General features: G+C 42.5%; 2 protein-coding genes and 1 long non-coding RNA gene across 8 annotated transcripts; 1 reads left to right on the top strand and 2 right to left on the bottom strand.

Annotated features, from left to right (window-relative positions):
• Positions 1-225: 225 nt before the first annotated feature.
• dati (datilografo) lies at positions 226-53,429 on the bottom strand. 4 transcript variants are annotated; one of them, XM_065221359.1, is made up of 6 exons: positions 52,808-53,429; positions 13,316-13,626; positions 2,370-2,554; positions 2,146-2,293; positions 1,731-1,907; positions 226-1,660 (listed from the first exon to the last, which is right to left on the bottom strand). In XM_065221359.1, the coding sequence occupies exons 2-6, from the start codon at positions 13,617-13,619 to the stop codon at positions 546-548; spliced, it is 1,929 nt and encodes a 642-aa protein (XP_065077431.1). In that variant the 5' UTR covers positions 13,620-13,626; positions 52,808-53,429; the 3' UTR covers positions 226-545. The 4 variants fall into 4 exon arrangements, with proteins under 4 accessions (XP_065077431.1, XP_065077432.1, XP_065077430.1 ...); XM_065221360.1 differs by having other exon boundaries at positions 52,943-53,429; XM_065221358.1 differs by lacking the exon at positions 52,808-53,429 and adding an exon at positions 32,834-33,920.
• LOC135700766 (uncharacterized) lies at positions 49,279-53,409 on the top strand. Its single transcript, XR_010517596.1, has 2 exons — positions 49,279-52,591; positions 52,679-53,409. It is a non-coding gene; the product is annotated as an uncharacterized LOC135700766 (long non-coding RNA).
• Positions 53,430-68,600: 15,171 nt separating the features above from the next.
• onecut lies at positions 68,601-106,789 on the bottom strand. Of its 3 annotated transcripts, none has more exons than XM_065221356.1 (5): positions 106,497-106,789; positions 86,567-88,226; positions 86,203-86,223; positions 85,951-86,063; positions 68,601-69,445 (listed from the first exon to the last, which is right to left on the bottom strand). In XM_065221356.1, the coding sequence occupies exons 2-5, from the start codon at positions 88,083-88,085 to the stop codon at positions 69,086-69,088; spliced, it is 2,013 nt and encodes a 670-aa protein (XP_065077428.1). In that variant the 5' UTR covers positions 88,086-88,226; positions 106,497-106,789; the 3' UTR covers positions 68,601-69,085. The 3 variants fall into 3 exon arrangements, with proteins under 3 accessions (XP_065077428.1, XP_065077426.1, XP_065077427.1); XM_065221354.1 differs by having other exon boundaries at positions 68,602-69,445; positions 85,951-86,066; XM_065221355.1 differs by lacking the exon at positions 106,497-106,789 and adding an exon at positions 105,626-106,102 and having other exon boundaries at positions 68,602-69,445; positions 85,951-86,066.
• Positions 106,790-119,824: the final 13,035 nt, after the last annotated feature.

Here is a 119,824-nt window from a genome sequence, read left to right as displayed (position 1 = left end):
TTGTTTTTAAAAGTTGATCGTAATTTTTCAATGGTTGGTCTACAATATATTGAGTTTGTTTCGCTTTTTGATAAATCGAAATTCTATCCGCCAGACTATCAATATAGCGACTATAGTTCCAACCCACTGCGCTCAGTTGGAGCTTAATTTTCTGCTTATTGCCATAGTTCTTATTTAGAAATTTTCGATGAATGTGATATCGAAAATAAAAATCCCATTCCCAAATTACCTTCATAATATGGCATAATGCATCAGTTTTCTTGTTTTATTTTATCATTTAGTTATTGATTCACACATTCAAGTCCCAGATTATCGTAACTAAATAATCAATGTGTAGGTTTTGTTTCATCTTTGTCCCATTGCATTATCTTTGCTTCCTCCAGTTTTCGTCGTTTTCATATCTTCAAATTTAATCCTTTTGCTATCCTTCTTCTGCTTCTGCTTCTCCGTCTTCTTCTTCGAGAATTGTCTCATCTTGCGCTGATTTTTGTTTTTTGTATTGATTTAAATTAAATATAATATGGCATCAAAATTTACATCTACTTTCACCCTTTCAGTACGTTTTCACTTTTTAGGAACTCGTCGGTAAGGTCTAGGCCGTTCCTCGGCACCGGACTCTGCGAGAATTGATGGCACTCATCGTTATTCTGTTGTTGCTGTTGCTGTTGCTGTTGCTGCTGCTGCTGTAGCTGCTGTTGATGGGCGTGGTGTTCCCTCATGGCCGCCCTCAGATGTTCCCCATTGGGATCCCCGAACGGAGGACAGTTTTCATTGGATCTACTTTCGTCGTTGCATCTGCTCACCAGATGATTTCCCAGAGGTCCCAGGTGGCCTCCTCCGTGACCACCGCCTCCTACACCCCCACTGGCATTGGAAGACACCACTGCTTGTGCCTGCGAAACAGCCAACCTCAATGCTGCCTCCGCTTGAGATCGCAGGATTGCTTCCGCCTGTTGAATCCGGATGGCCGTCTCCGACGACGGCCCACACGCGTTCTGACCCCCACCTAGACCGCCTCCTCCGAGGGGGGAGTCCGCCGAAGGTGGATAGTTTTGCCGATTGGACAATGGGTATTTCATTTCGTTAAAATTGATAAAATTACTCTTCTTCTTCAGCGGACCCAGGTTCGATTGGCCCAGGTGATCTCCGTGCATAGAATTGTTCTTAAACGATTGACCGATCCGCATTGCAGTTGCCAGGTTGACGACGGCGGCCTGCACTGCGGACGATGTTCCATCCGTTGGTAACATCATATCCGGATCGAATTTGGGCTCCTGCAGCATCATCATCCTCGAGAATTGGCTGTTGTTGTTATCGCCGGGAACCACCCCAAACGGATTGCCATGACCACCGGCAGCGACGGCTGCAGCGGCCAAGCGATGATTATCGAAAGGTCCACATCCGCCTCCTCCTCCTCCTCCTCCACCATCGCCATTCTTCTCCGAACCCATGGTCGAAGAATTTTCCGAATAGTTCAACGGCGAAATGCTGTTCTGAGTTAGATCCTTCACCGAGATCATCGAAGGACCGGAACTGCTTCCCATCCCGAGGGCATTCGATTCCTTCTCCCGCTGCTCGGCCACGGCCTTGCTGAACATGTACTGCGCGGCGAACTGATGCTTCGGATCCATCTTCATGTGCTCGATGTGGGTGATGAGACCTACGGCATGGGATGGAAACATTAATTTTAAAAGGGGGTTCGGTGTTTTTTGGCATCGGACACAACTCACCGGACTCGTGGGTGAACACAGCCTGACACACGGAACAGGGCCACATCTGCAGATTGGAGCGGAACGGAGCGGAACCCGCCGCTCGTGGATGCGTCAGAAGGTGTTTCCGCAGGCAGCCCTCGTTGACGTAGTGCTTGCCGCACATCGGGCACGGATGGTTCGCTACTCTTCGTTTCACTGTAGTGTAAGAAATTCTATATTTCAGTTCCTCAAGACATTTAGTGCTGTAGTCTGAGAGATGGGTGGTTCGATTCGGTAATTGGAATTTTTGGATTTGTGGGAGTAGAACGGTGGTAGCAGTTGTAGTAGTAGTAGTAGTAGTAGGTGTAACACAAAATGGGAAGGGAACGAATCTATTAGTACCAGTTCACCCAGCAGAGTTCAAGCAAAACTAAAACTTCGAAGCGATACCTACCAGCCACTTCTTTATGCGAGTATTTGATGTGTTCGTTGAGGGCATCAACGCCGAGGAATATCTTACTGCATACATTGCACGTTACGCTGTTGGAATTGCTCATCAGGGCGGCATGTTGCTGCAGCACTCCGAGGTGCAGTTGCAGTTCCTGTATCGGAAAGCAAAAGAAGTTTAGATGACATTTTTGAACGATCCGCCGGTGGTCAAGCTGAACGGGGCCAAACCTTCGAAGTGTGCGTCCGGAGACTAGACTCGGTGGCAAAGCCCTTGCCACAGAGATTGCAGTGGAAGGGACGACTCTTGGCCCGCTCGACCTGGGCATCGTGGTTGCGAAGGTGCTGCTGCAGGTTCGACAGCTGGATGAACGCTCGGCCGCACTCCGGCAGGTGACACTTGTACGGGCGCTCGCCTAGAGGTTAGTTGAAGGGGTGGGCGGGATTTGAGGTTCAGGTTTTATTTGTAATGGAAAGTGAAGTTTTTCTGTTTTAAACAAATGGAGCATTTCCACTCATTTCTGACGCGATACTCTCCGGTTTCCTTAAATGTATGCATATTATTTTCGCTATGGGCAATAATACAAATTTTAGCTGGTATTGGGTTATTTTAAATTCGCTTCATTTTTCAGAGTGGCGTGTTCAATATTTTTAAAAAAATATAACACCAAAAATGACTCCGATGAAATGACGTCTGAGAAAAAGTTGTTGGAAATAAGATGCTCTTTCCGGAAAATATACACTGTAAAAAAAAAACAATTTTTTTGTAAAAAATCTAAATAATAAAACATAACTTCATTCCATCCTCGTATATATTTATATATTGTTGAGAAAGATCATCAATTTCATTCAACTTTGTCTCAGAGGTCATTTAGATTAGTCAAAAAAACACTTTCTTGTTGTGATATAAATTTTCAACACCCAATATATGATTTTTTTTAAATGAGGCTAGCGTAAAAATGGGCAAATTCCAGCTCAAATTAGAATTGTTTGCCATAGCGAGAAATTATGCATAATTTCATGGATATCGAAGACAGTCACGTCAGACCGATTTTTCACCTGTCGTGGAAATGCTCAATAAAAGTATCACATTTTCTGAAGATGATGCCTGTATTTCGTGCAACGCTGAGTATATAAAAGTCACTGTAAAATTGATTTTCAAAGATATAGTTGTATCACAGACAAACAGATGTAACGCTTTGAAAAAGTTTTTCTTGAAAACATAGTATCTCAAAACATAGGACCTCAGTAACGACATCTCTCGGGCTTTTCGCGGAAAACAAGCTTGCTCGCTAACTTGCAAACAATATTGCTGCAAAATTTGAAATTTTCGCTCCACAGTGCTTAAACGGTTTCAAATTGGGTCCTCCTTAGCCTCCCAAAATTTGAGCTACTTTAGTAAGAAACTGACTTGGCACAAACCATTTCAAGTTTATATGGGAATTACTATAGAAAAACTTATGTTTTGTTCATATCTATCTAACAATTCACCATGCTTTTAAAAATGATAACAGTGATTGTAGCAAATTTTTTCAGCTACAAATTTGTTGAGAACCACTTTTAAATCAAATGTAAGGAACAAATGTTATTAATGATTCAAGTCACTGATGTCTTATGATTATGCTCATTCAACTGGTGCAGGCAACATTGGTGTTTCTGGTGCGAAGAATAGTGTTGCCCACAGAACAGCTGCTTGATCATGCCATAAGATTATCAATCTCTTAAACAATTAATAACAATTTAATTTGACATTTGGCTGAAAAACGATATTGCGCAAAGTTGTAGCTTAGAAAATTTCCCGTAAGAAAAGTTATAGAAATTTTCGAAAAAGCAATATGGAAAATGGATAGAAGACAATGAACAAAAAGTTTGGTTTTTCCATAGTAATTTCCATATAAACTTCGAAAAGTTTGTGCCAAGTCAGTTGCTTACCAAATGAGTTTAAATGTTGGGAGGCTAATTAGGACCTGATTTGAAACCGTTTGAGCACTGTGGAGCGAAAGTTTCAAATTTTGCATCAGTCTAAGGATCAGGCATGGCGAATCATTTACATTCATTTCGTGCATTCATTTACATTCATCAACAGAAGTCCGTAAAATGATGAATGAGACTTTTGTAGGTTTTTATACTAGCTGCAACTTTTGTGAATAACTCAAATCTATGTTTCTTATGCATGATGAACCAGGGCGAACAGAACCTACCATTGTTTTTCTGTGAATGTAAATTAAATTCACTGAAAAATAATTACATGTTCTGCCCGCTCTATTTCGTCATGCATAAGAGGTACATGTCGTGAACACCCGGTTCGCTGCTCCCAATAGACGTTCCTATCGTGACAACTATTGCCAAAAGAATGTCTGAACAATCGTCTCAACAAAATGGAATACCCGAAAATTTCCAGATTAAAGCTTTCTAAACTCTCATATCTGAAGTCTCTTACAAGCGAGCCCGCACGGTAAGAAAAAATACTCAAAATTAAGTTAAAAAAAACTTAACGTTGGGTTCTATCATTTGAGGTCCGCCGTTGAGTGAATCAGAAAAGCGGCGATGGTTAAAATTTACTCAACTATTGAGTAATAATAAATGAACTCAAATATAAGTTTATTTTCATTGAGGTTGCTTTTATGCGCCCTTAACCATTTCATTTTCACAAGCGTTGATAGACGAGTGGTCAACACACGGGCCCCGTAATCTCAACGTCCATGGTTCGGTTCCAGTCTGCTCCGTTTTATTATTTTTTTGTCAACTTGGTCAACGCCAGGATTACTCAAAATTGAGTTTTCTTCTTTAACTTAATTTTACCTAGCCCCACGGAAGCCACGTGATGAGTGAAAGGAACTCAATTTTGGGTACTTTTTTCTTACCGTGCGCAAAGTACACTCTCCCCCCGAAGAACGTGAACTCGTTCTACACGAATTCCATGTACGTTGGTCTCGAATGATTCCGTTTACGCGAGGGAATTGCGTAAATGGAGTACGCGTAGCATATGGGATTTGATCTAATAATATCTCGCGATCCTGGACATATAGAAGGTTACTGTCTTCGGCAAAGTTGTTCAAGACCTAATGGTTGGTGGACAGAAGTTCGGAGTTTTCTCACTACACAGCGCTAGTGTGCATGTATTAGTGATTTCCTTGTTTATGTCCTTGCCATCTAAGAAGTTGCTGTCTTTGGCAAAGTTGTTCAGTGGACCAAGACCTAATGGTTGGTGGACAGAAGTTAGGAATTTTCTCACTACGCGGTGCTAGTGTGCGTGAATTTGTTATTTTCTTGTTCATGTGATTTCTTGAAATCCTTACCATCTAGGAAGTTTCTGTCTTTGGCGAAGTTGTTCAGTGGACCAAGACCTTCATTTTTGGAAATGCTCTCGCAACGTGGGGCTTTAGGTAGTGATGAAAACGTCGCTAGAACTATTCCACAGCCGCAGCCAGTTTATGAGCAAAAGAGGGACGCACATTTTTTGCCTGTAGACTTGGAGACATACTTCAAGTCTCCGCGTACATCGTACAGGTTAGGCAAAAGATGTGCGTCTATCTTTAAAAACTGTCGCATTAATGGCCCTTCGCTCATTTTCAACTTCTATTCAATTTTCATACTGCCATACTCTAACGGAACTATCCACCTACCCTCTTCTAAAGATCATTCTCTAGCTAATAAATTATCACAATAAAGCTTCATGTTAGCATTTCCAACCAACTCTGAAAATCGCTAACTTCGCGTATGAAGTAACTTAAAAACACTTTGAATGTTAGAAAAGTTATTATTTCAGCAGATTTTTGAAGTAATATGCTATCGATTGGCGTATTTGGATTTTAATTTCATCTATAAATGACAAAGTTACAAGTGTTCAAAACCTAACACTATTTTACCACACTTATTTTTTGATTTGCACGCCAGTATGGTTGACAAAGACGTAGTTCTACCTTAAAAAAAACTCTTGTATCATTTCAGGTCTAAAGGCCGGCGCACAATAGATACGTTTTCAGGTTTTTTGACAGTTAGCCCATACATTATCTGTCAAAAAACCCGAAAACGTATCTATTGTGCGCCGGCCTTAAGAGATAGCGAGCAGTCATGGTGTCAAAAGTTCTAGATAGAGCTGGAATTAGGGCGTAACAGCTTTTGTAAACAATGACTTCTCTCGATGATTTCTAGGAATTCAAGGCACGCCCACGCAAACCAACATAACCATCGGAAAGCGGAAGTCTTCACCTACCCGATGGTGATGTTGATTTGCGTGAGCGAGCCTTGACCTTCTAGAAATCACCAAGAGAAGTCATTGTTTGCAAAAGCTGTTACGTCCTAATTCCAACTCTATCTAGGGTTGTGTCTTTTAGTAAATGAAAAACCTTCCTTGAACATAGTAAGCCTCGGAAAAATCAAATTTAACAGTTATAGCTGCAAAATCGATTTTAAGGGGGCTTCAATAAAAAATACTTCATATCTCAATGACAATTACAATTTAGCAAATTGGTATCTTCGGCAAAATTCATGGAATTCGAAATTTCTTCAACATTGTAGAAGATTTCAACATCGTAAACGTCAGACAAAAAATATATGTTTTTAATGTCGTTCTCGTTTTTGCGGTGTAGCTACACCGGTGCTACACTGCCGTACACCTAAATATTTTAGGGTGTAGATATAGGATGCACCTTTGTTAACAAACAAATGATGTTGAGCTGTCAAAGACTCGCGCTTATTCCTGCTTAGGCTGTGAACCATTTCAGTGCCAACATTTCAAAGGGGCGTAATTGCTTTTGTAAACAATGGCTTCAGCCGTCGATTTCTCGCAGATAAAAGCCCACCCTTCCAAATTACCAATGCTAGCTGGTACAGGAAACATTTATCTACCTGCTGGTGTCATTCATTTTTATGAGTGAGCTTTCATTCACGAGAAATCGACGACTAAAACCATTGTTTACAAATGCAATTACGCCCCTTTGAAATGTTGGCACTGATTTGCTGAGTTAAATTTAACTTGTTGTTAAAAGTGACATTTCGAAAGTTATTTTCTATGTTCGAAAATCCCTGCGCTGTCGATCGACCAGTTTTCGAGCCACGGTTGTCAAAATTTAACTTCTTGTCTGTCAGAACTAACCATGCTCGGATAGCAGGGTTGATCGATAACTTTCCATCTGTCAAATTTTAACCAAAATTTAAAAAAATCGCCAAATGGTTCAGAGCCTTACACTACACCAGTGCTACACCGCAAAAACGAAAACGACATAAGTCGTATCTTTATGGACGTCCCCGTCACCAACTTGATTAAACTTCATCTTTTTTTTCCTTGATTTGTTTTCCGTCGATCTTGTTTTCCATGCTGGGCACGAATGCTACCGACGCCAGGGAGGTATCTCACTGTCTTCTGTATCACAATTCAAGAGCCACAAGCTTTTAGTAAACAAACCTTTGTAGGCCCTTTTCTCACCAACCGAGGGTCGGCCATGCAAACCAACAATATCATCGAGAAGGGGAAAGTTTCCCCTACCCGGTGATGTTGATGGTTTGCGTTGGTGTCATATGGGTGGCGAGAAAAGGGCATAAGAAGGTTTGTTTACAAAAAGCTTGTATGCCCTTTTCACATGTTCTGGAATTGTAGTAATATAGCTCCTGTTGTTGATTGTTGGCCAATCCGATCGCCATGAGCGGGTGAAAAGAATATTCATCTCTCTGCCGGAGATATCGTCAGACCAATCTCATCATCGTGCGACAGAGGAAAAATATTTTCCTATTGAACTGCGACAAATTGATTTGCTGTGTCATCCATTCCGTCTCCAGTAGCCGAATTTTAGGATTCTTGAACAACAGCGAAAGCAACACGTACTCCAATTCTTCGCATGATTTCTTTAGGATTGCAGGATCTCCAAGAATGGGTTCCCGAAGAACATCAACACGTACAATGTCACACCGAGAGCTCACATTTCAAGTTGCGGGCCGGCGTAGCGATTGCTGCCAACACTTCCGAACTGCAGTACTCGATCGTAGAAGGTAGAAAAAAGATCCAAAGTCAATCAGCTTGATATGTAAATTGTGATCGACGATAACGTTCTCGTCTTTGATGTCCCGATGCAGAATGATCAGTGCAGGAAAGCAACCGCATTAGCAATCTATCGAAAAACCCAGCTTCTCCGTCATCACGGGTCTTTGATCGATAAACTCGAACAGATCCATCCCGGAGCCGTGGATTTTAATCACAACATAGAAGAACAAGTTACTTGTCGTTCTCGATCCAATCGAACATGTTGATAATGTTTGGATGCCTTCACGTCCGTCAACAGGTACACTTCCCGTTTATCCTCGGTCTTTATCGATATTTATTCGATATCACCAGCAACCTATCCGAGTTCTGGTAGCTCAGCTTCACATACTCGTACGCGTCCTTCCCGATGTTCCTCACCAGCGTGTGATCCGATCCGATGGCCTGCCCAAGCGAATTGTCCACCGTACTGGTCACGTCAACGTTGTTGAACGTCAACGTCAGATTTTGATGCTTATCCTCATCCTCCAGGTTTTTGGTAGCGTTCCATTGTTCTGGTAGGAAACATTCGATTTGTTGTGTTTGGGTTATGTCGTTTGACGTATAAACGATCAAATTTGACCGTTTACAGGTCAAACGACGAGTGTTCACTCGGCTGTCGACAAAAGCAGGCCACTCTCGATGTGTGCTACGCGATCGTCTGTTTTCTCGGCAGCAACCATTGTGTGGTCCTCCTCATTGTTCTTCATCAGCAGTTCTTTCGGTCGATGCGTCGTCGACTTTGGAAAGCAACCATTTCGTGATGAGTGTGTGAGTGCTGACCACGTTTTGCGTCCATTGCTGCAATGGACGCGCTTTGACCCACGTTGGCGTACAACAATTTGCCATACAATGAAACCACTGGAAGCGGCTCCAGTTCTGATGGAGGAGGCTTTTTGGATAGCGGAAGATAAAGTGTTTATTGTGTTGTACCTTTTGACTATAGTTTTAAGATGTATTGTATAGTCACCAAGAATCCTCGGCTCTGTAAAGTTAATTCGGTTGAGCCTTATCAAATAAATTAATAAACCATTAATAAAAAAGGTCAAACGACACAAGCCAAACTTCAAATCATATGTTCCCTACCAGAAACTCAACCAGATTGTAGCGGCCATGAGCACTCGTAAAATGCTGGATATCGTTTCTGTTGATCTGGCATTGACGTGACCATTGTCTTCGACAGCTCGTACGGTTTGACAAACCAAAACAAAACAATTGAACTGTCAAAATACGACGTTGCCAAACATACAATTATTCACAAACAAAGTCAGTCCAACGACTGGCACTCCGGCACATCGCGGCACACTTGAGGCACACTGAGAAAATATTGGCGCAAAATAAGCGTGTAGCGTGACCACCTCTTGGCCTCAGCACAGATACTGAAATTGATACTGGATTTAAATCTGGGGAGCTAGGGGTAAATATTTCCAAGCGCTACAATCTGCGCAACAAAATTGTGCTAATAATTTGTTTTTGTTTTTTCCTTGTGTAGGTTTCCGTGGAACTACAGAGTTACTCATTGATGCACGGTGGTCGGAAATTGCATAATCACGACCTTAATTGAATTGTGTATTGATTTGATCAAAGAAGAGCCTTTTGAGGAATTGTTCACATAAATATTGTTCACAATTCTACAATTTCAAAAATTTAGCATGGCCATAATGATAAACCCATTTTTTTTTTCCTAAAGAGATAGAAGGATACTTTCTTGAGAAAAGTTGTAGAAGTACTCAAAAATGAAACTTTGTTGAAAATATAAATTTTCTATGTCTAATAGTTTTGAAGATATGTACCGTTTTCAATAATTACCCTCTAAATTTAGTTTCTTATTATTAACTTGCTTTAAAAAATAACTGTGGAAGTGAAGTGCATCTCTAAAATACTAAGTTGAGAGCACGCAATAAGCTAATATGCGATAAGCTATAAGCTTGAAATGCGAAAAAGAAGAAGAAAAAAACTATTGGCTTGGACCAAGGGGTGAGACAGGTTTACACTGAGTTGCTTTTTTGCAGCGAGTAACTCGCGAGTAACTCAATGTACCTCAATATTTTCTATGCCTGCTCCTTTTACTCTTTTTAAGCATATACGTCTCATACTAGACGTCAGTTTTGTCTGTAAATAAAGTAATTCCAAGTGTATTCTGAGCCTTTCGTATAACTAGAATATTATGGAAGAACCTGTGCCGGGGCCTGCTTACTACCAATAACAACCTACACTTCCAACGAGCTTCAAGGGTTGTTCTTCCTCCTCAGCAACCAGTGCCAGTCGTCACTCCAAAAGGGTCATCTCTGATCAAAAAAGCTCTCCAATATTCTTCTAAAGATCTGGAATTCCACCTATAATGCAGCGATCCCATCCTCTTCGATTTCTCCAGTCGTAACAGAAGTCCCATTGGAAAAGGCATCACCGATCCCCTTTCGACTAAAACTTCCGTTGGCATCATGGCGAGCAATATTTCAACCATGGCCGACAAACACAACAAGAAACGTTTATGTGCTCAAGTTATTAACGAAAGAGAAAGTCAACGAAGAGAATCGATCAATGTTTCTTAGGACCTAATGCAATGTTCAGCTTGAATTCTAGTGAGTTATGTATTAACAAAAGAGAAAATCGACGAAGAGAATCGATCATCGCGTTTACGCCCTTATGCATGATCACTGTCGAAATCAAGCTGACAGATTTTCTTCGTCGACTTTCTCCTGGAGACTTCGGTCGACGGCCGCAGCAAAATCTCGGTGGAGTATAGCAAAAACGGAACCGTATCACGACCATCCGGAAGGCCCAGCAAAAGCACCAAAAGCGGGGATGGATGTCCCCCGTCAACAGAACGGCGCCGTGGTAATTCAGAGCTCGGTTCGCAGTTCCATCCAGCGACAGTTTGTCAAGCAATGCTCGATGAACATTTCAAATGGTCCTATCTGCTTTGATCGATTCTCTTCATCGACTTTCTCTTTCGTTAATAACTCAGCTGCAAAACCTTTCCCTGTTGTATTTGACGTTGTGGACGCCAGATAAGAACCTCCTTTATCAAACTATGTGGTAGAATTAGCGCGAAATCTGTTTGCATAGCAGTGGTTATGAAAAGAGAAAGTCGATGAAGAGAATCGATCAAAGCAGATAGGACCATTTGAAATGTTCATCGAGAATGGGACGGGATTATGTATGTCGACGAGTATCGATTTTGAGTATTTGGTCAGGCAGATCGGGTTTTTCTACCACATCAATCAGATAAGCATTCGACCGTCGTAAGTGTAAGGTTGCAACAGGTTCCTTTCACGTTCACGGTTAGTAAAAGTTGAACGAATGTTATTAAACTGAGATGATTTAAGTGTTTCCGAGTTTCGCTTTATATTGTTGTTTTGTTTGACAGCAGCTTTTCGGCATCGCATGAAGGTGCGCCTTCAAATGTTGCTGTGATGCGAAAAGTGAGAAAGCAAATTACAGCGATCTTGCTCACTGAGCAATGTGAGTTACTCGCAATGTCCTTTATATAAGGTCCGGGTCAACAGGCTTATTGGTGTTAGTGAAATGTGCAAATGTTTAGGGGTGTTCGTATTTCATTGCAATGTTCAACTTTTCACACGAAACAGCTGTTAAGAGTGCCGTAAATCTCACTGTTCTCAGTATGGAATGTTATGGTAAAGTGACGTCGTCACTTGAGTGCTCAGCAATGTTTACAATATTTTTGCTTCTAATACCAGCAAGCTGCCTGTTGGCCCGGACATTATATAAATGTCATTGAGTTACTCGAGGTGCCTCAAAAGCAACTATAGACGAGTGCACGGATGGATTTGAGTTCACTCACTCGACAAAAAGTGACACAACAGCGGGGCCCTGTTTACTAAAAATGAACACATAAAAAATGCTCGCGTAACTTTTGAAACGGGTCTATCAACTTATGTATGCAAAACATGTTAAGCCTTTTTCGCGCGAACCGAATACGCTCACCCAAACTAACAAAACCATCGGGCAGAGGAAATTCTCCCCTTCCGGATAGTGCTTTTGGTTTGCGTGGGCGTACTTCGGTTCTCGTGAAAAGGATCTAGCAAATTATTTACAAAAGTTGATAGGTCCTTTTCAAATGTTACGTGAGCATTATTCATGTGTTCATTTTTAGTAAACAGGGCCCCGCTGTTGTGTCAAAAAAAAAAATCAGTTCACCCGTGCACAGGTCTATGAAATTGCTCATGATTAGGAGCTGTCTTGCCCCTTGGCTTGAACAGTTATTATGTAAAAAGTTAATAATGAAAAACAAAATTTACAGTGATAACCATAGAATACGGCCCATACCTATATCAATAAATATTAGGCTTAGGAAACTGTTATCTTCAACAAAGTTTCATATTTTGAGTTGCTCTACGACTTTGCCGAAGAAAGTATCCTTCTTTTTCTTTAGGAAAAAAAGTTAGGATATTAATTTTGTTCATAGTAGGCCATGATAAGTTTTTGAAATTGTAGAGATGTGGGCTATACTAATGTGAACAATTCCTCATAGGTCACTTTTTAGATTAAATCAATAGTTTGTGTGATGGTAACATACACTGAAAAAAAATTTCATATAATTTCCATTGTGAACGCACATGATATTTTTCCAATAACAAATTTAATGATTTTTATCTGAAATTCACATAACATTCACATGATCACATGAATTATATGCGATAAATCACATAAACTTCATTGGACACATAAGGTTCATGTGATTTCGTGGTGCGATTCCCAATTATGAGATCACATGAAAGTTATGTGAAATTCTAATGGATATTTTCCATCGGAAATGTGATTTATTTTTTGAGTGTACGATAAGCATTTTTTTTTATCAGATCATTTAAACAAAAATAAATCATCACCCATGGCTGGGCGCGAGTAGACTCAAACACTCTGTATTTACTGATCATTCCTCCCAGACCAGCTTATGTTTTGAAATCTATACTTTGATAGAGCAATTCCAAAAACCCCGTAGATATGTCACATCAATTGACAATTCCATACTAACCTACAACGCGCTACAGTGAAAGATTTGATTTGATTTGCAATTCTGTTTCGGAAACCTCCATCCGCCGATAAACCTGCCTGCTTGTTCGATAGATTTCAAAAGTGATTGTTAGTCAAATTATATCTCATATTTAAAAAAAAATAGATCGATCCCAAAATCGCCTACCAGTATGCAACCGGGTGTGCTGCTGAACGTGCGACAGCTGCTTGAACTTGCGATCACAGTAGGAACATTTGTAGGGCTTCTCGCCGGTGTGGACGCGGATGTGCTGCACCAGCTGGTGGTTGGAGGAGAAGCTCTTCAGACACTGCTGGCACTGGTGCGGTTTGTTCTCCGGCGGTGGGGCCAACTGGGGCAGCAGGTTCTGCACCGACAGGATATCACCGGTGCAGTTCAGCTCGGCGGCCGCTGCGGCTGCTGCTGCCGCGCCCGGAACGGCACACAGGTCCCTCACGTGCTGGATCTGCATTCTGACTCTGCAAGTGGCCGTGCGAAAAATCGCAAACAGAGAGAGAGAGAAAGAGAAATACGATCCCCGAAAGGACGATGATTAATACTGTCGGGAGGAGGGTGCGGGACGTTTCCCGCCGAATGCATCTAATTGGTAAATTTATTTGATAATAATATATAATCTTATGATATAGGGTACTTCTTTTTTAAATCTCTCTTAATATATAGGTAATACATAGATTTAGAAGCGATTTTTGCAATTTCCGTTTTGAGCCTGCCGGAGATCAGGTGTTGTTTAAAACTTTCGACCGCCCTTTTTGCTGCTAGTAGCGTCAGCCAAGTCGAGAGCTGAGTTGTTACACCAAACACGCTAATACTAACAATAGCAGCCCGGAGTACGCTAGTGGTATTGGTGGTAGTAGTTGCTGTTGTTGTCTTAGCCGTTAGTAGTGGTAATGTGCTGCGCGCGGAAACTTTTCAACTTCACGGGACCGTGATTTGTTTAAAAACCACCCGTAATTAGATAATTAGAAGCGCGTTCGTTGTTTAATGGAAAACTTTTGCCCCGGCGCCGAGAGTCGCGAAACGCATGCACGGTGCCATCCTGGGAACAGCTCAGTCCCGGGGACCATTTCTTAATAACCGAACGCCCCCGACTCAAGAAAAACCGTCGCTAGCATAAATCTCTCGGAGTTTGAGCGAACCAAAAAACCTTTCAACTCCGTTGATTTTTTGTTTCTTCTTGAAAATTCTACATATCGGTGGTGGAATGTTTAAAACAACTGCCTTCCCACAGTAGCAGCATATATGGGAAAGGAAATCGCGCTAAGTCACATACACCACATCATTTCTACGAGGGGGTTTTGAATTTTTATTAAACAACTAACACCTCACCGACCAACCAACCGACCGACCAAGGACGACGGTGGCGGCGACGACGACGACGAAGACGGTGGCGGACTCAAGAAACCCGAGGGGGAAGGCGAACTTTCAGCAGAAAATGGGGTGGTAAGATTACTCCTTCCCCAGGCGGAGAGCAGCACAAGTAGAATCAGAAGCAGTGATGTCCCTTTCCTTTTGGGTGGTAAGTTGGGTGGTTCAGCGGTGGGTGGTTCGGAGCGGAGTCCAAGCAGAGACGGCAGTACACACTTTGTGTGTTGTACTGCCCGAGCTAAAGAAAGTTGTTTTAATGAGGCGTCGTCGTTCCGAACAGGAGAGGATGGAAATGTGTGAGTAGGTGTATGTTGTTTGTGAAGTGCAGGACTTATGGGACGATCATAAAGACCAGTTTCCAGGGGTGGAGACACATTTAAAGGGGTCGATTTAGGGATTTGATTGCTGATGGAACATGATCGTAGCTCGTAGGTTTGTTTGATTGCGGAGATTTTGGGGAACGATTCTGGTGGGGAATGGATGATAACTGATTTTCGAGCTACGTAGCACATCATACCAAGCGCATTTCTCAAGCGTTACTACAGTTGCGTTTCGTTATTGTCAATATTTTCAACCTTTGGCTAGTGAGTCCCAACTTGATATTTACCCTTGCAATCAACTTAAGGTTCCTTGAACACTTTCACAATAGTCAGGGCATTCTAAGCCTAAACGTGTCTTAGTCCCTTGTGGACCTAGTCTAGAAATAATTCGGTATAATTCCAACCTGTTTACCATGTTTGGTACTATTTTATTAGAGTAAGGAGAATGTTCAAGGCATATCCAGAAGATATTGAGGATAAGCCAGCAGAATTTAGTGGGTAATTTAAAAAGATTTAGTCCGAAGAACTTCTTATGGAAGCCCTGGTGGATTCTGAGAAGTTAAGTTAAACTTGTGCTTTTTCGGAGTTTCGAAACCATTTGATGTTATGATGATAGGTTGCATTTGCAAGTTTCAAGGTTCAGAGTTTCAAGTTCAAGTTTCAGAGGTTATAATGCATGTGTTTAATAAATTAAACCTGTCAATTCCGGTTTCAGAGAGTGACAAACAGTGATTTTAGAAGAGTTCTCAACGATCATAAAATCACTGATTGTAGCTCTCTGGAAGCTAAATTAACAGGTGTTATATAGTTGGAGATGCTTAACGTCAATATCAGGCTTAAAGTAAACATTTTATACGATGTAGATGAAAGTATAGAATTGATAGTTCCGTTATAGAGGAAGGTACAAATCGGATCGAGCAGATGGATCGCAGTAGGCTGCGCTTGAAAGCTGACGTGTTTTTCACTTGCTGCGTATTTTTCGTAAGCGAATTAATCATATTTTGGCTTTAAATTTGTTAATTTGTGTGCTTAAAATTTAGTTGCAAGTGTTCATAAAGTTATCATTTAGTGATATACCGTGTTTTGCCTGTGTTTGCCTTGAGTGGCTTGAATCGGTGTCAATTTTAATTGCCTCTCGGGAGCCCAGTTCTCCCAGTTCGGATGATACACTTTCGGCGTGTAGTTCAATTGAGAGATCGGTTCGGTTGGTGAATTAACCCGGGAACGTTTTGAAAATGACTCCGTCGCGAGTTTTGGAGGTGATTTGGTGGTCGACGTTGCCGTGAATCAGCCAGTTTTCCGCTTGCAAAAGTGCTCGGCTGCTGATCTCTCACCGGTGTCGGACATTGCGAGCAATATGAAAGATGCCTCGCTGGATACGCCCAAGACTGGACGGGTGGCAGTTGGTGGCCGCGAACTGTTCTTGGGGAAAACACTACACGCGAAGCTCCTCCCAGATGACCATGACAATGCAAGAAAATTTGTGGTCGTTAAAGGAAGTATTACGACAAAGGTGCATCACGAAATGAGATGCAAAGCTTAGAGAAAATCAAAATTACGGAACCCATGGATTGGAGGATCAAATTAACATGGTGAGACCAGTCCAAATACATTTTACAATTAAAAAACTACAAGGGACAGCCCTATGGGGTTGTACGCAATGGTGACGTAGGAATACGTGGTCTTAATATAATAAATCTTATTTGTTAACTGCAGCAGGAGCTAGTGTTTTGTGTAGGAATAGAGATTTGCGCGGGGTTCTCTCTGATTATACACGCTTGACATAGATAGCCCACAGCAATTCACGAAGAGCTTCTGATTCCGATCAATAGCGCCGTGGCTTCGTCCTCCTTCTATGGATGCTCATGTAGGCTGCAGCTTGCTGCTTGCGGATAGCCTTTCGTTGTGTACTGAAGATCACCACCACTCATCACGCAGTGATCGAATAAACACCGTTCGATGAGACCGAATGGAATTCACCTTTGAAATCTGTGTTAGGGAAATCGCTTTTCGCAAGCAATCGGTGATAATTTCAATTATCATAGCAACAGTTGCACATTCGTGCAATTTTCAATATTGACATTTTGAAAAATGATAAAGTCTTAAATTTTACAAATGCGTAGGAATATTTCTGATCGATTGGTGATAAAATTATTGAAATTGGTCCAGGGGCAACTGAGTTATTAACGTTCGAAATCTTTCATAATTTTGGTACATGTTCCATTTTCGGTTTTCACAAAGTGTACCCTCATATAGAAATCACAGACGTAGTCCTAAGTCAAAAAACTAAATACGTGCCAGGTTTGAAAAGAATATTTTCGAACCTGGAAGTGTGTATGTAATACCATTATCCATTTGATAACCGTGATGCATACATGCGAGGCTTATTGTAATTGGAAGTAACCTTGGAATGGGCGTGACTCTTCAGACATTCTGAAACTCTAACTCCCGGACTAAAGCTGTCTATAATGACCATAAATCCGACATTGTAGAGAGAGTTCTTCCATAATAACACTGCCGGCCAGTGGGGGTTACACACACATGTACGAATCGAATCGAGCATCCATTTTACCAAACTCTTACGTTGATGAGGGGCGGTGAAGGGTGTTTCCCTCGCCACCATTGGCAAAAGGAATGATCGCCAATACGCTCATGCTTACCTCCGAGTTTCATTAACTTCAGGAAAATTGCATGAACTTTAAAAAGTTGTCAAAACTTCAGTCGAGAATAAAGATCTAAAGGGAAGCTATGTAGCTCTCAGCACGCAATACAAAGAACCGATGCGTTGAAGCAAATCAAGCAACGATGGGACTGATATGCGATTATGGGCAGAATAGTTAATTGAATTAATTTAATTACAGCCGTTGCCTGCGCCGGAGCCAAAGGCTATTGCGTGTCCCTAGCTTCATCCAGTGTTGAAAACCCAGGGCAGCTCCATGAAATTGCAGAAACTTTAGGGAAGGTCCGAAAACTTCAAGTAAATGTCAAGTACTTTAGGGCAGTCCTATCCAATTCAGAAAAATTAGTGACAACCTTGAAGAAATTCCAAACGTACTCTAGCGAACATCAGGGAATATCGGAGAACTTGTCAGAAACTTCAAGGAAGTTCCGAGAAGCGGACATCATTTATTTCAACAGCAACATAAACAGCAGAGCAGACAGAACTTCAGGGATATTCCAAGAACCTCATGAATGATGAGAGAACTACAGAGTGACATTTTGCAAATAACTATGGTTGCTGGCTCTTTAACTTATACGGACACACACAAATATTTAAAACGGTGAGCCACAAGAACAAAACAGAAAACAAAATAGATTAAAACAGGCTACAAACGAATAATCCGAACAAAACAGAGCTCAGCTGGCATGGGTCCAATAGGGGAAATCCATCCAGCTGAGATGTCCCGACGGCCGAAAAAAGTTCCTACTACACCAAATTTGGTAGATTTTGGCTACTTTTAAAAACGTTACTAGTGCTCCCAAGGCCGGAGTACCATTCCCGAGCAGATCCCTGATGCTGGAAGTTAGGCAGAGCGACTCCCGAAGATTGTGGAATTCCGGGCAGTTGCACAGGATGTGTTCGACAATGTAGTTGTAGTAGAGCTTGGTGTGTCCGAAGCCGCGAAATCACACGTTGATCCCTCAGGTTGTACTGTTCGCTCCATGCTTCTGTTGTCCCTTTGACTTTGCGAATGAAGGCGGTTCTGTTGCGGAACCACTCGGCCTCCCATGTCGCTTGAATGGTCTGCTTGATCCATCGCTTGACGCCCTGTAGGGGTACCTTGTCGGTGAGTCTGGGACCCGATGGCTCGACTCCGGCAAGGTGATCAGCTGACTCGTTATCTGGAACTCCGCAGCGACCGGGAATCCATGTGTACACGGTGTTCGGTGGGGCATACTTGATAATCGCCTGGTTCCATGGGTGTTTCGGTGCTTCCGAGGTGATCGCTTGAACGACGCTGTGTGAGTCGGTTAAGATAAGTATCGGTTTGTTGGCTGGCGTCGTAGCGGTACGGAAGATTGCTGCAGCCTCGGCCGAGAAAACCGAGCACTGTGGAGGAAGACTGCTGCTTTTAACAGTACCGTCTCCGAAAATCGCGATACATACTCCGTTTATCGATCGGCAGCATAGGACCCAAGTAACTCGGCGACCGATCTACGCAGAATCACGGATCATCCCCTGCTTTGAAGCGGTTCTTGATCCGATTGTCCAATTGGATTCGTGAAGAGTGCCAACTTTTCTCCCCATGCCAATGGACTTTGGCCACTGGAGGGAGGCCGATGTCGGATTCTGTTCCCCTCGTCGAGGAGAAAGATCCTGTTGTTTCCGGAGGTGTTGACGGAAAAAGCAGCGGCTTTTGTGGCAATATTTGCGTTTAAGCAGAACCGGATAGGAAGAAGACCCGCTTCGACCAGATTTGATGCGGATGTAGTTGTTGTTGACCGGTGCTAGTGTTCTGCCCAGCTTCTCGGAGGCGATACAAGTAATTTCCGTCCCGTAAAGCAACCTACTGATGGCTTGTGCCACCCGGAGCCGAACATCGCCTTTTTTTATCGGTGAGGTCGATAGATCGTTTCAACGAGGTTGAGTCTACTGTGGCAGTCCTTTTTGACCTGTTGTAAATGCTGGTCGAAGGAGAACGTTCGGTCGATTAGTACGCCGAAATCGCGATCAGTTTTCCTGGTCGGAATGACTTGGCCGTGGATCGTAACTGGGGTACTATTGACTCGGTGATGAGACGGACATACATACGTGGCATTGGATGCTCTTCTTGGCGGACAGCTGGAAACCCATCGAGTCGCTCGGATCGCCGTAGGGTTCGGATCTGCTTGGGACCGGTGGCCTCAATCAGCACATCATCAGCGTAAACAAACATGTGGATGTGGCCAGGTAGCCGGTTGAACACCCCGTTCATAGCCACCAGAAACTGCGTAAAAGCGATAACAGAGCCCTGAAACTTCTCGACCGCGTACACGGAATGACCGCTCGGTCACATGAAAAACATCATGTGCCCCTTCAAGCCCCAGTTTGCAAGTTTTCTCAGAACGGCTGACATCCACGGTCCGATTGAAGGCCTTGGAAATGTCCCATGAGACTGGTCGTAGGCTTCCTTGAGGACGTCCTCCAAGGAGGCAAAGTACGTGGACGTACCGAAACCTTGTCGAAAGGCGCGTTGTCGGTGGTCGAGCAAGCTGTTGGTCTCAAGGAACATCTTAAGTCGACGGTTCACCATCCGTTCGAGCACCTTGGCCAAGTAGGACGTGAGACCGATTGGCCGGAACATAGATGCCCCCTGGGCTTTTTCGTTGGTCTTCGCGATAGGCACAACGAGACTTTCCTTCCACAGCGTCGGGTAGGTGTCCGAGACCCAGAGTTGATTGAGCATCTCAAGCAAGCAAACCTTACCCTCTGGAGGCAGCTTTTTTAAAAGTGGGTACCCGAGGTCGTTGGGTCCTTGCTGCGGCTCAGCGCGTGTTGTAGTTCCTCCCAGTTGATTTCGAGGTTGTCCGTGTCGGGCGAGATGCTGAATTCGCTGACCGATGTACGGGTAGGCTTTGCCAATCGCTGAAAGTGGCTATCGTGGACGAGATTTCGGCGAAGTACCCTCCGAGTTCTTCAGCGACGGCTGCCGGTTCGGAAATGGTGACTCCGTTGGCTTGTACATGTAATGGCGTTGAATGCCTCTATGAATTATATGAGCTTTAAAGAAGATTCAAGGAATAAAAGGAAATATTAAGGATTTCAAAGAACCTTCATGAACATACTACGGGATTGTATAGAAACATCTGTAAAATTTCGAGCATTACAGTGAAGCTTTATGAACTTCATGGCGCTTCCATCAGCTTCAGGGAAACTGCAGGAACTATTAAGAAGTTCTAGTAACTTCAAGACTTCAGAGAAGTCTACATAATTGGAGGACAATTGTGTATGTTTTAGAGAAGTTCCGTTCCAAGTACTTCCGGGAAGCTTGGTCTAGAGAACTTCAGGGAAGTTGAGAAATTTTCAAGGACAGTGGAGATTTCAGAAACGTCCAAACTTTCAGGCAAGCTTTAAAACATCTGCGAAGGTTTGTTGCAATAAATTCAGGACAGCATCATGAACGTCAGCAACGTTTTGAGAAACTTTAAAAAGTTTCAGGAATTTCTGTGAAGTCCAGAGAATTCATAATTTTTTTAGAAAACTTAAGACACACAGTGATCTCTCTACAACTCGAGCTTGAAGAGACCATCCAGGTATAGAACAACAATCCCATACGAAAGCGCTATCACATTAGCCATGGAATTCCTGTTTACTAAGGTTCTATAACTCGATATAGAGTTAGTGGACATCGAGTTGTCGAGAGTGGACTGTATTTTGGAAGCACTCCAGAAGGCCAGAGATTTTCAGGGAAGTATAAAGATTTTTGGAACAGTCCTATTAATTTCAGGCAAGTACCAATAACTCCTGAATTGTGATAACTTTAGGGTAGCTTTGAGAATATCAGGGAAGATCAAAGATCCTCAGGGCAGTTGAATCAACTTCAATCAACCACTGGAACTAACAGAAGTTCCAAAAAACTCAGATCTCACAGATCTTCATGGAAAGCCATTTTAGAGAAGTTTAATGATGTTCAAAGTTTGTTCCGAGTATTTCAAGGAATTTCACCGACTCTTGAATGTTCCTATCAGAGACGTGTTGGGAAACCGCGATCTTTGCCAAATGCAGTCGATTTATGTGTTTCTGTAAACGTCTAGTGTAAGGTGTAGTCTTATACTAGACGTTTGCAGAACCACATAAATCGACTGCATTTTAATTCCTTTGTTTTGTTCTCTCTTTATTAGTTTTTGTTTTTCATCGTCACCAACTGGTCCCCATAGACAGATGAACTCCAGACAAATCTATAACCGCAATACTGTTCATACTGGCAACAACGCTCTGATGAGCCAACGAAATCCCACCCCCAAATTCCTCCCCTGATCCTATCCTTCGACAATGTAACCCTCTACCCTCGGGTAAACTGCGAGTATTCGGCCCAACTCCTACTAGACATAGTTTGAATAAGTGAATTTTGTTACAAACAATGAACAATGGGTTATCGGCTCCGTAAAGCTAGCGCGATTGAGCCTTTCAAATAAACGAACTAAATAAACAAACAAAAAAAAGAAGATCTGTGAAATTTAGAGCAGTTTCATTAGTTAATTGCGGGAATTTTCAAGAAGTTCCGAGGATTTATGGAATAGTCCAAAATTTCAGGAATGCTCCAAAATTTCCGAAATTTTATGAGGTATGTAAGGAAGCAATATCAATCAAAGCAATGAATATCAGGAAAATTTCCAACAAACATTCATTGTTGAATAAGAGCTTATTCAGGCAAAAATAAGCTTCTTCAGCTAAAAAATTGCTTATTCAGCTGTTGATCAACTCAAATTGTTTGTTGGGTTGTTAAAACGTTAGTGAAGTATTGAGATAAACTTTGAAAATTTAGGGAACGTAAGAGAAAATCCGAGAACATCTTGACAATTTAGGGATCTTTAGGGAAGTTTAAAGAATTTAATTGAAGTATCAAAAAATTCAGGAAAATTGTGGGAGCTTCAGCATAGATCAAAGAACTTCAAAGTAGTTCAATTAACTTCAGGAGAATGGAGGGAATTAAAAAAAGAGTTATGGGCACTATTGAAGTTTAGAGAGTAGATGTGATGTCGCCAAGTAGAGATGTCGGTGGAAAAGCAACTTGACATGCGTTACATTTGTCATTCGTCAACACTGATGGTGATGCAGTATTGTGGGTCCCGCTTAACTGCACATGGACGACCATGCGACGATCAAGTAGGTTGTGAAATATGACTGTCACAAATTTTCAAGCTCTCAACAAGATCGTTCGGGGTTTCTAATCATACATATTTCAGGATGAGTGATTGCGATTTGGACTGCCCAATGGATATGCTGTACGAACGTTCGATAAATGTGCATGAAGAACAAAATCCGGTCCGGTCAGTAGACGAGAAGTTAGTAGTTTGATAGAATGTTCTGATTTGTTTACTTTCATAAAAAAGGAACACAAACAGCAAGACAGCTCCAAAATAATGAGGAGGTGCTTTTGAGGCATCTCGAGTAAATAACATTGCTCAGTGCGAAACCGGACTTTTTGTCAGTGCGAACCTCAACCTGAGCTGGGTTTTAAAAACAAACGATCAAACTGACGTTTGTCAGAAAACAAGCAGGCCCAATCTTGATACCCGATCCAGGTTGGAACTGAATAATAAACGAATTCGCTATTACTGTTCGCATCACAGCAACATATGGAGGTGTGAAACCGAAAAGCTGCTGTCAAGCAAAACAACAATAAAAATCGGAGGCTTCCAGTCACTCCGGTGCAGGGCTGAAAAAATCACTGAAATTCATCAAAGTTCACTATGGATGAAAAATTCATTTCATAGTGAATGCTGGTGATTTTTTCATGATTTTTTCAACTCTGCTCCGGTGGCACGAAAGTCATCCAAGAACACTTTGCTTGAAGCCGATTTTTTGGCTCTTTGGTTCGATTATACGTCAGTTATTGACAGCTGATGTAAACATTACGAGTTTCAGCTCCGTTTATGCGTTTGTTTGAACAGCCATGGTACGTTGTGGTATTGATGAAAATTTATCAAATGATTAGTGTTTTCAGTTGTTCTCTCGGTGTTTTTCAGTTGGGCTTCTATCGCTCGATGAAATTATAAGAAAAAAAGTACATGAAAGTGAGTTCACGGTGGCTTCAAGAATCAATGACCGTCCTATCGGTTGGTCATACTCGGATGGGCGAAACTCATCGCTAAGCCATGATGATGGTAACGCATGACCGAAGCTTAAAATCATTCCAAAATCAACCCCACCGCTATCACTGACGGCAGCTTCAAGAACCAATGGCCCTACCAGAGGATTGCTTCCAGTCTGCAACTCCAGGAGAGTATGATTGCGATTCTGAACTTGCTGTACCTAAATAACCTACGGTTTAAAGATCCCGGGATCGCTCCTCCAATGACATCCGGATCAAAACTTGTATGTGTGCTGAAGGCCTTGGACTTGTTTTTCTTGGCTGTTGCGGATGCTGAATATTATTCGATCGTACTGACGAAAACGTGCCTGGATGACCGAATCTATTCATAGCGACTTTTCAGATCACTTTATTCCGTCCTCAGAACTGACCGACCTCCCCTGAACAGTCAAAAATCGTTAACTCCGAACCGAAATGGACGTTTGCTAGTTCTTGTCCGATGATTTCGCATTACCCGGGCACTTCTACTTCTTTGCCGGTCAAGTCACTGATCGGTCTAGATGCTGACCATCTCGCTTTCTTCATGTCATTCAGGCTACCTACTCCGATTGTTTATAGGCCACCATCTGAGTGCTACTCTCTGGACTTTCGCCAGGCCGATTACGATGCATTGAACAATGTGCTTGCAGACATTAATTCAGTGCCAACATTTCAAAGGGTCGTAATTGCATTTGTAAACAATGGCTTTAGCCGTCGATTTCTCGCGAATAAAAGCTCACTCATGGAAAATAGTGACACCAGCAGCTAGAGGAATGTTTCCTCTACCAGCTAGCATTGTAATTTTGGAGAGGTAAGATTTCATGCGCGAGAAATTGATGGCTAAAGTCATTGTTTACAAAAGCAATTACGCCCCTTTGTTCAACGGTTCAAAATAGCCGATCTGAGCAATAATTACAAACAAGACTGTCACCTAATATGTGAAGGCGGTAAACGGAGTAAGCCGAGGAGCAAACAGGCAGAAAAATCGATGAACGTCGATTAAATTTTGAGGTACATTGAGTTACTCAATGCAAAAAGCAACTCAGAGTAGAGCTGTCTCATCCCTTGACCTTGGTCTAGAAACGAAAATACCAGATATATAAACTAATAGCAGACAGTACTCATAAGATTAATGAAAAGTACTATTTTCCGACGCCGATAACTAGTACTTTTTGGCTCGAATATTTTAGTTAGGATGCTGTTGTGTTATTCCAAAGATATCTAATGAACAAGATATCTCATTAATCAATTATTTGAACAAGGTAATGGATACACCACTCTTATGCGATTGCAGTACCATCTGGGAAGTGCACATTGAAATTGTTGGGAGTCCCCCACCATCTTCACCACCAGGGCTCACAGGATCACTTATGAATTTTAGCCACATGAAATCGGTATGCATTTCATTGATTGCTATACCGTCCGCTCAGTGATGTGGGTTCGTACATGCATAGATGTTGGTGTGCGTGTTTTCTTCCCTATAAATTCCAAAGAGTGAAGGGGATTATTCTAACGCGTGATGAAAACAGGTATTTTATGATGCAAAATTGCAAAAGACATTATTTTGGCACTCATCTTGTGTGGATACATCTATGACAATTCATTTGGGTGTGTCAGATTCAGACCAGCAGATCTATTACTATTTGTTAACCATAATTTGTTTTCCGTCGATCTTGTTTTCCGTACTGAATACCAATGCTATCGTGGGAGACAGCTCCCACAGCTGGACCCTACCTATCGACCCTCATGGACCGGGAACCAATGGATTTACTTCTCTTCTGCCTCAGAAAATTCCGGCGGCGCCGACTGGGATTGAACCCAGGCCGCTTGGTGTGAGAGGCAATCATGCTTACCACTACACGACCGGCGACGCTGGTCTATTACTAAAATTAGTTTCAAGGGTTCTTCAGGGCGAATTCCGCGGATTTTCTAGAAGAATCTACACAACTCTGATGGTGGGTCTGAATAAGTTTAAGTTAAAATGACACTTCTATAATAAGAACTTCAAAAGCGGGTACATTGGACTTCGAGAACAGATTTGGAATATTTCATGAGGAAGGGATCGTTCCTTGTATTGCTGTCAGCAGGGTTGCCGCAGATACAGATTGTTCTGTATTTTACAGATTTTCTGCATAATTTCAGAACCAAGAATCTGTATATACAGATATACAGATTTTTAACTAAAATACAGATTTTACTGGCATCCAAATAATTTTCCTCTTTATTTTGAAATATTAACAATTTAAATTTTTATAGAGCAGACATCAAGGGGTAATCAACTCTGCACACCTCAATCTGTGCCGAATGTTTTAGCTGTGCCGAAGTCTGCCAATCAAGTATCCCATGAGTTTGGCAACACTGAAGTTTTAATGACTTTTGTGATTGTGCGAGAAAAATAAGCGTGATGCGTGGAAATTCTATCCGAATAAGAAAACTGAGCAAAGTAAATCAAATCTGTTTCATGATTTGGACCGTTCACCACCAACAAAACACTGATTGTATCGGAAGCCGGTTCCGAAGCCCAACTCCGGCGGATCCTCATAAACCACGAGTACATCATGACATAGTTCGATATTCTGGTGGATTGCGGCAAGCTGGACGCGGTTCTTCGTCCGTGGCGTTGATTATGAAGCAGTATGACAATGATAGCAACTGCGAGGCGGTGGTGGAACTGTTCAATCAGCTGCAAGTGGAGGGCGGCTACTTGAAGATTAGAGGGATTTTGCAAAAAAAAAATTGTTCGATTTACTTCAGGTGAACAACTTTGAGGTGCCGAACACTGTTAAAGTAAACACAGATCAGTACAATAAAAATTAAAGAACATAGGGGAAATGGATGTAATGTCGGCCTAAATGCCCCTATGCTTGTACATAAATTCAGCAATCGACTAAATTTTCTACAGCGACCAAAAATATCCATTAGTTATCTTCGTTCATCTAGATAAAATTGATAAATAGCAGATTTTTAGTGATGGGCCCAATCTTAGATCCATAAGCCAACATTAGAGCCATTTCCCCTTTTAAAATAAACTGGTGTAGTACATCTGCGTTACTTCGAGGTGTATTTCAATTTTGATTACGGTAGGTTGACATCAGGGTTGGTGGTTGGAACGTTTCGTGGTGTATGCAGGTAGTTGGAACTGTTCATTGAGAATTGCATGGGTCGTGTAATTGTTCAGATCATGTCGAAAAGTCCGGTTTTCTTCAGAAAGATGAATAGTGTGGTGGTTCGGACGGAGTCATAGCTTCTCCTGGTTGCTTCATATTTGGGACAGACGCAAATGAAGTGCTCGACGGTCTGTGGGATGCTTTAGTGGTCGCAGAACCTCCGGAAGGGTCCGTCCCCCTTGTAGTTGTGGGAGACGTTAGTGTGGTCGGACCGGAGTCGCGATAGAACGACTTGTTCATGGTGGAGTGGTGGGTCCTCCCACCTGACGGTGTCCCCTTTAACCTTTCGAATGAAGAGCGTACTTCCGGCGAGCCAGTCCCATCTCCAGGATTGGTCTACGGTCTTGGTGACCCACTTCTTCAGACCCGGCGAGGTGCCCAGGTACCCAGATAAATACCGAGCTAGATGGTGCGTACTCTTGGATGGAACATTCATCCGGAAGCCTGTGACATTACTTTAGGTGATCACCGGAGATGCCGATGCCTACCCTTTCCTGGACTACAGAGCCATCTGAGTAACGGATGGCGTGTCTGGCGTACTTCTTTCTCTGTAGATCAAGTACCGCCTGAGTATCCGCAGAGGGGTTGGAAACTGCCTTAAAATGTCGTTTGATGGTATAGTCGGTCTTAATTGGTGGTTTGTTCCAGTCTCTGGCTCCACACCAATGTATCTTGCACACTGGGGGGAGAGCTTGTTTGGAGATTTCCCTAAGGAAATTGTTGGCCTCCGCAAGGAAGGAGCTTTCCGCGTTTGTAAATAGTTCCGTTAATCAGGCGGTCAAAAGGGAGCATCCCCTCTTCGACGTAGGCAGAAATCTCGGGGGTGCCGAGAAAAAGGCCGGAGGATAACCGTATAGCTGTTGGTAAACTGGTGAAAGTCCATCCACCAGTCGGGGTTTTGCAAGGTACGTGGCTTCGATGCCATATGAGTTTGATTATTTTGGTTTTTCGATATTAATTGGAATACGTAGTTACGCAAAGTTTTGCAGCTATACTGCAAAGTGCGGTGGTAAAAATAAACATAGTCAAAGGATCTATTTTGAAGTTATTTGTTTAAAAAATCGTGTAGCTTTTTACTAAAAATACATTACTTTTCATTTATTTGAATTGGTTCGGAAAATATAACGTCTCCTACCGACCAAGATTTTAATAACAGATTCGGAAAAGATCGATAGTAAGTTTAATGAAATAGAGAGTAAATTCAACAGACGTATGAAGCAGGCCCAGAAAACTATTAAAGGTTACAATCTTCCAATTTTGCTGATCTATGTCCTTTTGATCCTTGTTTGAGGTAAGCTTGCAAATGCTTATTATAGCTAAATTCCTATTTTTAAGATTTATTAAGCTATGAGATATTTTAATGAAAATTAGTATTTGCAAGATGCAAGAAGAGAAGGCTAAGTTTGTGTATGACACATAAAACCTGTCAATTTAGCATTCAGAGGGTCATCATTGCGATTAGCTGTAACGATGAGCAATCGCGGTGAGCGAGCAACTAGTGATAATAAAATTGCTGATGGTGACCTTTTGAAATCAAAATTGACAAATATTATGTGTCATACACAAACATGACCACCTTTTCTTGCTTCTTATTAATAAAATTCATCATTATAGTAGATCATAGTTTTACAATTACGAAAAATAGCATTTTAGCTTTTAAAATTCTCTTCAATTGTTATCCAATGGCCACCATGAATTATTACGGATTTCACATACTGGGGTTGCAATTAAAAAAAAAACAAAATCGACCGCGTTACGAAAAGTGGTCAGGTTTTGACCACTTATAACTCTGTCAATAGAGGACGGATTTTAATCTTAAGCAAACCAATTGGAAATCATTGGAAATTTTCAATAGGTCACTTTTGAAAATTACATAAATGTCCAACTGTGGCAATGGTGATCAAAATTATCACCGATTGCTTGCAAAAAGTGCTTTCCCTAACACAGATTTCAAAATCGAATTCCATCTGGTCGCGCCGAACGGTGCTTATTCAATCACCATGTGTGGTGGTGTCCGATCAGTCGCCATCATCAGCAGCAGCAGCAGCAGTGCTTGCGGCACGTGACGTTGAACATTGTTCTCCAGTACACAACGAAAGACTGTGAGCTACAGTCCACATGACCGTCCATTCACCGAATAAGGAGGAAGAAACCGCACCGCTACTAATCAGATTCAGTAGCTCTTCGTGAGTCGCTGTGGGTCATCTATGCTAAGGGCCCATGTATTAATTATATCACGCTAAATCGAGGAGAAATCCCCCCCCCCCCTATCGTGACGTTTTTCCTATACCTAATGCATTGCTTGTCACAAAATCTTAGACACCCTCGACCCCCCCCCCCCCCCTAGAGCGTTGACATAATATATGCATCAACCCTAAGCGCATCACCCTCGTTCCAAACCACACACCGCTTGCCAGCCTCATCTGTGTTGAACATCGTAATAGATCAGCATTACTCAACCATCACGACAAACCAGTCTTTTTCAGGACCACCATAAATTTGTTACGGTTGTCTGATTTTGGTCCAGAGATGATGGATTTTTATTCCTTATACGCCAATCGATAGGATTTTTTTCTACGAATCTGTAAAAAATAAGACTTTATCAATTTTCAATAGGTTACCATTGAAAATTGTATGAATGTGCAACCGTTGCTATGATAGTTAAAATTATCATCAATTTCCTGCGAAAAGCACTTTCCCCAACACAGATTTCAAAATCGAATTCCATCCGGTCTCGTCGAACGGTGTTTACAAAAAAAATCTTGAATTTATATTATTGATCGCGGATATCTCGCGATTGGAAATTTTTAGCAAGAAATTCATCCAATCAATTTTCGCTTTTTTATGATGTATTGAATAAACTAAAAATTCCGAAAATGCGTCATCAGAAAACGAAGCGTTTTCGTGATGGGAAAAAGTTATTTCTCTAACACAGTCGCCGAATATTAATAGTGTATCTTGGATACAACCTCTTACTTTTTTTTCAACGCATCAATTCAGATTTCAAAAACCTGTCGTCATCTTATGTAAAATGACAATAGCATAGCGACTAAGACTGTTATTTGCAATCTGGAAAACCAAACCATTTCGAAAGGTACACCAGATAATAAAAAAACACACCCACACATTCTCTCTGATTTTGTTAATATGAGGTCCTTTTGATTAGCTATGTACTGGTCATAGAATATACGAATGCAAAATTGTAATGATTCTAAAAGCTCTCAATTAACAACTGTGAAAGTCCTCGAAGAGCATAGGCAAGCGTAAAGTTCTGATTGGGACGACGTTATTGCCAAGAAGATGATAGTTGACTTATTTAGGTGGCCTGCCACATTTTGTGCCAGGTTCTTAAAAGCCAATTCTTTCGTACTGGTTGGATTGCTCTAGTTATGAACATAGAAAAGTCGTTCGGCAGTATTTTGAATCCATGGTCCCCTCGTTAACTAGGGACTCAAACAGTTTTAGAGAAAAGATCATTTTCTGCAAATTCCTGGATGATTTAAATCAATATGGAACGGAACTTATTCTCAGCCTATGCTCCTATTTTTGGCCTAACGACAAAACTCAGGATTGAAGCAACATGTCACTAGTTTTTATTTACTAATGATATTATGCATATCATTATAATCCATTCATTCCAGCAGAAAAATCAGGCTGAAGTAGGTTTAAAACTGAGTTTTAGTGTTGGTTGGAAATGCTATCTAACATGAAGCTTGAGTGTGATAATTTATTAGCTAGAGAATGATCTTAGAAGAGGATAGGTATATAGTTCCGTTAGAGTACGGCAGTATTTTCAGTCTAATCAATTTTCATACTGCCGTATTCTAACGGAACTATCTACCTACCCTCTTCTAAGATCATTCTCTAGCTAATAAATTATCACACTAAAGCTTCATGTTAGATAGCATTTGAAAACTATGAAAATCAAAAAACTTCGCGTATGAAGTAACATGAAAACACTTTGGATGAGTTTTAGCGTTAGGCCCAAAATAGGATCATATCGGCCTATAGGACCACTAACCCTATTACTAAAAAATCCTGCAAAAACCTTCAATGTTTGCATACCATTCGAAAAGTAAGGTCTTTCATATGGCATATTCAGAAATTGTTGCAGCCATCTTTAATTTAGCCGCCATATTGGATTTTGTCGAGGAAATTAGATTTTCATAAGCTTACCTACCGCCAATTCAAGAACCAAGCACGTCATTTGAAAACTTAGACATATCCAATTATGATGGAGCAGTTCGTTTTTTGTATGGAAGCAGAAGGATCATATTATCTCATATTTCTTTTTGTTCTGGATTCGATGAACAAATGTCTCCATGTACAGCTTTCCCCCGAAGAACGCGTTACCCACTGAGTTCTACCCACCGCTTTTTCTCGGCGTGATTTCAGCCAATCGCTCTGATTTTTTGCGAGTGACTAGTTCTCCATTGACAGCTTACTCACATGCAACAAAATCAGACCGACTGGTTAAAAACCCACCTAGATAAACCGGTGGGAAGAATTCAATGAGTAAAGGCCCAAGTGCAATGTGGGTGGAAGCGGAACGGAAACGGAAAGTTTGACAGTTGTCACAAATGACATCAAGATGCCTAAGCGAAGTCGATTTGATTCTAACTAGTTTTCAATCCGACAAGTAGGCTTACTCAGATCGGGCTTTTCCGCTGCCATTACGCTTGGGCCTTAAAGCGTTCATCGGCGGAAAGCTGTACCTTATAGGAAAAAGTATCAGCTTTCAAATGGCATGCTATGTTTAAAAAAAATGTAGGAGGTAAGCTTGGGGCCTCCCATAGCTCAGTCGGTAAAGGCGCAGCTACGAAGTAAGACTATGCTGGATGGAGGTGACTGGGTTCGGTTCCCAGTCCGGTCTAGGAACTTTTCGGGTTGGAAAATTTCTCGACTGCCCTGAGCATAGAGTATGAGTAATTGCCGCACAATCAAAAGCTCTCAATTAATAACTGTGCAAGTGCACCTAGAACACTAAGTTGAGAGCATATAATAGGCTTATATGCGATATGCATAAGCTTGAAATGCGAGGAAGAAGAAGAAGTAGGTAAGCTTATGAAAAACTGATTTCTTTGAAAAAATCCAATATGGCGGCTAAATTAAAAATGGTCGCCAAAAATTATAAACATGCAATATGAAAGCCCTGACGTTTCCCATTCGAATGATATTCAAGCATTACGATTTTATGCAAGAATCCTTAGAGATACATTAAATTCAATCATCCAATATTTTAGAACCTCTAATTTTTTTGCGATTCCTGCGAGAATTGCTCTGGGGTAAAACTCGCGTCAATAGTAAATACACTGAGGTAAATAAATCTTAAGAATTCCATAAGACGCGACTTACGAACCTAGACAATTTTGATTTCATAAGATACCCTCAGGTATATACTGAGGCAAAGGAATTCAGAGATTTTGAAAAAATTGAACAATATGAAAGTCAAGTGAACTATGTAAACATTTAACACTGATTATTGCATTGTGCGAGACGAGCACTGTATTTTATAATAAACTTACAAATAATTTAAAAATCCATCATGAAATTAGACTGGAATCACCACCCACACGACCATTAGCAGATAATACGACGCATACCACCACTGATTCATCAAAACTTTGAGGAATTTTCGAATACAAGATCGACCAGAATTGACAATTGAAACCTGACTTCTACTACAAATTCTCCATCGCACTAACAGCAATTCAACCAACGAATCCTCAAGCGAACCTAAAGTGAACTAGCGATCGAACCCCCTTCCGAACTGACACTGAAGATCACGACACAAACCTTTCAAAATTGCAATCCACAAATCTAGTGACCCTTGATCGTAGGCCACCCAGGTCGAACCCGAGCGAAGCCGCCTACTATAAACCTTCAGTACCGGGCGAAATCAAATCGAGAAACTTCCCCACCAACTTTTGTAAACCTTGATTTGAAACTTTTTTTTTTAACTAGTGTTTTCTTTTGCGGGTTTGGTTGTTGTTGTAGTTGTTGTTGTTGTTGTTGGTTGTTGATGATCATTTTCCTCACCTCGACAGCTTTCAATTGCTTGTTTGGCCGTGCCAGTGGTAGTAGTAGAGTACCGAAAACTGCTGAAATACTAGCATACAACATTGGGGGGGCCCTCGCGAGGGTCCGAGTCTTCATCAAATGCCGTAGGTGAAACACAAAAATCATATCCCGCTCGGATTTGTTTGGCACTCGAGTTCTGCTTTTTTTTCCGCTTATTTTAATTTTTGTTTTTAATAACTATAAGAGGTGTTCGTTTGTTTGGTTGGTTTGATTTTTTTTTGTTTTGCTTTTGTGTGCAAACCAGTGCTAACCCTGGAATCTTATGTACACTACCTCTGGGAGATTTGAGATTTTAAAATTGATTCAATCGAAAACATTTTGCCTTCTTTTTTGTATCACAATTCACATCGGTAACGATTGAAGCACTGTCGATTTTTGTTTTCGCTCTTTTTTTTTGTTTGGTGGAGACGCGCGGTATATTATTTTTTTTTTTTTTTTTGAGAAAAGGGGAAAATTTTGAATTTTTTGCAAAGCACTCTTTTCTTGCACTTGATTTTTGTTTTGTTTTCAAGCTTTTGTTGTATTGCCGTTTCCGTTACAAAGCCGAAAAGCGAGGGATTTTTGCGTTCATCCCTCCTGGGTAGCCAAAATGGGAATCAGAATTCGAAACTGAAGCGAGGTGGGGGGTGGGTCGAACTTTTTTTTTTCTTCACTTTTCCAGTTCTTCCCGGCGGCGAGAAGGGTCCCCTGGTGTCTTGGCCAGAGGAGGACCTACTCCAAAGCACTACGTTGCTACTGTGAACCACTCTCTGATGGGCACGCACTTTTCTTCCACGAAAGTCGGCGAAGAAATGACGGCACCGCGCGTAAGGAAGCAACCTTCGAGTCCCGACGAATGCTCGTCCGCCGCCGAGTCCAAGTTCGTCGGGTGTTCGGGAGTGCGTGAAAAGAAATTCATACATGTGACGAAAGTTGTTTAATAACTGCATCACAATTTTACAACAAGTTAACCTGCTGCTGCGGCTCGTGCTTCCAAGACGGGTCATGGAGAAGGAGGAAAAGGGCACTCATACACGCTCAAAGAAACACGGCGACCGACCGACCGACCGGTGCCCTGTGAGGCAAGGCAAGGAAGAAGAAATTATACGAGAAAAAGCGACGAGCAAAGGAAGGAGTCGGTCCGAATGAGAAGTGGGCAGCACCAACACAAACGAACGAACGGACGCATCAACCACGCACATTCACGGTTGCTTGGATGGGGGAGGAAATTTTGTGAGAACCGGAGAGGGTGCAAGAAGAAAATGGACAAGAGAGAAACGCAAACGATAATGGAAGAAAATTCCGAATGGGTTGTGGGAAGGATGGGTGAGATTGCAGTAGGCCGCGTGTGCTGCCACCCGGAACCTTGTTTGTGAGCCGGGATGTGATTTGGGCAGTGTTGCCGGTGGTATTTTTTGCTATGGAAGATCGACTTTCTTCGAAGAAAAGTGTCGGTGAAAATTGTTCAGTGTGAGCACTTTAAAAGTGCACATTGCTATCGGGGAAAGTGGAGTAATTTGGCCCCCTTAGGAAATGATAGCAAATTCAGTGGAAAATTCGAATTATTTTTAACCGAAAGGATAGTTTCAAGCACTCTTAACATCACGAACACAAATTGAACAGTCCCTAGTAAATTACCGGTAAGACTATCTTGTTCTCTTGAGGCTTTATGAAGGGTCAACAATGAATAGTTTTTGCATATCAAGATTTAGAAGAAACAATTATTTCCTGTAGAATAAATTAAATTTAAGAAGTACTGCCTATTTAAGACTAAATATATTTTTTTCAGTCTTGTAAATTACTTACTTTTTACCAAAGCAGCTGCTTCAGAACGGGTATAAGGTATAAAAGGGATAATGCAAAATAGAAGAATTTAAGTATAAAATGATTGAAATATCAGTGGCGCTCATATTGCCCCGAATGGACTTAGAAATATTTTGTTAAGAAAAACTTTAATGTAGATTGGAAACTAGAAACCATTTCGACGCCATTTTGGAATGCAAGATGGTGACCACCTGTTTTAGAAAACGTGTAAAATATTATACGATATGGTCGCCATCCTGAATTCCAAATAGGCGTTTTTCCGCATCCACACGTCGTCCTCTTTCCAAAAATACCCATATTTTAGGGTTTACTCCACTTTTTCTCATCCCAATGGTCACCATATTAGATTCCAAAATGGCGTCGGGACAACGGTTTTCTGCATCACCGATCGTTCCCGTTCCGAACATACCCATATTGATGGGTATTTGCCACTTTTATAAACCCAATGGCCACCATATTGGATTTTGAAATGGCGTCGGACATCAATTTTCGGCATCTTCACATCGTCCCCTTTCCAAAAATACCCATATTGTAGGTTTTTCACCACTTTTTCTGAAATCAATGGCCGAAATGGGGTCGGACATCAGTTTTCGTTATTTAATCGTCGTCCCCGTTCCGAAAATATCCATACTGTAGCGTATCTACCACTTTTTCTGAACCCAATGGCCACCATATTGGATTTTAAAAGGGCGTTGGACATCAATTTTTGGCATCTACACGTCGTCCCCGTTCCGAAAATACCCCTATTGATGGGTAATTGTCAATTTTTCAGAAACCCAATGACCGCAATATTGGATTTCAAAATGGCATCGAACATCTACACCTCGTCCCGTTCCGAAAATACGCATAGTGTAGCGTATTGCCCACTTTTCTTTTAACAAAATGGCCGCCATATTGGATTTCAAAATGGCGTCGGATATCAATTTCTGGACTCTATACTATACATCACCCCGATTCCAAAAATTCCCGGTATTTATGGGTACATATTTGATATCAAACATCCCTATTGTAAACATAAGCTGTTCGGAGTACTCAGGATACTATCGACAATCAATACGGAACTAACGATTTGAAATTGGCTCACTACTTGACTAGCCTATTGGTCCCAAGCAAACGATTAACGTATCCCATTCTAGTCGGAATTCTAGTTCTACACTATATTTGTTTTGATTCTCTATGAAAGTTTGACAGATAAAATGCGGGGTTCGTGGAATTTCCCATGTTTCGAGGGGTGCATCGATTAACTTGGGACCGAAGATAGTACCAGAGCTGAGACAAAAAGTTTAGCACGTTTCTTCGGGATCTACTTGTCTTAGAGTTACCTCTATGATACTATCCGGATAGAAAAATAATGGATAAAAGTTCAAATTATCCGAATAATTGTTAGCTTGGGTATTATCCGGAGGGAATGAAATGTGCATGATTTTGTAACCAAACACGGAAACACCGATTTCCGCAAATAAAAGCTTTATCTCGCAAGGAGACAATACCACATGATATAGGAATTCTTCCTCTACCTGATTGTGGTGTATGCTTTCGTGATTGAGATTTTATTTGCGAGAAATCGGTGATTGGCGTGATTAGTTACAAAAGTAAATACGTCCAAATCTCAAAGTTCTCCAATTTGTTAACACAAAAACGAAGCTCACGATCATCCAAACAACAACAATCATTACTTGTTGTCTGTGTCACACTCAGTCTTGACGTCTCATCATCTAGTTACTCAGTCGACACTCAGGTTCCGAATGTCAGATATGAACGTCACTCTTTCGAAGGATTGTCAGATAGCTCAACAAGTCAGTCGGGATTTGGTGAGTGTCATCGGTGAGATTCGTTTAAGCTTTAGTCTTTTCCTTTGCCTACGTACGCTCTCGTGACAATCGTGAGATTTTGCAACTCTGTCAACATCGTTCATCAATCATCGTGCGCCTGTGTGCGCTGAGTACCGAGCCTTGATCAAGTGCACTGCAACGAAGGCCATCCACGCTGCATATCTGTGTAAACGCCTACACATATAATGCTCGATGGTAGTAGTATAGGATTATCAGATAAGTTCTAGACCAACAATTCAGGGGAAACATGTCAGAAGGGTCTAACTCGAAACGTAAACAATGACTTGGATCGTCGGTTTCTTACGAATGACTATACATACCCACTAGACTGATGCAAAATTTGACTTTTTCGCTCCACTGTGCTTAAATGGTTTCAAATCGGGTCCTGATTAGCCTCGCAAAGCTACAACTCATTTGGTTAGAAACAGACTTCGCACAAGCCATTTGAAGTTTACATGTAAATTACTATGGGAAATCTCAACTTTTTGTTCATTGCCTTCTAGTCTTTTTCCATATTGAGCTGTGAAACAGTTCGATAGCCATTTTTATAGAAAATTTTCTCAGCTACAACTTTGCTCAAGATCGTTTCTATGTAAAACGAGACAGGAAAAAGTTATTAATTATTTAAGAGATTGGTAAACTTATGACATGATCAAGCAGCTGCTCTGTAGGCAACACTGTATTTTGCAGTGTGACATGATTGTTGTGTCTGATTTTTGTGTCCTATTCACCGCCCCAGAAACACCAATGTTGCCTGCTGAGCAGTTGATTGAGCATGGTCATAAGACATCAGCGCATTGAACCATTGATAACTTTCGATTCTTGCATTTAATCAAAAAGTGATCTTCAGCAAAGTTGTAGCTGGGAAAATTTCCTACAAGTACAGTTGAAAGCTTTTGAAGCAGGCCGATATGGTGAATCATTAGATAGACATGAACAAAAATCTTGGTTTAACCATAGTAATTCCCATACAAACTTTAAATGGTTTGTGCGATCTCAGTTTCTCACCAAATGGGTTCAAATTTGGAGAGGATAGTCAGGATCCGATTTGGAATCGTTTAAGTATTGTGGAGCAAAAAAGTCAAATTTTGCATCAGTCTAACTCAAACTAACTAAATCATCTAACAGAGAAATGTTTGTTCTATGAGCTAGTGTAGTCAGCGAAGTCATTGTTTACGTTTAGAGTTATACCCTTCTGTCGTGACCGCACCGAGGTTTCCAGCCTCGGCCACGGCAACACGAATTAGCGATGCAGCTCCCACGGGTGCGGCTGCTTCTATTGCTGCTGTTTCTGCTGAGGTTTCTGTTGCTGTTGTTTATGCTGCTGCTGGTGGTCCGTCACCTCCAAAATTCGTTACAAGAATGACTTCAACGAGTTTTTTAGTTTAAATGATCTTTATTTTAGTTTAACTTGGACGATTACCATATAAATTTTTACTAAGTGATTTAATTGCTTTCTTCATCTTTAGGTATGGGCAAAATTCAAAATTTGTTTTACAGAATTAGTCCTAGACTTAGTACACGGTCGACCACCTTGGTGGGATTGGTTTGTTTTGTTTTTAGAATTTGAAGAGAAACTACTTAATACTACTATTTACAGCTTAAAACTAACCTACTCTACTATATACACTTAACCTACTATGTACAAATTGCTTATTAAAGCATGTTCAGAAAGATTGCATTTTTGAATAAATTTAGTTGTCATATCATCAATTTTGGAATCTACTTTGGGAATTTCTGCCTCTTGATGGAGGTCTGCTATTCTTGTGTCGAATGGACGATCTAGGATCATCCTCAACACTCTATTCTGTGCAACCTGGATTTTGTTCCTGTGGGTCTGAGCGCACGATTCCCACACCGGGGCGGCATAGAAGATCGCGGGGGCTATGATCTGTTTGTAAACAGCCAGTTTGTTTTGCCTTGAGAGGCGGGATCTGCGGCAAATGAGCGGATACAAACACCTAACCAAGGCGGAGCACTTAACTAGGGTTTTCTCTATGTGCGAGCGGAACAGGAGCTTCTCATCGAACAACATCCCGAGATAAGTAACATCAGTGGACCACTCGACCCTTGTACCATCCATTATTACGGTACAGGAGGGAGACGGTTTAAGTTTTGGTGATTGTCTGTGAAGGAACATGATCGCTTGGGTTTTCGAGGCGTTGATTTTGATTTTCCACGTGGTGGCATAATCAGTAAAGGTGTCAAGGCATCGTTGGAGCTTGTTCGTAATTTCACGAGGCATCCTACCCTTGACGGCTATCGCGGTGTCATCTGCAAACAGAAAGAACACGCAACCGTCTCCTAGAGGAGGGATGTCCGACGTGTAGATGCTGTAAAGCAGTGGTCCCAGCAGACTCCCTTGCGGAACACCTGCTGGGATCGGAAATTGTCCCGAAAGGGAACTATTCAACGACACCCTGAACGACCTTTGCTGGAGATAGTTACGGGTGATTTTCACAAGGTATGGTGGAAAGTTGGAGTTACAAAGCTTGTATATAAGTCCGTCGTGCCAGACATTGTCAAACGCCTTTTCGACGTCTATCAAGGCCATGGCTGTGGACTTGGATACAGCTTTGTTACTCCGGATGTTATTCATCACCCGCACTAGCTGATGATTGGTGGAATGCCCCTTACGGAACCCGAACTGTTCCGGAAGAAGAATGTCATGTTCCTCCACAAACTTGTTTAGTCGGCTGAGGATCAATTTTTCGAACAGCTTGCTCAGCGCTGAGAGCAGGCTAATCGGTCTGTAGCTTGCCGGTAGTGAAGGGTCTTTCCCAGGTTTGCGGATCGGGATGATTTTTGCCACCTTCCAGATGCTTGGAAAGTAGTGCAGCTCCAAGCATCTGTTGAAGGTGGCAGCTAGCAGCGAGTGCACCCTCGGGCTGAGATTTTTCAACGCTAGGTTGAATATTCCGTCAAACCCGGGAGCCTTCATGTTCTTACTGTATTTCAGCGCTGAGCAAATTTGTTCCTCTGTAATCCGTTCTTCTGGAGGGACGGCACAAGGGGAGGCATCTAACGTCAGGACGCACTGCGCAACCTGGTTCTCGAGTGGACTTGGGATTGTAGAGCCAAGCAAATGCGACTGGGCAATGTGCTCCCCAATCGCATTGGCCTTCTCTTCGTTGGTGATAAGCCGTTCGTCATTGACTCTAAGTGGTGGAATGGGCTTGGGGTGAGACTTCAGCACCTTGGCAACCTTCCAGAATGGTCTGGAACGGTCGTCCAGGTTCTGGACGAGCCGCCCGAAACTCTCGTTCCGGATTGAGACCATTCTGGAAGCGATCTGCCGATTCAGATCGACCATTTCGTATTTACGCTGCAGATCCACAGTCCGCTGAAACTGGCGTCTACGAACATTTCTGAGCCGAATCAAGAGTTTGGTGTGGGAATCAATTGCTTGAAACTTACCCCTCACAGGAACTCGTCGAACGCACTCTTCGTCAGCCACGGATATGGCTTGATGGAGACCCTCCAGGGCCCGGTCGATGTCATCCACTGTGTCGAGCGGTGGGTTGTCGTCGATGTGGCGGTCGACCACGCGTCGAAACTGGACCCAGTTGACTCGAAGGTAGTCCTTCCGCTGGCACGGTGCAGGGGCCACGTTGTAGCCCAGCTCGGTCAGCACCAGTTGGTGGTCCGAACTCAGGTCGTTGACGGCAACCGGCTTGGCTAATCTGGTGTTTGCCAAGAACAGGTCCAGCGTCGATGGGTTGCCCGTCGGTGATGTGAAGGTTGGTTCGTCCGGAAACCAGACGGAATAGAGACCATGCTGGGAATGGTCGAATAGCAGGCGGCCGTTCTGGTTCTGCTGGTAGTTCCGCCAGGCCTCGTGCCGGGCGTTCAGGTCCCCTCCGATTACAAAGCGGGCATTGGTGTGGGTTATGATGGCAAGGTCGTTCTTGAACTGCTGTGCTGTACCATTGCTAACGGTACATTGCCGGGGGCAGTAGACAACGATGAACCGGACGTTTCCGGTCGATGTTTCCACCTCAACGCCGACGGCCTCGATGATGGAAGTGCGGTAGTGGGGTAGGGTGCAGTACTTGATGCCTTTCTTGATGATGACCGCGACACCGCCCCCCCTGGAGCTGGTGCGATCAAGCCGGACAATGCTGTGGTCGGGCAGCCAGAAGCTGTCACCGGTCTTGAGGTGGGTCTCGGTGAGAAGGCCCACGTCGATGTCGTGCTTGCGGAGGAAGTCTGCAAGCTCAATGTTTTTCGCCCCTACGGAGCGAGCGTTCCAGTTGGCGATCTTTATGGGTTCACGGTCCATAATTAGCGACGAAGGAGATGATAGCTTGGAGCTGTTGTGTTCTTGTTGCGCAGGTGCGCTTGATGATGATGGCCTGGGCCAACAGTGTGACGATCTCATCCGTTGACAGCGGAGAATCGTCTGTAGCTTCACCGGTTGTACCGGCCAATCCCGGAGCAGGGGGATCCGTCGATGGACCGGAGGCTTGACTGGGTACTGCAGCGGCAGCCGACTGGGCAGCAGCCAACTGTTGGTTGAGCGGGAGCGGCGCCAACACTGGAATTGGCCGTGGTTGGACCGGTGATAACGGAGGAAAGTTCTGCGTTGTTTTCCGGGACCTTCTTGCGACCGGGCTGGTTGTTGGACGAGGCCTTCTTCCGGATCTCGGCGTATTCGGCCCGCTTCGGACAGGCCTTACTCGTGGCCTTGTGGGCAGCACCGCAGTTGGCGCATGTGGGAGCGGCTTCCTCGATGCTGTCGCAGTCGTCGATCTTGTGGTTTTTGCCGCATTTGATGCAGCGGCTGGCCATGCGGCAGTTCCTGGTGCCGTGCCCGAACAATAGGCAGTTCGAGCACTGAGTGACGCCACGGTGGGTTGGCTTATACCGCTCCCACTTCACTACGATGTGGAACAGTGTGCGTGTCGTATGGAGATCCTTCACGGTTGTGGAGTTCTTCTGCAGATGGACCAAGTAGAGCTGGTCACGATACTTGATGGCCTTGCTGCGGGTCATCTTGTGGATTTCGACCGGCTTGAGGCCGTTCGCCTTAATCTCGTCCATTAAGGTGGTGGTGTCCATGTCGTGGAGCCCGCGCAGCACCACTTTCAGCGGCTTGGTGGCCTCGACGTCGTGGGAGAAGTACTCCAGCTTCATCCTGTCCAAGAGGGCCTGGACTGCGTTGTAGTGATTTTCGGCCGAGACCATCAGTTTGTAGCCTTCCGTGCACCGTTGAATGGTGCAGCGAAGGCCCTGCTTAATGTAGAAATCCAGCTGCTCCCATAGCCCGGGAGGGAAGCCCTTCACATAGAAGGGTGGCAACTTAACTTTTTTAGGCACCGTCTCAGGGTCCGACTGCGGCTGGGCTCCGTTCTGCAGGGCGGAGAACGGATTGTTGCTCAGCAGCTTTTTTGCTGCCGATGCGGTGGCGCTGATGTCTTCAGGTCTGGGTCGTTTAGTTCCGGGAGGCCCCGGCTGCGGGTCCGCAACGCCTGTCGGGACGGGCAATGGGGTTTTCTTCTGCTTCTTCTGAGCTGGCTCGGTGGTCGCGCCGTCTCCTGGGAGAGTCTGTTTTCCCGGTAAGCCGGCACTCGCGTTACCGCGCGATTTCTTACCCATGGCTGGGTCAGCGAGAGCGTCACTATACAACGCGGAGCTAATTCGACTTGCGAACGAACGAACGAAACTAGAGAGAATTCAAATCGACTGAACTGCTCAACAGTCTGGCAGCGAATGATGATGACTTCAACGAGCTTAGGTACTTCATATTTATACCTGCTAAACTATCAAAATTCTCTAACCAATGAGATTCTGTTTACATACGATACGAACTATCACGCTTCACGCTCACTTGATTCTACTCATTATTTATTCAACACTAACTCTATCTACTACATTCTTCCCCTCTTCTACTCTCCTTAATTGAGGAAGGGGGGCATTATATCCACCCATTTGGGGGAATTTTATCTACCCTCTCGGGGGACTTTCATCTACCATCTCAGAGATATTTCATCCATCAGGTCATGGCAATTCCAACTATTTAAAAATTTCCTCAGTCCATCCATCAAGTAATGGCAATTCTAACTATTTCTAAATTTCTTCAGTCCATCCATCAGGTAATGGAAATTCTTATCTACCATCCGTTCCAGAATTACCAGGTCATAGTAATTCTATCTACCATCCATCAGGTCATGGTAATTCTATCTACCATCCACCAGGTCGTGGTTATTCTATCTACCATCCATCAGGTCAAGGTAATTTTTTCTACCATCCATCAGGTCATGGCAATTTTTTCAAAATAATTCTTCAGTTCTTTAGTCATTCCACTATACTTACACTATCGTACCAACTGCGCCATTGTCGTGACCGGACCGAGGTTTCCAGCCTCGGCCACGGCAACACGAATTAGCGATGCAGCTCCTACGGGTGCGGCTGCTTCTATTGCTGCTGCTGCTACTGCTGTTTATGCTGCTGCTGGTGGTCCGTCACCTCCAAAATTCGTTACAAGAATGACTTCAACGAGTTTTTTAGTTTAAATGATCTTTATTTTAGTTTAACTTGGACGATTACCATATAAATTTTTACTAAGTGATTTAATTGCTTTCTTCATCTTTAGGTATGGGCAAAATTTAAAATTTGTTTTACAGGATTAGTCCTAGACTTAGTACACGGTCGACCACCTTGGTGGGATTGGTTTGTTTTGTTTTTAGAATTTGAAGAGAAACTACTTAATACTACTATTTACAGCTTAAAACTAACCTACTCTACTATATACACTTAACCTACTATGTACAAATTGCTTATTAAAGCATGTTCAGAAAGATTGCATTTTTGAATAAATTTAGTTGTCATATCATCAATTTTGGAATCTACTTTGGGAATTTCTGCCTCTTGATGGAGGTCTGCTATTCTTGTGTCGAATGGACGATCTAGGATCATCCTCAACACTCTATTCTGTGCAACCTGGATTTTGTTCCTGTGGGTCTGAGCGCACGATTCCCACACCGGGGCGGCATAGAAGATCGCGGGGGCTATGATCTGTTTGTAAACAGCCAGTTTGTTTTGCCTTGAGAGGCGGGATCTGCGGCAAATGAGCGGATACAAACACCTAACCAAGGCGGAGCACTTAACTAGGGTTTTCTCTATGTGCGAGCGGAACAGGAGCTTCTCATCGAACAACATCCCGAGATAAGTAACATCAGTGGACCACTCGACCCTTGTACCATCCATTATTACGGTACAGGAGGGAGACGGTTTAAGTTTTGGTGATTGTCTGTGAAGGAACATGATCGCTTGGGTTTTCGAGGCGTTGATTTTGATTTTCCACGTGGTGGCATAATCAGTAAAGGTGTCAAGGCATCGTTGGAGCTTGTTCGTAATTTCACGAGGCATCCTACCCTTGACGGCTATCGCGGTGTCATCTGCAAACAGAAAGAACACGCAACCGTCTCCTAGAGGAGGGATGTCCGACGTGTAGATGCTGTAAAGCAGTGGTCCCAGCAGACTCCCTTGCGGAACACCTGCTGGGATCGGAAATTGTCCCGAAAGGGAACTATTCAACGACACCCTGAACGACCTTTGCTGGAGATAGTTACGGGTGATTTTCACAAGGTATGGTGGAAAGTTGGAGTTACAAAGCTTGTATATAAGTCCGTCGTGCCAGACATTGTCAAACGCCTTTTCGACGTCTAACAAGGCCATGGCTGTGGACTTGGATACAGCTTTGTTACTCCGGATGTTATTCATCACCCGCACTAGCTGATGATTGGTGGAATGCCCCTTACGGAACCCGAACTGTTCCGGAAGAAGAATGTCATGTTCCTCCACAAACTTGTTTAGTCGGCTGAGGATCAATTTTTCGAACAGCTTGCTCAGCGCTGAGAGCAGGCTAATCGGTCTGTAGCTTGCCGGTAGTGAAGGGTCTTTCCCAGGTTTGCGGATCGGGATGATTTTTGCCACCTTCCAGATGCTTGGAAAGTAGTGCAGCTCCAAGCATCTGTTGAGGATGGCAGCCAGCAGCGAGTGGACCCTCGGGCTGAGATTTTTCAACGCTAGGTTGAATATTCCGTAAAACCCGGGAGCCTTCATGTTTTTACTATATTTCAGCGCTGAGCAAATTTGTTCCTCTGTAATCCGTTCTTCTGGAGGGACGGCACAAGGGGAGGCATCTAACGTCTGGACGCACTGCACAACCTGGTTCTCGAGTGGACTTGGGATTGTAGAGCCAAGCAAATGCGATTGGGCAATGTGCTCCCCAATTGCATTGGCCTTCTCTTCGTTGGTGATAAGCCGTTCGTCATTGACTCTAAGTGGTGGAATGGGCTTGGGGTGAGACTTCAGCACCTTGGCAACCTTCCAGAATGGTCTGGAACGGTCGTCCAGGTTCTGAACGAGCCGCCCGAAACTCTCGTTCCGGATTGAGACCATTCTGGAAGCGATCTGCCGATTCAGATCGACCATTTCGTATTTACGCTGCAGATCCCAGTCCGCTGAAACTGGCGTCTACGAACATTTCTGAGCCGAATCAAGAGTTTGGTGTGGGAATCAATTGCTTGAAACTTACCCCTCACAGGAACTCGTCGAACGCACTCTTCGTCAGCCACGGATATGGCTTGATGGAGACCCTCCAGGGCCCGGTCGATGTCCTCCACTGTGTCGAGCGGTGGGTTGTCGTCGATGTGGCGGTCGACCACGCGTCGAAACTGGACCCAGTTGACTCGAAGGTAGTCCTTCCGCTGGCACGGTGCAGGGGCCACGTTGTAGCCCAGCTCGGTCAGCACCGGTTGGTGGTCCGAACTCAGGTCGTTGACGGCAACCGGCTTGGCTAATCTGGTGTTTGCCAAGAACAGGTCCAGCGTCGATGGGTTGCCCGTCGGTGATGTGAAGGTTGGTTCGTCCGGAAACCAGACGGAATAGAGACCATGCTGGGAATGGTCGAATAGCAGGCGGCCGTTCTGGTTCTGCTGGTAGTTCCGCCAGGCCTCGTGCCGGGCGTTCAGGTCCCCTCCGATTACAAAGCGGGCATTGGTGTGGGTTATGATGGCAAGGTCGTTCTTGAACTGCTGTGCTGTACCATTGCTAACGGTACATTGCCGGTGACTTCAACGAGCTTAGGTACTTCATATTTATACCTGCTAAACTATCAAAATTCTCTAACCAATGAGATGTAAACCGAACTAGCACGCTTCACGCTCACTTGATTCTCCTCATTATTTATTCAACACTAACTCTATCTACTACACCTTCTGACATGTTTCCCCTGAATTGAAATAGGCGGAACAACCAAACTTTAGACACAAAATTCTCGAGAATCACAACACTCCCACGTAAACTAACAATGCCATTCGGTAAAGGAAGTTTGTTCTATCAGATGATGGTGTTAGGTTGCTTGGATGTGCTTTGATTCTCGAGGAATGTGCGTTTAAAGCCATTGTTTACGTTTGGTTTTTCATTTTGTGTTTGTAGTGTTTTCTGCGTATTGTGTCTGTGCGATTTCTAATATCGTTTCAGTGGTAGAGCGTTTTGCGCTCCCACTAGTACGACAAAATGGAGGTTTTGTCGGAAGAGGACATGGATGACCGAGCATCTCAGAAATCTGATGATGTCATCCCTGGTTCGTCGTCTCAGTCTGTCAATGGGCAGGCTACGAAAAGCTTCCCATCACGGTCCTATCCGAATGACTCGACTGGTCCATGGGTTGTCTACTTTCAGCCCAAAAACAAACCTTTGAATGTGGTACAAATTTCAAATGATTTGACGAAGCGATTCTCGGCCGTGACCGAAATCGCGAAGGTTAGGCACAATAAACTTCGTGTGTCCGTCTCTAAACTGAAGCAACCGTATGAGATTGCTGTATCCCAGCTCTTTACGCTCGAGTATAGAGTTTACATCCCAGCTCGTGATGTGGAGATCGAAGGTGTGGTCACCGAAGCGAGTCTGACTCCCGAGATCTTGAAGAAGCAGGCAGTTGGCCGTTTCAAAAACCATTTGCTTCCCCCGGTGAAGATACTAGATGTCCAAAACCTGGGCTCAGTATCTGTCAGCGAGGGTAAATAGAGTGTTACCCCCACAAACCTCGTTTCGTGTGATCTTTTCTGGTTCACTACCTGTGCGTTTGTTCGTTCCCCGGGTCATGAACTGCCAAAACTGTAAGCAGTTGGGACATACGGCCTCCCACTTTATCAGCAAGGCACGCTGTTCCAAATGCGGAGAGAAGCCTATTTGTGCAGCTACTGCACCAACATGCATGTACTGCAAAGGAACTTCTCATGGTCTCTCGTCGTGCCCGGTGTACAAACAACGTGGAGGGAAACTAGAACGCTCTCTTAAGGAACGTTCCAGGTAGTCTTTTGCAGCAGTGCTAAAGACAGTCACACCATCGGCCAACGACAAAAATCCCTTTGCTGTCTGATGACGAGTCTGACTCTGACTTGGCTGAGAAGGGAGTTTCTTTCAGTTTTCCGAAAGGTTCTGCACGGAAACGAAAACGCATCCGTTCGCGGAAAGTTGCAGATCAGGAACCCCAAATCAGCTTGCCCAAATCAAGGAGTGGTGGAAAAAAGGAGACTTCTACTCCTCCTGGATTCCACAGAATTGACTATACCCAGGATTTTCCACCTCTCACGGGGACATCCAAAACCCCTGATGCTCCAGTTTTAAGAACAGAAGCCCCTTCTTCAGCTGGGTTGTTCTCATTTGATGACATTGTGGACAGTATCCTCAAATACCTCGATATTTCTGATCCTCTCAAAAGCATTGTTCTGGCAATGCTTCCTTCTGTGAATGAAGACCCTCTTGAAGCAATTGACATTGAAGTGGCCCCTCCTTGCAGCAACCATTTCCTTAGATGGATAATTTTCCAAACGAGGTCGGGGATTTGATCACTGTTCTACAGTGGAATTGTCGAAGTCGCATTCCTAAATTGGATTCATTTAAGTTTTTAGTTCACAATAATGATTCTGATGCATTTGCTCTTTGCGAAACTTGGCTCTCTGCAGATATCGAGCTTCCTTTTTATGATTTTAACATTATTCGACTGGATTGTGAGGATTCGCGTGGAGGAGGGGTACTTTTGGGGATAAAAAAGTGCCATTCCTTCTATAGCGTGAATTTTCCACAATTTCCAGGGATTGAAGTTGTCGCATGTTATTAAAGGAAGAGCCTTTGTATTGCTTCTTTTTATATTCCTCCTAGAGCAGTTGTTAATCGGAAACAACTTTCAGATATCTGTTCGGTACTTCCTGCTCCACGGTTGATTATGGGAATATAATTCCCACTGTACAGGCTGGGGGGGGGGGGACTGTATGATGACAACCGTTCTACTTTGATATATGACCTCTGCGACAGCTTCAATATGACAATTCTTAACAATGGAGAAGTAACACGTTTGGCTGGTCCATCCTCGAATGGAAGTAGATTAGACCTCGCACTTTGCTCTAATTCATTGTCGTTGGATTGCACGTGGAATGTGATCCAAGATCCCCACGGTAGTGATCACTTGCCGATCAAAGTTTCAGTTGCCACTGGGTTCAATCCGTCGGAACCCGTTAACGTCGCGTACGATCTTACCCGTAATATCGATTGGACAAAGTTCAAGAATGTGATAGAAGATGCCCTAACGTCGGTAGAAGGGCTTGCACCCTTGGACGAATATAACTTCCTCTCCAATCTGAACTTGGACAGCGCGCTTCAAGCTCAAACTCGGCCGGTTCCAGGAACGTCTTTCCGTAGGAAACCTCCTTCCCCTTGGTAGGACCAGCAATGCACTGAGGTTTATCGTAAAAAGTCCGACGCGTTTAAGCTTTTTCGGAAACGTGGAACACCCGTGCATTTCGAAGCGTACTCGGCTTTTGAACGCGAGCAGCCTCATTAAAGCCAAGAAACGCGGATACTGGCGGCAATTCGTGGACGGATTATCGCGCGAAACGTCGATGTATAAGCTTTGGAACGCAGCGAGAAGGATGCGTAACCGGTCTTCAAACAACGAGAGCGAGGAGTACTCGGATCGTTGGATTTTCAAGTTCACGCGTGTGTCCTGATTCCGTGCCGGCACAGATGATTCCTCGCGAAACGACGAATTCGGGAGACGAGATCATTCAACCTTTTTCAATGCTGGAGCTCTCACTCGCGCTCCTTTCGTGTGGCAATTCGGCTCCGGGGGCTGATAGAATCAAGTTCAACTTGTTGAAGAACCTCCCAGACGTCGCTAAGAGACGCATGTTGAACTTGTTTGGTCAGTTCCTGGAGCTTAATATTGTTCCGGATGATTGGAGGCGGGTGAGAGTAATAGCCATTAAAAAGCCTAGCAAACCCGCGTCAGATTACAACTCGTACCGATCCATCGCGATGATATCGTGTATTCGAAAATTGTTGGAGAAAATGATCCTTTTTCGCTTGGACAAATGGGTTGAGACAAACCACCTACTCTCAGATACTCAGTTTGGTTTCCGTAGGGGCCAGGGAACGAACGACTGTCCCGCGTTGCTTTCCACAGAAATTCAGTTGGCTTTTGCTAAAAAAGAGCAAATGGCTTCTGTGTTCTTGGATATTAAGGGGGCTTTTGATTCAGTATCGGTTGAAGCCCTTTCAGACAAACTCCACGCATGTGGCCTTTCTCCATCAATTAATAACTTTTTGTACAATTAGCTGTCAGAGAAACATATGAGATTTTCTCATGGAAACTCTACAGCTTCACGATTTAGCTACATGGGTCTCCCCCAGGGCTCATGTTTATGCTCCCTTTTGTATAATTTCTACGTCAGAGAAATTTATAATCGTCTTAGTGACAACTGCACGTTGAGACAATTTGCAGATGACGGTGTAGTGTCTGTCACAGGGCCCAAAGGGGTCGAAGTGCAAGGACCCTTACAATTTGTCTATTTGGGCTATTCAGCTAGGTATCGAATTCTCCACGGAGAAAACTGGTTGGTCGTTTTTTCTAGGAAGCATACCCCAGCACAACCAAAGCTTCAACTTTTGGGTAATCCGATCACTCATTCTATGTCCTTCAAATATCTTGGGGTCTGGTTCGATTCTAAATGCACCTGGAGGTCCCACATAGAGTATCTGAAGCGATAATGCCAACAAAGGATCAATTTTCTCCGTACACATACCGGAACGTGGTGGGGAGCCCAATTGCAAGAACATCTAACGTTGTACCGGACAACGATTTTATCGGTTTTAAAGCACGGTAGTTTTTGCTTCCAGTCGGCGGCTAAAAAATCTTCGACGTATACACAAATGCTACTGGCTCAGACGGCATCCAAATTTAGTTCATCAAACTGCTATGCACTTTCATCTTACCGTCACTCGCCCATAATCGATTCTCGAACATTCCCAGCTAATTGGAAGATCGCCATCATCACACCTATCCCTAAAACATTCAGCCCTACTCTACCCAGGGAATACCGTCCCGTAAGTGTTCTCCCAGTTGTTTCGAAGGTGTTGGAGAAGGTTCTACTCGATCAGATTACCGACCATCTAAACAACCCTAACACTCGTCTCTTGGCACGCCATCAATCTGGATACAGAAAAGGATTTGAAATCACGACGGCTCTGGCAAAAGTGGTTCACGACGTCTATGACAATCTCGACAATGACCGCTGTACCTGTCATTGTGTCAACCATCGCCTATTCGCGGTCAAGCTCAACAAGGAGTTCCGGTTCTTTTAAGCTGCTTGTGGATTGGTCTCGTCATTCCTCAGACAGAGGTCGTGGAAATATAACATCGGCTATGCGTAGAGTTACTGACGGCACTCCCCAACATCAATAGTTTGTCTGTCTCAAATGCAACTATCAGCTGTATGCAGACGATCTGCAGATCTATATATCGGGACCGAGATGCCAAGATTGACGCGATCACACGTTGGGCCACCAGAAACTATCTGCGCCTGAATCGGAAGAAAACCCAAGTAATCATCTTTAGCAAGACTGGTACTGTGGTACCGCGAACGGAGATTGTCTTCAGCGGAGAGGTTGTACCACTCTCCGACAAAGTAATCAACCTCGGTCTTCAGATGGACACAAATATGACCTGGGCTCGTATGACAAAAAGTATACAACACCAAAAGGACTTTCCGCCGCTTCGCATCGGTCCTCTCTACAGCTACCCGCAGGGACCTGGTTCAAGCCGTGGTTGTGCCTATATTCACATATTGTGATGTAGTGTACTGTGACGGGCTTTCTGCGGCACTGAAAGACAACCTTTACAACCTCCGGCGCCGTGATACAACAGCTGCTGTCAGGAATAACATTGTCGGACACGACCTGCCAGCTAATTACCTTCTCCCCAGCTGCTGCTTCATTAAACGACCTCGCCTCAATGTCACTCCCCATAAGATTTTACATTGGTCTATTTTTAATAAAATTTTAGTAAAATGAGATATCAATTTCAATCAAACTTTTTCATCAAAAAATTTTGATTTTTTGGCCCAATGTCACCCTTATTAACAGTATTCGCAATGTCAAACAAAAATGAAATAAGGACACCGGGGAACATTGAAACGGTTTTTTCAAAGTTAATCTTTGAGACTCACTGGAAAAATCGTAAAATATCATAAACCAGATGTGCATGCATCAAAAGGTTCGTGCAAACTTCTTCTATCATGAAAAAATCTTTAATTATAAATATGAATGCAGAAAGCTACATTTGTATAAGTATACAATTATGGTATGAATCATTTAATCTTACCTCATACAGTGGGGTAAGTTGAAACACACATATTACAGCAGATTAATGGTAAACAATCTCATGCTTTTAACTTGCCTATTCATGTCCAAAATAACCAACAAAGAATAAAAACACTTGATACAAGATTTCCAAATAATTTCGCTAGGCAAGAGTTTGCAAAGAAAAACAAAAATCTCGAAGCAATCTAAACCAAACTCGGTTGCGCTGCGCGGATCGCACCAACGCATCCAAGCATTATTCTCATATTATTATTTTCAATGCCGTCGTACCATTTTTAAGTCGCAGTAAGAGCGCGCGCTGTTCAAGCGGCCGAGCCGCGAGATTCAAATAAATTAAATAAACATTACTACTTTTTACTAGCAACTTTTACCAACACACACATTTTTGCGCGCTCCGTCTCTATCCAGCCCTAGCTAGCCATGCACTCCGGCAGTCGACCGATGAGGCAATAAAAAAAAACAACAACGACGGCTCTTCCTGGGTTCTCGGTCGCTAGTTTTCGTCGGCGCTGTCAGCACTGCCATCGTAGCAGGCCAGGGCAAGAAGAGCGAGTAGAAGACGAGTCGAGAATCTCCAGTAGGCTGTTTTAATGGGTGCGAAATCTTCGGGGTCGGGCAAAAGGACCCGTGGCACGCGCGCAAGGACACAACAGCGAGCCACCCCATTCCACTGGGCTAAGAAGAAGAAAGCCAACATCTTAACCTCCACGGTCCTCCCGCCACCATCGTCCCGTTTCGTTCCACACGCGCTTCAAGAATTTAACTTCGTATTCGTACGGACGGAGACAATGCGTCGATGCACTTTTAGTGGCAGAAACATGGAAGAGAGCAGCAGGCGACGGCGACGGCGTCGTCGTGGAGGTCTTCCTTCCCATTCTTGCCTACTGCGATGCATCCGACAACATGCACGGCATGCTGCGATTCGTATGCATGTGTGTTGTTATTTGTGTACGAAATGCTTGCATATATGAACTGACCATCTCATCATCATCTCCACACGTTTGCACTGTTTGCTTTGATGTTGTTGATATTGTTGGTCGTGTTCTTGAACGCATACACATATACACATACAGCGGTTTTGCCTAGTCCGAGGATAGTACGAATAATTTTGGACGGCTGGAGAAACCGGGGGCACCCCAACAGCATGAAGAAGGTCCGGCTGTCCAGTTCGTACGTATCCTTCTTATGACGGGATTACGAATGCTCGCATCAAGTATATCGAATCAATCCGAAGAGGGGAGCGAAGATGTCGCATGTTAGGCCTTGAAGACCTTCTTCTTCATTTCGACACTGACCATCGCACTGGACGGAACGGAACGTCCTTCACTACCTCACATCAATCCAATCTCAAAGTTAAAAAAAAATAAACATCCGGATCAACTACTAGAACAAGTGCTGAAAAAAACATCAGCGAGTAAGATTCCATTGTAAGCCCGCGTACTAAATTGTGATTTATGTCTTTTGCTACTGTTTTTTTTCTCCTGCCTGCTTCCAAGAATAGAGACAACGAAATGGACACACCCGTTGACCGATGGGATGACCCACAGCAAGGATGGACCATTTCGTCGCCACTGAAACCAAATATCAATATCACACACGTGCAATTTCTGTTTTCGGGTCGGTCACTCACTCTGCGAATCATCATATTCTTCGTCATCTTGTCCGGAATCCGGAATGCCTGTATTTCCACGGTCGAATGTTTTGTGCGAGTCCTCGTCGCGCAAAAATTACAGCTAGTTTTCAAAAATATTGTAATTCTAAATACTTGTAGGTTCTCGTCCTCTCCGTCCTCTGTCGCTCTGCACTCGGATCGTCCCTCTGTTTTCCGCGACACACTCACAAGTTTGTCACCACAGAAATTCACCGCAAAACTTTGTACGAATCCTCAAGAATATTGTCTTGTGCCTCCGGAGCAGGAGGAACTACTCCAAAAACTACTAACTGTCCGAGAATGTGAGACGCACAGCTTTTTCTGAAGTAAGTTGATCGATTTTCGCGAGCCGTCCGTCGGTCGTCGTTGTCCTCGCACACTATGACCGCTCGCGGTACATCTCAGCAGGCTGGCAAGCGAGGCAGGCGAGGTAGGCGAGGCAGCGACGGCGTGTGTATGTTGTTTAATAGAACTGCACTGCACTCTTTCTCTCGCGCTCGCTTCTGCCTTGCGACTGTTGTAGGTACCTACCTAGACTGGCTCTAAGCAAGCCGTGCGAAAACATCCCCGCAACGCGAAAATGACAACTGGAAATCTCTACGATGCGGGTGGCGGAGAAGCAGGCAGGATGGGGGTGGGTGGCTGGCAAAAGCAGGACGCGAAGTCGATGAAAAAGGAGCAGCGAAAGAATCTCGGCAGCGCGAGCGGACGAACGTCGCGAGTGCTAGGGAAAGTTGCAACAGGGATCGTGCTCATCGTGTGCCGGAGCCGACTGTGTGCTGATGGTTTGGTCGATTGTTTCGATTCGCGGGATTGCACGGCCAATAAGAGTAACGCAAAAATGAGTCGAATTGGACTCAACATTGCAAAAAGTGGAGTTACTCAGAGAGTCTAGTAGTATACCAATAGATAGAGTGAAATATCTATCGATTACCATAATATTCAAGAAGCTTTTCCTGGAAAATCGAGGAAAATTTTACTCATTTACTGAGTAAATTCCACTTTTTGCAATTTTGAGAGGAATTTGACTCAATTTTGAGTTACTCTAATTGGCCGTATAATCGATGCCGAGGCGATTGGATGCGGTTGGTTAGAGATGCAAGCCGGTTGGAAGACTGTGAACGTGCATTATTAATTATAATTACATTGATTTGAGCGTTAAATAAAATTGCGGGGGAAAATTAGGTGGGACCTATAACTGTAAGGAATCACGTGTGTTCAGATTTTTCAAAGTAGTCGTTGTGACCGTTGTTAGTTGTTAGTACAATTTATGAATTAATAACAGTTAATTCTTTTCACGTGATTTTTTTTTAATGCTCACAACGCCAAATGACGAATCGTAAAAACTTGGCCTGCTCTTGCATGAAACTTTGCATAATTCACGCGTCACTTTTCAAATAGACCAATCTACATTGATCGATTCTCTTCATCGACTCTCTCGGCCCAAAAAACATGTTCAGCTGTTGCTATTGTCCAATATGCTTAGTAATAACAGACTTTGATGAAAAATTAGCACTAAATATGAATGCAGCCGAGCTATTACCGAAAGAGAGAGAGTCGAGGAAGAGATTCGATCAACTACAAAATACAAAAAAAAAGTGTAATTGACCTCTTCCGATTTGGACCAAATTTGGAGGAGATGTTTATTTTGGTCTACTTTCTTTTATCAATATCTTCGGAACAAATAAAGCTACAATTAATATAATACAATGTTTTTATGAGAAGATTAGACAATGTTCGCAATGCTGTTGTTTTATATGGACCGTTTTCATTTGAAACTAGAACAGAAATACATGCCTCGCTGAGTTGCAGTTTCATTATTCGAGCACTATTTTGCACCATATTAGCAACTACTCGACTATTCTGTTTTATATCTAAGAGGGTTCGAAACACGAATGGAACTCTGTTTCAAACTTCTATGGATGAATTTATAGATCTATCTTAGAAATGTTCAGAGAACTTCATAGTAGATAAGAAAGTTTAATAGAACTTTATGAATTTTACTGAAGTTTTGGGAACTTCTTAGAGGTTTGGGGATATGTATAATTCATAGAAGTTCGGAGAATTTCATAGAGAACAGGAACTATATGGAATTTGTTTTTTAAAAAAGTTTCAGAGAGTGGTACCCTCAAAAAATTCCACACGTTTGATCGAAGTGTTTAAACACTTGATTATTTAAATGCACAATCACATTTACTTTAAGTGTATTTCACCTTGGTTCAATGTGTTATACACGTTAATTTATAATGTTTCAAATTTTGAAATGTTGAAAATCTTTCACTATCTATTCAAGTGTATTGCACATTGAATCACACTACTGTTCAAAACAGATGGATTTAAAGTGTTTTGCATTTCAATGTGATGTGAATTGCTTGCTCAGAAAGGTAAACATCGAAAATAAGAGTTGTGGATAAAATCAACCCGCCTCATATATGAGAACAACCGTGGCACAGTGAGATCGAACGAAGACTCCGGCAGCAGCACACCCCAACAGTCCATGATCGAATCCCAAATCAGACCCATTAAGAAGATATGTGAAAGCTCTGGCCCCTGGCAGTTTTGTTTATACAGGTATTTGTCGATTCATTTTTAGAGTCGGTAAAGTAGAAGTCGATAAAGCAGAATATTGTAAAATATTGAACTATTATGTGTTAAGCTATTGATATCACCAAATGAGGCACATAGAATCCAAGTGTGTCACAATTCAAATCCATAGTGTTCAGGCATGATTCATAGCATAAGATTCACACATGAAATGTGTTTCACAATAAGCGCAAAATTAAGTGTGAGACACATGATGATGACGTGTGGAATTTTTTGAGTGTAGCAGCGTTCATGGTGACCGAAGATCCGTTGAATCGAAGAGCTGAAAGTGTGTCCACTCCATTTGCTGTACAGATGCCTGCTGCAAGTTTGGGGTGTGGCTGAAACTTGCATCGTTCGGTTATTCCAGCCTAGTCTTGCGTCGTTTGCACTTTCTTTCCACTTCTATGCTGTACAATCCATTCAAAACATTGATTTCTATGAAACTTCGCCCATAGCTAGAGTTCATGAATATATTTACAAAAGAAGATTTCAAAAAAATCAGGGCTGCCAATTTTTTCGAAAAATCTAAGTTAAAGTTTTCCGATATTCTCGTACACCACCAACTTAAAAAAATCATAACTTTTGAACCAAACATTGCACAGTAAAAGTTAATTAACAAATATTCAAAATAAAAATACAATTGGAATCAAATTTGGCATGAAGGTTTTCGCCTTTAAAGAAAATCCAAAAGAAAAGCTGTGGAAATTATCGTCTGTATCGCGGTTTTTTGTCCAAACAATGTTTTCATGTTTGGAAATTATAAGATTTTTTCGGTGAATTTTTCAAGATGGTATACCGTTTTTGAGATATGCCCGAAAAACTGATGACCGGTCTAGCGCTCTTAAAATTGTTCCGTCCGTGCACGTAGCAGCTTAAATACCTACCTACCCATCTATATTATAATAAAATCAAATTCAATTATATTAACACAAGGGGCCGGCCGCGTTGAAACGCCTAAGTCAAACGATCTGGTCGACATTATGAAACAGATCGTTCGGGTGATCGTCGCCACTATCTATACCTACTAACGCCGTTAAAACCCGTTTTTAGGTATAGAGACAACGGCACCGGTGGTGTAGTGGTAAGCGTGATTACCTCTCACTCCAGCAGGCCTGGGTTCAATCCCAGTCGGCGCCGCCGGGATGTTCTGAGGCATAACATCTCTGATCACGCCTTCGGAGGTCGAAGTGTGCCTTGGCAGCGATTAAACGTGTTTGTTTTCTATTGTCGGGATTTTTTGCGATAATCTTCTGTCAGCGTTTTGGCTGGTGGCGCTACGCCATCCGGAAGAATTTTCGTTTGAATTATTTCCAAATGTATAGTCCAGTTCAGTTTTTACGTATTTAGTAACCGTGTTGTGCCAGTGTTAGTGATTTAGACCGTGAAATCAGCATGGAAAGAAAAGATTCCCATTGGTTAAACCCTGTTAAGCCGTGCCGTTCTTTTCTGGATACTAATTTGGTGAGCTCGTTCCTTAATTTTTGTGGTAATTCTATCGTAAAAATTTTTTTAAATCATTAAATACACGTCAATCAAATTTTGCGCTACTGTTTTATAGAAAGTTTCTGTACATTATCAGCATCGATACTGTACCGGAGCGGGGCTTATTGTAAGCAAAATCTTCGGAAGCATGCGATCTTGAAATGGGCTAATGGGTATACGGTAAAGCTATCACCTTCGAACTCCAGAGTTCAAACTTTTTGCAGTCATAAAAAAATGGTTACAGGTAGATTTTATGGCCAATTGTTTTGTTCTTTAGTTTCAATAGTTGGTCTAGGCAATGATCCAATTTTATCAGAATATAGTTTTGTCATAGAAAAAGGTTGTGTTAGATCATGTTCGTAAAACAAATTCATGAAAGAAGGATACATATGTGGTAATATAGTAACAGGTTTCCTAATGACTACTGACTACTGATATTAGGCAGAATATAATTTTTCAACAAACACGTGTCGGTCGAATTAGGATTTATCCCAGGCTACTATTGTAGAAAAACGTAATTGATAGATATTGGGCGGAACGCGTCGGAATGTTTAGAAAAATAGGGCGCACGCTTGATCCGGTTTAAGATACATTTTTGACTGCTTTCGGGAACGTGATTTCATTTTAATAACTTGTTTACTTGTTTAACCATTGAACGTCGCGTGAAAGTGGAACTTAATGAAGGCATCAGTGCTTTTTCGTAACTTTTAGTTTTCGGATTAAAAAAAATCATCGGTTGCAGGACAGTGTTACCGATTTATATTGGATAATCCAAAGCTATGTTGATCATTATAACATTAAATTTTGAATAACAAATGATAAGACAATCTTATTCAAATGTCGTAATAATGCCTCTGACCAAGGAAAAATGATTTATATAGTTTTCATAAAAGTTGACGATACAAATACTAATGAGGAAAGGAATTCCGCATTTCCTTTTCCCAAGTCTTTTTCCTCTCCTTCCCTTCCCTTCTTCTCTTTTCAGAAAGCGAGTAATGGCGCTATAACCATAGAGGTAACTCTAAGACTAGAAGGTCCCGAAATAACGTGCTCAAATTTTTGGCTCAGCTCTGGTACTCTCTTCGGTCCCAAGCTAATCGATTCACCCCTCGAAACATAGGAAAAACGAATAACCCCTCATTTCATCTGTCAAACTTTCATAGCGAATCAAAACAAACATTGCGTAGTACTAGAATTTCGACTAGAATGGGATACGTTAATCGTTTGCTTGGGACCAATAGGCTAGTCAAGTAGTGAGCCAATTTAAAATCGTTAGTTTCGTATTGATTGTTGCTATAACCATATGCCATATAGGGCTAGGACAAGAGTTAGTACTCAGGTCCCAACCGCTAGAAGAAAATGGTAGCGAGCAAGGGCGCTATAACCTAGGCGAATACAGCATTCCCTCCGTATAGGTTACGTCCGCACACCGCTCTCTGTTGTCCTTCGACTGAGGTCGGCTGGATCGATTGAGGGATCGCAGTGGGTTGGCGGTGCCGTCCACGCTTGTACGGAGGGAGGACTGTACGCTCGAACACAAGGGGTAAATACCTGTGTTCCATCCCAGGAGATCGGACAACCAAGGAGTGTACATTAACTTTCTTAGCTCTGTCACTCCCAACGATTTATATAGCCTATTTTCAAATCCTGCATACGGAACGGTTGGTACGGTATGTCCCCGCTCTTTGATTACCTGTGGATTAAATGTGAACCACTGTCTATACTTATTAAGTAGACATGGTAAACATTCACTTCCACAAAAATTAACTAAACGCTACACAGTAGGCCTGGCCGCTTTATTGTGTGTTTCACATCCTTGATGTGCAGCAGGCATTAATAATGACAAGAAAAATGATAGATGTATCATTTTCCAGGATTCTTTCAAGTACTGGCTGTGTATGTGTAGACTAGACTAGACTAGACTAGATAACATCTCTGATCACGCCTTCCTTCGGATGGGAAGTAAAGCCGTTGGTCCCCGGTTCATGAGTTGATGGGTCGATATGTAGGGTCCAGGTGTGGGAGCTGTCTTCCTGGCACGTCGGTAGCATTGGTGCTCAGCACGGAAAACAAGATCGACGGAAACAACAAACCAAAGGAAAAAAAATAGGTATAGAGACACCTATGTGTTGAAGATATTATATCTGATTTGAATAAATAGAGTTTCTAAAGCTCGTTGAAGTATCAGTCAGTAACTGTTGGCTATAGGAATTCATCATCAAATTCATCAAATAATGTGTTAAAAATCGGACGCCAAATTTACGTAAGTTTTTAAATACACACTTTGAAAAAGTCGTGATTCCCTGAGACCGACACATGGAAGCGGCCCTTTTGACATAAGAATCAGTTGGCAGAAACGAGAAAATCAATTTAATCAAACGTACTCTTCATCGAGTTGCTTATTTTTTGGTTTGAGAACACGTAATTTGACATGAAATGTTTGTTTACGTTCCATGATTTACGTCCAATGTGGATTACGTCTCGTTTAAAAGTAGTTATTTCTAAGTGTGTACTCAAAAATTTCAATTAAGCACTTCCAAGAGCTTTAACACTAAAACAAATTTTACACTACTCATGGATAAGGTAGCGTCACAGAACAGAAGGGGAAGTGCAAATCGGTGAATCAAAAAGTGGTACGTGTTTCTGCTCAACCAGCGATGCGTTGTGGTAGCGCACTCACACTATCATAGCATGCTGCCTATCTTAACTGCAAGCAGAAGATGCCTTCTACCGCTAGGTGCGCTAGTGCTCTCCAATGAAAAGCCGAGCCACTTTCTGATCCGAAGTTCTCCTTCGGAGACAGTAGAAACAGGTCAGCACGTTTCGCCGATGTTCTCGCCAGCTGCAACAAGACACGCTCCTTCGTCGGTAGGATCCGGCCAACACGCTTCACCACTATTTTCACCAACTTCAACATTGGAAACTGCATCTTCCATGGAATCTGTTCAGACTTTGTTAAACTTGGAAAGAATAGGCCGCATTTTTGGGAATATCTACGGATACACAAATGTCACGACTGGATCCTTCAAGCAGTAATTACCAACCGGTGAACACTCGTGTTTATTTCAGTTACCGTGGGGACGTAATTTGTGATTAGTACCGGTCCCTTTCGAATTGTATCATTATTTATGTACGGTCCTTATATTTAAAATGACGTTTCACATTCATCTAGTGATGGCCGATTTTCATTCGAATAATCGATTAATCGATTAACGAATCGAAAAGAAAAACATTTGTAATCAGTTATATCATGCCGATATAAGCATTAACATCTCCAGAGGATCATCACCGATCGTTTCAAACATGTGCTGCACTCTCATTGGTGAAAAAATGGCAACACAACGAACAAAATATAATCGATTAGTTGTTAATCGAGTAATTAAAAAATGGGACATCTCTGATTTTGGTGTGATTGTTTTGATAAAAGAGAGCGAAAAATTTCATCTCTACAGAGGGGGCAGCAAATCCATAAAATTACCTTGCTTACGGGGAGTATTCATTGGGTGAAAGGGACCGTGAAAGAGGTCACTAAAATAGAAAGTTTTTCTTCTGACAGTTTCATCTTAGTATTCATCTTTGTAATTACCGTGGTGCCAGAGTTGGCGAAATGTAATCAAATATTGAGGGCACAATAAGGAAATGGTTTCCCGAATGGGTTCGAAACTGTTTTGTGGAATTTAAGATCCGCTTTTCAAATAGCGGATACAGTACATCAAAAAATTGAAATCCTCAAATTGTTGCCAAAAAGTTGGTCATTTACCAAAATACAATCACATTTTGAAAAAAACCACTCGTCACATGATAACTGAATCAAGGTTATAGCAAGTTAAGGCTCTTGATTGTAATACAATATAGATGGATAGGTAGGTATTTAAGCTGCTACGCGTACACGGACGGTGTGCGAGGAGAAAGAACAATTAGATTTTTTTTTAAGAAGAGCTCTAGACCGGTCATCAGGTTTCCGGGAATATCTCAAAAACGTTTAAGATACCATCTTGAAATGTTCATCGAAAAAAAGCTTATAAATTTCCAAACATAAAAACATTTTTTAAATAAAAATTTATGGTACAGACGATAATTTCCATAGCTTTTCTTTTGGATTTCCTTTAATGGTGAAAACCTTCATGCCAAATTTGTTTCCTATTGTATTTTTTTATGAATATCAGACAAAATTTCTAGAAATTTTTTTCTATAGACTTTGACTGTGCGATTGGCAACACTGATTTTTTTTAAATTTACTCTTGTTAATATATCTATGGACTCTTATGAGCAAAGTTTCATAGAAATCGAAGCTCAATTTGTCCGATAATTAAAAAAAAATCTCCAAATGACCAAAAACTATGACCAAACGGTTACAACTACAAGACTGGCGACGTGTGGCCATGGATCGAGTAGAGTGGAGACGATTTCTTCGGATAGCAGTGGACATCAAGGCTGTTCGATCGTGGAGATCTAACTACCGGCCACCGGAGGTATTACTACCCGCTATTTCCAATAGCGGTACACCAAACCACGGGAAAGGGTAATTCGCCACTATAGCACACTTCACTATCGCACTATCTTTAATGACCGTTGTGGGGTTTGTTCGTCACGAATCACTCACTGTGATTATCACGCACGAAACATACGCACTCAATCGATTCCGTGATCGATTTATTGCCACCTTTGGCCACCACCGAGATCAGTTTCGGATTTTGAAAGATCACTCGAATTTACTGCACTGAGGGGCTTTGCCTTATTTGCTCGGAATAAAGAGAACGACTTGAGTTTGCTACCGGTTGCTTTGGCTTTATATTTTGTACTGATGGGATTGTGTAACTTTGTTTTCATTGAATGGGTTATGCGTGTACAATAGCTTGTGGGTCGATCGTACAGTGTAGTGTATTATTGTGGTGACGGTTGGTGATTTAAATCTGTTTTCTTTTATTTAAATTTGTGTTAGGCTTAACTACTTTAGTTTGTTTTGGTTTGAATTCAATGTGACTTAATGCTCAATATTTACAAATGTTGGGTGATATTTACAGATATTTACATGTGACCGTATACTTATCAAAGGCCTTAACCTGATTGGTAAGTGAGGGGAACGACTCTATCTACGATGCAGGAAAGATTGTGTTTTGCTATGACTAACTGCACGCACGCTGAGTAAAGCTTGCTTCATTTAGAATTGGAACAAACTTTTGCTCATATTGTGGTGCTCCTGGTGGACGGATTTGGAAGTTCTTGGCGCCCACGTGTCGGGAATTTTGTAAGATTTTGAAGACGATTAAGAGGAATCCCAATCTGTCGGACCGTGATTTGGCCAGAAATTTCGGTGCTGCCCATAGTACCGTGAGGAGAACTCGACTCCGGGAAGGAATCAAGTCGTATCGAGCTAGCAAACAGCCAAATCGGACCATAAAACAGAATAGTGTGGCCAAAATCCGTGCGCGGAAGCTATACGACCAGGTGCTGACCAAGTTCGACGGGTGTCTTCTGATGGACGATGAAGCCTATGTCAAGGCTGACTTCGGGCAAATCCCAGGTCAAAAATTTTACTTGGCAACGGCTCGGGGGGATGTTCCAGCCAAATTTAAATTTTTTTGCCGACAAATTTGCACGAAAATTTATGATTTGGCTGGGCATTTGCAGCTGTGGCAAAAAAAAACGAAAGTTTTCGTTACAAATAAGACAATGACGTCGGAACTATACCAAAAAGAGTGTCTCCAAAAACGAATTTTGCCGTTCATTCGATCCCACGACCATCCCGTAATGTTTTGGCCAGATTTGGCAAGCTGTCATTACAGCAAAGTCGTTCAAGAATGGTATGCAGAGAAAGGGGTCCAGTTTGTTCCGAAAAACCTTAACCCACCCAACTGCCCCCAGTTCCGCCCTATTGAGAAATACTGGGCAATCATGAAGAGGAGACTCAAGGCAAAGGGAAAGGTTGTCAAAGACATCAATCAGATGAAGACCTGGTGGAATAAGATAGCTAAAACGATGGACGAAGAAGGTGTGCGCCGCCTAATGAGCCGTGTTACAGGAAAAAATCGAGAATTCCTTCGAAACCGTGACGAATAATTTTATCCGTATTTTTTCTTAAAAGTATGAAGAAAACGCTACATTTGTATAAAAAAGATCTTGAATTCAATAATAAATAACTGAAATACAGGCAATTGTTTTTGTTCCAATTCTATCTGAAGCAAGCTTTATATAGAAAGAAGATTGATGACGGTTCTGAAGATTTGCTGCAAAAAGATGATGCGCGAGGCAAATAGATGCGAGGAATGAAAGAAGATTTTTCGAAGATTGATTCGCTAGTGTGATATTTGTGAGATTTAGATGTGTCGCCCCCTCGTTGTTAAGGTAAGGCAAATTAGGGCAAAAAGGGGCAAGATTTTTTTATGGGAGCGGTTAGTATAGATTTGTATAGATATGTTAATTGGTATAATTCAATGGGAAACAGCTGGCATTTTTTAAAAAGCAGATTTTAATATGTTTTTCAAATTTTACATATTCTAATCACGTTTCATAAAAATGCTTGCTGATCTCCGTTGTGCTATACTTATTGAAATATCCAACTAGGTCTACATTATTAGCTCAAAATAAATTTTACCGCCCATTTCTGTCCTAATTTGAGTAAATGACATGTTTATACCTAGTGGTGAAATATTTTAGAAAATACTTTTATAAAAATGTATGAGATACTTCAAAAGTTATAAAATTTGGGTAAATTTTAGCAATTTGATAAAGTACTAGATAAAGTATTACCAACAATCAATACGAAACTAACGATTTTAAATTGGCTCACTACTTGACTAGCCTTTTGGTCCCAAGCAAACGATTAACGTATCCCATTCTAGTCGAAATTCTAGTACTACGCAATATTTGTTTTGATTCGCTATGAAAGTTTGACAGATAAAATGAGGGGTTATTGGTTTTTCTTATGTTTCGAGGGGTGAATCGATTAGCTTGGGACCGAAGAGAGTACCAGAGCTGAGCCAAAAAGTTGAGCGCGTTATTTCGGAACCTTCTAGTCTTAGAGTTACCTCTATGGTATTACCATAGAGGTAACTCTAAGACCACTGGGTCCCGAAGAAAATCATTATTATTTTTGGCTCACTCAGTACCAGAACAACGGTCCCAAGCAGTCCCAAGCTATTTCACTCACCCCTGCATGTTCTGCATGAATCCACACACCCCTGATGTTATCTGTCAAACTTTCATAGCGAACCAAAACAAACATAGTGTAGTAATAGAATTTCAACTAGAATAGGGTACGTTAATCGTTTGCTTGGGACCAATAGGCTACTAAAGTGGTGAGTCAATTTAAAATCGTTAGTTTCGTATTGATTGTTGGTATTACCATAGAGGTAGCTCTAAGACTAGTAGCAACAATCAATACGAAACTAACGATTTTAAATTGGCTCACCACTTTAGTAGCCTATTGGTCCCAAGCAAACGATTAACGTACCCTATTCTAGTTGAAATTCTATTACTACACTATGTTTGTTTTGATTCGCTATGAAAGTTTGACAGATAACATCAGGGGTGTGTGGATTCATGCAGAACATGCAGGGGTGAGTGAAATAGCTTGGGACTGCTTGGGACCATTGTTCTGGTACTGAGTGAGCCAAAAATAATAATGATTTTCTTCGGGACCCAGTGGTCTTAGAGTTACCTCTATGCTAGTAGGTCCAGAAGAAACGTGTTCAACTTTTTGGCTCAGCTCTGGTACTATCTTCGGTCCCAAGCTAATCGATGCACCCCTCGAAACATAAGAAAATCCAAAAACCCTCGCATGAACCCCTCATTATATCAGTCAGACTTTCATAGCGAATCAAAACAAACACAGTGTAGTACTAGAATTTCGATTAGAATGGGGCACGTTAATCGATTTGCTTGGGACCAATAGGCTAGTCAAGTAGAGAGCCAATTTAAAATCGTTAGTTTCCAACCGATGGTATTACTGGTAATGCTGGATCATACGGCAGCAAAACTTGCGGTGAGACAAGGGCTTGCTTCAGGTCTTGGTATGCTCTGTTAGCTTCAGGTGTCCATCCAAATGTGTCACTAGCCAGCATTTCACGCATACTTCGAGCCCTAAATCACAGATTTGGGATGAAAGCACTATAGTAGGTCGTCTTACCCAAGAAAAGCTGCAACTGCTCTGGGGTTTCCGGACGTGTTGCATCACGGATTGCTTCGATGTGCTTGTCTGACTTGAGCAGACCGTGACGATCAATTCTATGGCCCAGGCATTCGAGAGACGACGTAGCGAAAATACATTTCAAACGATTGAGTCGTAGTCCGTGTTGTTTCAACCTGCTCAAGGTCGCTGTGAGGGCTAGTAGAAGATCGTCGAAGTTGTCTGCGTAGACGATGATGTCGTCATAAAATCTGACGACGTTGTCCAAGCCTTGAAGAACGGTATTGATGCGTCGTTGCCAAATGGCCAGAATATTCGCAGCATCAAAAACAATGAGTCCATGCGTTGCAGTATTGAGTGTGAACACATGAAGGAAGACGTTGTCGATGGGTAGATGCGTGTAGGCGTCGGTCAGCTCCAGATGACAAAACAATGAGGCTCCCTTCATTTTGATGAATATTGTATCGACCTTCGGTATTGGGTGCTTGTCGACTATCATCCTAGGATTGACGGTAGGTTTATAGTTCCCAGTGATCCGAATGTTTCCAGTTTTCTTCACGACGATGTGAGTCGGTGATGCCCATTCTGAAAACTCCACCTTTTCGTAGAACCCTGCAGATATTTTCCTGACGATTTCAGCTGCATAGCGATCACGCAGAGCGAGAGGTACAACCCGAGCCTTGGCAACAATTGGAGCTATTCCTGACTTTAAATGCACTTTTGCTGGCGGTCCAATCAGTTTACCGGGAACTTCACTGAAGATTTCTTCGTAGTTGTCCAGTAATCCTGACAGTTGCGCTCGTTGATTTGGAGTAAGTTCGGTGAATGTAACCGCGTTGACAGATGAGTCTACAGCGAACATTTGGTTCAAATTTATCTGGTCAGCAAACTGAGAGATCCACTCGCGCCCAAAGACGGATACATGCACAGGAAGGCGACCAAGGCAGTTCCATTTGAAGGCGATCAATGCAGCTCCATTTGAAGGTGTTGGTCATCGATTACAACGTCGATCATTTTCTTCTTGGTATGGCATTTGTCGTCAACTTGACCCAGTGTCTATACCACATCGATTTCGGTAGCTGGGTTCTCTGACGACTCTACTTGATCAGTGGAAGAGTTTTTGAACTTCGGCCTTCCCGATCGACACACCTTGCCAATATGACATTTATTCCGCATATGTTGCCCACCACATCCGTTGCAGGAACGATCTCCGATGATCCCCGCTGGTACAACTGATGTTGAAGTGTTGATGCGTGACGACTGCTCTTTTTGGTCCTCGGTATTTCATATCCGAGCTTGTTCGTAGCCTCAGGTTCCGTCGATGAGGTTCCCGTGTTGACTTCCCTTGCTGTGTTACGGGTTGCTTCCAGCGTGTGTGCGATGTCGTACGCAGCCTTGAATGTTGCTGGATTCTTCGCGATGTCACACCTTGCAGCGCCTTGCTTCAAACGAAGAACGAACTGGGGAACAGATTCACAGATTGGTGCGATCAAAATGATCGGTGAGAATGACCCATAAATCATCGTTGCTAATCCCGGCAGGGTCACGGGGACTCACAAGGAACTACAATGCGCCCATCCCAAGCAAAATTGCAAGTTTTATTGAAGTTTTATAGCATACTACAAGCCTAAATCATGGTCTACATAACCCTCATAAAACCCAAATTGTTACTTGGGATGTGTACTCTAGCATAATTCGCGTACTGAGCTTCCGGAATGTGAATCAGCTGCAATGCCCACTTGAACCTCTTGAAGTAGTCACCGACGGATGCTTCTTCCGTGGAGCAGAACTTTGACATGGAGAACGGGGGTACCTTCGGCGACGGAGCAGCAGTTTCTCCTGCCTGATCCGGGTTCGCTTGTTGGACGACACTTACCATTGATGCTCTCAGAGCCTGCGCGATCTTTTGGGACAGTACCTCCATGAGCTCTGGAGTCACTTGAGCCATTTTTGTTGCCCGGAGTATGAATTTTTACGACGATTCTAACCTCACTTTCGGAACGCTAAAGGGTTTTCCAAACCATTCCACTTCTGACACCAAATATTACGTATCAGTGGGTGTTTCTGTGAGGAAAGTAATAAACCGGTTCTACCAACGCGAGAATTAACTTTAATTTGAACTTTAAATAGAAGTAAAGCTTTCAACATTAAGCCATTCGAAATCGAACATGCGGTTTTTATATGGGTCCTTCCAGCTCAAGTAGGTACAGAATTTAAAAAGTGGTGGTCGATGTCACCGATTTGAGCCAAACTTGGCCAAAACGCTTATTTTGGCATTCTGAACAAAAGCCCTTTTTTTATTTTGCTCTAAAGTACCTAGACCCTTATGGGCTACAAGCCTGGGCTTCCGAGATTTTTAAAAATTTCAACTTTCAGAAGAGATTATCCTCATCCAATTAAGCTTTTCGTGATCTTAGAACATCAATATGAAGGTTTTGTAATGTAGATTCTTATAGGTGTATTCTCATTTTGTTTTGTTATAGTAACTCCAGTAAACAGGCTGATTACCGGGAGGTATCCAAATTGCCAAAAAATGACCTATTCTCACCAAGGGCGGAATTCAACAAAAAATAAAAAAATATTGATTTCCAACCTGAAATGCTCAAAACTATCACTCACTCAGCTGGTTTGTCCAAATCATTTGCCCTTGGAAACACATCAAGTAGAAGAGTTTCCCACAGTGTGGTGAAAATTTGAGCCCAAAATATTAAGAAATAAATAATCCCGCCCATGGTGAAAATAGGTCAAATTTTGACAATTTTGATACCTGCCGGTAATCAAACTGTTTACTGTAGTTACTATAACAAAAACAAAATGTGGTTCCACTTATAAAAATCTACATTAAAAACATTCAAATTGACGTTCTGAGATCACGAATAGCTTATTTGGTTGAGGAGTAATCTCTTCTGAAAAAAAAATGTTTAAAAATCTTCCATAACCCATAAGGATCTAGGCACTTCAGAGCAAAATCAAAAAAGGCGTTTGCCAAGTTTGGCTCAAATCGGTGACATCGACCACGGGGGGTGTACCCACTTGAGCTGGAATGACCCATATTCTTCTATCGACTGAAAACCTTGCATACACTGATTGAAAACGTTACATGGAAAATGAAATGAACAAACATAATACTTCTGAGCTTCACAGTGGGTCTGAAATCTTTGATGTCTTCGACAACATTTTTCAGAGCTATAAAATGCACAACATTGACGAAGAAAGGACTTTCCGTTCAAAAGATATATTCGAAGGAGGAATACGAACTGATACTGCAAATCTGTACGATGCATACATATGGCGCTAGAGGTTTTGGCCACGCTACGGCCATCGTTGCCTCACTGTACATACTCTAAATCGTCGTCGAAAGTAATTTCAGAATTAATTCCTCCAAGTCGCAACCCAAGTAACAATTTTGGTTTTATGAGGGTTCTGTAACATCTAAATGAACAACAATAGAAGTTTATAAAACTAATAACATCTAACAACACTAATAACATTCAAACATCAATGAAACTCCACGCGCATTTTTTTTCTGTTTTTGAAATCATTTAATGATAGGTTTCAACTTTACAGTACATGTACAGTTTTTGTCTTAGTACTTACTTTGTTTTTTTTTTTTCGAAAGAACAGACTAGATTTTTTTTCCTTTTTTCAGTTAATAATTTAAATTAAATTAAATTTGGTTTAAAATGCAAAGAAAACCTACTAATCCTTACTCAGTTACTTTTTTTTACTTCATTATTTACTTTGTTTCTCACAAGCTTTCGTGAATAGCCACACACCTACGATTTTTTGTTACTTTTTTTTTGTTTAGTACTCTGATTAATCCTACTAAATGTGTTTTTTTTTTGTTTTCCTCATATTGTTGTGTTTTTTTTTTTCTTCTTTTATTTAGCTAGCGTTTGCATTTCCTTATTTGTTTTCGCGTGTGAATTCATTTAAATTCTGCTTCCATTCCGTCCTCAGACCGGCGTTCATCGTTTTTATTTTTTCTACTGGCTTGCTGCTTTGTGTGTGTGTGTGAGTCGCGACTGCGTTCAATAATCCTTTGGAATTAAATTAATTTATTAGTTGAGAACGTGCTGCTGATAGTTATGTTCCATTGGACCGCCGTCGGACGCAAACGAACTATCGTAACCGCCGAGTGCGTCGTCCGACGAGTCGTCTTTCAGGTGCTCCAGGATAAGGTTATCGTTGCTACTGCTGTTGCTACCACCGCCGCCGAGCATGCCGAGGCCACTGCCCAGGCCGCTGCTTCCACCGCCGCCGCCACCACCACCGTTGCGAGCCGCCTTCATCGCGTCGTCCTTCCACTTGTCCATCGAACGGCGCCGGGCGTTCATGAAAAAGTTGCCGACCGTTGTCGGTTCCAGCCCGAGCTGCCGGGCAATCGTCACTTGCATCTCCTTCGAAGGTCTCTTAGTTTCCTGGAAGAGGAAAGGAACACATTGTATGGGATTGTGCAGCTACATTTCTGCTACTAGCGATCAAGGGTAACCGGCCACAGCTTGCTAATGGCGCTGCTGTATATTGAGGGTCGTTTGTAAAAATTTCTCATGACATGCTGCTTGCTGACCTGTCAGTTATATAAAGCCAGTTGAGGTTAGTTCATGCTTTCCCCAGTGTGAGAATCTTTGAAAATCAACCAGCAGTGCCCGTATTTATTGGGCGAATCTGAGAATTATCCATAGGTCAAAATAGTGATCAAGGTGGTATTATTTTCCCAACAGGAAAAAAAATAATTCCTGCGAAATGAATCAAAGAATGTCAATATTATTTATCTATGTTAAATGTATGCATTACTCTAGGTAACTGGATGGCATAAGTGTTGTCCTAAAAAATCATCTAAATGGTAAAACTGCCGCAAATATCTTTTTAAGAATAAATGTTTCTATTAACACTTGGCTGAACGTGTTGAGATGTTTCCAATAACTAGTCAACTAGGGGAAATGGCTCTAATGTTGGCCTATGGATCTAAGATTGGGCCCATCGCTAAAATTCTGCTATTTATCAATTTTATCTAGATGAACGGTTGCTTGGGATGGTACTTATGGATATTTTTGGTCGCTATTGAAAATTTAGTCGATTGCTGAATTTATATATGGACCCAAATTAGGTGCATTTAGGCCGACATTACATCCATTTCCCCTACGTAATGCTTATTTTGCTCCACCACTCAATGTGAACCTATGGATACAACAAAATGTTATTGAAATTGAAATTGTGATTCTTGGGTATTTTTTTTTTAATCAACAGAAAAATTTGCAGGCCCTAAAATTCAATTTTTTTTTTTTTTGAAAAGGGATCATAGTCTCTCAATTTTATTTCATCTTAGTATCACCAACAATCAATACGAAACTAACGATTTTAAATTGGCTCACTACTTGATTAACCTATTGGTCCCAAGCAAACGATTAACGTACCCCATTCTAGTCGAAATTCTAGTACTAAACAATGTTTGTTTCGTTTCGCTATGAAAGTTTGACAGTTAAAATGAGGGGTTAGTGAATTTTCCTATGTTTCGAGGGGTGAATAGATTAGTTTGGGACCGAAGAGAGCAACAGAGCGTAAAGGAATTCAAGAAAAAAAAAATTAAATAGCATTGATTTTCCACCAGAAAAGCTTCAAACTCCAACTCACTCATCTTGTCATATTTCAAAAACTATTTGTCCAAATCATTTGCCCTTGGAAACAAATCAAGTAGAAGAGTTTTCCAAAGTGTGGTGAAAATTTGCGCCCAAAATATTAGGAAATAAAAAATCGCGAAATGATGGACGATGGCATGACCGGTGTAAGGCTTGTACTCGAAAAAAAATGCACCATTTTTATCCGTGTGTAACTTTTTTATTCGTGGGTAAAAATTGATAAAAATCTGGGTATAACTAGTTTGGAGTGAATTGTTTACACGTGAAAAATTTCATAACAATCGGTTCAGTAGTTATTGAGATGTCATCGAAACAAGAAGAAAATCGCCGGAGAATTTTGCGCGCCGTCATGGAAAATCCGACTACGACCATGAGATGGATCGGAAGACAACTGGGAATCACCCATACAACTGTGTCTCGGGTGGTAAAATCGTTTAAAGAGTCCCAGACGACCGAGCGGCGGGCTGGAAATGGAAGAAAATCGAAGACAGCTGACCCTGTGAAGGCCCGGAAGGTGTTGGATTATTTCAAACGTAATCTGAACCTTTCGATTCGCGACGCGGCTCTGAAGGCAAAGTGTTCCGCCTGGTTCGTTCAGCAAACCATGAAACGAGCTGGGCTTCGTGTTTTCAAGGTCCAGAAGGCACCGAACCGGCGTGATCAACACGGCGGCCAATTCCTGCGCAAGGAAGCTGTATCGAGAGTAGTTAACGAAACCGATGGATGATGAAACCTACATCAAGGCAGACGCAAAGCAGATACCGGGGCTGGAGTTCTACGTTGTCAAATCACGGTTTGATGTTCCGGAAGACATAGTGGAAGAAGAAAAATACTTGCTCTGGCAGTCCATATGCCAATGCGGTAAACTGAGTAAACCGTACATCACAATGGGTACCATCAACAGCGAAATTTACCGCACCGAGTGCCTACAGAAGCGTCTGTTGCACTTCCTGCGGTCCCACGGAGGCAAGGCATTATTTTGGCCGGACCTGGCATCATGCCATTACGCGCGATCGACGTTGGATTGGTACAGAGACAATAACGTTGTTTTTGTACCAAAAATCGCCAACCCCCCAAATTCACCAGAGATTCGTCCGGTGGAAAGATTTTGGGCCATAATGAAGGCCAAAGTTCGAAAATCGTCCAAGGTGTTTAAGAACGAGCTAGAGTTGAAGAAAGAATGGATGAAAGTGACCAAAAAGGTCGGCTCCACCATTGCACAAAATGTAATGAGGGGTCTTAAGGGAAAGGTGCGGGCTTTCAGTGATGGAAAGTAAATTGAATAAAGTAATTATGCCGAAACATAATCCATATGTATTAGTTCATTCCCTGAAAGTTTCAAGAAAATCCGACTTAAAATAAATTTTTGACAAACACTTTTGTCTGGTGCATTTTTTTCGAGTACAGGCCTTATAAGGCAAAAAATCACAGCTTGGTACTGTCCAACAGACGAACACTTTTGTCTGGTGCATTTTTTTCGAGTACAGGCCTTATAAGGCAAAAAATCACAGCTTGGTTTCACGACGTATAACCAACAATCAATACGAAACTAACGATTTTAAATTGGCTCACTACTTGACTAGCCTATTTGTCCCAAGCAAACGATTAACGTACCCCATTCTAGTCGAAATTCTAGTACTACGCACTGTTTGTTTTGATTCGCTATGAAAGTTTGACAGATAAAATGAGGGGTTATTGGTTTTTCCTATGTTTCGAGGGGTGAACCGATTAGCTTGGGACCGAAGAGAGTACCAGAGCTGAGCCAAAAAGTTTAGCACGTTATTTCGGGACCTTCTAATCTTAGAGTTACCTCTATGGTATAACCATAGAGGTAACTCTAAGACTAGAAGGTCCCGATGAAACGAACTCAACTTTTTGGCTCAGCTCTAGTACTATCTTCGGTCCCAAGCTAACCGGTGCACCCCTCGAAACAAAGGAAAATCCACGAACCCCTCATTTTATCTGTCAAACTTTCATAGCGAATCAAAACAAACATAGTGTAGTACTAGAATTTCAACTAGAATGGGGTACGTTAATCGATTTGCTTGGGACCAATAGGCTAGTCAAGTGGTGAGCCAATTTAAAATCGTTAGTTTCGTATTGATTGTTGGTATAACTCTGATTGTCCTGGTCCTGGTAGCTCGATTGTTTTGATTTGACTATTTTCCTTCCGGAAATTATTCCGTGGTCAGCTGTTCTCTCATTTTCAGCGCAGTACCGATGCCCTGGTTTTGATGTATTTTCTGCTATTGAAGGTGTACTGCTTCGGACAGCCAATAGGATGTTCGCAGCTTGGGAATCCAACACGGTTTTGCAGAATCTATGGTGGATGTTGGCCGAAAATTCGTGGTTGCTATTAAACGAATCCAAACAGTAGATTGTGTCAACAACAATGATTTGACACATGCTCTGCGTAGGCGCAGAAATAGTCCAGTGTTGCCAGTAACTTCAACGATCATGAAAATTTATACCATGGGTACCAAATCTTTTTGTGGCACACTGTACGGAGTGACCAATTGGATTAACCCCTTGGGCGATAATGAACATCCACGAATGAAGAAAAACAAATGTTAACTTCGAAACCACTCAGAGGTTGCCTTGATCAAAAGAATGTTGTTATGCCAAAATTTTAATTCATGCAGGTAGTTAGTCTATCCGTTAAGGATGTCTTCATTTTCAGTTAAGTTGAGTGTATACACTCTATAGAAGAAATGATTTTTATCAGCACTGCTTATGAGAATTTTAACATTCATCAGCAGATGAATGAGAAAAAAACATTAGGTACGTTGGAATGAAGAAGCGGATGATGACGTAGCTGACAACCGTTGATGCCACATCTCTTATTGCTGCGACAGGATCTCCGTCTATGCCCAAATAAGCACGTTCTGCATAAACTTTGGCTGTGCACCCTTTTCCAGCGCTCGTCAATCGATAGCGCCTGGAACTCCTTACACTCCCTCGCTTGATGTCCGACCTTCCTGCATGCAGTACACTCGATACTCGTAAGAGCCCCAGCTACGTTTCGATCTTGCCCCTGTTCACTCGGATTGGAAGGTCTTGATTCCGTATCAGCATGAGCGAAGCTACGATCTGATTGCTTTGGTTTCTCGCACCGTTGAGTTCTGTCATTTCCACCACTGTACGATGATACGCTACACGCATCCGCAACAATGTCCTCCATACATATTCCGAAGGTTAGTTATCCACACCATGCTGTTTCCTGAAGCCTGCCCACTTCATTCTGTACTCTGCTGGTAATTTGTAGACGAGATCCTTCAGCAACGTTGGGTTGGAGAGATGGTCCAACAGTTCTGCCGCCACCATATGGTCACATAGGGCCTGGACAACCATTCCATATTCGATGATTGAGTCGAGCTTGTCGAGCTTTAACTTTTTCGATAAGTGATTCGATCAACAAATCCGATCGCCCATAGCGCAATCGAAGTGTTTCAATCACGTTAGGCACAGATGCAGGAAGAATCAACCGACTTCTCACGGATTCCCACGCTGCACCTTTTAGACAACGTTGAAGTCGGATCATATTTTCTCCATCGCTGTAGCCGCATGCCTCCGTGGTGTATTTATAATTACTTATGAAGACAGGCCAATCGGCTGGATTTCCTGCAAATATAAGCAAATCTCGTGGAAGTATCTGACGGGCTGCCAGTTGCTGGGGTGTAGGTCCTCCATCACCCAGGATTGGTAGATATGGACTCGGTGGGTCTCGTACCGGACGTGGTAGTACCGGATATGATGGATCTCGTATCGGGCGTGTTGGTACCGGTCGTGGAGGGTCTAGAAGATCTTCACCTGCATGATCACGTCCACTCGGTCTTGGATTGGGCGTTGTAGATGGATTCCGTCGTGTCAGTTCAGGCAGTGGTACAGTACGACTTGGTGGGTCCAACCCGGATGGATTCTCTCTGTTTCCCCGTGACTCAGGAGGCTGTGTTGTTGGTAACGGTACCTGTTTTGTTGTTGGTTCAACTTGTTTCTGGTGCTGCTGCTTATAAGACGGCAATGGTAGCACTGGTGTATCGCCTTTATGATTCCTTGCATGAACTTTCGGTTTCGTTCCCGACGGTCGAGTCTCTGGTGGACGCTTTGATTGACGATTTAACTGCTCTATACATAATCTCAATTTCTCCTGCAGATCTTGTATGTGTTGCATCGTCGGTTGCGTTTGATACTGATCTAATGACCGTTTATCCTTATGTTGGAAGTTGACAGGTTTCGGGTTCGATGGATGATCCTTTTCACACTGATGCTTCGTTGGAGCGTCTTGCTGGGATTCGGGTTTATCAATTCCCGTTCCTCCCACTGCGCCTTTCTCTTCGACGCCATCGTTCACTCTATCCTTCACATCCGAATGTCTATCCACCCAATCATTGGTTTGTTTTACTCGTAATCCAAACTGCGATCGTCATCATCTTCCCCGATGGTGCTCGCCAGAAGCTTATATTTCCGTCGCAGGTACTGCTGCTCCGCTCTCAAAGCGATCTGCTTCTTTTCAAGTTCGTGTTCTTCTGCCAACCGTTGTAACTCTAGCTGAAAACGAGCCTTGCAACTGGATGATGTCGACTGTGCCACCTCCGATTTGGCAGGTACGGGCAAACACTTAGAGCACACCCAGTCGCGGTGTGCTACTGATCCAGAGACCCCGGCACAAGAGTAGTGCCACCAACTATCGCAATTATCGCACTGCACAAAGTCGTCAGCGGTGTTGAGTTTGTCGCAGGCTACACAGCCGGTGGTCTCATCCAGATCTGGCGTTCCATCGGAATTGGTCATGATGAATTTCTTGAAGAAATGTTCTTTCGATTGGTATTGAAATCGCTCTGATTCCTGATAGCGGTGTAAAACAGCTTCAAGCTGCAAAGGTTATTAACTTTAGATTGATTATCAAAGCGGGGTTATGAGCAGTACTTACAAATTCAGTGCAATTTTACTAACAACCACTATTCGCATTTGATTTGAATTTCACCTCAATATTCGGCCTGTGTGCCACTGATTAGGAAGTTATATTAATAAGTATAGTTATATAATAATCATAGCAAACTAATAAATTCAGACAATTACCTCATGAAAGGTAATCTCTACCGGACAATGTTAGGTTAACAACCTGAAGGGTAGTATGAAGCTTCGTACCTCAACTTAATAATGTAAATTGTTACCCTGTAGTGGATTTCAAATATCTGTTTAAATAAAATAAATTAATTATAGATAAAGAAACATTAGAAAAGATATTAAACAATCGTGAATATAAACGATTCGGAACGCACTTGTATCATAGAGGTAACTCTAAGACCACTGGGTCCCGAAGAAAATCATTATTATTTTTGGCTCACTCAGTACCAGAACAACGGTCCCAAGCAGTCCCAAGCTATTTCACTCACCCCTGCATGTTCTGCATGAATCCACACACCCCTGATGTTATCTGTCAAACTTTCATAGCGAATCAAAACAAACATAGTGTTGTAATAGAATTTCAACTAGAATAGGGTACGTTAATCGTTTGCTTGGGACCAATAGGCTACTAAAGTGGTGAGCCAATTTAAAATCGTTAGTTTCGTATTGATTGTTGCTTGTATCCTTTCTTCTCTCAATGTTATTCATTGTATGACAGTACAGAGCTGTCTTACGTTTTATCTCCACTGTACTCGTTTCGCCCGCCAGGTCAGGGTTGCCGATCTGCTGGCGGTGTCAACAATTATGGAAGATAAGCGTAAAAAGCGGAAAAGAGATCATAGAGATACCGAGAAAATGTAAAGCATAGTAATTCTCTCGAGAAAAGTAGCCATGATAATTTCTTCTCAGTCGGTAGTGACGGCCGATAATTTCGTTTCCTTTTCGGCAATTTCTTTTTCAGTGACTAACGATTGGAAACTCGGAACATGGAACTGCAAGTCTCTCAATTTCTTGGGAAGTACCCGCATTCTTTCCGATTTATTGAGAGTCCGCAAGTTCGACATCGTAGCGCTGCAGGAGGTTTGCTGGAAGGGATCGTCGGTACATACGTTTAGGGATGGTTATACCATCTACCAGAGCTGCGGCAATACACATGAGCTGGGTACAGCTTTTATCGTGATGGGCGAAATGCAGTAGCGCGTGATTGGGTGGTGACCAATCGATAGCAGAATGTGCAAGTTGAGGATCAAAGGCCGTTTCTTCAATGTCAGTATAATCAACGTGCACAGCCCTCACTTAGCAAGTGACGATGACGATAAAGACGCTTTTTACGCGCAGCTGGAACGAGAATACGACAGCTGCCCAAGCCATGACGTCAAAATCGTCATCGGAGATCTTAACGCTCTCAGGTTGGCCAGGAGGAGGAATTCAGACCGGTTATAGGAAAGTTCAGCGCTCACCAGCTAACTGCTATAGCACCACCTTACGGTAAGCAACATTGGTGCTAAAAGAAAAACTTCAGCAGCGGAAGCTGTGCATCGCAGCCAACTTGACGCTGTTGATATGTCAATTAACGACGCAATAAATAAATAAACACATTTTTCCTAAGACGTTTAATAAATATATTGTTCAAGTTGTTCCTGTTATCTGCGTGTTTAATTACGGGACACAACATTGTGGCGACGAGTCGGTTCGGTACGAAGTAGTTTTCGCGTCGGTTCTGTGGAATTCGCGATTCGAACCTCACAATGGCAAAGGGCGGAGATCTCGCTGACATCCTCGAGCAGATGAGCCGTTTGATGGAAGCGCAAGCCAACGCACAGAAAGCGCTTCTGGAACAGCTTGTGAAGCCGAAGGACACCGAGTTCCTGATGGAGGCACTGTCAAAAACGCTCCCGGAATTCTCATACGATCCACAAAACGGAGTGGTTTTCGACAAGTGGTATGCACGACACCAAGAAGTGTTTTCCAAGGGCGGTGCTGCACTCGGAGAAGCAGACCGAGTGAGATTGCTCCTGCAGAAGCTGAATTCGATGGATCACGACCGGTACGTGAATTTTATTCTACCGAGGACCTCACGAGAAATTACGTTTGCGGACACAGTGGAAACGCTGAAGGAAATGTTCGGTCACCAGACATCTGTGTTTTCCGTCGTTTCCAGTGTTTACAAACACGCAAGCGGGACGCTGACGATTTTGTCACCTACGCCAGTGCTGTGAACAAATCATGCGAAGATTTCAACGTCAACACCATCACTGCTGATCAATTTAAGTGCTTGATCTTTGTCGCTGGGCTGCACTCGGAGAAAAACAAAGACATTCGGACGAGATTGCTCGCGAAGATGGAAAGCGAGACAGTGGCGGATCCAATGACTCTCAAGAAGCTGTTGTTGGAATGTCAGCAAATGGACAATCTCAAACACGACACCGCTGTTATTGAGAACCCAAAAGCTGCCGTGTACGCTGTGTGTGATGCTGTGCGAGGTAACAATAAATGGTCATCGGAGAAGAAGAAACAGGATGCTGCTAAGTCTCCACGACGACCGTGCTGGCAGTGCGGGCAGATGCATTTTGTTGCAGATTGCTCGTATACAACTCACACCTGTCGAAGCTGCGGAAAAGTGGGGCATAAGGAAGGCTATTGTGGATGCTTCTCAAGGTCTGCTAAGTCTACTCCAGCTTTATCGGAACCACCGCCGGAAGTCGGTGGTAAGAAGAAGAAGAAGTACAGGAATAAAAAGCAACATGAGCAAACTGGCCACACGAAGGGTATTTATGCAGTCAACAAGGCCGGTGTCATCGGCAGACGTAAATACGTAGAAATTTGCATCAACGATTTCCCGATAGAACTTCAAATCGATTGCGGTTCGGACTACACGATTGTTTCTGAGGAGTCACTAACACAGCTCGGTGATCCGGAAACATGTTCCACGAGTCTGAAAGTAACTACAGCATCAGGCAAGCTACTACCACTGAATTCGGAGTTCGAGTGCCAGATTACACTGAAGGGATTGACCAAGCGTTCGGTGTGCTACGTGACATCGGTGAAAGGCTTCAACGTTCTCGGAAGCGATCTCATGGATGCTTTTGGTCTGTATGACGTTCCGATTAATTCGTTCTGCAAGCTAGTTACGACCGTAGGAGATTCGGAGGTGTATTGCAATGCACTGAAGGCAAAGTATCCAGCGGTTTTTCAAGACGGGCTCGGACGTTGTACGAAAAAAAAAAGGTTCAGCTATTTCTTCAACCAGGGGTGAAGCCGGTATTCAAACCCAGAAGGCCGGTGCCTTTCCATTCACAACGACTGGTGGAGAAGGAACTCCAGCGACTTCAAAACCTTGGTGTCATCGAGCAGGTGGACTTCTCGAACTTGGCCGCACCCATTGTTGCTGTTCGCAAGGCACAGCGTGACGCAGACGGAGATCCGCGGATTATTCCACGGGGCTCAATGCGGTGCTGGAAGCAAATAAGTTCCCTCTACCTACTCCTGACGACATTTTCGCAAAGCTGAGTGGCAGTCAGTACTTTAGTGTGCTGGACTTGTCAGATGCATATCTACAGATGGAAGTTGAGGAGGATTCCCAGAAGTTGCTGACAGTGAATACCCACAAAGGACTTTTCAAATATAAGCGGCTTCCTCCGGGGGTAAAATCAGCTCCAGGAGCCTTCCAAAAAGTTATCGACAACATGATTGGCGATTTGGAAGGAACTGAATCTTTTCTCGACGACGTTATTGTGTACGGGAAAACAAGAGCTAAGCACGACCAGAACCTCGAAAACACAATTCAACGGATCCAGGAGTACGGGTTTCGGCTCAAGATTGAGAAGTGCAAATTTTGCATGAGTCAAGTGAAGTATTTGGGACATATTATCGATCGTGATGGCATTCGAACAGATCCGGAGAAGGTATCGGCAATTTCACAAATGCCTCCACCCAGGAATGTCACGGAGCTTCGTTCTTTCTTGGGTGCAGTGAATTATTATGCGAAGTTCATCAAGGAAATGCACCTACTGCGTAAACCTTTAGACCAGCTGCTCCAAAAGGACAGGCAGTGGGACTGGACGGAAGAATGTAAGCGTTCGTTTTTGAGATTCAAGGAGCTGCTAAAGTCGGACCTGGTGCTTACACACAACAATCCTCAACTGCAGATTGTGGTGGCAGCTGATGCCTCCAACACGGGCATTGGAGCGAATATTCGACATCGGTTTCCTGATGGCACAGAAAAGGTGATTCAACACGCATCGAGGTCATTGACACCGACGGAGCGTGGTTATGGGCAAATCGACAAGGAAGCTCTGGCACTAGTCTATGCCGTAACAAAGTTTCATAGAATGCTACTTGGACGACCATTCATTCTTGAAACTGATCACCAGCCTCTTCTTCGCATATTTGATTCGCATAAGGGAATACCAACGCACACATCGAATAGGCTGCAACGTTTTGCATTGACAATGCTGTGTTATGATTTCAAGGTCCAATACGTCAGCACTACCAAGTTTGGATATGTGGACATACTTTCAAGGCTCATCAAGGCGGTGAAACCGGAAGAAGACTTTGTCATTGCATCGGTTCAATTGGAGGAAGATCTTCTAGCAGTTCTGGAGGATTCAGTCGGCAATACCCCAGTCACTTCCAGGATGATTGCGACGGCAACTAAACATGACAAGGTGTGCTGAAGCGTGTAATCCAGTGTATCGAGTGCGGCTGGCCAGCAAAGGTAGACGATCCGGATTTGAAGGTGTTCGACAATAGGAAGGAAAGTCTGATGGTTACTCAAGGCTGTATTCTTTTCGGAGAACGTGTAGTGGTTCCTCAACTTTACCGAAACGATTGCACCATGGACATCCGGGCATCGTTCGAATGAAGTCATTAGCTCGGAGTTTCGTGTTTTGGCCTGGCATTGATGGACAAATCGAAACCTACGTTAAACAGTGTAAGGAATGCGCATCTGTAGCTAAGTCTCCAGCTCATGCTACACCGGAAGCATGGCCAACTCCATCTGGACCATGGCAACGTCTGCATATCGATTTTGCGGGGCCAATCGATGGACTTTGGTTCCTAATCATTGTTGATGCGTTTTCACGATGGCCGGAGATCTACCCAACGAAGACAACTACGGCCAAAGTAACAATACAGTTTCTTCGAAGCACTTTCGCACGGTTGGGATTGCCATTGACGATCGTTTCGGACAACGCTGCACAATTCACTTGCGAAGAATTCGAAAATTGAATGGAATCACACACCTGCTAACCGCTCCCTACCATCCGCAGTCTAACGGACAGGCGGAGCGGTTTGTAGATTCGATGAAGCGTGCGATGAAGAAAATCAACAAGGGAGAACCCCTCCAGGAGACACTAGAAGTGTTTCTGGCTACGTACCGCTCAACGCCAAGCGGAGTTACCGAGCAGAAATCACCGAGTGAAATGATGTTCGGTAGACAGATGAGAACAACGCTTGACCTATTGCGGCCGACGGAAATCTCCAAACCCGTCGACTTGGAAACGGCTCAACAACCAAGGCAGTTCAACGCAGGTGATTTGGTGTACGCCAAGGTGCACAAGCGGAATGATTGGTACTGGGAAGCAGGAAAGGTAATCGAGAAGATTGGAACAGTAAATTACAATATCTGGTTGGATGGACAGCGAGTTGGTCTCATCCGATCTCACATCAATCAACTCCGTCCACGACACACCGTAGTGAACTATAACGAAAGAGAACCGTTTGCAGCAAAACATCACGAATCGTTGCCGTTGACAATATTACTTGGCGAGTTCAACATCAATCCACAACCAACGGTAGGAGGATCAGCCACCTGAAGGTCAACCAAATCAACCGAATGGGCATCCAGGACAACGATCATCTGTTCCAGCGTCAAGTCAAGAGTCAACACTTCGAGAGGTGCCTGGAAGTCGGATTCCTGTGGCTACCACTTCTCGAGGACGACCGGTTCGCCTTCCTCCAAGATTTGAGCACTACGTTATGTCCTAAAGAGGGAGATGCTATAGCACCACCTTACGGTAAGCAACATTGGTGCTAAAAGAAAAACTTCAGCAGCGGAAGCTGTGCATCGCAGCCAATTTGACGCTGTTGATATGTCAATTAACGACGCAATAAATAAATAAACACATTTTTCCTAAGACGTTTAATAAATATATTGTTCAAGTTGTTCCTGTTATCTGCGTGTTTAATTACGGGACACAACACTAACGAACGCCAATGGCCTTAGACTCATCGATTTTGCCGCAGAAAATGGCCATACGTAGTATCTACTTCCAGCATAGCCTCCCATATCGGTACACCTGGAGATCACCGCAGCAGACAGAATCGCAAATCGACCACGTTTTGATCGACGAAAGGCACTTCTCGAACATTATCGACGTCAGGACCTATCGCGGCGCAAATATCGATTCGGACCACTACCTTCCAATGGTCAAGGAGCGCCAAAAACTTTCCGTTGCCAAAAACATTCGGTACCGACGCCCGCCACGGTACAATCTGGAGCGACTGAAGCTGCCCGAAGTCGCAACTGAGTACGCAGTTGCTGGATGAGGGAGAGCTCACCGAAGCCCCTCCTGAGGACTGCTGGAGCAACGTGAAAGCAGCCATTAACAGCGCTGTTGTAGGCGCCGTTGGGTTCGTGGAGCGGAATCGACGGAACGATTGGTTCGACGAAGAGTGTCAGACGGTTTTGGACGAGAAGAACGCAGCTCGGGCGGCGATGCTGCCGCAAGGAACCCGTCTTTTCCGGAATAAGAAGCGCCACCTGGAAGAGCTGGAGTGCGAAGAAATGGAGCAGCTGTATCGTTCACAAGAAACACGCAAGTTCTACAAGAAACTCAACGCATCCCGCCAAGGCTTTGTGCCGCGAGCCGAAATATGTCGGGATGAGGAAGAGGGTATCTTAACGGACGAACGTGAGGTGATTGAAAGGTGGAAGCAGCACTACGATGAACATCTGAACGGCGCAGAGGCAGAGGACCAAGGCGGCAGGGGGAATGGCTTCGTCGGTACAGCGTATGAGGGAGACATGCCAGCTCCCACGATAGGTGAAGTTAAGGATGCTATCCGACAGCTTAAGAACAACAAAGCAGCTGGGAAAGATGGTATCGGAGCGGAACTTATCAAAATGGGCCCGGATAAGTTGGCCACTTGTCTGCACCGACTGATAGTCAGGATCTGGGATACAGATACAGCTACCGGAGGAGTGGAAAGAGGGAGTAATATGCCCAGTATATTAAAAAAGGCGACAAACTAGAATATGAGAACTATCGAGCGATCACTATTCTTAACACGGCACACAAAGTGCTTTTCCAGATCATCTTTCGCCGTTTATCGCCGCTAGCAAGCAGATTTGTGGGAAGTTATCAAGCCGGTTTTGTGGACGGGCGATCGACAACGGACCAAATCTTTACGTTGCGGCAGATCCTCCAAAAGTGTCGTAAATATCAAGTCCCTACGCACCACCTATTCATCGATTTCAAGGCCGCTTATGATACTATTGACCGTGAGGAGCTATGGAAGATTATGGACGAGAGCGGTTTTCCCGGGAAGCTGTCAGGCCAGACTGGTCAGGGCTACGATGGATGGTGTACAGTGCTGCGTGAAGATATCGGGTGCGTTATCGGACTCGTTTGTGTTTCCTGTCTCCTGTTCAACATTGCGCTAGAAGGTGTTATGAAACGTGCGGGCTTTAACATGCGGGGTACGATCTTCGATAAGTCCAGCCAGTTCATCGGCTTAGCTGACGACGTGGACATTGTCGGAAGAACGTTCCAGGCCGTGGCGGAGCAGTACACCCGACTGAAACGTGAAGCAGAAAAGGTTGGATTAAAGGTGAATACGTCGAAGACAAAGTATCTGTTAGCTGGAGGAACCGAGCGGGATAGGGCTCGCATAGGCAGAAGCGTGACAATCGACGGAGATGAGTTCGAGGTGGTGGATGAATTTGTGTACCTCGGATCATTGGTGACGTCGGATAGCAATTGCAGCGGAGAAATTCGTCTTACTACGGACTCCACAAGACCCTGAGGTCGGGTAAACTTCACCTCCGTACTAAATGTACCATGTACAAGACGCTGATAAGACCGGTAGTTCTCTACGGGCACGAGACGTGGACGATGCTCGAGGAGGACCTGCAAGCACTGGGTGTTGTCGAACGACGAGTGCTTAGGACCAGCTTTGGTGGGGTATGTGAGAACGGTGTATGGATGCGAAGGATGAACCACGAGCTGGCGCAACTCTATGGCGAACCCTGCATCCAGAAAGTTGCGAAAGCTGGACCGGTACGATGGGCGGGACACGTTTTAAGAATGCCGGATAACAATCCGGCAAAAATGGTGTTTGCCTCGAATCCGGCCGGTACAAGACGAAGAGTAGCACAGCGTGCAAGGTGGTTAGAAAATCGATCAAGAGAATCGATCAACAATGATAGGCCCTTTTCATGTTGCGCGAGATTTATGATCAGCTGATTTTTAATTTATGGATGAACTTTGACAGGATTTAGTAGCCGAACGACTATGAGCTCTTGACATTTTGTAAAATTGACTATGTGATGTTTTATCAACGTTCTCCCGCTGTTCAAATGGTTCACGGAGTGTGACGGTAAACTTTGTCATACATTTAAACAGCAGGCGAATAAAAGAGCCGATAAATTCTTATCGAGTCTGTTTACATCGTATTGGGTACAAACGCTCACCGCAAAGTACCCAATGATGACTACAAAGTAAGCATTTTCGAGGGAAACTGGGACTACCCATTAAATGAGTAAAAATTTTACCCATTCATGAGTAATTACAACTACACAAATAAGTAGTAAGTATTCATTTGTGAGTAAAACTACTGATAAATTGGTTATTTTCTACTCATTTAATGGGTAGTCCCAGTCTCCCTCGAAAATGCTGACTTTGTAGTCAATATCGAGTCTTCTATAGTCATTATTGGGTATTTAGCGGTTACCGTGCAGATGCTGCACTTCTGCTCGGATCGGACTCCAGCAACAAATTTGTGAGAGCACCGATTTTGAGAGAGCGATATGCTCATGGCTTGGATGGGAGAGGAAAATGAATAATCGTTGAAGAATGAGAAATGAAAATATTGTCGATTCTCTGCTCTGCGATAAGCTGCTTGAGTGATGCGTCGCTTAACTTGCAGTTGAGCGAAAATTTTGATCGCTGATCAAAGCATACACAGAGAGAAAAAATTACCCTAAATTTAAGTTCTTTTTACTAAATTTTGGGTAATTTTGAGTTTTGCATCCTACTCTCACTTTTTGTTGCTGTCAAAAACGGAACGAGAGATTCGACTTTCTCGTGACTATCGTTCAATAAGCTACTAGTGAGTATATGAGATATTCTCAAATTTGAGTCAATTAAACTTAATTTTGGGTAGAAAATACTTACGAGTAAGTAATTATTTTTGCCTTAGTCATATGTAAACTACTATAAGCGGTTTACTGAAAATTAGCTTATTGAACGGAACATGGGAGATGAGTGAAAAGAACTTAATTTTGGGTAATTTTTTGGTTCCGTGTATGTTCATAGTTATAAGCATCCAACGAATTTGGTTAAGAATAAAAACTGTTAAATTTCAGATAAAACCAACTAATGAGGACACTAAGACACTAACCTATGTTATCTTTATTATTTTATTTTATTTTAAGGGTATAGCGTTGCAAAAATTTGCAAAATTTATACCATTTCGAAAGTTTAACAAAGTTAAAGTTCGCGAATTATTTAGAGTTTTCGTGAACTTTGCCATCACTGGTACAACACTATAAATATTAGCAGATCTCAGAAATTCTGAAATCTTACCTAACCAGATCACTGAAATCCTTCCCAACTTATCCAGATTTACAATATTTTCAAGTGCCAAATTAATGCCAACTAGGGTGGGGAAATTTCAAGCTGCGCAAATTCGGGACTGTTTCATAGGGAAAATGTCATAGAAAATCAAAATTTTGGAACGCTATTATTAGGTAAGGTACTGCTGTGAGACGACTTACTCATAATCTGTGCTATAAAAGAAGTCAAAATCCAAAATTGTTGTTACTAAAACTAAGTGCAACTACTTCACCCAATCATTTGTGAGACCGGAAAAATAAAATGGTTGTCCCAGGTTCTGACTGCCGGACTAAGCTCTACCAATCCTTCGCAAACGGACTTTGGCACAATTGTAACGTAGAGACATGCGCTAAGACATAATACTCAGTGGTGAGAGCGTTGAGTTGAGTGCAAAGTAGATCACAAGTCTGTGAACACAAGACCTAAATGTGTTCCAATCCAATCTTCCGCACAAAGCATACCTTCTGCCCCATTTGAAACAAAAAGAAACCAGGTTAAGAACAACAGTGAGATAGCGGAAAATGTGTTAGTTAAGCATACTTTGAATATCGCCTGAAGCGTCCTTCTCTGCAGATCCGTAAAGACGAGCCGGGGCTTCTTCGAGTGTCCCATCATGATGTTAGGTTCCGGTTCCTCGTGCTTTTTAGCATTCACTGCTGAAGTTGCGGTTAGTAGTCATCGCATGCGATTATGAAAAGCGTGTGCAGAAAAGAAAGATGAGAGATGATTTCCAAGTTAGTATGGTTAGTTAGTTAGAGACATGGGCGGTTACAAATATGCGCATCAATTAACCTGGTTTCGCCGATTGAGTTGCTTGAAAAGAGAAAGAGAGACATGGAAACATTATCGGGTTAGATGATTTCGGTTTCTGCTGGGCGACAACGCCAAAAAAAAATCAACTTCAAAGCACATCTACTTACACGGCAAACAACGAAAAACTGAAACTTAAGCCTAGGTAAAACAAAGCTTAACATCTAAAATAAAACGACAAATTCGGGATAAATCATAGGCAAGAAAGTCTTTAATCACAGCGTTTGAATCACAGAATGGTTTGCTAAGAATAAAATAAAAACAAATATAGGTGCCATAATCGGGTGTGCGAAATATCTACTCTTACAGTTACGACATCCAAAACGTCAAGGAAGCGACGCAATACCTGCTAGCCTGAGGGCGGACATCCTCTGGTACTCGGGCTCCTGGATCCATTTGTACATGCGCCGGAACGTTTCCCGGCCGGACTTGAGCTTGGACCACGGTTTCGGATTTCGGAGCAGATCGGAGAGCGTACCCTGCGACCGGCAAAGGACACGCTGTGCGAAGATTGCCTGCGGGATACTGTAGCGCTTTAGCTCCGAACTGATCCGATGGGCCAGCTCCTTGGTATTGATCTCCTCGACGTCACCATTCATGCAACCGACGTCACCCATCGAACCGACACCTCCACCGCCGCACTTTCCACCACCCCCGTTCGACAGCGACGAGTGATGGCCTCCGGTGAGCGAATCTTCCAGCTTCTTTTCCTCCAGCTTGACGTGATCCAAGTCGGACTCTTCGTAAACATCATCTATAACAATTTCTTTACACAGATTAAGGTCGCTTATGTTTGCTTTTGAACTGAAAGACTTGTTGAGAAATATGGTCGAATGGTGATCTTTGATGCAGGATCCGGCCCCGCCGGGTCCACCTACGCCACCACCGTGGATCACGTCCGAATCACTCGGATGATCCAGATATTGCACTGTACTGGTGAATTGGTCGGTGTCGTCCTTCTGACGGCCAAGATCCGGCTTCGCCGTCGACGTCAGAAAGCGATCGTCCACTGAGCTGAGATTCGAGGGAATCGGAGAGGCACGTACCAGGATACATTCGTTCTTACCGTCTGCCACGTCCACGTCCTTATCAGAGAGGTGGTCCAGCTTGGCGTCCTTCAGGACGTGACTCTTGTCCAACCCATGATGGTGCATATCCGTCGGTGATAGCTCCTGGACTGAATTGATGTGAACAGGTGAATGGATCACGCCCAGTTTCTCGAGGTTGTAGCACGAGTTGATCTCTATGTTCACCCCGACGGAACTGTTGTTCATCCCGGGAAATGGCTCACAGATGTTGCCCCCTAAGGAATAGGCGAACTTGTCCGACATGGTCGAAATAGGTGGCAGGGGTTGCAACGGGGTCAATGTGGCGTACGACGTGTTCGCACTGATACTGACGGGCGAGTCCCGATCGTGCATCGGCGACAGGGTTTGGAAGTCCGACGACATGATCGAGTCCACCGAGCCGGGATTGCCGGAACCACTCAAGCACATGTTGATCTGCTGCATGCCCTCCTGCGGGTGGATGATCACCGAGAGGGCATCCTGCTTGTGCTGCTGGACCAGAATCACCTCGATCTCACCCAACGACGACTGATCGTTGGCCGGGCTGTGCAGGTTCGGGTCATGCTTCTGCGTCAGGTGCTTGCTGATGGGTGGCGGGGAATGGTGTGGGTGCTGGTGGTGCTGATGCTGCCTTTGCTTGTGTTGGTTACCGTGGCTATTATGGTTGTTGTTGTTGTTATTATTATTATTGTTATGGTGGTTATTATGCTGATGCGGCGCACCGTTCGTAGGCACGCCCTGCGGGAAAAAGTTCCCGCTGCTGATCACACAGGGACGATCGTTATTGCATTGCTCCATATTACACTTTTTGGTTCGATTGCTACACGAGCGCTGTGTCTCTGTCTCGTGACAGGTTTGTTTAGCTTGGTTTTCCCTTCTTCTTTTTTTTTTTTTTGGTAGATCACTGCTGACTTTGCTTTTGACTAGATTCTCATGTTTCTGAAACGATTCGAAGCGGAAAAAGAATTGGCTTTAGTGCGATTGAATGGTTATGAGAATTTATCAAGCATGATATTGATCCGTTCTAGAAAGTAAGACTTTAGTTAGAACAATGATGATCTTGCCGATAGCAAAACTATCCATGTTCAACGTGGTCACACTAGGAAGGGTAGAGGGTTAGCCAGTTTTTATGATTTATACGTTCTTTTAAATAATTGTACGGATCATGGTCCACGCAGAGGAGTATGGTCTAAAATCTATTAAATATTTTCCACGTGATTTGTGGACAGCCGCTCGAGTGAATCTTAGATCCTCCGTTTGCAGAGCTGATAGTGCTGATGCGATATAATAGTAGTGACTTTAAAAACTAAAATTACGAAAATATTGACCAAACAGTTACTTTTAAATAATAAATAAGTTAACAATAGTGATATTTATGTGGTAACATAGAAATTCAAACACGGCTTGATATTGAAATGAGTCTCTTATGAAGGGCTTTTGAAGTGATTTTTTACTAGTCAAAATTTTACTAGTTGTGCGATATAGATTTAAATTAATGTAATAACTAGAAACACTGGAATAAGAGACCAGCGGAGACACTGTTATGATTCCAATCGAACTGTCAAAAGCGGTTCCAATCTGCAATGTTTACAAATGGTTATCTTCAATTAGGGAGGAGTATTAAAATCGTTTAACAATCACTCATGAACTCGATCGTCGGTGCATTGGCGAAGTCACTCGCAAGCAGTTACAAATGCAAGTGATGCCAGGATTGCTTTGATGTTTATCTTGTTGCCAAATACATGTTTTTTTTTTCTCCGCTGGTCTCTTATTCCAGTGTTTCTAGTAATAACCAATGGAACCACTAGCTTAAATAGGGTTAATTAGATCATTAATACGACAGCATTTTTTTTTTGAGGATCTTGAATTTGATTCTGCGTCTGAAATCAATATTTTGATATATCTAGGTAGATAATTTTGATAATTTACATCGGATTGATAATACCCTTTACCAAACTCATCCGTTGCTGAGGGTTGTTTCCCCCGCCACCACTGGCAAAAGGGATGATCGTCCGTTTGCTCATGTACCTCCTTTGAGCGGAAACAGTTCTATCGATTGTTTCACACTTGTAACCAGTGGTTCCAAATAGTTAATACTTGTAGGCTCCTCCACAAGTTCCCTCATCCCAATTGGTCCTCCTGCCAGTGAGCACCTAAGACCAATTCCCAAATCCCATTAAAATACTGGACAGCCTTACTGGTAGCCGAAATTCCTGGCTGTCATTGTGATGTGCAGAGCCAAACTGTCCATTCAAAAAGCACCCGTAACGCATTTCACCTTTGTCGTTTATTGACGGCGGTTTGACCTGGACTCCAACCGGTTTAGTATTAATCGACGTCCTGGGCGGAATGGTTGCCAACTGTTACGCAGTCTGGTTTACCAATTCCGGTATTCGAATTATAGAAAAAAAATAGATGATCGATAGTAACCGTAGCTTTTTCTTGTGATTTCAACCAGTGGTAGCAACGAAGACGGTGTTGTGGAACCAGGCTAGGCTTCCCGGCGGTCAGACAAGACGCCCCCTGCCAGCTGGTGTCAAATTGTTGCCCCTAGTCTCACGGTATGCATCCCCCGTTCACCACCACTGTTTGAACCGACCCCGGATCGGCCGGACAACTGCAAGTTGCCCTTGACGGGCCTGCCCATCGTCTGTGCATGCCAACGTAGCTCATCGTCATCAAAAACAAGCGCAAGTACACCCGAATGTCTCTCTAAAAACTCTCTCTAGAGCCCATTGTGGGCCGAATAAATCTAGCATGTAAACCTATTTGTCGGCTACTATTACGTCAGGAAGCACTCCCTAAGTTCCTTCTTTCTTTGTTCTCGATTTTCGTGCCCAAAAAGGGGTGTACAAGCCTCGCTCTTTTTGGTCCGCATTTAGAACCGCTACTTTGGATCATCTCCACCTAGTTTCTAAAAATTGATTGGTTGCTATTCGTTCAGGAAATGTCCACCGACAAGTGTGTGGCTCCTGCCAAGATAAGTGACTGGGGTTAAAGTTGCGTAACAGTGTTCAAGAATAAGCGACCCCGTGCTCTGTGAATATCCTTCCTAAGAGAATTCCCTTCGGAGCAGCCTGGGAGGTAACACACTCAAGTCGCCATCGGACGTAAGCCTCTACCGGATTCGTACCTACCCAAATGCCCCTAATTTGGGCCCATACATAAATGCAGCAATCGACTAAATTTTCAATAGTGACCAAAACTATCCATTGGACCGTTCATCTAGATAAAATAGATAAATAGCAGATTTTTAGCGATGGGTCCAATTTTAGATCCATAGGCCAACATTAGAGCCATTTCCCCTATTTCTTCAGAATTCTCAAAAAAAAATCCATCTCAGAATTCCTTTGAGATTAAACCCTCAAAATTCGATTCGATTGGAATTCTTCTCGGAATTTGGAGTTCTCTTGGAAGTATCCTCAGAAATCTCTCCAGAAATATTTTAGAATTATCCGCAGAGATAATATTTGGAGTTCACGGGATTTCCATGGAATTATTATCAGAGCTCTCTAAAAAAATCAGAACTGATCTTGAATTCTTATTAGAATTGGTCTAAGAATGCTCAGTCAATTTTTCTCAGAACTCTAGTTAAAAAGCACTCTCAATTGTATTGGATTTTTTGACGTTGGATAACGTCTTTCGGCAACATACGGGGGTACAAAATTGAAAACAGTCATTTTGGATGCGTTACGAAAAATCAAAAGATTTTGAACGATAATAACTCAACCGTCTCTCGATAGATTTACGAGATAATGGCATCAATCGATTGGAAATATTTCTAGCAATTTGCTGAATGTTTCAAAACTATTGATTTCATTCTGTAAACTATTCAAAAATGGTTAAAAGTAAACCATTGTCTAAAGATGTTGAAAATCGATTGATTTTTTTTAATATTCTTATACTTTCTCCAACCGAGACATCAGATGCGAGTATCTGACACCTATGATATTTTCTGTTCTACTATATAAGCGTCCAACAAGGTCACCCGTTCCATCATTGTCTATTCGATCTGCAGCAGAGCAGCAGTATCAGAGCAGCGGAAGCAGAGCAACGGCAGCAGAGCAGCGGCAGCAGAGCCTGGGGGCGAAAGGGCAACTACGCCGAGTGCGTTTTTTTTTTTTTTTTTTTTTAACTCTTTATTTGTTCCAAATTCAAAATAAATTACATTTCATTTTAACCTAGGTGCTCCAGTTACTGCAGTAACGTACCAGCCTTAATTGTTATGATATATATCTAAGTGTTTTTACATTGTTCATGTCTTGGCAATTCAGTATTTTAAACAGGTTTTTTAACCTGCATGTCAGTATAACAATTGATATCTTAAAACTAAAAACTAAAACTAAATCTTATCTAAGTATAAAGGGAATTAATCGTTGCAATTGAGGATTGCAACGATTTTTGCCTGAAATTATTAATTATTTTGTTGGACATTTGTGCTAAAGTCTCAACATTCGAAATTCTATGTACTTCGGTTGTACTGTACCAGGGAGGCAACTTCAAAATCATTTTCAGAATTTTGTTCTGAATCCTTTGAAGTGCTTTTTTCCTGGTAGTGCAACAACAAGACCATATTGGCACAGCGTAAAGCATGGCCGGTCTAAAAACTTGTTTAAATATTAGAAGTTTATTCGTCAGGCAAAGTTTGGATTTCCTGTTTATAAGAGGATACAAACATTTAATATATTTGTTACATTTAGCTTGAATGCCCTCAATGTGATCTTTAAAAGTTAATTTTTGGTCAAGTATTAATCCAAGATATTTCACTTGGTTTGACCAGGAAATTGGAACTCCGTTCATAGTGACTATGTGACTACTACTAGGTTTCAAAAAGGAAGCCCTGGGCTTATGTGGAAATATTATAAGTTGAGTTTTGGAAGCGTTGGGAGAAATCTTCCATTTTTGTAAATAAGAAGAGAAAATATCTAAACTTTTCTGAAGTCTGCTGCAAATAACACGAAGACTTCTTCCTTTAGCGGAAATGCCTGTGTCATCAGCGAACAAAGATTTGTGGCAACCCTGAGGCAAATCAGGGAGGTCCGAAGTGAAAATGTTATACAATATAGGCCCAAGAATGCTACCCTGAGGAACTCCTGCTCTAACAGGTAGTCGATTAGATTTGGAATTTTGATAATTTACCTGCAGAGTTCTGTCAGTTAAATAATTTTGAACTAATTTAATAATATAAAGTGGAAAATTAAACTTTTTCAATTTAGCAATCAAACCTTCATGCCAAACACTGTCGAATGCTTTTTCTATGTCTAGAAGAGCAACTCCAGTCGAGTGGCCTTCAGATTTGTTTGAACGAATTAAATTGTTAACTCTTAAGAGTTGATGAGTAGTTGAATGCCCATGGCGAAATCCAAACTGCTCATCTGCAAAAATTGAGTTCGTATTGATGTGAAGCATCATTCTATTCAAAATTATCTTTTCAAAAAGCTTACTTATTGAAGAAAGCAAACTTATTGGGCGGTAGCTAGAAGCTTCAGCTGGATTTTTATCCGGCTTCAAAATTGGAACAACTTTTGCATTTTTCCATTTATCAGGAAAGTATGCCAAATGGAAACATCTGTTAAATAATTTTACCAAGAAAGACAAGGTACTCTCTGGGAGTTTTTTGATGAGGATATAGAAAATTCCATCATCACCTGGAGCTTTCATATTTTGAAAATTTTTAGTTATAGACCTTACTTCGTCCAAATCAGTCCCCCAGGAATCATCAAAAATATTTTCCCGAGAGAAAATATTCAGAAAATCCCGAGCAACCTGATTCTCAATAGGACTAGTAAGACCCAAACTGAAATTATGGGAACTCTCAAATTGCTTAGCAAGTTTCTGAGCTTTTTCCAAATTTGTGATCAAAATTTTACCACCTTCTTTAAGCGCTGGAATAGGCTTTTGAGGTTTTTTCAAAATTTTTGTGAGTTTCCAAAAGGGTTTGGAACTCGGGTCTAATTTAGAAATATTATTTTCAAAAGTTTTGTTCCTCAGGGCAGAGAATCGCTTTTTAATTTGTTTTTGCAAATCCCGCCAGATAGCTTTCATGGCAGGATCGCGTGTTCTTTGATATTGTCTCCTACGGACATTTTTAAGACGGATCAAGAGCTGAAGATCATCGTCTATTATAATTGAATCGAATTTAACCTCGCATTTTGGTACTGAGGCAGCTCTTGCTTCAACTATAGAAGTAGTCAGAGATTCAAGAGCGTAATTAATTTCATCTTTGGTTTGCAAATGAATGTTTGGATCGAAGTTATATTCCATAAATGTTCGATACTGCTCCCAATCAGCTCTATGGTAATTGAAAGTAGAGCTGTTGGGATTACAAATTATTTCTTGGGATATTTCAAAAGTTACTGGAAGGTGATCAGAACCGAAGTCAGCATGGGTAACCAATTGGCTACAAAGTTGACATGAATCAGTTAAGACCAAATCAATAGTGGAGGGATTTCTTGCAGAAGAAAAGCATGTTGGGCTGTTTGGATATTGAATAGTGTAATAACCTGCAGAACAATCATCAAACAGAATATTACCATTGGAATTGCTTTGAGCATTATTCCATGAGCGGTGTTTTGCATTAAAATCACCAATAATGAAGAATTTAGACCTATGACGGGTAAGTTTCTGGAGGTCACCCTTGAGAAAATTCTTTTGCTGGCCTACGCATTGGAATGGCAAATAGGCAGCTATAAACGTAAGTTGTCCAAATTTTGTTTCAACAGAAACTCCCAAAGTTTCAAAAACTTTGGTTTCAAAAGAAGAAAGAATTTTATGTTTGATTTGTCTATGAATAATGATGGCAACGCCACCACAGGGTCCATCAAGACGATCATTTCTATAAATCAAGTAATTTGCGTCCTTCTTAACCTTATGGGCAGGTTTAAGGAACGTTTCAGTTATAACGGCAATATGCACGTTATGAACTCGTAAAAAGTTAAATAGCTCGTCTTCATTATCTTTAAGAGATCGAGCATTCCAATTTACAATATTTAATGCTTTAAAATCCATTACTGAATTTTAAAGTCATGACAATATTATTTGCAAATTTTACTCCAGTTTGAATAGCATCAAACATGGAGTTAGATTTAAGCATATCAGAAATCATGTCAATTAATGAATTCTGTAAAAATTCCATTTTGGGGGCAGTAATGCTTCCTAAGTCAAAATTGTCAAAATTTCCGTTAGAACGTTGGTTAGTATTTTGATTTCTACCCGCTGCAATAGCAGCATAGGTAGCTCCATTAACTCGCTGAACATTGTTAGCAGCGAGGGGAGTAGGTACAGATGAAACATTTGAAGCAGGGGAGATATTTGTACCTACGGGTACGAATGTAGAATTTGTTCCTCGCTGACCATTGTTAACAGCAGAGGAATTTGTACCTGGACGGAAACGTGGAGCGTTTCCTACCTGACGGTTAGAACGAGATTGTAGGATCGCTTTGCGAGTCTTACATTCCCAAAAATTGGATTTGTGGTTTTCACCACAATTTGAACATTTAAATTTCTTAGGATCTTCCTTCACAGGACAGTCGTCCTTTGCGTGAGAGGAATCACCACAATTCATGCATTTAGCTGGCATGTAGCAATTTTTAGTTCCGTGACCCCATCCCTGGCACTTACGGCACTGGGTGAGGTTTTGGAAATTTCCTCCAGTCTTCCTGAAGTGTTCCCACTTCACTCGGACATGGAGCATAAGGCTAGCTTTTTCTAAGGCCTTAAGGTTGTTTAGTTCACTAGACTTGAAGTGAACTAAATAAAAATCATTAGAAATCCCGTTGCGCGAATCGCCAGGACGGGATTTCATTTTCATTTTGATTACTTGGAGTGGCACAACTCCAAGTAATTTTGCCAGGTCATCTTTGATCTGATCCAGGGATTCACCACTGGGCAGTCCTTTCATGACAACCTTGAACACACGTTCAGTTTTGGTGTCGTAAGTAAAAAATTTGTGCTTCTTCTCAGTAAGATACTTGAGAAGACATTTAAATCCGTCCAAGGTTTCAGCCAATACACGGCATTCACCCCGACGTCCAATTTGTAGTGAAAACTTAACTTTCACGAAATTCAAAAGTTCCATGCGAAGAGCATGGAAATCGGTAGTGGTTATCACAATAGGGGGAATCTTTTCCTTCTTGGCATTAAGCCGGGAAAGTTTACTAGAATTTTTCTTGGATGATGGATCATTCTCATCATCCGTGAGCAAATCAAATTGATTACTCAAATTAATTTCATCAGAAGGGGGGTCAAGAGTTTGCCCCTTTCTTTTGCGTTTAGGCGCCATGGCGGCAGTAAATTTTTATCCAAATCGATTTCCAAGCAGATTACTATAAGAATCTGAAGGATCGAAGAGGAATTTTCCAAATCGATATCCAAGAAGGATTACCTCGGGTAGGGTCCAAACAAGGATCGAAGAGGAATAAGAGTTGAACAAGGTAGAAAATTTTTACAGGTTGAGCACTGAAAAGTGCTGTTTAAATTTGTTGTAGCTTTAGGTAGTAGTAACACTTCCTTCAGCAAAAAGCAAATAGATCCGCACGGCAAGAGAGCACGATGCGGACTGAGCCGAGTGCGTTGGTGCCAGTGCTCCGGTATACTGGGCCGCCGTCATGGAATGAACAGCTGCTGCAGTTCTCAGTCGGTCGTATTCACCGTCTGCTCCGCAAGGGCAACTACGCCGAGCGCGTTGGAAAAATCAAGACGTTTAACAACGTTATCAAGAAAGAGTTTAACGATTAATTTTCTCATGCCTTTCCGACACTTGAATATCGAAAGTTGAATCTTCGCAGAGCCATAGATTCCATTTTTATTGCATTTCTACAAAACTTATTTCAGAATCGAACTCGTCTTCACAGACTGTGTGAAGAAGAACGATGCATCATCGAGCACAACCCGTTCCGTTCCAAAATCGTCCTCATCACAACCTCCAAAACAACCATCTACCCTCTCGACATCTCGAGTGGATTTCCCGGTTCATCATACCACCTAGCGCTGTTCTACTGATTGGTAATAATATTTACCCGGAGTTCACCGCACTCGTGGTTGAAGCAAAGCGCCCGGTATGCAAACCGCTCATCAAAATCGCCATCGCCATCCGGTACCCATGCTCGGCATAACCATCATTCCAAAACCACAACCAAAACGGCCCTTTTCAGGGCCACCAATAATTCGACAAAGAGTTAGTTTTGAAGACAATTTCTTTTCAGAATATCACAGTTACACTTAAATTTGGGGACTATACTGGGGTGTGGGAACGCTGTAAGGGGAGATGCTGTCTGTCTTCGAACTATCAACATCATTCCAAAGCTCCTCCAGGGCGACAGAGTAGAGCAAACCCAACAACATCAGCCCAACAAAACGGCCCTTTTCAGGGCCACCAAATTTTCACAAAAGAGTTATTAAGGAATATTCCTAAAATATAATATACACAATTAAGTACAACACATAACAGACGTTATCCAACGCCAACCCTGCGGTCGTATCTAGTATACAACCCTTCCAACTTTTTTCCAAAATTGTTTCAAAGTTGCATCTCGAATAATTTAAACAATAATCAAAACCGTCGCTCGTATGTGTCAGTCTCTGTGCCGGATTGTTCACCTCCGCTTAAGCCTTAAACCAGCTTTAACTATATGGGTAAACCTGGTTTAATATTTAAGTGGAGGTGAAGAAGTCGGCCCTCAGTGCACTTAATTTTACTTGAGACTTTCGTAGTCTGTACTTTAGCATTTTTCTCAGAAATATCTTGGTGGCATCATTGTCTTAAAATTTTCCTTTGGATTTTTTTAAAGTTCTTGATATTTCTTCAAAGACTTCTAACAATCTAGCACAAACAAACACCCTTGAAAAGCTTCCAAGGTTTAAAATGTATGTTTGAGGAATATCTTCCCCGATTAACCAAAGATTGACTATTCAAAGTTATTTTATTTAAGTTTGACTTAGTTTCATTCTCGAAGATATCTTAAAAAGTGATTTTTTTTTTAAATATTTGTTCTACAAACTTTCCACCCAAACGATATAAAAATGTGTAGGCATAATGTTCCTTATACTGTTTTAGAAATTTCGTTCAAACATAGTTTTCGTGCAGATTCTATTGATTGAGTGATAAAAATCAGAAAAGAGGCCGTTATAGCTAAAATTCACAAGACAACAGAGCCAATAAAAGTTTCAATTAGATTGACAGAACATAGTTGCATTGCTATTCAATGACGACCGATGACTGTTTCATTGATAGATGTTATTTTTAGAAATATGAATCCTCAGTAAACGTGTTTTTTTTTTATCAAAGGCAAGTGTCACTCGAGCCATAACAGCAATTTATAAAATAACGAACATTTTGGATATTTAGCTGATGTAGGGTAAATGCTCCTATAGTTGCGGTACGTTAGAAGCGTTAGGTTCCTAAAGTTGTGTATTGAGTCTCCATGCACAAATAAAATTTGAATGTTTCCATATTTCTTAATGTTTAGCTGTTTAAATATTTAACATTTATAATGTGTGACATACCACACAAAACTTATAAAACTACCGAATCGATCGACACACAAATCATCAAAATCCATTGATTATTGGCCAAGTTATTAGCATTTAAAGTCTGACCAATTTTCGTTGCATTTCCCTGGATTGGCACCCTTCGCGAAAGACGTAGCCCTACTTCAAAAAATAAAATTCAAAACTCGGGCAAGACCACTTTGTGATATTTTGGTTTTAATTTATTGTTAATTTTTACATAAAATTAAAAAAAAAAACACATTTATTTTTTATTTTTCCCAGAAATATATTATTTTTCTATGCAACTTTGTCTTAGACGTCATCTCGATCAGAAATGCTATTTTCGGGCAATATTTTTTTTTAATATCAAGGCTCCATTCTAAAATTTAAATCAGAGAAGATCGATCTAAAAAATAGTATGATTGAGATAAGTACTCTATACCTAGGAATGTCAAAAAAATCCTATACCGGACCGGCAATCTCTAGCATGGTCTTGCTTTGTAGCTACGCCTTTACCGACTTACCTAAGGGATGCACATCATGGAATAGTACGAATAAGATTTTTAGTACTCTTCAAACTGTTCTGGAGCTAAAATCTTGAAGATCTACAGACTCAATAGAAGTTCTCAAAATCTCTATGAGCCCATGAAGCTCAAGACATCCTCTTGACAACATGCGCATCATGGATTGGTATCAGTTAGAATTGTAACATCCTCAAAACTTTTTTGGAAGATCTATAAGGTTAATAAAGAGAGCCTCTTGATAACATGCGCATCATGGATTGACATCACTATGATATTGATTTAACTTCAAACTATTCTGAAGCTAAGATCTTGAATACCTACGGGCTCAATATAGTCTTCCCAAGTAGCATTGCAAGTTTTATCGAGGGATTGAAGCATTTTTCAAGTCTAAATAATGGTATACAGAACTCTTATAAAATCAAAATTGATACGTGGGTTGACCAATGTCCTGAAAATGTTTATGAGTCCGTGAATCTCAAGAGAGTCTCCTGACAACATATTCAACATGGATTTATATCAATAACATTTCTAATACACTCCAAACTGTTCTGAAGCTAAAATCTTAAAGTTGTACAGGCTCAATAGAGTCTTGAATAATGTCCTGAAAATCTGTATGACTCAAGGGGTAAGTCACTCAGCACAGTGTGCCAAAAGGAGATTCGGCACATCCATCTGCACACCTTTGGCACAATCTAGGCATCGGATTGTTCATTAATTAAAATGGGAGCACTGCTGGACAGCTGTATCGGTCAGCTCGTATCCCAGCAGCCAGGTCTACAGCGAGGTAGATTTGCTGTAGATGGTTTCCTCGTCTACGTTGACCGCCGTCAGAATGCAATCCACCTTCTGCAGTGACTCATCATGGGAAAACTCTGGTTCCTTCCAAAACATTCAAGCTGTCAGAAGTACCGGGTTACCAAATATACCATAATATTTTTTTTTTTATAAAAAACCGCAGTTAACCGGCGCTGGTGGTGTAGCGGTAAGCGTGACTGCTTTCTCACCCCAATGGATCTGGGTTCAATCCCAGCTGAGGTCTGAGGCATAAAAATTTCTGGTCACGTCTTCCTTCGGAAGGGAAGGAAAGCCGTTGGTCCCGGCCCATGTAGCGAGGACGGATCGAATAAGAAGCAACTCGAGGCGCGAAGTCTACTCAGATACTACAAGCTGACCTGAGCATGTTCAAGGATTTTTTCCATGCTAAGAAATAAACAATTACAAAGGGCGTATTATAAGTTGATGTAACTCAACTACAACTTAATTGAAGATCAATTGCCTTAATTTTAAAAATTTTAAAAATATTTTAAATCAATGTGAAGACCACTCTAATGTTAACAATCACCACAACACAAGACCTTCATCGAAGATCCTTAACGCCTTAAAAGCAAAAGATTTCCAGAATATTTTCACATCTTCATTGAGTCTGACATCTGAATTGTATGGAGAGAATTAAATAACTTATTGATACCATTCCATAAGCTGCATGTTGTCAAAAGGTTCTCTTGAACTTCATGCAGTCATAAAGATTTTATCATCCAAAATTAGCAATGCATGATGTGCATGATATCAAGAGGCTCTCTTGAGCTTCATGGGCTTATGCAGATTTTGAGTACATTGTTCAAGTCTTTCATTGAGTCAGTAGATCTTCAAGAACTTAGCTCCAGATAGCGTGAAGAGGATTAAAAATGTTTCCATGATGTGCATGATGTAAAGAAGCTCTCTAGAGGACTGTTCATGATCTTAACCCTAGTATACTTTGGAGAGCAATAAATATCATAATGATACCAATTTATGGTGGGCATGTTGTCAAGAGGAGGGATTTTAAGGACATTATTAAAGACTATATCGAGCCTGAAGAACTTCAAGATCTTAGCTCCAGCATAGTTTAGAGAGCATTAAATACAAGGGGTAAGTCACTCAGCACATTGTACCGAAATTAGATTCAGGCAGTTAATCAGACCCCATTAATACCGTTAATTAAAATAATGCTGCAACTCACACAAAACAAACTACAGAAGTCTATTCATCATCCTCTATAGTCGGTCTCCAACAATATTCCCTATCGGTTCCAACTCTTTCCGGCTGCTGATAGACCGTTGCTTTTCACAACACGAAAAGCTAGCTTTCTGGTCTGCCTTTGAGGACAATATAAAACACAGGACTTTTATTATAGGTACTATGAACACAAAACACCAAAATTTCGCACACCCGTCGCTTCCCGCGTCATCCTCAATCCGATTTATCCTTCACGGTAAGAAAAAAGTACCCAAAATTGAGTTCCTTTCACGCATCACGTGGCTTCCGTGGGGCTACGTAAAATTAAGTTAAAGAAGAAAACTCAATTTTGAGTAATCCTGATCATGAATCCACGTTGACCAAGTTGACAAAAAAAATAATAAAATGGAGCAGACTGGAACCGAACCATGGACGTTGAGATTACGGGGCCCGTGTGTTGACCACTCGTCTATCAACGCTTGTGAAAATGAAATGGTTAAAGGCGCATAAGAGCAACCTCAATGAAAATAAACTTATATTTGAGTTCATTTATTATTACTCAATAGTTGAGTAAATTTTAACCAACGCCGCTTTTCTAATTCACTCAACGGCGGACCTCAAATGATAGAACCCAACGTTGAGTTTTTTTTTAAACTTAATTTTGAGTATTTTTTCTTACCGTACGAGTATTTTTTCAATTGAGATTTCAAACCAAAACATTCAAGGTGTCAGAAATATCGGGTGGCTGGGATGTGTAACAATCTCAGCTTGCTCTATGCGGCACACTGACAAAAAAGATGACCCAAGATTAGTGTGCGGAGTGACCTACCCCTTGATTAAATAGCTCATTGTTACCATTCTATGATGCAAATATGATTATGAAGCTTTGCAGAGGTCAGATGATGTCAGGATTGTGCGTATCAAACCACATGAATCCTATAGAACATCAAGATCATGACTCCAGTGCTTTTTGTAGAACGCAGTCGGTAGAATGGTCGAGCTCTGAGAGGGCCAGTTTACAAGCAAGGTTATGCGCGGCATTCCATAGCTCGGGCTGTGGTGAATCGATCTGGGATCTTTTACCATGATTAGAAGCGGAACTAAATATGATAAAAGCGTTACAAATAATGCACACACACATGCACTAGAGTGTGATGCTCGAAAAAAAAAACAATCATCAAAATTTCCACTTTTCACTAAATTTGCTGTGGTTATTCGATTCCGGAGTTTTTACCACCGACAAACCGACATGACACTTAATTCTGACTTTTGCTCGAAAATCGCAAACGGCCGATTTAAATGTGCAGTGATCCGAACTGTCAAAAGCATAGGATTTTTTGATCTAGATAAAAATAACTTGTCCAGTATAGATCAGACACGAACCAATTCATAACTTTTGTATGGGGGTTCATGGCTTAGCTAAATATTTCCCGCGTAGTTATCTATCGGTACTCTAAGCACGTAGAACATTACCCCAAGCCACCAGATCCTAAAACCCTTATGCCATACCCAAGTAACCAACAAGCCCGTTAATCGCCCTTTTTGGTACATACGGCAGATATAAAGTTCGGAAACCCTATATTTACCTTATATCGCAAAAAGGGCGATTATCGGGTAGTTATCGGGCTTGGTGGTTGTAGGAAGTAAGAGCAAGTAAGCTGTTGATAAATAAATATAAAACAAATCTCGGTTTTGTCCAGTGTATGAATTGATCAACTGAAGAACAATAAGAAAAAGGAGGGTAAAGGGTGATACGGTCAAAATTTGGTCAATATCAACTTGACGTATTTCTTTCAATTTTGCATTTAAAAAACCTGAACACCCCTCATTTTGAAGGTGTGTGTGTGTAGAATGTTGCTCCTATTTTGATTTTGGAATTCACTCTTCAGTTGTCAAAATGCCGTCCAAGCAAGAAGAGCAGCGTATCAAAATTTTGCTCGCGCATCGCGAAAATCCGAGCTACTCGCACGCAAAGTTGGCAAAATCGCTAAAATTTGCCAAATCAACCGTTACAAATGTAATTAAAGTGTTTGGGGAACGTTTGTCGACAGCCAGGAAGTCTGGATCGGGGGGAAATCGAAAACCGGAAGCCGCTGAGACGACAAAGAGAGTTGCCGGTAGTTTCAAGCGAAATCCTAACCTCTCTCTCCGAGATGCCGCAAATAAGCTGGGTGTATCGTCTACAACCGTGCATCGAGCCAAAAAACGAGCCGGACTATCGACTTACAAGAAGGTAGTGACTCCAAATCGCGATGATAAACAAAATACGACGGCCAAAGCGCGATCCCGGAGGCTGTACACGACGATGCTGACGAAGTTTGACTGCGTGGTAATGGACGACGAAACCTACGTCAAAGCCGACTACAAGCAGCTTCCGGGACAGAAGTTTTATACGGCAAAAGGAAGGGGAAAGGTAGCAGATGTTTTCAAGCACATGAAACTGTCAAAGTTCGCAAAGAAATATCTGGTTTGGCAAGCCATCTGTACCTGTGGCTTGAAAAGCAGCATTTTCATAGCTTCCGGGACTGTCAACCAAGAAATTTACGTGAAAGAGTGTTTGAATAAACGTCTGCTGCCTTTCCTGAAGAAACACGGTTGTTCCGTACTGTTTTGGCCGGATTTGGCATCTTGCCATTACGGTAAAAAGGCCATGGAGTGGTACGCCGCCAACAACGTGCAGGTGGTTCCCAAGGACAAGAACCCTCCCAACACGCCAGAGCTCCGCCCAATTGAGAAATACTGGGCTATTGTCAAGCGGAACCTAAAGAAGACCAAAAAAACTGCTAAGGGCGAGCAGCAGTTCAAGGCAAACTGGCTTTCTGCGGCGAAGAAGGTGGACAAGGTGGCTGTACAAAATCTGATAGCAGGGGTCAAGCGTAAGGCCCGGCAATTCGGATTTAGAAAAGCGGAAGCCCAACTGAATATTTTTCCTGAATTTTATACTAATTGAACTTGAAAAAGAAATTTAATTTGATTTTTTAAATAAACGATTTCACCGATTTACACGCGTTTTCCCTTGACCAAATTTTGACCGTATCACCCTTTATATGAAGTACACTGCAGTTTCCAGTCAGTTTTCCGACGAATCTATACACGAGCGGTTGAGATGTCGAAGAGGAGCGTTCTCAAGGGTAAAATTGGCCCGAGGTCCGGCTCCAGGCCTGGTCAGCCTGGACGGCCCGGACACAACAGTGGTTACTTGGGTAGAGTGCAATAAGGGGGTCACCTCGCCGCACAGTTGCGCAGGGAACCCGGTAGCGTGTCTAAAACGTCTAGCGCCGTGGGTATTCATTCTACAGATTTGCAGTCTTGGACAAAGTTGCTCAGTTTGTAAGGGCCAACTTTTGGTGTTTTCTGAATATTTCATATTACTGCTGCATATTTTAAACGGACGGTCCTACAAGGATGGTTTCTTGTGCAAAGTTATGTATTTTATAGTTATTAGAAATGTTGTCGAAGCCCATCTGTGCCTCGTCAGCACCTTGATAAGTGTGTAAGTAGCCAGCGCAGGTGAGCTGAAAAACATGAAAAAATTGTCCCCAAAACCCATGTACTTCGGTTAGTGACTTATACCACCAGAAAGGGGTACAACTGCCATACCGTGATAGCTAGTAAAAGACATATCAAACTCACCGATCACCTTTTCAAGGTATCACGACCATACCATAGTTGAGTGTAATGATAGGGGTACCTACATTGGTGTGTTAATATAATTGCAACTGAAGGAAGAGGGTACCAACAATTCTTAAAAAATCAGTCCGGTAATAGTTACCTAATTGAGTGTTAGCTTTAGCAAGTCCTGGACTGATAGTAATCATAAAAAAACATTCGTACCTAAGTAATACAATCACCCGGCCTACTGTGTTGGTGAAATATACCACAGTAGGCTGGGGTGAGGCATATCATGTCTGAGTTTTGCGATATGGGGCACTTTGAAAATATAATTGGGCATAGATTTTATACCTCAATACATCATTTTTGGAAACCGAAAATCAACCTATTGGCTCCTTGCATTGATTTCCGGTATCTACATGCTCTCCTCATATCGATAATACCAATATTAACCTCCTGAAGAACTTTGCTACAGACGGCAACATTCTAGATGCTGATGGGTTACAGATGCAGAGTATAGAGAAAGTTCAGATGCACACTGGCACCTAGTAGTGAGATAATTCTGAACTAATATGTTCACCTATAGAAAGGCCTATACCCCCTTTCATCCAATTTGACGCTAGTATCGCTACATTTTCGGTTGAAAATTACCACTTGGCACTACCGGCACTTAGTGTCTAGTGTAAGTTGTGCAACGCCAGCGCCATCATGTTGTCAAAGAGGGTTTTTAAGTGGGTAAGTCGGCGTTGGTGGTGCTTAAGCCGAATAGGAATCTTTACACAAGTTTTTACAGAAATTTAGTTCGACGCCTGTTCTCTGTGGTGTAGGCACTCAGTAGGTCATGTGCATCTTCTACAGGAAATAAAATACCCAGGTAATCAAGCAGCATTAACACAGCACGTTATCAGCTAAGTGCTAAGTGGTTACCCGAGTAGACGAGCATATCAATTCAATAGCAAGTTTTACTATTAAAATTGGGAAGCAGAACATCAAAAATTGTTATTAGTTTGATTGATTTAAGAGGGACAACCTATGGGATCATAACTCAGAAATATCAAAGCCAGTTGTTACCATATCTAAAGATTAGCAAAAATCATAGCAAATAATATCACTTTTTACTATTATATCTCATTAATTGGTAATTTGATAAAACTAATCCATTTATTGACATATTAATAGCTTATTCAGCTATCTGATCAAAATCAGTCCATCAATTCACGGTACCAAAATATAATAACAATAGCAAATTATGCTTTGATTGCAGCCTAAGCTACTAACTTGTTATAGCGCACAACTTACCAATAATATAATAAGATAATTATAGTTAAATTTGATAATATTTTGCACTGGTTTTGCTATTTCCCTCTACCCGGGTACCTGGGTACCGCGTAACTCCATGCCAAGCGACCTCAAAGTGCAGTTACCATCACTTAGCCTAAATGTTTCACGTGTTTCGAACTGAAAATGATGAAACTCGCACTGACTTTAGTAAAACAAACATCCACCAAACGAATAACAACAAAACCATCCAAGCTTGCTTTGATGGCTATCCTCCATGCTCAGCAGTAGCCCATTCAAACTTCAAATGCACACACACATTTAGCAATACACGTCCGTTTCTCACGATATGTACTAATAGGCGCTAATCCACCGCAAATAGAAACCCCTAATCCGCAGTTTATTCTCACTTTCACATCCAGGGCACACCGAACTACTCACTTATGCGCTCAAGTCTGCTGTCAAACCGTAACACACATAGCTCAATAGCCAATGATAGACCATTCTGGAATTGCGTATCCTCTTCCGTCACTATCCTCAGATCATCTATGCCTACTCATAGGCGCACACTATTCGCGAGAAAAAAAAAAGAAAACAAAAACAATCCTGTCACCATTTTTAAAGGGACGAAGAAAATCTTCCTCCGAAAATGAACGACGAGAGGCGCACACACAGAGTTTCATTCACCAACTTGTTTTGACCACCATTTTTCCCCCGTATTCACGATATATGCGCTACACACTACTAACTGTTGTTGGCTCACTGTAGCAATGAACTTTTCCTCAGGTGCATTGAATTGTTGATGATCCGTCCCTTCGCTGGTTGTTGGGATTTACATAATTTCCTGCGCTCTCCCCCTCCCTTTATCGTCGTTTTCCCTCACAAACGCACGCACACGAGATTCTTCGTCATATTTTCCATCGAAGGGACACCACGGAAGGAAAAAAAAACACAGATCACTGACGGGCTACTAGGATGGTTGCAGGCACTGGGAAATTGTGGTAAAAGTCCATTTCAGTCCATTTTTTTTTCTTTCTTCCGAGAACACCTGCCTTGCTCTTCGTCCCCTTTTTTTCACGGAAAAGACAAATACTACAACCCCTTGAAAAACACTCGCACTCGAGAGGGGGAGCCCCCTGCCATCACGGTTTCGCACTTGGTGGAGGCCATTGAAAGCAGCAAGGATGGCAGGCACACACAGTCAGTCCTTTTTTTTTCCTTCCTTCCCACCATTTACCCCCAAACGGGAAGTGTGAGATCTAAGCAAGCGGGGTGCACTAAACTACGGTGGTGATTCTGCTACTCGGCCTACCTGGATTCATTTTCTGCGCTTCTTCCTGCTCTCTTCCGTTCCGGACACTAGAACCGACGACCGTCGACGAGGGTGCAAAATTCTCTGCTGCTGCCACAACAGTCAATCACCATCACCATCGTCCAACTCCTTGCGCTCCTTGCCAATGAAGTCGAAGTCGAGCAGACCAGTACAGGTACCTCCGTTAGGAGCCGTGTCGTGTGTGGAGTCGCGAGAAAACGAGAAAATGGAGTCGCTCGATGGAAAGTTGAGTTTTTCCCTTTGCTTGTGAGGAGTCGGGTCGGGTGAAATGCGCACGGTTGCCGTGGTTGGCTGTGCTGTGAACTCGCTTCGCTCGGTGGTGATTGTGCCGTTCGGGGTTGTAGGGTTTCCCTGTGTGCGTGTGCTGAGGGGTTGATTTCCCTTTTTCGCAATGGGAAAATGTGTACATATACACGGTTGGGGGATGATTGTGGTAAAGTTTTGACGACGTAGGGGTGGATTCGAAATTGGCGACGAGAATGATTCTTTATGTCAAGTGTTTGGTGAGGGGTCTTTCGGCTGGAATGCTATGCAACGGGCCTCGCATAGAGTAGTTAGCTAATAGTACGTTCAGACTACAGAGTTATAACATGTTATAGCGCTATCTTGATGGTGATTTCTGTGTTGCAAATATTTGACAACCGTTATAACATGTTATAACTCTCCAGTCTGGACAGCGTTTAAGGCTAGGAATACCATCTGGTGAAGGTTGAAAATCAGAACATTTTGAAATTGTTAGCAAGAACCTTTTAAAGAGATTTACTCCATTAATAAATGTTGGTTTCTACCCGAATTTCTACCTACGAAAATGAAACAGTTTATAAAAAAGTATAATATTTTTCTGATTTTTTTTTTATTAAAAGTTGATCAAAATACGAACAAGTGTTATTTAAAAACAAACATTCATACTGAATACATCGATACTTCGAAATGGCAAGTCTATTTGTCATATTTCCCGGACGATTCAATCATCTCGAGTGATTTCGAATTACCAAGGCAAAAGTAAATTCTTGAAAAATTCGACACAAGTAAAATAATTCAAATTCAATTTGAGACTTGATAGATGCTTTTCCGTTTCTACCGTAAGACGATTCCTCTTATTCACTCCACTGAGATCCAATCAAAGTAAAAATACGCTCACAGTTTGCGTTGTGTCCTGGTATGGTCAAAAAGTACTTAGTTAGCTTCAAAACTTCTGAGCAGCCAGCGATATTCAGATAGCTACTAAAAAATATCACGCAACTTCTTATTGTAATTCTGCTTGTAATATTCTGGCTCTACCAAGCTCAACAACTTCTTGAGGTAGTCGAACTAATAGACATCTTTATCTTTCAGGAGCAAAGCAGTTTTCTCAAAGTCTTCATACTTAACCGTCGGATTTTGGAACTCAAGACACTGGAACACATAGAAACAACCAAATATTAAGCATTGTGAATTATTTAATGCAGTTATGCTCATACCCTGGGATCAGAAAGAGATTCCGTCAACTTCTCCAAATACTGTTTAGTTGCACTGTAGACTTCCTGAATAGCAGCTTTGAATTTCAAACATTTTCGGTCCTCACCAAGGGGTAACTTGCTCTGCCACCTTGTGTTTAACACTCCAAAAAACAGTTCGACACACTCCAAACACATTTCCACCAGAATTTTATAATATTTCTGGTACCACTTCCATGACTGTTAACATTCGATTGTTATGTTTATAAATAGTAGTTTTGCACCTACGACGAATGTGTTACTCTTTACTCTTATTGGCAAATCATATAAGCAACTGATATGCGTAAAACATGATGGATTTTTCTGGATTTTTCCTTACCTTTTCACTTCACTGAAAAAGCCTGAAGCTGTTTTTCTTCTGCTCCAGACTTTGAGCATGAAAATTTTATTTTTAAAAATTTACAATATAATTATAAAACTAGCAGACTGAATTATTTAACACTAGCCATCCAAGTAACAATTCTGCAATCATTTGGCATTCACTTTGATTTATGATGGATAAGGGAGATGAACAATCCATTTAGTTTAAATACTGCATTTCACAGTGTAAAATATTCCTGCTTAGGAGTTCACATTTTCGCTGTTTTAAAAACCTTTACAGTCTGGCGAGAAGTCAATAACTGTCTTGTTTTTAAAGTAGCTCTCAATCCCACACACTTAGAAAAATTAATGTAAATTTAGGTGCTCTGAGAGTGACATATACGAGCGTCAATTTCGACATAAAATTGAGTCATAATAAACGCGAAATATTGCTTAATCAAACGTACTTTTCGTCGAGTAACGAACTTTTCAGTCTCGGAGCACTTAATATTACATGACTTGTTTGTTTACGTCTCATATTTTATGTCAAAGATGGATTCCGTCACGTGTAAGATTAGTTATTTCTAAGTGTGCACCATAAAACTGTTCTTTAAATCAATCATAAACTTCATTAGCGATTTTTATTAAATTTATGACAAGGATATCTCGAAAAATAAACGAAGTAGGAGGGAAAATTCAAGCGATGCTAACGACCGAAGGGAAGTCGATTTCAGTAAAATTAAGTTCTTTAGAAGAACCAGCACACCCGGCGGAACGGGCACTGCACCGGATCTTGCTCGCCACGTTTTGGAACATCCCAGACCAAAACGCGTTGCCTGCTGCCTCAAGGAAGCCCCTGAGTCACTCAACCCAGTCGCGCTTGCTGATTCCTGTCATCGTAGTCGTTCTGGCCCTGTGGTTGAGAATGGTGAAGGGGTCTTCCAACCTTCTACATCAGGCAAGTATGCGTTTGTTGAAAACAGTTCTTCTCCTAATCCGTCTCTGTGTTCCAGAGTACCACCATGCTCGTTTCGGCTGATCGATCATTCTGCAGACCTCCAACCGACTTCGTTCGACCGCCTGTTGGTGTATTACCAGAACGTTCGTGGCCTGCGAACAAAGATTGATGATTTTTTCCTGACTGCCGTTGACTCTGACTACGATGTCATAGTTCTTACGGAAACTTGGCTCGATGAACGCATTAATTCATCTCAATTATTTGGCAGTCTATTCACGGTATTTCGAAACGACCACAACCACCATAATAGTACCAAATCGCGTGGGGGAGGCGTCTTGATTGTGGTATCCAAACGCCTAAGCTCCTGCATCGATCCTGCTCCAGTTTGCACTTCTCTAGAGCAGCTGTGGATCAAAATAACGACGCCTCGTAGATCAATAAGTATTGGCGCTATGTATCTACCTCCAGACCGGAAATCTGATTCGAGCAGCATTGCAAACCACATCAGTTCGATTGGTACCGTGTTCTCTCGACTAGAACAAAACGACCTAGCTCTGATATTTGGTGACTACAATCAGTCTGGGCTCTCATGGAACGTTCCTGGAAACGATTTTCCTAGCATTGATGTTCTTCGCTCGAACATGCCCGCATTATGCTGTACTCTCCTTGATGGTTTCGACCTGCATGGCTTAACGCAAATCAACTCGATACTGAATAGCAACTCTCGGCGGCTTGATCTCGTTCTGGCGAACGAAGCTGTAGGACTGGAATGTTCTATCCTAGAAGCCCCAGAGCCTTTGATTGGCATCGACACCAATCATCCTGCGTTGGAAGTTTCCATCAACCTATCTGTTCCTGTTCGCTACGATAACCCCCCTGTTGATGTACATGAGCCACTCGCTTGCCCAGGCAGATTGGCAGTTCCTTGACACGTGTTCATCTATTGATGAAGCCGTCAACTACTTCGCTGAGGTCGTTGGCCGAGCAATAACTGATTCTGTCCCATTGAGAACACCCTCTCCCAAACCCGTATGGTCCAATGCTCGACTATGGAATTTGAAGCGTCTGAGATCGAAGACCCTCCGTAAATACTGTCGTACTCGTAGACCATTCACTAAACGATTATTTTCAACAGCGAGCAACGAATATCGCACATATAACCGCATTCTTTACAAGAGCTACACAAGGCGTGTGCAGGCTAATTTACGGCTTAATCCAAAGCAGTTCTGGTCATTCGTGAATACCAAACGAAACGAGGAGGGGCTACCAGTCGAAATTCACCTGGGTGATAGAATCGGGAGCAATTCCCTTGAGAAATGCAATCTTCTGGCAGAACATTTCAAAAGCATTTTCAATGACACTACGGCTTCGTTCCAAGTTGCTGAAGCGGTGAGGGACACTCCCAGTGATGCTTTCAATTTTTCGATTACCTCGGTTACAGTAGACCTCGTCGAATCCGCCATCAAGAAGCTGAAATTTTCTAATGCTGCTGGCCCTGATGGGATCCCCTCAAGCATCCTGAAGCGATGCTGTTCAGAGCTTACAACACCGCTTTCGAAGCTGTTCAATATTTCATTACAGCAGGGGGAGTTCCCTACGCGTTGGAAATCGTCATTCATGTTCCCGATCTACAAGAAAAGAGACAAGAGAAACGTCAAAAATTACCGAGGGATCACATCACTCAGTGCCTGCTCCAAAGTTTTCGAAATCATCATCAACGACGCATTATTCTCTAGCTGCAGAAATTACATTTCTCCTGACCAACACAGTTTTTACCCCAAGAGATCAGTTTCAACAAATCTAGCTCCGTTCATTTCTTTATGTCTTCGGAGTATGGAAGCTGGAGCGCAGGTGGACGTTGTATATACAGATCTTAAGGCTGCATTCGACCGGGTTGATCACTCCATACTGCTAGCTAAACTTGAAAAACTCGGTGTATCCTTGGGTTTAACCCGTTGGTTCAAGTCCTATCTGACCAATCGGGAACTTTGTGTTAGAATCAGATCAGAGCAATTGGACTATTTTACAAACAGCTCCGGTGTTCCTCAAGATAGCAACTTGGGACCATTGCCAGTGATGGAAAAGTTCGCGAAAACTCACTATGACTCGCGAACTTTTCCCTTGGTGAACTTTGTGAAATATCGCGAACTTTTCCAACACTGACCATTGCTATTCTCGATTTTTGTGAATGAGGCCGAACTGATCCTTCCAACTGGTTGCCGATCCTTCTACGCGGATGATGTGAAGATCTATGTGATTGTTCGTAGCTTCACCGATTGCTTACGGCGTCAGCACCTAATCGATACCTTCGAAGAGTGGTGCTCAAGAAGCTGTCTCACGTTGAATGTACAAAAATGTAATATTATCTCATTTCATCGCAAGCTGAAACCAGTGGCATTCAACTAACTATGCGATAAATCACCAACTTCTGCAACGTGTGCACAATGTTCGTGACCCAGGAATCATGCTAGACTGCGCCTTAACATTCAAGCTTCATTACTCGGGCATCGTTGAGAAAGCTAACAGGCAACTCGGGTTCATTTTCAAGATCGCTAACGGGTTTCGCGATCCTGCCTGTCTAAAAGCTCTATACTGCTCTCTAGTGCGATCGATCTTGGAATTCAGCTCGGTAGTATGGTGCCCGTATCAAGCGTTTGGATAGCGAGGATTGAATCTGTTCAAAGGAAATTTGTTCGGTATGCCTTTCGTCACCTTCCTTGGAATGACCCTGTGAACCTTCCGCCGTAAGAAGATCGTTGTCAACTCCTGGGTCTTGAAACACTAGAACATAGGCGGACGATTAGTCAGGCCGTGTTCGCAGCGAAAGTACTTATTGGTGATATCGACACTCCAGGAATCTTGGCTGAATTCGAAATCTACGCACCCGAACGAGTTCTTCGGTCGAGGAGTTTCCTGCATCTTGGACCTCGTGCTGCGAACTACAGCTTGCATGACCCAATACGGTTCATGTCTGGGCGTTTCAACGAGTTTTACGAGTTTTTCGACTTCAACTGTGCAGCGGAAACCTTTCGTCACCGTATTCAACGCAGACTTCTGAGAAGGTGAGTAGCTGTCCAATTAATGTACACGTGAAGGATTGTGCTACCTGTTTATTTTTTGTTTTCGGTTCAACTGCATGACGAGGACTTCTACCTGATTCACGAACAACTCTATGCCATAGGAGGATAACTTTTTTTATGCTAAAGACTTGATTAATGTTCGTTGTAATTGTATTGTATTATTTTGATTCATGTATTTCGAAAAGATATGGGGTTTTTACGCCTTTTATAGGCTTTTCCCCATCAGGCTTCATTTAGACACGTTAAGTCCGATGAAGAAAAACAAAATAAATAAATAAATAAATCAACGACTGAGCATCTGGTGGAGAAGAGTGAAGTGAGCGTGGTCCTCAAATTCATAAAACATTGTCAAAGCTTTCTGTAAAAAAACCAGCCTTCTCCAGACCTTGCGAATAGATGAAGATCGGAATAACTTGCGTCAGTACCAACAGCAAACCACTGAAACTGTCAATTAGCGGACATTAGTTGGTTTCCGATCCATAGCTGCGATTTTATTCGGTGAAAGGGTCATCACTGAAATGGCTCTCAATGCGTTTATCATACAACCATTTTGCAGTAAATCAATCTTGAAGAGCTTCGAAAATACACCTTATAGAACCTTCTCCAGGGTGGGCCAACTAGACAGATTCTAGCATCAATCAGTTTTTGGTGAATGTATCAATGGCAAAGCAGTCTTGACCAGGGTTTTATGGATGTTGTTTTATAGCAGCTTTGTAGTATTTCATAAAACTTAAAATGTTACTTGGGCAGGACACCAGCAGAACAAAACCCGTCAGTCCATCTGTCTTGATTTTTTTTTAAGTGGATGAGGTAAGCTTTAATTCAGCTTTTTTGAAAATAAATCACAGAGAACAGACGTTGAGGCTCGAACTAAATTTCTCTGCAAACTAGTGTCACAGACAGACAGACATAACACATTGAATATTTCTCAATGTAAAACATCGTCGCTAAAACATTACCGCCCTCTGTTGAGTACACTGTGGTGGGTAGTACGCTGAACAGATGGCGGTAGTGTGTAAACGTCAAACTCAAGGAAAATGACTATCCGCGCCACAGGTGGCGGTACTACCAACTACGATACTTATAAATTGACCGTTTAATTCTTGTGCGATGAAAAACTTCCGAGTGTTATGTCTGTTTGTCTGGGCTAGTGTAAAGATTCCTATTCGAATTAAGCGCGACTAAAACCCTTTTTAACAACCTGATGGCGCTGTCGTTGCACAACTTACACTAGACACTAAGTGTCGGTAGCGCCAAGTGGCAATTTTTAACAGAACGGTCAGAAACTTGTGTAAAGATAAGTGGGAACATCGCCGTTACGTGGCGCTAGCATCTCCTAATTTTCTCTATAAATTTTCTTCTTTCGACCAATTTGGCGCTAGTATCGATAAATTTCTATAGAAAATTGCCACTTGGCGCTACCATCACTTAGTGTCTAGTGTAAATTGTGCAACGCCAGCGCCATCAGGTTGTCAAAACGGTTTTTAAGTGGGAAGTCGGCGTTGGTGGCGAATAGGAATCTTCACACAAGTTTTTACAGAAATTTTGTTCGAGCCTCAATGTCTGTTCTCTGTGCTGCAACACACTCTCCACTTAAATATATGAATATGAATATACCTACTGTATGAAAATAAATCACAGAGAACAGACGTTGATGCTCGAAATAAATTTCTCTGCAAACTAGTGTCACAGACAAACAGACATAACACATTGAATATTTCTCAATGTAAAACATCGTCGCCAAAACATTATCGCCCTCTTTTGAGTACATTGTGGTGGGTAGTACACTGAACATATGGCGGTAGTGTGTAAACGTCAAACTCAAGGAAAATGACTATGCACGCCACAGGTGGCGGTACAACCAACTACGATTGTTCGATGAAAAACTTGCGAGTGATATGTCTGTTTGTCTGTGCTATCCTATTCGAATTAAGCGCGACTAAAACCCTTTTTAACAACCTGATGGCGCTGGCGTTGCACAATTTACACTAGACACTAAGTGTCCGTAGCGCCAAGTGGCAATTTTTAACAGAAAATTTGACGATACTAGCGTCAAACACAGAAAACAGACGTTCAACTCCGGTCAGTAACTTGTGTAAAGATAAGTGGGAACATCGCCGTTACGTGGCACCAGCATCTCCTAATTTCCTCTATAAATTTTCTTCTTTCGACCAATTTGGCGCTAGTATCGATAAATTTTCTATAGAAAATTGCCACTTAGCGCTACCATCATTTAGTGTCTAGGGTAAGTTGTGCAACACCAGCGCCATCAGGTTGTCAAAAGGGTTTTTAAGTGGGGAAGTCGGCGTTGGTGGCGATTAAGTCGAAAAAGAAATCTTCACACAAGTATTTACAGAAATTTAGTTCGAGCCTCAATGTCTGTTCTCTGTGCTGCAATACACTCTCCACTTAAATATTTGAATATGAATATACCTACTGTTTTCCGTTCTGACCGCTCAAACCTAACCAGCATGAAAAGCACTGGCAGAGTCGCTCCAGTTATAAATGTTTTTATTGTAACTTCCAAACAGTACTACAGTCGAACAGGTGTAAGTAGAACTGTTTGTCCCAGGGTAAACATTATTTATCTGTGTCATTTACGTACCTCCTGACCATGTCAACGATTCAACTTTGGCGTCTAAAAATTGCCAATTATTGGCATGGATTACCACACGCATGGCTTTAGCAGATAAGATAATAATCTTGGGCGATTTCAACATGCAATCTGTTAGCTGGACTCAAGGTTCATCGGAATATCTCTATCTTAACTTTGCTCATTTTTTTTCTTTGATTTGTTTTCCGTCGATCATGTTTTCCGTACTGCGTACCAATGCTATCGACACCAGGGAGGCAGCACCCACACCTGAACCCCACCTATCGACCCATCAACACATGGACCAGGTATCAACGGCTTTACTTCCCGTGATCAGAGATTTTATACCTCATAACATCCCGGCGGCGCCGACTGGGATTGAACCCAGGCCTTTTGGGATGAGAGGCAATCACGCTTACCACTACACCACCGGCGCCGCTCTTGCTCATTCATCGATGAACTTAGCTCAAAATCAAATTTTGGACGATTACAGTATCGCGGGGCTTATCCAACTTAACCGAAGACTACATATCAAGAAGACTGGAAACTCTTCCATTTTCTCATACGACCGCAATGAGACCGGCACAGTCGCGTCATCTGCCGTGCAAAGGATAATGCTTCGAACGAATTTGATAGCAAATATTACAACTGCCATACTGCCATACAATACAATCACTGGATGCGGCTCCCGTTCTGATGGAGGAGGCTTGTTGGATAGCGTAAGTTAAAGTGTTTATTGTGTTGTACCTTTTGACTATAGTTTTAAGATATATTGTATAGTGAAGAAGAATCCTTGGCTCTGTAAAGTTAATTCGATTGAGCCTTATCAAATAAATTTATTAACAACAAGCAAAACAACTCTAACCGTCGTCTCCTTGATCTGTGCTTTGTCAGCCAAGATCTGAATCAGGACATTACTGTATCTGAAGCTCCTGGTCCACTTGTTAAGGAATGCCAGCATCATCACTTGTTCCTAAATGAATGCATTCCTTATGAATTCACCTCTATCACTGAAATTATCAGTTATAACTTCTGGAAAACGGACTTCATCAAAATTAACCTGTTTTTGTCTGGGATGACATGTTGCACATATTGACCGCTGAAACTACCGTCCATCACTAGAAACCATCACTTCACTGTCACCTCACCTCACACGCCGCGCAGAATAGGCCTATTTGTCTGCAGTATGTCGGAATATTGTTCACTTTACTTTAACACTTTTAGTAAGTTAACTACCAGAGGAGAACAAAAAGTTCACTTTTCCCATAGTTATATTCCCAGATAAACTTCAAAGAAGCCACTGCAGTATGAGATCGTAACCAAATAAGCTCAAATTTTAAGAGAAGAGTTCAGGGATCAATTGAGCTGGGTAGATCTAAATCAATAATTTCAAACCAGCCACATTGCTTGAGTATCATGCAACTTCAACCTTTGATAATCTACTTAGCTAAAAATATAAACAGCTAGTACAATAACACAGTAAACCGCATACGAAAAAGACAGACTAAAAAGATACAGATTCTGTCGTTTCCAGCGGTAGGTATTTGCTGAAAATGCAGCGGCTTTGTTGGCAATGGCTGCGTAGATGCGGTACCGGAAAGGGAGAGTGAAGGCTTCGACACAGCTGGCATCGGCTGGCGTCGAGGGTAGGAGACCGGAGATGATGCGCGTGTAGCTATTGTACACCGGAGCAAGTATTTGTATTGTCTTGTCGGTGGCGATGCAGGTCAGTTCGAGTCCATACATCAGCTGGCTGTCTACCATGGCCCGGGCAACACGGAAACGTACTTCGCTGTTGTTGGACCGGTGCGGACGGGAGATTGTGCGGATCCTGCTGCGACAGCTAGCCTTGACCCCTTGAAGGTGGTGGTCAAAACTCAACGACCGGTCAATGACAACCCCCAACAGTTTCACAGTTTTCTCCAATGGGATGGCTTGATTACCGATCTTTATGGAAGGTCCGCAGACCCAATGTCGGTACTGGCTAACGTGACACCTAGCGCTCTTTCTAGCAGACAGCTGAAAGCCTTTCCCAGCGGTCCATCTGGCTACGGTGGAAACCCCTGCTTGGGCTTTAATCCTCGTTCGCCCCGGAGTGATCTGTGGCTACGATTAGCACGTCGTTTGCTCAACCGTAACCGCTCAAAGACACTGTTCATGGCTGCCAGGAACAAGGTGACAACGATCACTGAACCTTGCGGAACGCCAGTTTCCTCGCAGAAAGTGCGGGATTTGGTATAACCTACCGAGACTCGGAAGGATCTGCCAGTCATTAAATTTTGGGCGAAATGGATGATGGCCGCTAAGGTCACAGCTGACGAGTTGCTTCAGTACCGTGGGCGTCCATGTACGGTTAAAGGCTTTCACAATGTCCAGGGAAACCATCTCCGTATGGAGACCGTTATCCTTGGCATCTTTGAGGAGCTCTCCTAGCGTCGCAAAATACGTGGATGTACCGTGGCCTTGCCGAAATGCGTGTTGGTGATGGTCTAGAAGGCCGTCAGACTCGAGAAACTGCCTCAGGCGTCGGTTTACCATCCGCTCGAACACCTTTACCACAGACAAACAGACATAGAACTCGCAAATTGTTCATGGAACAAGCATTTAACGGTCAATTTAAAAGTATCGTAGTTGGTGGTACCACCACCTGTAGCGCACATAGTAAATTCCCTTGCATTTGACGTTTACACACTACTGCCATCTGTTCAGCGTACTACCCACCACAGTGTACTCAACAGATGACGATAATGTTTTAGCGACGATGTTTTACAATGAGAAATATTCAATGTGTTATGTCTGTTTGTCTGTACCTTTACCATGCAGCAGGCATAGAGGTAACTCTAAGACCAAAGATGAATACTAAGATGAAACTGTCGGAAGAAAAACTTTCTATTTTAGTGTCTTCTTTCACGGTCCCTTTCATCCAATGAGAACCCCCCGTATTCAAGGTAATTTTGTGGTTTTGCTGCCCCCTCGGAAGAGATGAAATTTTGCGCTCATTTTTATCAAAACAATCACACCAAAATCAGAGGTGTCCCATTTTTTAATTACTCAATTAACAACTAATCGATTATTTTTTGTTCGCTGTGCTGCCATTTTTCCACCAATGAGAGTGCAGCACATGTTTGAAACGATCGGTGATGATCCTGTGGAGATGTTAATGCTTATATCGGCATGATCTAACCGATTATAAATAGTTTACTTTTCGGTTCGTTAATCGATTAAACGATTATTCGAATGAAAATCGGACATCACTAGATGAATGTGAAACGTCATTTCAAATATAAGGCCGTTCATAAATAATGATACAATTTGAAAGGGACCGGGACTAATCACAAATTACGTCTCCATGGTAACTGAAATAAACACGAGTGTTCACCGGTTGCTAAGACCAGAAGGTACCGAAGAAACGTGCTCCATTTTTTGGCTCAGCTCTGGTACTATCTTCGGTCCCAAGCTAATCGATGCACCCCTCGAAACATAGAAAAATCCACGAACCCCTCATTTTATCTGTCAAACTTTCATAGCGAATCAAAACAAACATAGTGTAGTACTAGAATTTCGACCAGAATGGGATACGTTAATCGATTTGCTTGGGACCAATAGGCTAGTCAAGTAGTGAGTCAATTTAAAATCGTTAGTTTTCACCGGTTGCAGCAGGTGAGCGCAATGGGTCGGAACTTCGCCACGTACCGTGTCAGCTCGTTTGCTTTGGGGATGGGGACAACCAAGCTCTCCCTCCAATGCTCTGTATACGAGTATGTATGCCAAAGTTGGTTGAAGGGTTCCAGCATTTTTACTTTACCCGGAGTAGGTAGGTTCTTGAGCAACGGGTAGCCGATCTCGTCTGGGCTGGCTGATTTCCCGTTGCTTCTACTAAGCGCGAACTGAAAGCTCCTGCCAGGTGAAATCGTGGTTGATCCTCAGGTTGTTCGTGTCCGGAGAAACTCGACAACTGCTTACGGACGAAGTCGATGGGTTTGCTAGCCGTTGAAAGGTCGCCTCGTACTTGGAAATCGCAGAAAGGTCAGCGAAGTAGTCGCCAAGCTTATCTGCAACGATTGCGGGGTCGGAAACTACAGCGCCATCTACCTGTATATGCAGTGTGGCCGTACGGCGCTTGTCACTGAGGGCGTTAACCCTACCCCAGAGCTCCGCCGAAGACTGTGAGGCATTTTTACTTTCGAGGAAGTCCGTCCAACTTGACCGTTTGGCATTTCGGACCAATTGGCGACACTGCTTGTGCCGTTCTCGATAGGTACAGAGCGCGTTTTCCCTATCCGGGTCATCGATGGGCAGCCGTTTGACTTGTCGAAGGGCTTTTCAAAGGGCCTTTCAAACCAATTTCTGTTCTCATTGATTAGTACTTTTAACTTAATTTTGAAGCATAACCAAAACAGTTAGTTTTACTTCAATACTCGGTTTTCAGTTGTTTTGTTTTTCGGGCTCTAAAAGTATCCAAAATGAAATTTTGTCATTGTACTTCAGTTTGGATAAAAAATCGCAAAGTTCGCCATATTTAATTCGGTTTTGTCATCTGCAAAATTTTGCTCGATCATAAATAGTTCAAAGGGATTAAATTTGTGACATTTATGTTTAATGCTGCGAAGAGGAGAAAGGTAAGTTCTAAACGGTTCTATTAAACAGTCTGTGATAGATTTCTCGGAAAGTGTTAGAAATTAACCTAAATTACTTCTTAGGCCTTCGTGCGCCTCCACTAGCTACCGATGACTCCACAGTTAGTGAGATAACCATAAACCAGCATCCGAAAGTAGTGGATAAATGAAGGTAATGACCTTTTGTTTTTCGATCCTGTTTAGCAGGTTCACTATTTTTACTCTGTTTTTGAAATTATTCCAAAATAACAGAACAATTAGGCT

Source organism: Ochlerotatus camptorhynchus, unplaced genomic scaffold (genome assembly GCF_037179485.1).
Source record: "Ochlerotatus camptorhynchus isolate MF236.1 unplaced genomic scaffold, CSIRO-AGI_Acam_v1.1 ptg000141l, whole genome shotgun sequence".
Classification (NCBI taxonomy): Eukaryota; Metazoa; Arthropoda; class Insecta; order Diptera; family Culicidae; genus Ochlerotatus; species Ochlerotatus camptorhynchus.
This window is presented reverse-complemented; position numbering and strand designations above follow the sequence as displayed.

Excerpts from the sequence above, each read along its gene's own strand:
- dati (XM_065221357.1), bottom strand. The coding sequence starts at position 33,192 with ATGTTTTCGATTGAATCAATTTTAAAATCTCAAATCTCCCAGAG. Across the intron at positions 13,627-33,148 it reads AAATCTCAAATCTCCCAGAG|AGTCAGAATGCAGATCCAGC; the intron begins GTAGTGTACATA and ends GGCCACTTGCAG. Across the intron at positions 2,294-2,369 it reads TCCGGACGCACACTTCGAAG|GAACTGCAACTGCACCTCGG; the intron begins GTTTGGCCCCGT and ends TTTCCGATACAG.
- onecut (XM_065221354.1), bottom strand. The coding sequence starts at position 88,085 with ATGGAGCAATGCAATAACGATCGTCCCTGTGTGATCAGCAGCGGGAAC. Across the intron at positions 86,224-86,566 it reads GTCCGCCCTCAGGCTAGCAG|CAACTCAATCGGCGAAACCA; the intron begins GTATTGCGTCGC and ends TCTCTTTTCAAG. Across the intron at positions 69,446-85,950 it reads CGCTTCAGGCGATATTCAAA|GAAACTAAGAGACCTTCGAA; the intron begins GTATGCTTAACT and ends TTCCTCTTCCAG.